Source organism: Archocentrus centrarchus, unplaced genomic scaffold (genome assembly GCF_007364275.1).
Source record: "Archocentrus centrarchus isolate MPI-CPG fArcCen1 unplaced genomic scaffold, fArcCen1 scaffold_24_ctg1, whole genome shotgun sequence".
Taxonomy (NCBI): domain Eukaryota; kingdom Metazoa; phylum Chordata; class Actinopteri; order Cichliformes; family Cichlidae; genus Archocentrus; species Archocentrus centrarchus.
Genome location: NW_022060254.1, coordinates 1367791 through 1499156, shown reverse-complemented (window position 1 = coordinate 1499156; position 131366 = coordinate 1367791). Strand labels below are relative to the sequence as shown.

Sequence of the window (131366 nt, the reverse complement as noted above, 5' to 3'; positions counted from 1 at the left end):
ACCTAAACTCTGCTCCCACAGAGGTTGATTATCTTGTTAATAGCATTACATCCTCATCCCGTACAACTCTGGATACTGTGGCTCCTCTGAAAAAGAAAGCCTCTGATCAGAAGTGTTTGACTCCCTGATATAACCCACAAACACACACCTTAAAGCAGAAAACCCATCAGCTGGATAGAAAATGGTATATCACGAATTACGAAGATCTTCATTTAGCCCGGAAAAAGGGTTCGTAGCTCTATTTAGGGGGAAAAAAGCCTTCCATAAAGCTAGGACATCTTACTATTCATCACTGATTGAAGAAAATAAGAACAACCCCAGGTTTGTTTTCAGCACTGTAGCCAGGCTGACAAAGAGTCAGAGCTCTGTAGAGCCGAGTATTCCTTTCACTTTAACTAGCAATGACTTCACGAGTTTCTTCAGAAATAAAAATTTAACCATTAGAGGAAAAAATTGTCCATAACCATCTCACAGATGCATTATTATGTGCAGCTACTTTCAGTACTAATAATATTAATTTGGAGTCTTTCTCTCTGACTGATCTTTCTGAGTTAACTTTACTTCCTCCAAACCATCAGTGTGTCTATTAGAGCGCCTTCCTACAAAACTGCTCAAATAAGTCCTACCATTAACTAATGCTTCAATCTTAAATATGATCGATATACAGTACCAGTCAAAAGTTTGAACACACTCACCCATTGATATGAATGGCATCTTAGGGTGCCCCCACCCGCCAAATCCCATGTTAACCCCTGACTGTACTAATTTTTTGTGTTTAGCTGTGGAGGCAGAGTCACCCTCTATAATGTATAATGTGGCTGCTGTGACATATAAAATCTGGGTTTTTAAGTGATTGTGATGGTTACTTAATTTTGCCAATAAAAAAATGTGACCTGGGCAGACAGGCCATTCCATCCTCTCCACTCCCAAATTCTGGAGGTAGTCTCTGATAACCTGCTCTGTGGAGGCGAGCATTGTTATCTTGGAGGATATTTCAGTCCCAGACTGAGATATGGGATTGCCACTGGTTACAGAGTCTCATCTCTGATATCTCTCTGCTGCCAATGATGACAAGCCTGATTGGGGTACCAAAAGCTCAAAACAATGGTCAATAGCAGAAAAGGCTGTTTGGCATATATTATGTACAATTGAATACTGGCTCAGATGTCACCTGGATTAACGAGGCCCATGTCAGGTGTTGAGGAACCAGGACATATTGATGATAAGTTGGCTACTGGAAAAAGGATACAGTACAAGTGGACAAGAGAGGAGAATGGGGAACTGATGGAATGGATTCTTTGTCACCCAACATCTGGACGAACATTGAAACAACTTGTAGCTCATCCCCACCCTCCAAGATTGGGTGCCAAGACTCAAGAGCAACTGGTACGTTGGCCTGAACGAGAAGATCATGTGCAGCTCCTGGATTGATTTCAACTCAATGCCTCACACATGGATCCTGGAATGTCCAGAAGTAAACAAGATCCGTAGGACCCTAAGGGGCTTCACCATGTAGAAGAGGTGGCTGATGTTTGCTCCATCCTGTAGTCAGTATCTGTAGCCAGTCTTGTTAGTGCTGTTAAGGCTGAGGGGGTTCAGGCCTATGCAGAACAGAATTGGGGAAGGATAATATTTATTTTTTTCTACCCCCCACATCAGTATATGTGGATGAAAATGCACTATAAAATAATTGTTGCCCTAAAATCATATGAAGTATATGCAACAATTTGTTTAAAATAGATCTTTTTAATTATTTTAAATGGATTGAAACATACAGTTATGTCTGCAGGGTGGTCTTGGGATACTGTCATGGTTGGTAAATTTTGTGGTTCTGAGTCCTTTAATTTTTTTTTTTTAGGTTTTTAGGCTTTCCGTATTTTGAAACTGTAGTTAACACTCTTAGGTTTTAGGATTATATGCTTCTTTGAATTTCTGTCTTAGTTTTACTACGGCCCATAGTTTCAATTAATATTAGGTTATTTTTATTTTCAAAACTTATTTCTATAAATTTTGTAGTAATATTAGTTCTTGGTATTTTAGCATCCCAGTTTCTGTTACATGATTTAAATTTGATACCTTGTGTTTTAGTTGGTTCTAGTGGCTTTGCCTTCTATTGCCTATGTGTTGTAACCCTTTGCGGTGTAATATTGTTGACGTTTTGCTCATGAATGTTTTATCTGTGCTTGTTTAAAATCAAAAGGGGGAAATGTTGAGGATCATTTTGTTATATCATAAAATTCAGCTTTTTTTCTCTCATGTCCTGTGTTATGCTTAACCCCTTGACCCCTGCAAGTAGGAGAAGTGCAGGCATGTAGAACCTCCCCAGCTGAGGCAGTGTCCTGTTTTATCTCCTTGCCTCAGTTTCCGAACAGATAAGACTTGTTTGCCCCATCTGCTACATAGATCTTGTTGAACTGTGTTTGACTGGTGTAGATAACTGGACTTCTGCCTAGCAACAATGTGATATGATGCAGCGGGACTCTGTATAAGTTAAGGTCTGTGAATTATTCCTGTGAATTCAAAGGACTGCTGTGTGCTCTGTACTGATGGAATTCCTTCTTGCAAGAATAAAACTCTCAAGAGACAACTTTTGACTTCTTTTATTTAATTCACTAAACTTCCACAACACCAGCAGAGTAACCTCAGCTCTCAAATACAAGAAAGACAATGTACAGAACAGAGAGAGAGCGAGAGAGAGCGAGAGAGAGCCTGTGTCTTTGAGCGTGAGAAGCTGCAACAATGCCCCCAGGAGCCCGGGGCAGCCAGAAAAAGATTCAGGACACCCGGGCCATTCCACAGTCCCCCGAGAGCATTGAAGCTCCAAGGCCACACATCCTGATGGCAACCGCGTGCGCACCCCAGAAGAGTAAGGGGGTAGGTCTCAGACAGAACCCTCACGGCCAACGGTCAAGAGCCCCTCATGCTTTAGAAGCACTAGCATGCCCTGACCACAACCTCCAAGGGAGTGGGTCAGCAACCACGCCAAAACATCTGGCCACGTGACCCGAAACCAACAAGTACCCACATCCTGGGGGAGGCAGCAACGATCAGCAGGTAGCAGTAGGGACGGTCAACCCCCACCCTCCGTGACCATGTCCCACAGACGCCAAGGCTCAGCAAGCTCCAATCCAAAAATCAAATTAAGGATTAAGTAGGAACTTATTAAACAGACATTCAGTGAGGTTATACACCTTCCTCTTCTTTGTATGTCATGGCGATCATATTTTTATACCGCTTTTTGAAGTGCTTTATGTTTGGACATTGCTTCATTCCCACACTCAGGCTGTTCCCAGTTTCACTTCACTCACAGAAACACAAAAACCTTTCCTAGTATTGTATTACTATACTATCCCAGTACTATAGTATTACTACTTAGACTAGAAACTGGCCTTTGTGAAGTTAAGCATTTATTTCATAAACTTGGTGAGCACACACAGAATATACTTTTCATTGGCTCAAACTCTGACTCACTGCACCCCAGGTGGTCTATGTACTATGTAATCAGTAACTGCTGCCGCCACCTAGTGGCTAAAGGTAACATTTATATTAACTTCTCATTGCAAGTAGTACGCACATTCACAGTTTTGGAGCTTCAACAACCCTTTAGATTATAAGTTCATTTCACTTGCTCATAAAAAACAAAACAAAAAAACAAACAAAATAAAACATGCTTTGAATATTTCCTGGTTGTTGATTATGTTTTGCTCTGAATAAAATTCTTGCTGTTTGAAATACTGCAGATTTCAGTATTTCAAGATGTGAGAATATTGAGTTTGTATGACCCCTATAACCTGCATTGTGAATGATGCGAACTGCTTATTGTAAAGAATGAAAATTGAATGTAATGTACTTTTATACTTACTGCCCCAAACCTCTGCAAAATAGCTTAAATAATGTGAAACCAGAGAACAGTATGGAGTGACGTACAATCTAATGCCTGCTCTGCCTTGTTTAGTACTGCAGTGCTTCTTAAAACTTTAAACATGTGCTCGTTCATCTATTATTACCCAAAGAAATCTGTTTTCATATTGACACCATTTATTTGAATCTTTCCATGTGAATTTAATCCACTATTTCCAAATAATATTATTTTGGTTTTATTCAAAACCATTTTATTCAAACAATTTAGGGCCCACCACTGACCCCTGGAGTACACCACAAGCAATGTCCACACATAATCATTCATCTTCACAAACTGTTGCCTGTTTCTTAAATAACTCCCAATCTAATTTTAAACAACCCCCTGATGCCATAACCATCCAGTTTAAAAAAATAAAAAATTATGATCTATTGTATCAAAGGCCTTTCTTAAGCGTATGAATAACCCAACCACATATTCTACTGAGTCTAGTAGAGCCGGTGATGCTGATCTGCTTGATTTGAACCCGTACTGACCCGGGATCTATATAGTACTGTGTCGCGGGGCGTAAGGACTGTATGGCCCTACTCACTGTGGTCTATGCGGCAAAAAACAGTTTTCATAGGTTATTGGTTCATTTGATCAATTAATTTGATTATTAATTTCTTTAAAAAAAAAATCTATTGATCAGCATTCCATGCAAAACTGGAGCAAAGTGCTGCCCTCTGCAGGTAAGCTGCAGCACCCCAACTGTACACGGTGTTTATTATACAATACAGTACTTTTCCCTCGTGTATTTTTTTCCATTAGCGCACTGTTAAGCCTTTGATCCGTTCATCTGTTGTTCAGTAATTACAAACTATCGGACCCTGGACAAGACTTTGATCTCAGAACCTGCTGCTTGTCTTTAGGTTTTTCCGCTCCGATTACTCATCCCACAGCGCCAACAGGAGGAGGGAGGCGTCTCTACTCGTCTCGCTCTCCCACGGGTGGAGTTTGTTGCCCAGAAGTTCGCCAGACTCCGTCAATGAAAGCAGAAGGGACCCGACAGGTAGGGTCGAAGAAGGAAGGAAGCGCCAGATGTTCAGGTAAGAACACGTTTTAGTATATGTGGGAACCTTTTTTTTTTTTTTTTTTTTTATCAAGGAGCAAAACAAAATGCTTTCTTCCTCCGCTTTTTGTTCTTTTTATGTTAATTATTTTGATTTTTATAAGCGATCTGCCTCATTCTCTGCACCTACTGCTGCCTTTGTCTAAAAGTATTCGTCTTATTTACGTGATATCCATTAATCTCGATCCTACATTTAACCTGCATTAAACTCTAATCTAGCCAGATATACACAGCATATAATCCAGGTTTCAGGTGTTTAATTATTCATTAATAAGTTAAAGAGAAAATTAACTTACGACAACAAAAATGGACCCGTGTTCAGCTGTGCACTTTCACACATTTATCACACACTTTCATAGGGAATGTGTGGGAGCTCTTTCAGGCTTTCTCTTGTACAGTTTGCTCTCCTCAGTTTTCACCCCCCCCCCCCCCCGCCGCGCATGGGCCGTCTTGAAAAATGCTGGCTGCTGAGGAGCCTGTCATTATTTAGATTAGAAGATGCGATGAATGGATGAAGCGGGCATTCCCAGCTGTGTTTGTTACCTGACACATCACATTTCCACAGTGTTGTGTTTTGTTTGGGGAAAGGAGGAAAGGCTTCATCTTATTTGAGGGCAGAATTATGAGATGCTTTATGGCCTTTATGACCTTAAAATTTTCATGCTTGTCATACGGCATCTTTCTAAGGAAGACAGCAGAATAAACCTGCAAATAACCATTTTCCACCTTCAAATGCAAGTCAGATTGTTAATGTTCAATGTTCAGTTCGCCTTGCAGCACATGTAGTACACATGAAATTTGTAATGTATAAAGAGCATATTTAGTTTTTAAAAAAAGAAGTTTTGGTACTCACAAGAGTTTAAAAAAAAAAAAAACCTCAAAACTAAACAAAAACCAACACCACCTTCAAAGGAATGGTCAAAATTAAAGCAGAGGTTGACCTTTTTGGACCTCATATGGGTCGGCAGTTGGACCTGTGTTAATGCCAGTAAACAGCCTTATTTTCAGGAGTTTATGTTCAGTGATTCATGCACAGCGGGGATTTGTTGCTACAGCTTTAGCAGCTGCAGTAGCTTAGATGGCTAACTATAAAGCTCTGGTTCATATCTGTCTCTGACAATGCTGACACAGTTCACCGACTGTGCGGCTGTTATCTTTATGTGCCGCTGTAGTATTATAGGTTAGCATTCAGAGTCATTTGCTAACCTGCGGTCAACAAAGACACAGGAAGGTTCAATGGCACCAATGTGTTGCGAGGTTTGGTTATTAAGTTTCAAGACTTTTCACAGCTCTCTCAGAACTTCAGGGCTTTTACATATTGAAAGGAAGTCCAGGTTTCTGCACCATATAAACAGTGTGGAGAGATAACCGCACTATAGACTATCAACATGATCTGCGCAGTGTGTGTGTGTGTGTGTAAACTTGTGTAAACTTACTTGGCAATAAAACTGACTCATAAAACTCATAAAACTGTGTTTTTTTCTGAGTCTGATTAAAAGCTTCAGGCTAATGTGCGAATCAGTTGCAGAAACTAGTACTACATAATGGGAGTACATGTTGTTTACCGTGAGAATGTAAAAGTATTTCTGATGCTGACTTTGACACTTTGCAAGTGCCCGGCCTCGTCCTGATGGACAGGAGACAGCTCGCTCCTTACATGAGAGGATCGCTGAACATGAGGTTGGTGGTTTATACAAGTGAGGGTCTAAATCCTGAGGTCTCAGCAATGCAGGAAATAGGTTGATTAAACTGAATATGTGTTGTTGATGCATCGTGTAAGGACTGTAACATGTAACTTAAGGCTTAGCCAAAACAGGAAGTGGCTCAACTTAAAGTGCTCCAGGCAATGTAACATTTGGACCTTTCCCAGCACTCCTACGTCCCCATCTGCTGCCTCCCCACTGGGATACACTTCAGACAGCGAGCCATCCAGATCTGTAAGAGGACATATCAGTGAAGTGTTTATGCAGTCATGTAGCGTGATATAATGCTGGACTCAGTGTTATCTGCAAAAATGTGATCTACTCTTTCTCCTGGCATACAGCTGGGCACTGATGTTGGGTTATGAGCTCTGGCTCATAATTAGGCTCCAGACTCCATCCAGGCTGGTGACCCACACCACACTGGGAAAAGCATTTCATTTCTTTATAGAGGTTGTGTGCATGGAGACACTGCCACAGTGAATCAGGAAATTTAGTTCACAGAACTCTTTAGTTTCTTTAAGCTCTGTATTTTGGTGTAATGGCCGGCAGCTGTGGTACCTGCAAAATATTTAAACCTTAATTTTTGGTGGCTGTAGGAGTTTTGAAAAATAGATGCGACGGGACCTTATCTTTATCTTTATGAAGACTGATAGTAAGACTGCAGGCAAAAAAGTATTCAATCAAATTTCTGTAGCAAGAGACATTTGATCATTTGCAAAGCACTGCATTTTGTAAAATTAGCCAGATATTTATCTCCGAAGACTTGACTGAGACCCAAAGGGGCATATGCTGGACTTCCATGCTTTAGGTAGATTCTAATAATGCTTAAAATGGTTAATTATGTGTCTTTCAGAAAAAATGGCCATTGTTTGTTAACAGTCAGCATTAAAATAAGGTTCAATAATGTTTAAGTGTCAGCATTTTGTTCTCCACCAAAATGACGAAAAAACCAACAGCCTCAGCTTTACCTGTTGTATTAAGGTGCTGTTAATCACATATTTACAACACTGGAAAGCAGCTGCAGGTCGACTATCTTGACTATACAGCACAAGTTCTACTTTGGCTAATACTTGACATACTAGGACATATAAAGGACAGCGTTTTGCTATTAGGTCAAAAAGTTGTACTTCACATATCCTGGTACATCTTCTTGCTGTCAGGTCAAAGCTCACACTGTAACTTCGCTCCGAAATACCTGCTTTTGCAGAACTATGTGAATTAACGGCCTCATTTTCATCTGGACCAGGACACATTTGACATTTTTTTCAATTAAAAATGTATCCCTAAATCTAAAGTTAAAGCATCAACAATCACCAAAATTGGTGAATTAAGAAATAGATTTAAGACACACTAAAGCTCTGAGATGTGGAGGTTAGTTGTGACCAGTGGAAATCCAGTTTTCCCACACAGCAACTTCAACATACAGGACAAGCTATAACATGCCCCCCAATACAGAGGCTGATTATACGGTGCTTTCTGTGTGAGGTCCAGGGCAGAAAAATGCTGAAAGAATGTGGTCGGCTGAGATCTGAAGCCTGCTTTCAGACACAAAACAGCTCCAGTTTACATCCTCAGCCAGATCTGAAGTGAGATAAAGTTAAACTTTATTGATCACTGTGGAAAAGAAGCAACGAGGTACTATGAGCTCCAGAAACTAGACTGATAACAATCTGTGTATGCGGAACTGGGGAAGATCATAGCATTGTGTAAGCATTACGACAATTTAGTGCACCCTTAGGCTATAAGAAAAAACACATTTACAGATGGGTTTAATGAAACCTTGTCCCATGCTGCTTTAAATAACTGTAGTAAGAGCAGGCCTATCAGAAACAAGCCCGGAGCTGTCGAAAAACTCTGATTATTACTCTTCTCTGTAATTACAAAAACAGCAAACAACTTGTGTTGCTGGTCTCAGAAACCACCAGTGTCATCTCCTGTGTGAGAGGGTGTGTTTATTCTTGTGTTCATTCTAGCTCCTGCATGTAGACCCCATGGTGTCATTCCCACCTTCATTATAGCTCAAAATAGCTCTGATATTCCTTCTACTGTTTTTATGTGAACCTTAAAAGTTGCTGGAGCCAATTCCCCAATCAGTGCAGACAAACAACTGCAGAAGAAGTGGGAATAACAGATGGATAATCATAGAGTGGATGTTATGTTCTTTGGTCTGAAAATGTGGACGCACTTTAATCCTATATGCTATCTAATGGCCAGCAGAGGGTGACCAGTCTTCAAGGTTGTTCAGCTTTTTCTTTCTTTTTTAAGAAATCAGCAAAACTGAATTAATTAAGTTAACATGTGTGCAAAAGATGGACGCAGAGTGTGTCCAGGATTTTGGCTGTATATTGAAGGAAGTCGTATCACCCAGAGGAAACCCACACAGGCACAGTGAGACCATCGGCCGACCTGAAGGCTGGAACCCAAACCCATCTGGCTGTGAGATGTTAGGTGTGATGTGTTAACTGCACTGTTTTAAAGCCTTATTCAGTTCAGCAGGATTCTGCAATGATGAAGTGATTAAAGTTGCATTTTTGTGGGCCGGTGAAAGCGTGATGTACTGGTCTGGGGGCCCGGTGGTAAAAAACAAAACAAAAATTTTCCTTTGAGAGTCCTATTCTATGTTTATGTATTAATCATACAATTTAGTGTTTCTATAATTACAAGCAGTTCATTTGTGACACTGCATTCATTTCCTGATAAAATGCAGCTTTACATTTTGTGTTGGTTCTGCAAATGAGCAAATAGCTCATTTGTTTGTCTTGTGTTATTTCCCATTACTAAGGCACCTGCAGGATGCGTATGTGTTACAGAGATCAGGGATAGGGATCACGCTGACGCTCTCTATCTATGAAATGCTTTAGATTGAAATCTTTTCATTTCCTTTGCAGTTCCTGACCCCTCGTGCCACCCGGTAGAAGCTCAAAGCCACATGCAGCCGCTTCACCGTATAACTCCATCACAAGAGGAAAAGAATCCTTTCACTGGCTAAAGCTTCAGATCGAAGTGTCTTCCTGAAGGTCATCATTCTATTGTTCAGTGCAGGCTTGTAAAAACCATCAGGGCGTGGCCTCGCGACTGACAGCAATGGCTTCACAGGCTCTAACGCTGGCCTGGATGTGTCTTCTAATGCTTTTGCTGGGAATAACCTGCACATCGAATCGTTCCATTGTAAAAGTCAATAAGGGTTTAAAGGTGAAACGAGGCCAGTCAGCCTACCTTCAGGAGGGGGACTTGCAGTTCCACATCCCCCATCAGAACGATGCATGCAAGCTGGAGGTGGTGGGGAACGAGCCCATAACTCAGCGAGTAGGAAAACTCATGCCTCAGGTAATGAAAAAAAAGTTTAATTTCTGTGTTCTGGGTACTTTAAACAAAGTTGTACTCTAAACTGTAATTAAAGGCCATGAATTACACTTACAAAACACTACTATACTGTACACCTTCAGTATTGTGAAGTTTTTTTTCTTGTTTTTGTTTACCATTTACCAGCATCCTGTTGTAGTATTTCACAGTTGGGCCTCTGTTGGTATAATGGTGCATTCACTGGGGTGATAGAGAATTTTAGCTAAGTATTGAAAAGTTACCACATGAAATAAGCAATGAAAGATTTCAGAGCCCCCAAAGAATCAAATATTTATGGGAAAAATCTGCCAGCATCTTCTTACTATAATGGTTGTAGGGCATGTATGTGTGTGTGTACCCTGGCTCCTCCTTAACGGGTGAGCAAATCTGAACAAAACTTTGCACGAACATCGTCACGCAACATTTATTATAAATACTAATTCTTTTGATTTTTACATATATATTATGTTCATTTCATCATCTGCCAGTGAATGCAGTGTTGCGTTCTCTGTTTGCATTTGTGCCACACGTCACATTCAGTGTACTTTGCCCGTATATAACTTAATTTTGCTCTGCTCACCACCAAGTATAGAATGAAAAACCTGAAAAAGCGCTGCAGGCTAGTAGATTAATAAACAACAGTTAAGCCAACTAGTAAACCGTGCACACAGACTGTCAACCCATCAGTCAGTCAGTCAGTGTCAGACCTAATATAAGAGTTTGTGCTCTTTGCTCACCTTTGGCAATTATGCTTGAAATATACACAAGTGACAAATGAAGGAAAGCGTCTCAGCTGTGTGGTAAGCCAATGATGAATTTTCTCTCATTTGGTGTTTTGACAGTAGTGGAGGAGAGAGCTGTTTAACACGTCGGCTCAGGATTATACAGATTTGCCACTCGAGGCCTTTTTCTAAGGTCAAATATATCTTATCTAAAATTTTTGAAAGTCTTATTCATGTCTTTGCCATAACTTGATGGACTGCTGTAATGCACTTTATGTTGGCCTTAGCAAGCCTTCACTTGCACCCTTGTAGTTAGCCCCAAAAAACTGCTGCTCATTGTTAAACAGGGAATCGCAAATAAATACACACTCAGCAGGATATTAAAATAGGTTTAAGGAGATAAAGGCTAGGATGAAAGTGTCTTCATCCTACACAGATCACTTAGAGATGTACAGTATTTTTATGCCTTGGGCAGCAAAAGCATCAGGTCAACAAAAGAGCGATATCTTAGCTAAACTTGCCTGTGCCTCTCCTTTTGTTTTACAGGTAGACAGAGAGGCTCCTGTTTAATGAGTCTGTGCTGACAGATACAGTTGCTGCTGGATGCCCCAAATTAGTCCTTTTCTGTCAGGACGAGTGTAAAGGGCTTAAAGTTTTTAAATATTTACTTATTACAGCCAGTGTTGGTGAAAAAATACAATTAAAAAGTCAAATAAAAATACCCAGGGGTGATAAAAAATAAATTTCCAGCTTTTCTTGTTGAAAAGAAAAGAATATTGTTTGGGATTAAAAATTTACAAAATGAATCAAATCACAATTAAAGAGTTAAAAATCCAGAAAACTATTTTTTTCAAGGTTAGCTCAATCACAGATGCCACCTGCTTCCTGTATAATTATGCCTCAAGTGGATGATCTTATCTATAGTTTATTTTGCAAGTGGTGTGATGACGTGGTTCCTTGGCAAAATACATAATAATATATAGGTGATAGAGTTCATCAGGAGCAGTTTTGTAGGAAAATTATTAATATTCAGATGGCAGGTTTGCAAATCTGAATGCTGGTGGAACCATTAGGGCTGCGTAGTAATACATTTTCTGGAAAATGGAAAGTTGAGCTCTGTAACCCAAGTTAATATTCATTTGCTATTTAATAATTACTGGAAACAAATTACTGGTTTCTGCAAATATAGTGAAAAATATTAAAAAACACGTGACCTGTATAATGAAACATTACTTTAGCTCTGTGAGTCTGTTGTCCATATAATCTATGTAGTTGTGAGTAATGGCCCAGATGTTCTCCATATGCTCGACCTATTCATTACACTTCATAATGCTGATTTTCACTTTTATTGCTCAGGTATTTGATTGTGATTATCTGGCTGATGAAGTAAAGTATGTTCACAATGGCTGCCCATTGTTAAAGGAAGACACTGTCAAGCTTCGCCTGTACAGGTACACCGTCTGCTTAAGTTCTTCCTTTTATTTGAAAGTATGGCATTACAAGTGTAATTCAAGTAGATTATAAAAAAAAACCCCAAAGTTTTTGAATAATTTGGTTTTCACAAGGCTCTATGCTGGGACTCAGTACTCCATAAAGAGACAAAGAAACTATGTCCATAACGTGCATAAGTTTGCTTTCTGTTTGTGAAAACAATATCTTTTTGTTTTTTAATCAGATTCACAGAGACAGACACATACATGGAGGTCTTTTCTATCCATGTAGAAATTATGGAACCTGACTGCACTATTATTAGGTTGGGGTCCAAATCCCTGGAAGTTCCCGAATTCTATGGCCTCTCAAATGCTGTTGATGGCAATGTGGTATCCTTCCACTATGAAAGGAGGGCGAGCTCGGAATGTAGCATCCATCTGAGTAGTCGGGACAGCCATCTGCCGGCCCACGGCCAGCTCGTCACAGGAGAGCCAGAGAAAGCCACCAAGAGAGGGGATGAGCCGGAGAGCTTCATCCACCTGCGGCAGCAGCTGGGTAACCCATGAAACTGTGCTGTGAATACTATATCCTGAAACTATGCAGCAGTGAGCAGGAAACATTCCTCCAATATAAAACATTTAATAAAGAAGTCTGCAGTTCTTCAGCTTGTCAATAACTGTGTGAAAAACATGAAAGGTGATTTTTATGCCTCACTGACAGCACCTGCCAATGCATGAGGCATGATGTTTTCTACATTTTCACAAGAAAACGGTGTTCAGCCTTCATTTTCTTGTGAATATATCTGGAAGACTTTGGAGAATTATTTCAGATTTGTGCTAACATTCACTTGGAATTAAGGATGCTCTGATTAAATTTTGGTGGTCTAGGTTATTGGGACGTACAGAACACAGAATTCATACACTAACTGTGGCAAATTTCACACTAAATTAATTACATTTTATGTAAACCCACAGTCATCTTCACATTTTTAAAAATACCAGTTTTCTTCGTCATCACTCAGGAATAGAGTGAGATATTGCACCTGTATTTTGCATTTGGCATCATCATTACATGGTGACACTAATCTTGAATGCCCATTCAATAAACTCTGACTCATAAAGGAGACAGTGTCATCTTGTTTGCAAAGGTATTCTACATCAACATGGCATTTCTAGTTTTATTCCCTTGTCACACTCACTATAAGCAAAATTTTTAATGTCATAGTTGTGTTATCGCTGCATGTCTTTGTCACTGTTCATTATTCAGATAACAAAGCCAGGGCGATGTGTAAATCTGATGAGTGCCTGAAGGGTCTGAAGCTAGTGAAGTTTACCAAAATTCCCTGTGATGATTTCCTGGTGATGGGGCTAAGGTATCAGCATGTAGACCCTCCTTCTCCAGATGTAGACTACATCGCATTCAGACTGGATCTCAAGGACACCAGGAGTGGAAGGATATATCAGGTAATCTGGCAGCTCATTTTCATTATCTGTTTTTCAGATTGTGTCAGTCTGAGATATGAATAGATTGTATCAACATTTACCTTTTTTGGCACAAATTGTGCCAAAAATCATATTGTATCGACACTCATGCTTTATGTGGGTTTTCGTTTTTTTAAATTTTGAGTTACAATTTTGGTACTAAGAAAACTCTGTTCTAAGTCTGAACAGGCCTGGATTCCAGTGCACATAACTGGTGCAATGCCCAACCAGCCTCCCAAACCATCCTACATGTCCATGTTTATTTTGGAGGTAGACCAGTTCATCCTTACTCCACTCTCCACTGCTACGTTAGACTCTGAAGATGAAGAAACTCCCAAAGAGCTTTTAGTTTTTAACATAACTGCACCTCCTGCGGATGGCTTCATAACCCATCTGTCTGATCACACTCGCCCAGTCTCCTCCTTTACATGGCTCGATCTCAATGACATGCTCATTGGATATCAACCTTCAAACATCTCACACAGCCAACGTAGGGATTATGAGGTAACACATCCCCTTTTATTGTAATTTTTTTTTTTTAAGTATTCAAATCAATGTCTTATCACTGGTATCTGTCAAACCTTTTTAACGACAGGTACAGTTTGAAGTTCATGATTTTTATTTTAAGAAGAGCCCACCGATTACTGTTCACATGTCTGTAAGGACTGCAGACACAAATGCGCCCAGGGTGTCCTGGAACATGGGTATGCTCCTGTCATCACATTGACTGTGCAGTTTAGTGGATTATATAATAACTATAATGATATAATTGTTCACTTTCAAAAAATGAAAACATTCCCTTTTGTAGGTCTCAGCCTGTTAGAGGGTCAGTCTCGTCCAATAACATGGGAACAACTCCAGATTGTGGATAACAACAACCTGAATGCTGTCCGTATCATCACTGTGGATGGCCTGCAGCACGGATGGCTAACAGTCAGAGGTTCTAACACAGCAGTCATCAGCAGACTTAATTATCTCACATCAAGCATCTCAGTGCTGAGTAACTCTTGGCTAATGTCCTTCTCTCAGTGTTTAGTCATGGATGAAAAATAGATACAAAATGAAAGTTGTTGCGACACATTCTTGAACCATCACTTCTTTGGGGTTCAAGAATTGTTTTATATCATCTTTTCGTCAATTAGAACAAAATGAAATTATGAAAACATTCTTGATCAAGAAACAATATACACCACAAGAGTGGCTCAAACTCCTGGCCTGTAACTCCACAGCCTGGCTCCTATCCTAGTCAGCTGACAAAGCACACATTAACCTGCTCTCAACACAACACAGGTTTGTGTAGCTGACAGCGTGGGCCGTGACATGTTAAGTTCACCAATGAATGATACAGAATTTACATGTAGATAACTACACCTTTAGCAAAAGTGTTGTTCATATTTATTTATTAAAAAAGGCTCCAGTACAAGTGTGTACATGGAATAGATACCGTGTGGCTGTATTTTCACAACCAATTAGTAACTAAAGTCAACCAAATGGTGCTGACTTCGGATACATTTCTTTACTGTAATAATCTGATCAATATTTCTTGCTTAGTCCTACTGGCCCACATGTTTGCTGGGAAGCAAACTTGTAATTGAAGTTGCATATCAAACCTTAATTTTATTAATTTAATTTTTATGTATTTAATATCTATTTGAATTGAATTGTTTGATGTAAACTCTAGGTGGAAAGAGCTTCATGTTCACTGTCGCTGATATCAAAGTGGGTGTGGTCTGCTATCACCATGACGACAGCGACTCCACCACAGACTTCATTATCTTTCGTATCACCGACGGTCACCATCAGACCCGACACAAGTTCCCCATCAAGATCCTCCCCAAGGACGACACCCCTCCTTTCCTCATTGCCAACATACTGCTGGAGGTGTTGGAGGGCCAGACGGCTCTGCTGAGAGGCTCCACCCTCCAGGCTTCTGACGTGGACTCCAGTGATGACTACATTCTCTTTAACATTACCTGCCCCCCACAGGCAGGAGAAGTTATAAAAATCCCTGGACCAGGGGTGACAGGTCAGAAGAATGAACATTTCATAATGTATCATACCTTTTTTGTATCCTAAAGATATCGTGCCATATTTGTGCTGGTTTTAATTCAGGTTACCCCGTCAGCCACTTTCTGCAGAAGGACCTGTCTCAGTCCAAGGTTTACTATCGTCATCTTGGAAATGAGGTGTTTGATGATTCTTTCGAGGTGGTACTGTCTGATTTTCACGACCCACCCAACCTGTCAGAGCCTCAGGTAGGTAGCGCTATTCCAGCTCATAGATACTTTAATTTAGTAGCTACTGACCTATACACCATCCACACAACTGTGCAATTCCCTGGCAAAGTTTGCACCACCGATCATGTGACACTTTCTGCTCGAATGGCTTTTGATATATTTCAGTCTGGACTAAAAGGATGAACACAGTCACATCTCATTCCATACAGCCTTGGTGCTTCCACTGATTGTTTTCAATCAGTGGAAAAGTGTCCCTTTGTCTTTGACTTCACATGATAAATGTCCAGGTATACAACCCAGCGTGACACACAAAATCTGAAAGTGCACTAAAGAGCATATAAATTTAAGTTAGGCACAGATATAAATTTGCAGATAGGCAAGATTTAATCTCAATCACCTGAACTTAGAAACACCTACATGGGTAACAGAAATTTTAAAACTATATACCTTCTAATTATTATCAAAAATGTATAGGTTATTGTTAAAAATTGGCAGGTGGGTTACCCGGAGTTGGATGGGTGGGGCTACTGAGGTGACCCCACTCACCTATCCACTGCCGTCTGCCCCTCAGTTATTATTATTGGCACCATAGACATCGAGGGTTTGAGGGGCAGTGGGGATGAGTACTGCTGACCAGCTGTCAGGTGTGTGTGTGCAGCCTGTGTACATATCTATATCTATGTGTATGTGAGTGTATGTGGCCAGTATGTGTCTTGTGTGTGTGTGTGTGTGTGTGTGTGTGTGTGTGTGTACGCCTGGGCCTGGGACTTTCTGACCTTTGACCCCTTTAGGACACAAGAGCTGCTGACAGGACAGGTTTAAAAAACAAAGATGGGCACAAATACTTTGCAATGAAACTCCACAGTTTTTTGTGTTATTTTTTTTTGTTTGTTTTTAGGTGGTGATGGTGCACATAGAGCCCGTTCCAGACAAACCACCTAAAGAAGTTCCCGGTTCCAGGCGGTGTCTTGTGATCAAAGAGACAGAAGTAGTCCACATAACACGGCAGCAGCTTCACTTTGTAGACCAGGAGTCAGCTGACAGGGAGCTGACATATACTGTAACTACACCACCTTTCTACGTTCGTCCTAACAAGTGAGTACATCCTCCCCTTCAGAAAACACTATGTGGGGAAACGTTGTGTCTGAACTTTGTGTTGTTATCTTATTGAGTAGCAGTCCAGATGCAGGGAGGCTGTTCCTGGTCGACACCATACCCAAATTTACCAAAGACTCCAACGCACCAATGCTGAGGCTCTTCACACAGGTGAATGTTCATTTTTTTTAGTTAAGAAGATGTTGTGCATACATGTGTTATCTGCCTCAGTCAAAACTCTGGTTTCTTTCTGTTATGCTGTTTGCAGCATGCAGTGAACTTCTTGAAAGTAGCCTACATGCCTCCAATCATGGACATTGGCCCTTACCCCGAGCATATCCAGTTTGTTCTCTCTGTAACCAACCATCTAGGTAAAACAGTCGCTGGAATCTGCTTTAACATCACTGTACTGCCAGTGGACAACCAGCCCCCACAGGTGGAAAAGAAACTCTTCTTATCTCATTTCTCGCATGTGCATATGTGAATGCATAAAAAAGGTGTGAATATATTCTCCTTCAGGTTATTACCAACCCTCTGAGTGTAGATGAGGGCGGAGAGTGCTGGCTGGGCCCTGAACACTTGCTGCTATCAGATGTGGACTCTTTAGAAGGAGCTCTGCAGGTGGAGCTTCAAAGGGAACCACAGCACGGGACTCTGGATCTAGGTGGACTCCTGATAAAACCAGGACAATCCTTCACTCTGCAAGACCTGAAAAGCCATAAAGTTAGGTCAGAAATTTTTATTTCTTTATGCATTGAGGATTAAAAGGGTAAAAATCACTGGAATCTATTTCGCAGATATGTATAAGAATTATAGGGATTATTTCTTCTTAAAGTTCTTTCTCAATCTTAGAAAATAGTTTGGGCACATAATCTTGAAGTTTTTAAACAACTAATCAACTCTATCTAGTGGATACAGTTATTCATTTGCATGTTTTTCTCATCAAAACAAAAACGTGTCTTGGCTTTTCAAGTTTTATTTTGTCCCCGATTAAGTATTTAAAGCAACACAATGGATAGTGGAAACAGCAGCTGCTGTGGTCACAGGGTGTAATTTCACGATGCTAGTGCAGAGAATTGTGCAGGGCTGGTAGAGCGATGAAGGCTTCTACAGTCCATCAGTTGCCCAACAATAACAAAATCATCATCTCAGTGCAAACCAGCAAATTTCACTGTGAACAGTGGGCATTTTTGTGCTTGGTGTTGACTCATTAGTTCGCACAGCCTTTGTTACCTTTTGTACCAGCCACACTCATAACTTTAGACTTTAGGACATTAAATCATAGTCACTCTAGTGCTCTCACTCTCTTTTTTTTTTTTACATCCTCAGTCACCATCATCTTCAGTCTCTAGGCTGATTACTTGAAATATTTGATTTATTTTCACTGTATAAATGTGAGACATTTCATTTCACGACCCAATCTTTTTGTGTTTATTTGTCCGTATAGGTACAGTCATGACAGCTCAGAAACTATACAGGACAACATTGAATTCACCGCAACAGATGGGACCAGTTCAGTCAGTTTTGTCTTGCGAGTGATGGTAATTGGTGTAAATCAAGAAAAACATAAAATAGAACACAGAGAATTTACGTGGCTTTACACTCTCGGTCCATTTCCAGGTAACGCCCATCAATGATGAGGTCCCAGTGGTGGGTACGGGTTTGAAACCAGTTCTCAGCTGTGCAGAGGGGCAGGAAATAGTCATCACAACAGAATACGTCTATGCTACTGACAAAGACAGCGACAGCAGCAGCCTGTCCTTTCTAATCGCTCAGCAGCCACATCATGGTGTGGTGCTGCGAAACGGTGTAGTGGTTGATCGCTTCATCCAGGCTGACATCACTGCAGGGATCATCACGTACAAACACACAGGTAGACAACCATGGATGTAGTGAGATCCATATATCTGTAAGGGATATGTGGACGCCATTAGTATGATGGCTGATGCTGTTGGAATGACGGTTTAAGCTGTAACAATAGGATTAGCAATTTCATTGAATGGAGGTTTTTAGGAACATTTGTGAGACCAAACTCTTTCACTGAGAGCTTAGTAACATTTTGGTGTTTTCTCTGATTGGATATCTCCTCATTAAATATCATTTTACTGATTTTAGAAACCGCAGACATCCGTAACAAACTATTTAACTTCACTGTGAGTTTAAATAGTGTATTTTGAAAAAGTGATAGATTAGGTTAGGTTAGATCAGATTAAATTTTATTTAAGGGAACACTTGAATGGTTTTAACTTTGATTTTTGGTGTGATTTTGAATCCGGACCTCAAAGGGTTGATGATTTTGGTTTGACTGACTGTTTTTTTGTTTGTTGTTGCATTTATTCCTTAAAAATTCTCAAAATTTAGGAGATTTGCTCATAGTTAACGTACCTGTCAAGTAACTGATTATGCGAAGTAATAATTCCAGCTACAGCCAGGAAAGATAATGACTATAATCAAAAGGAACCCAGCTGTGAAGCCTTCCCTCCCACCCATGTTGTCAAATTCATCAGTGCGCATACTATGAACATCCTAAAGCGATGAAGTGTAATAGAGTGCAGTAGCTGGGCTGTTTCTAAAAGTTCCTTTTTTATGATTGCCGTTTTAGGGCTGGAGATTGGACTCACTCCTTGCCATGACACCATCACCTTCGTCATTTCTGATGGAGAGACAGAGACTTCGGCTTTATGCTGCAGTGGAGGGAATCCTGCCAGAACCAGAGGCACCGCTCATCTACGGGACAGTCTGCCCGTGTACGATCTCCAGATCACAGTGTTTCCTGTTGACAGCCAACCACCTTCACTAGAAACAGGTCAGCTGTTTGAACATTTGAGCTTTAATTATTAAGGAAAAAAGAAAAATATATTCCCTTTTAAATGTGTGCCCTTATCATGTTTTCTTGTTTGTAGCAGACATCTTTACAGTGGATGAAGGTGAGACTGCCCCGATCACTGTGGCTCATCTGAAAGCCTCTGACGTGGATACAGTCGTGGATGAGCTGGTGGTCAGTCTGATTTCTCCACCCCAGTTTGGCTACATTGAAAATGTTCTCCCCAGTCCTGGTTTTGAGAAAAGCAATACAGGAATCAGCATAGGTAAGCATCGCAATACTTATTATCATAGCTCATCTAAAACAATAAAAGCTAATTTAATGTCTGTTTGATCTGACCTCTTTTTCTCAGATTCGTTTTCATACAGAGACATCGTTGAGGGCCATGTTAACTATGTACAGTCCAGACACCAGAGGATGGAGCCCACCGCTGACCACTTTATGCTCTGTGTGTCAGATGGCAAACACAGCTCTGCCCATGTCCCTTTCTACATCATTATTAACCCAACAAATGATGAAGTCCCAGAGTTTGTGGCTCACAACATCACAGTAAGTATTTCTGATCCCAGTCTAACTTTCTGTGCTTATATTACCCATGAGACCGTCTCAGATTATTTATCAAAAATCTAATGACTGACTTCCTTGTGTGATGAGGTACAAGAAGGAAAAATGAAGCAGCTGGACTCATCTGTCTTGCATGCGATGGATCTGGACGTTCCCAGGGACATCCTGATCTTCACTGTGGTCAAACCTCCTGAACATGGCAGCATCATCAACCACAGCAGTGGAGACGCAGTCAACAAGAAACGAGAAGCCCAGCATAAATTCCCTGTTGTCGACTTTACTATGACAGATCTTATAAATGGTACTTTTTACATGCCGATGCTTTAATTTTGGCTGAAATCATTTTAAAAAGTTGACACATTTTACTTATAAATTTGTTATCACATTCATTGCTCACGTCCAGTGACCAGTAAATGTATTAGAACAAGCAATTTCTAACCAAAAGCTGTATATTACTTTTCCTGGGTTATCTATGTGGATATTTGATATGTGGTCCCAAACATTCTGTTTGAATCCAGCCGGGACCTTTCTGTGTGGTTCTCTCTGGTTTCCTCCGAAGTTATGAGCTTAGTGGGATTCGTTTAGCTGGTGGTTCTAAATTGCTGATAGGTGTGAATGTGAGTGTGAATGGTTGTCTGTCTCTGTGTGTTAGCCCTATGACAGGCTGGCGACCTGTACAGGGTCTCCCTATGGTAGCTGGTATAGGCTCCAATCCCCCCATGACCCTGAACAGGGTAAGCGGAAGCGAGTGGATTGATGGATGGATGGATGGATAGTCCAGCTGTTTCCCCTTGCTTTTCATTTTTTATGTTATCTTAGTCTCTTCCTGGCTCTGTCTGTACCTTTAGATTGCACAGTACTACTTTTTAGTTCAGCGTACTTAATTAGGCAGTTTCATGGTATTACAGTCTAAAAGGCAGTTATGGTATTTAACTTATAAAAACAGGTTAGATAACTCCAGACTACAATCAGCGGACTGTCTAATCATTCTGTTGGAGTGATTTAATTTTGCCTTGATCTCAGCCGTTAAAACCCAAGGTTGGAAAAATCTTTAAATCAGAAGAAAAGTTATGACTAAATGATGAATTCCAATTTTTCTTAGTACCAAAAATAAATCAAAAATACTGATGTTCATATTTAGTAAAAAAGAAAAAATAGAAAAATAAAGCTTGGATCGCTATTACATCTTTCAGTAAGTCAAAAAATATGATAATCATTGTCCCACAGGTATGGATCTGATGTACATGCACGATGACTCTGAGAATATGGAGGATAGTTTTACCATACAGCTGACTGACGGCCGGCACCGACTCCTTAAACAGGTGATGGTTAAAGTGCTGCAAGTGAATGACGAGAGGCCACAGCTCATTAGGTTAGACCGACATTTTTCAGAGTTTCTGTTTAAAGTCACTGCATGACTGATTGTGGAAAAGAAGAGTTAACCTTGTATCAATCCTGTGGCCTTCAGGAACAATGGACTGGAGGTGGAACCAGGAGAAACCAGAGTTATATCCAGTGTGTCACTGTTTGCACAGGACAGTGATACCCCATCTTCAGAGATCATGTACATTTTTGAAAGGGTTCCAACCCAAGGACTGCTCCAGCTTAAGGTTAGTGCAGCGCCATAAAATTTTAAAAAGGGATTTTTTTCATATCACGGTTTTAGTTTATCTGAGTTAGATGATAGGAAGATACTGAATCTTTTGTTGGTACCCAATAAATTTAAAGCAGGTTAAATATTACTGTATACCGTCACAGCAAGTATATGTTCATTTAGCAGCCCAAAGCTGCTGGTGTCTCTGAGATGATGGCATTGGTAATGTTTGTGTTTAAAAGAGTGAAAAAGTCTGCATAAGGATGCAGCAATTATTCCAGTTGTGTAAATCACAAGACTGCCGATCAGGAAACTTTGGATGGTTTTCTGTTTGCCAACTCTGTTTTTGCACTTTGTTTCTTTTCACAGCACCTTTAGGATAGTTTAGGCTACAGGACTGGCTCATTTCTTTACATGCATGTGTCTCTATCTGGCTTTTCATTGCTCAAGGAGAAAACTGTCAAAAGGGCAATCAACCATTACTCCCTTTCTAAGGAGTTTGTCACTTTTAACACTTTGATGATACAGGGAGCTGCTGTGGTCCTTATTGTGTCTAATCCTATCTCAGGAAAATCAGGACTGGGTCACACTGGTTCCTGGGAGAAACTGCACCCAAGAAATGGTAGACATGAACCTTCTGCGTTATGCAAACACGGACCATCATGCTGCTAAAACACAGGACTTCTTTGTCTTCCACTTGCTGGATGGAAAGAATCAATCACCCCCACAGCACTTCCAGATCTCTATCAAAGATCTAGACAAAGGTACTGGAGTTTAATTTAACTTGAGACATTCTCATAGCTTCCAGATCAACGATCGGCATTTTTCCTGCTCACTGTCTGTGACATGAAATAGAGCTCATGCCAACAGCACATGGCAATGTCTAGATTCTTTTAAACATTGATATATAACAGTCAGTTAATCTAGTCAGCTATTGGATGTAAGAAAAATGGGCAGCTGGAAAAAAACTTAGCCACAATCAAAAGTGCTGAATAATTTTGACCACCTTGGAATGCTTCTAGTCAACTGTAGTCAGTCTTCAATTCAGTTCAGTTCAATTCAATTCAACTCAATGAAATTTAATTTAATTTAAGTTAATTTATATAGTGGCAATTCCAAAAATTAGTCACCTCAGGGTACTTTATATTTTAAGATCCTGTAATATCAGAGAGAAAACCCCAATAAAATGTATGTATATATAGTGCTTATGTATATGTGTATAGTTTTTCTAGTCTATTCTATTTTAGTTCATTTGTTTTTGCTCATCCTTTTCATTTTTCTCTGTACTGAGCTGCTGTAATGTGCAAATTTCCCCGTTGTGGGAATATTAAAGTTTTATCTTATCTTATCTTATCTTATCTTATCTTATCTTATCTTATCTTATCTTATCTTATCTTATCTTATCTTATCTTCAAACGACTCCAGGTAAACATGGACCCTGGGTAAACAGAAAGCGATCTCTGGCAGAATCAGGCTGAGAGGTGGCTGAGAGGAAAGAGAAAAGAAATAAAGAAGCAAATAGAGCACAAACCCTAATGTGCACTTAAGAATTCATCCTGTATATGTTGGTATATGTAGCCCATCCTGAATGGGTGACATATACCAAAAGGCACTTTCAGACATGTCCCATTTTCAGAGGCTCAGAATTAATTGGGCAAGTGCCTGACAAACAATTCCCAGATAAGGCCTGTTCCCTTTGTTATTTCATAACAACTGAAGCAGACACAATATTCAAAGTTTGAGTCAAATTTGTATTTTACTTTTTGTATAGCTAATTTCACTGTGATTTTAAATTTGAGTGCCCAAAGAGATTTGAGTGCCTAATGAAGGATGTCATCATTATGCTGAGAATCAAACTAAATCTATCAGAGTGACAGCAAAAACTTTAGGAGAGGCCAAAAGAATGTTAAAACGAATGAATGTGCTGGTCAGCTCAGCAAAACCAAAAGGCCCGAAAGACCACAGAAAACTGCAGGATGACAGAATTATTAACATGGTTAAGAAAAAAATTCACAGCATCTAACCAAGTCAAGAACAGGAAGTAAATGTATTATTTTAAAGGTCTAAAATCAAGAGACACCTTCATGAATGGAAATACAGAGAGTTTACACCCAGCTGCAAACCACTGGTTGCTCTCAAGAACAGGAAGGCCAAATTAGACTCTGCCTGAAAACATGTAAAAGAACCTGCACAGTTCTGATAAAAATTATTTGGACAGACGAAAACAAGGTTAACTTCTACCAGAATGATGGGAAGAGAAAAGTGTGTAGAAGCAGAGAAACCAAGTCTGAAGTATATAACAGTATCTATCAAGCCAAGCCAACATTATTTATATAGCACTTATAGCAAACAGCAAGTGCTGACCAAAGTGGTTAACATTAAGAATAAAAATAAAAATAAAAATACAAAACCCATTAAACATGGTAGAGAAAGTGTTATGGCATGAGCACGTATGGCTTCCAGTGGAACTGGGTCAGTAATGTTTAGTAGTGTTTGTTGATGATGTGACTGGTGATAGAAGTGGCACGATGAATTCTAAAGTGTTATGTTAAAATGTACCCACCGGGAGGAGGCCCCGTGGTAGACCCAGGACACGCTGGAGGGATTATATCTCTCGGCTGGCCTGGGAACACCTTGGGGTCCCTCCGGATGAGCTGGCTGGGGAGAGGGAAGCCTGGGCTTCTCTGCTTAGGCTCCTGCCCCCGCGACCCGGCCCCGGATAAGCAGAAGAGAATGAATGGATGGATGGATGTTTAAATTTTTGTTTGGCCAATTAATTTTGATTCACTGAAAAATGTCTTTAATTCTCAAACAGTTAATGCAAATTTTTTTGTTAAACCACTTGAGTTAAAGTGGAAAATCTTCACTTCACATCTTGATTGTTTGGATTAAAATCCACTGTGGTGGTGTACAAAGGCAACACCACAAAAATGCTGCCTTAGCTTAACAAATTCGGGACCTTACTGTATTACACAAGGGTGGTCCAAATGTTTTTGGCTAAGCGGTGTATGCTGATGTGGTCCTAATTGTAATCATAACATTTACTTTTCTCATTTTAGGAAACATTGCCATCTTTGTGAAGCCAGTGAATGTCAGCCGTGGTGATCGTGTGGTTCTCACCACAGATGTGCTGTTAGCCATTGATGGCACAGACAAACCAGAGGAACTTCTATACATCATCACTAGTCCACCTGCTCATGGACACATAGAGTACATAACACATCCTGGTCTGGTCATATCAACCTTCAGTCAGATGGACATAGCAGCCAACCTTGTGGCTTATGTTCATGATAACCGAGCCAGCACACCCAAAGAAACTTTCCAGTGAGTCTGTCTAAGTCCTATCTAAGAAAGCTTGCTTTTAACAATGCTTAGTATTTAAAATGTGTCAAATGTGCCGCACCTTTAAAACAGTCGCCTCAAAGTGCTGTATATTCTAAGGTAAAGACCCTACAATAATACAGAGAAAACCCCAACAATCGAAATGACTCCCTCTGAGCAAGCACTTGGTGACAGTGAGGGAGGAAAAACTCCCTTTTAATAGGAAAAAAAACCTCCGGCAAAACCAGGCTCAGGGAGAGAGAGAGACAGGACAAAAGACACACTGTGGAAGAGCGCCAGAGATTAATAATAACTAATAATAAAATGCAGAGTGGGGTATAGTCACACAGAGTAAAAAAAGGTGAGTGACGAAGGACTGCTTGAGTGGGGCTCAGTCATTCATAGTTTGATCATCAGCTAGGACTCGGCTGTCTTTACCTAAAGTTGTGTTAGTTTAGAATAGCAAAAAAAAAAAACCAACAGGTAGATGTAGAGTTGAACTGCCTGGTGAAAGTTTTAGCCAATAAGAATAAAGGGTTAAAGTGTTAACTATAATTATCTGCCTTTGATGTGCCTTTAAATCGATCACATTTCAATCAATGCAAAAGTAGATTAGTCACTAATTGGGTCTAACACCCAGTCCTTTGTATTTTTTGACAGGTTTATAGTGAGCAATAGTAAAACTAGCCACAATGGAAGCTTTGAGATTGGGGTGGAAATGGTGGATCGCATCTTACCATCTCTGTCCTCCAACAAAGGCCTCACAGTCCCTCAAGGATCTTCCATTATCTTGGGTCCTGACTGCCTGTCAGTGTCTGACTCTGACACGCCGCCCGGCACCCTGACCTTTGTCCTTCTGCAGCCTCCACAGTATGGCAAATTAGTTCTAGCAGGTGAAACCCTGACCACAGGTTCTAACTTCACCCAGAGAGACATAGAGGAGTTGGAGGTGACTTATAATCACGATGGGGGGCCTTCACAGATCGACCGGTTCTCCTTCACTGCCTCTGACAGCACTAATCGGGGCTTCCTGCTGGATGGGCGGTTACACACAGAGCCTGTTTTCTTCACTATTCAGGTAGGTGTTCAGGTAGTTGATTGACTCACATTTAGGGATCCTAGGCCTCAGAGTCACTCAGATGTGATACTCCATTTTTTCTGCCTTTTGTCAACAGGACCCAGGGATAGTGTAAAAACACATATTTAGTCATAAACTAAGAACCCGTCACATAAATGTTGAATGGGATACCTTTTTTTGTGTAAAGCGGCAAAGGTCAGACTTATTTTGTCATTAGTTTTTGTCACTAGCTGTGATTCAGAGACAGAAGGAGAGAGAAATGTAAACAGCACAGGCGTATACATCTGCAAAGGAGAAATGCACTAAAGCTGTTACATGTGCCATTTCACATAATGCCACATGTGGAAACTAATTTCTTTTATATATGTTAATCAACTACTACATCAAGCTGTGTATAATTTCAGATCAAGCCTTTGGATAAGTCGCCTCCTGAGGTTGTGAAGCTGCTTCCCCTTTGGAAGGCAGAGCCTTTAGGTGACGGCCGATACGGCATTTTTCTCTCATCCCGAGAACTGAAGGCCCGAGACAGCAACAGCAGAGAAGAAGAGCTGATGTTCTGTATTGTTCGTCCACCATACTTTGGTTTCCTGGAAAACATTACCACAGGTCAGGAACTTTTTTGTTCCATTTACACTTTAGCTGAACTTAAAAATATAGCTAACCTTTTTACTTTTTTAGGTGGATTTGTGCCACAGCGCTTCTTTCAGATGGAGCTAAACAAGAGAACTATTGTGTATATCATCAGTCTGGACACAGAGGCTCTCTCAGACAGCCTGGAGTTCAGAGTGTCTGATCCGCTGGGAAACACAGGACCTAGTCACTTGTAATAATAAACTTTAAATATTTATATATCTAGCTTGAAAAAATAGTTCAGACTTCATCCTGTTTTGCCTTTGTTGTTTGCAGACTTGAATTTATTTGGTCCAGGGTGGAGCTATCTCAGACTGAGTCTTCAGCATGTGAGCAGCAGGGAACTATCTCACTAGACATCATTCGTCAGGGAAATTTGGCCATATCGTCATATATTTCTGTCAAGGTTTGCAAGTCATTTGTTAATAAAAACCGAGGTTAATTGAAAACAGATTTATGATTGCTCAGTTACATGACACTTAGCTTGTGTGTATATTTCAACATGTGGTTCTGCCACCTGTTTCTCTTCATAGGTAAAGGAGGTAACTGCAACTGCCGGGAAGGATTTCCTCGTAAACCCTTCTACACTCATTCAGTTTGATCCAGGTAGGTGCTTAATAGGTGCTTTTAAGTTGTGCCTGGAGTGTATGTCTGTCTGCAGTGTCATGCTTAAACCCCCTTGACAAATTTTTATGAAATTTGGTGTACAGTTTTTGCCTGGCCAAAGGAAAAAAGTCACTGAAGTTTGGTGTGGATCTGTCTCAGCCTCTTTGAGACTGTAGGTTTGTTGGTCAATGGGTAGTGCTGTTGTTGCCTCCAGGCAAGAGGCTTCCTGGTGCAAACCTCCTGGCCTGTGTAGATTAGCATGTTGTTTCTGTACCTGTGTGGGTTTTCTTTGGGTATACTGGCTACCACCCACAGGCCGAAGACAAGCTTGTTGGGTGGATGTAGCCACTGTGAAATCACCTATTGTTTTATCAGAGCCAGAGGTTGGGATGATCAGGTGGAGTGATGAGTTTTCAGCTAAGTTTTTTTTTTTTGGACTGAGTACCATTACTATGAATGATTGTCTGTCTTTGTGTTAACCCTGTGATGGACTGGTAACCTGTGTGTTTGTGTTTATGTGTGTGTGTGTGTGTGTGTGTGTGTGTGTGTGTGTGTGTGTGTGTGTGTGTGTGTGTGTGTGTGTGTGTTGTGCCACTGTACTTGTAGGAGTGTCTAAGCGAAGGTGGCAAACTGAGATCATTCAAGATCACCTTGAGGAGGCTGAGGAGACATTTGAAGTGCTGCTGGTCTCTCCTGAAGGCACAGTCATTGGCAGCATCAACAAGGCTCAACTTACCATCAGGGACTCAGGAGAAGGTAAAAAAGAATATTTACCACATAATGATTTCATTTTAGGATTACCCAAAAAAATGAACCTTATCTTACCACCAAAATAAAACCACAGGGCAGTGCAGGCTAAACCAGAATCAGGAGGCTCCAGTTCTTGGAGGACAGGAGATTCGGTCTAACGCATACCCTCAGCATGGATCCATCCACCTAGAGAAACTTCCCCTTGGCACAGAATCAATCATCTGGACCCGTGGAGACAGCATCCCAAGGGCAGGGGCAGAACTCCCCCAAAAGAAACTTAAAGTTATAGGCAATCCAAAGTCAGTAAGTACAAACTGTAAGTTCTGATATTTGAATGTATTTCATATTGAATTGGTGCAATTTGCTCTTTTTTTAGGGGCATATAGGTACATCAACTTTTGGATTTTCCATAAAGGGCTACTCTGTCTTTTGTCCTTCAGATTGCACCATCATCAGTTTTCCACAATGGAACAGACACAGTTTACACAGTAGGTGGCACTCCTGGCTCCGGCCAATCAAACTAAGTTTATGAAAGTCCAAAAAGTTTTAATTCGTATTGCTTCTTCAATTTCAGTATCATGGCATCATGCAAATGCAAGTAGAAGATGACACCTCCCCATCCAGGATGGGCAGAAAGGCAAACATCCGGGTGGTTAGCAGGGGGGCGCAACAGCGGCAGTCAGTTGTGTCAAAGTCACATCTTCAAAGAGACATCTTAAAACCCCAGAAAACCGGAGTGGCTGAGGGACACGTGAGTATTTCTTTCCCCTGAAATCCTTCAGTTTGGCATTTTGAGCATGACACACAGGATCTGTTCCCCTAACAGCATTTTCAGATGACACAGAAATAGCGCGCTGGTTCCCACGACCACTTAGGTTTTCATGAAAATGCATGAAAATTAATTGATGCTTAAAATTACTTTCTTTGCATTGGCTGAAACCTGTCTCCGTTCTTACTTAGAAGCATTATACATGTAAAGAATCTGGTCATGCTGGCTTGGATGTGCTGTAACTCTCCCAACTTTGCCCTTTTTCAGTAAACACATCTTTTAAAATGCAAATTCTCACTTCTGTCTCCACGAAGCACTTGAGCTTGAGAATAGTTCAGATCTGCTCTGTAAAACTAGTCATGCTACAGTGATATCTCAATTTTTGCAAACCTTTTTCTGTCACTGTTAAAACAGCATCCAGGTTCTTGTCTTACATGTGTGGGTGTATTTTTGTGAGTGTGATGTGCTAGCAGTGGTTTGCACTCTTGCATCACAGCAAAATGCTACTGAATTTGCTCAGTTCACAGTATATTGTAAATTATTGTGGATTATTGTGTGTATAATAATCTCTGTGGGAAATTTTGTGGGCCTTAGACTGCAGCTGGTAACCCAGTCCCCAAGCCCTGTGTGCCAGAACTGATGGGCCTCCTGCACTTTAACCAGGCCACCAATGAGCTCTTACACTGCAACGGCGTCTCCTGGAAACCTTGGGCGCCAACTGATAAGGTATCACAGCTGCACAAGCGACACCTACCTGAAATAAATTCATGCTTTGCACCAATGGGACAAAGAAAATATCTGGCTTTGGCAATATTCTGCCCAGTGACATAATGCTTCCTTATTTTTTGTTTCTTAAATGTGTCTTGTAAGATCAGAGTCAGTGGAAACAACCACATGTTGCTGGAATGGTGAACTAAATTGTTGATTTCTGTTTCCTTTTGATTTAGTTGGAGGAAACTTTCTGATATCTGTAAACTAATTTCAGTTTTTGTAACAGTTTTCTCTTGCCTTTAATAATTGCTTTGAGGTTGATTCAGAGCGCTCCGATTGTGCTGACACTGAGGAGCCGACTGCTAAATTTCTCTTCATTTGTCAAAACATTTTGGACACTGTTTCTCCCATGAACGTCAGGCGGCCTAAATCCAAGTCTGAGCCCTGGCTGAATGACATCACCTGTTCTGCTTGACGAGATTGCACTGACACATTAAAATGTGTTTGTTAATAAGCTTTTAACTGTTAGAGCATGTATTACAGGTACCTTTGTACTTGTAACTTTTAAATGGACAGTAGTGCATCCTCTACTGAAACGCCCTGGCCTGGATGCCTCATTGTTGTCCAACTTTAGACCTATTTCAAAGCTTCCTTTTGTTTCTAAAAATTTGGAAAAAGTAGTGGCCTTACAGATGCAGTCTCATTTAAACAGTCACAACATTTCTGAGGTATTTCAGTCAGGTTTTGAAGTATTTCACAGTACAGAATCTGCATTTTTGATAGTTTTTAATGATATTTTAGAAGCTGCTGACTCTGAAGACTGTCATACTCATGCTTTTGGATCTTACTGCAGCTGATGGCACAGTAGATCACAATATTTTAGTTTCTCACCCAGAACAGCATGTTGGCATTACTGCCTTGGAGTGGTTCAAGTCATACCTGACTGACAGAAGTATTTCTGTTGCTCTTGGTAAATTTTCTTCATCATCTGACTTTCCACATCCTCTTGCATTGTGACCAACCTTGAGGTTACAATTGACACAGCTCTTAAAATGGACAAACAAATAAATACAGTGGTGAGCTGGCACAGCTCTCTAAAGTTAAGCCTTTTATCTCTGTTTGGGATTTAGGGAGAGTTTTACTTCCACTTTGTTCAACCATGTTGTCTTCTTTTAAAGTGCTCCATAAATAAAGTTGGATTGGATAAAACTGTGCAAAACTACAAGGATTCAGGGGTAGTCTAACATTTTTCTGTAAGATTATACCCACAAGTGTCGTCATGTCTGCATATTTCCTCTTGAAACACAGATGGTGAGTGCTCAGATGTGTCCTCGAGGCTGGACCTTTCATGGTGGTCATTGCTACATTGTCAGTACTGAGCAGAAGGTCACATGGAGCACAGCAAACAGGGCCTGCAGGGAAAGGTACAGTTCAACATTCTGCATGTTCTCACAAACACCTTAAGGATAAAATAATTATGAGGCCTTATTGATGTGCTTATGAGAAGTTACCTGCTCTTTTTTGTATTTTGGGGGCGGCTGTGGCTCAGGAGGTAGAGCAGCTCAACTACTAATCGTAAGGTTTGGTGGTTTGATCCCAGGCTGCTCCAGTCTGCATGCCTTGGGGAAAATACTGCTCCCGATGTGTTCGTCGGAGTGTGATTGTGTGTGAATGTTAGATAGAAAACACTTAGATGTAGAAAAAAGTGCAGGAATGAAGACATGTTTTATAAAGTGCTCTGGGTGCTCAAGTAGAGTAGAAAAGTGCAATAGAAGAACCAGTCCATCCCTACAATATATTAACTATATGAGCATATATTTATATGCTTAGCAATTTCTCTCTTCAGGAACATAAAACAGCTTTTCTTTTCTTCTTGATATCAGATTTAAAGCAACACTAGCAAGTGTTCTCTCTAAAGGTGACATGGAGTGGCTGTGGGATTTCAGTGGAAGAAGACCATTCTGGATAGGTAGGTGTCCTGCCTATATGTGTGATTTAACAGTGTTATTAATGTCATATTAAAGGGTTACTCCAGGTCCTCATTTGCTACCAATAGATTGTAAATACTAAGTCCTCACTCGCTGCCTAAAATTGTTATTTTTTTAGGTTTTAAGTGTATCTGACACCATATTAACTGAGCAACATCAATCTCATCTGACTGGAAAATTCTGTCAGTAAAGCGACAGTGAGTTTATCATATATAAATGCAATATCTATAAAATACTTTTTAAACATCTTGTGTCACAGTGTATTTATGAACACAAAGTATTCATTAATATTGAGGAAGAATAAAAATAAAGTCTTAAAAGTGTACAATTAAACTTCATAAGTTTTACAGGTGGCACAGTGGTGCAGTGGTTAGCACCGTTGCCTCACAGGAAGAAGGTTCTGGGTTTGTGGCCTTTCTGTGTGGAGTTTGCCTGTTTTCCCTGTGCTTGCATGGGTTCTGTCTAGGTACTCCTGCTACCTCCAGTAGTCCAAAGACAGGCATGTGAGGTTAATTGGTGATAGACTGGCCATTTGTGTTGATGTGAGAGTGTGTGGTTGTCCGGCTCTTTGTGACCTATCCAGGGTGTACTCTGTCTCCTGCCTTATGTCAGTTGGGGTAGGCTCCAGCCCCCCGTGACCTTGAACTGGATAACTGGTTGAGAAAATCTATGGAAACTTGTGTTTGTGTCAAGTAATTAATACTGTATTTTAATGGGACTTTTTCAAAAATTTTGTGTGTCTTCAGCAGGTTGCTCTTACAGTGTGAAGTCAGGTATCTTTATCAGATGAGTCTCACACAGAGAAAACCTCCTGACAGAAAGTTCAGTACTTTTGGAAACAGTCTTGCTTTGTCAGGACTTCTTACCTCTTGTTTCACAATTGAGGACTTCTAATTATTATTAGTAGTAGTATTAGTATTAGTAATGCATATTAGATTTGTAATACATTTGTATAGGCCTAGGATACATTTGTATTAAAGTATTATACTTTCAAAAGCACCTTTACTTTCATAAATGCCCGAGGATTTGGTTTATCACTGTCTGCTGTGTGGAGTCTGGTTTATCATTTAAGGACTTTTGTCTTTTTTTGTTCACTTTTAACAATATCTTACATGCTATTCAGTTCAATTAAGTTTCACAACAAGTCACCTCTAGGCACTTTATATTGTTAGATATAGACCTTATAATATGTAGAGATCCCAACAATCAGACAATCCCCTGTAAGCAAGAAATTTGGGACAGGAAGAACTCGCTTCCCAGGAAGAGACCTTTGGCAGAACTAGGCTCAGGGGGGGGCAGCCATCTGTTGGGGGATGAGGGGAAAGAGAAGCCAGCAAAGCAGAGCATATATAGACAAAGTCAAAACACACGATCTACGAGAGAGAAGACAAAGGTTACTGACATACAGCAGTAAAACACATGGGGAGTGAAAAGTGTAGAAGAATTGCTCAGTGCATCATGGGAAATCCCCCCAGAAGCTGGACCATCTAGCAGCATAACTGAGGAATAGTTCGGGGTCACCTGATCCAGCCCTAACCAGAAGCTTTATCATAACGGAAAGTTTTAAGCCTAATCTTAAAAATAGAGAGGGTGTCTGTCTCCTGAATCCAAGCTGGGAGCTGGTTCCACAGAAGAGGGGCCTGAAAGCTGTAGGCTCTGCCTCCCATTCTACTCGTAGAAACTCTGCTATTGCTACTTGTTTGAGTTACTGTTTAGTGAATGGTCCTTGTGACTATTACATCATCATGACCTCCTGGTTTGATTTATTTCTACACTGTTATTTTAACCTCTAAATGGAGCAAAGCTAGTGGGCTAGCTGAGGCAGTCAACTCCAGTGTGCAGTGTATTTAAGCAGTATTTCCAGTCGTTTCTTCTCACACTGCTGCCACCAGGATACTTCTTCATCACTCCCCAGTATCTTTGTGCTCTGTTTGTGGAGAGTTATGGACCTGTCATTTAAAATGTGCATAAAAGAGCTTTATGATTCACTTACCCAAACACAGTCTCTGGGGCCAAATCCAGCTTCATACATTTCTGTCAAAATTTTTTTTTTTTTATCCAAAATGGAATGACATCATTTTCTTTACTGTTCAGGCCTGCACGACAGGGAGGGCCGAGGACACTGGGAGTGGGTTGGAGGCGAGCCGGTCAGCTACACCAACTGGAGGAAAATGCCTCTTCAGTCCAAAAGAAAAGAAAGCAAAAAGTGTGTCCTGGTTTGGAGAAGGGCAAAGTGGCAAATGAGAGACTGCAAGACAAGCAGAGGTCAGCGCTTTGTCTGTTCAGTTAAAATCTGAATTCAGCACTGTACGGTATATGATCTGACAACGAGGAGCCAACGACGTTTGAGCAGAGCTGAAAGGAAGGAGTGGGCCTCCGGACATTAAACTGCAATACCAGACAAATTTCCAATAACGATCTTTGGGAAGTTGCTAAAACTGTTACTGATATTTGTAATAAAATTAATGACAGTTAAGATGTTGCATAACCTCTACCTGTATCCAGGTTACAACACATTTGCTTCAGTTAATGAGTGAAAGGACTGCTGCATAAAGCACATAAGATTTTTTTTATAAAAGTATCAGGTGTCTTTTTCTGTTTGCTTACTGTTATTTGGAAATTGTTTTTTTTTTTTGTTTTGTTTCAAGAGTCTGCAAAATAAATCTCTCTTTATCACTTTATATTTCATTTATATGATATTATATACTTTTCTGTATGTATTCCAGTACTTATGGCTTTCACATGTCCCCTATGAAAATATAATGAAAATGTCTGTGTGCATTCTACTTACCATGATGCTTCCTAAAATAATGACTGGGGCCTTTTTTTACATCAGCTGCAGAAGGCAGCAGGCTTCTGTTTGATGCAGGCGTGTTTAATGGCAGACACAAATGCCTCTGCTGTTCGAGGTTTCCTGCAAAATCACTTTACTCTTCACGGGGTGCAGAACGTCACTTCGTCCACATTCATGTGTATTAAAACAGGGATAGTCATCAAATGAGCCACTAACTCAGTGGTTCTCAAATCCAGGCCTCGTGGCCAGGTGTCCTGCAGGTTTTAGATGTGTCCCTGATTCAACACACCTGAATCAAATGGCTGAATTACCTTCTCGGTATGCAGTCAGGTTCTCCAGAGTCCTGCTAATGACTTCTATATTTGACTCAGGTGTGTTGAAGCAGAGACACATCTAAAACCTGCAGGACACTGGGCCACGAGGCCTGGATTTGAGAACCACTGCACTAACTGCATTCATGGTGTCACAGCTTTGTTCATCAAAAATAATTTATAATATGTGTATGTTGATTCCAGGGAGTTCACTGAAGAAGTTTCAGTTACTTCTTTTCTTTTTTTGCAAGACAGTTTTAAAAAAAAAAAAAAAAACTTTGAGAAAACATTTAGAACATTTCATGTAACATGCATAAACTTTGCTACTGCAAGCCTGACACTTCCCTAACACACATTTTAACACAGAGAATATTCCAATTTCAACACTTCATGTAACTGTCTCATATTAAAGGCACCAAACAGGACAGCATGTTTTGTCCTCCAGCCTTTATTTGGGTGCCGGCTTTCATTCATTTCATGACTGGTTGTTATTTAAGAAAATATATACTGGAAATTAAAAAACAAAGGGACATGGTGAAAAAAATAGAACTGTGTAAATAAAGCTGGAATATTTTTCATAATTGATTCCCTTTTTTAGTATTTATTTACAATGTAGTCATGTATTATCATATATGGTATTTGCAAGAATAAGTATTTGTGAAACGTCTTACAGCTCTCAGACTTTAATCTCTGAGTTCTACCCCGAAAGGGGTCATATTTCACTCTGTGATCACTAAAAAAAAAAAAAATTATATATATATATATATATATATAAAGCTGTGTCCCTTTTTCAACACTAACTACGTTATTTAGATCAGTGGGCCCTGGAAACCACAAGGTTAAGCAGCAGTGTGATTATCCACATCATGTGATCAACAGCCAGGCTATGAAAGAAGCCCTTTTATATGAGCTGTAAGCAGTTCTCAGAGGTTGGTATGCGAGACACAACCGATCCTCTTCAGCTTGGTGAGTCCTGTTAAAATTGAACAGCTGTGAATGTTGTGTTCAGTCTAATATCTAAAATAAATAGGAGGTCAACCCTAGAGTTGATCTAGTCTACATGAATTTAAAAAAAAAACCAGCCAGTCAGGCTATTTGCTGATTGATCACCAGCAGTTTCCTGTGAAGTGATTGTTGGTACATAACGGAAAGCAGGAAAAATACTTCACAGGCTTGAAAAGGACCAAGTGAAATCTACCACTTTGTTAAGAATGTGTTTGTGTGTTTGACATGAAATCCATAATAAGTTTTAAAATCAAGCTGGCATTTTTGACTTACAGAAGCATTTTTTGTTACCATATTGTTATCATTAACTGATCGTGTAATGCTCGATGCATGCTAACTACACACTGAACACTATAGACTACACTGAGAGTAAATTGTGTTAACTCAGTTGTTGATCTTACAGCAACAAGACTGTACAACAAGCCCATTTATTTACTTAATATGCAAGTGCACCAAAATGTGATTTTTTTTTTTTTTTGACTTGTCAAGAAATAGCTATGAAACTAGAGCTGCAGAAATCATGTTAGATGTATTTTTACAGAGGCAAAATGTTTCCCCATGCTTCTGCTCTTTGTGTTCAGATACGCTAACTATGCTCTCATGGTATTTGCCATGTATTTGCCATGGTATCTCATGGTGTTTGGGAGAAAAACATCACACCCAGAAGCATTCAGACTATTCTGTGTAAACAATTTTTGCTTTGTTGTTTACTCTAGTTCTAATCATGGCATGATCATCTGACTTTTCTAATCTTGATCGTTTCCAGCTGGGAGGAGCAAAAGAGACATCACTGCTGGGTCATGGATCATCACACATCAGGCCAACATAATCAACCCAGCCAAGCATCAAGTTTCCAGTGGCTTTCTTTTGCTTACCAGGGCCTTACAGAAATTCCTTATGAAACCATACTTACACAGACAGACACTCTGGAGGTGCTGGACTTGAGTTACAATCTGCTGGATGAGTATCCTTTTCTAAACAGCGCAGCCATGTGCTGTATATAACACATACATTTCCCTAAGCTGTGTTTACTGAAACGATAACAATAATTCTGCCCTGATCAATATTTGTTTGTTGGCAATGAAGCCAGTAATTGTATAATATAGTTAAGGTGCTGTTAGTAGTGAATCCAGAGAGAATAATTACCAACTCCACCTGTAATGGTTATTCCAGCAGCAGAAGGCAGCTGTTTCCAGAGAAAGTGCCTGAACATAGTTGGATTTTAACATTTTTAAAGAACAAGGATGGTAACCACGTTTTGCTAGTGCTAAATATAGGGAACCTTTGCTACAGTATCACCATAAGTGTTGACAGGTAACAGTTACGGCTCTGTTTTAGCTTGGTCTACTTCCCCTAAAGAAAAAAAAATCCTTTCATCCAATTTCACTCTAAATTCCACAGAAATGCAGGTGTTTGTGGTCTGACTAGTGCTGACTAATCATTTTTGAGTGGGCTTTGGATGCATGCTGTTAAAGTCTGTGTGGAGAACAAAAGAGAGACTTAAATTGCTGAAAAACAATCCCCAAACAGCATGCTTTGCACTGTGTGTGGATGTATGAGAGTGAAGTGCTACGTTGTGTTACTCCCGTTGGGGAGGGTGAATTTTGTGTGTCTGTTGTTTAACAACAGATGTGGGAGTGGGTTTGATTGTGTTTTTTTTTTGTTTGGTTTTTTTGAGGTTGTTTAACTTTCTTGCCCTCTCACAGGAAGGGTCGCATCTTCAGGTCAGAAATCTTTTGAGTTCTAGTTAGTACTTGGGAGACATTGTTACAATAATTTCCATTAATTATTTGCGTTAACCTTGACTTGTGGTTCCTTCTTTCAAACCTGATTGCTTACTTTATTTTTCATTTTGTTCCTTGCTCAATTATATGTAACTCCCACATCCCCTGGACCCACAGGATGTTACATATGATTTGTGGGGCTTGTCCAGGATCCTTTATTTGTTGGGGTGGGTCAGGAGTTTCGGTTTATTGTTTGCAGTCTTTCCGGGGGCAGTGGGACTGTACCTTTGGGGTGGTTTCATGCGACTTGCCCAGCTGAGCTGCTGGCTCTTCCATCGAGCGCTCTTTTGTTATTTTGCTTTTCTTATTTCTGAGGTAACCCTGGGTGGAGAATCCAGTTCTCTGGTGGGGGTAGGCAGTTCAGGGGTGCACTCGCTGATGTTTCACCTTTAAAGTTGCCTTGAGCCCAGCATGCGTTGGAAGATAGACAGCCAGAGTGTGAACTAGGCAGAGGCTGGTCTGAGGAAGTTTGTGTGAAGTGGTGAGGCTGATATCGATTGCACTGGGTGTGGTCGTCTGGTGTTTATTAAGTACGGTGTTTCATCTGGGTGAGTTTGTTGCTGGTCGTAGTCTGGATAAGCTGGGGGAATGTAGAAAGGCTGATTTATTTGCACTTATTTAACATTATAATGTTCATTGCACCCTCAGTCAGGAAAAGTGCCTTGAGAGCTGCACTTTTGAATAGAATCACTTAGAATCACTTTGGAATCATATTTTGGTGCTTGAACGAATAGCAAACGCCTTACGTTGGCCAAAGGGTGATCCTTCTACAGTGTAGGTTGTCGGCTAAATCTCAGGAGGCGTGTGCTTCTCTTTCCACTGACGATAGCTTAGTGAAAAGCTCTATTTTACGCTTCTGCGCGTCAGTGCCTGAAGCCTAAAGGCAATGTTTTCGGCACCTCAGGAAATTGCTAGGCCAGATGTTTGCTGATTTTGTGAGAGAGAAAGACCTGCTATTTGATCGCTGGTAAGGTGTATGACTCTGCTTCTCTGTGTGAGTTGTTGCTGCTGGAGGAATTCAAGAACTGTGTGCCAGAATGCATTTTGGTTTACTTGAATGAGCATAATGTCCACTTTGAAGCAAACGCTGCTTTTCTGCCTGACGAGTTTGTGCTGACACATAAAATTGTGTCTTCCAAAGGTGATTCTCCTCTTTGTCATAATTCCCAACGAGGTTGTGAAATCACTACGGCCTTGCCAACTTCAACAGGTGTGAAGACTGAAAACTGTGCTTTTTCTGGACATGTGGTGGCTGATTGTCTGGCTTTAAAGAATAAGCAGCGAGGGCTGGCTGTTAAAAAACCAAAAGGGGTGGGCTTAATTAAAACTATTCAACCCCAGGGCCTAGACAAATGCCAGAATGAGGAGCCAGAGCCATGTTTTAAACTCATCTTTGATGGAGTGGTGTGGCTAATGGGGAATCTGGTGGATGAGTGACATGAAAATCCTGAGAGACACTGGTGGATCCTGATCCCTCATTTTGTCTGATGTGCTGAATGAAGCTTCTTCTTGCCATGCTAGCATATTGTTCAAAGAGTAAAAATGAGGAATGTTCCAGCATAGGGTGTATGCTGACTCCAAGGTAATCAGCCATTTTTTTTCTGTTGTTTCTTTCCTGATTAAGGGTGCTGATTTCATTATGGGGAATGATCTACCTGGGGGAAAATGCAACTGGTCCCTAAGTTCATAGATGTGCTAGTATCAGGGCTGGGTGAGCTGCTAAGCAGTCATCTGTCTGTGTTTCCTGGTAGTGTTCTCACTTGAGCTCAGTCACGTAAAAAGGTGGAGACTGATTTGGCAGATTCATGGCTGACATCAGCACTAGTTGGTGAGGGTGGTTCAGGTGATATGGGTAGTATAAATACTGATCCTCAGGAGACATCTGTGGAGGCAGGAGAATTCTTGAGGGTTAGAGTTACCGTGAAGCTGCCATTAAAGCCCAGAGGTCTGACCTCAGTCTGGCCAAAGGTTTTTCTTCTATGTCTGACTTAAAAGAAATGAAAGACTGTTCGTATTCCTACTTTTTGGAGGATGGGGTCCTGATGCATAAATGGATATCTCCTTTAATAGAACCGATAAATGCTGGATCTGGGACAGCATGTGATGAAACAGGTAATGACTGGAATGACTGGAACACAACATATCATGTTGTTGTTCCCTTGCACATGATTATCCATGGTCGGGTCATCTGGGAATCACTGTCATTTTTTCTGTCTGGAATTAGAGGCTGATATTGTACATTTCTGTCTAACCTGTAACATCTGTCAAATTACATCTGTCAAAGAACCAGACCAGATGGCTCCTCCAGCCCCTCTCTACCCTATCCCAACCCTTGGTGAACCATTTGAGCATGTGATGGTAAACTGTGTTGGCCCATTACCTAAGACAAAAACTGGAAACCAGTTTCTGTTAAAGGTAACGTGTACTGCCACACATTTCCTAGAAGTTTACAGCCATGCCACCCTGAATGCATCTGGTCGTTTGATCTTTGAACACATTATTTGATAAGCTAAACAGGGTTGGGCCTGGTTAGTACTTGAAATGCAGACCACTTGGGAATGCCAGGTGTTGTAAGCTTTTTTGGCAACTCTGTTTTGAGAAATGTGAAGTGAGCGACACCAGCTACCATAGTTGAATGCCTTCCAGGGGCCAGAGCAGGTGACATCAAAGGAAAGTTGAAACTGCTGGCTAAGGCTAAACATAGATTTGGTAAGATAATAATTCACATAGGCAGTAATGACACCTGGTTACGGCAATTGGAGGTCACTAAAAGTAATATAGAATCGGTGTGTAATTTTGCCAAAACACTGTCAGATAATTGGGAAACTTTCTGGGGAAAACCTGGTCTTATTAGGGGAGATGGCATCCATCACATCCATCATTTCTAGGAATCTGGCCGAATTTATTAAACCCACCAAAGCGTGGCTATCCAGGGTTAAGACCAGGAACCAGAATTGCAGTCTTACACGCCTCTCTGCAGCTTCTCTCCTCCTGTCATCCCCCCAAAACCCCATCCCCATAGAGACTGTGTGTGCTCTCAGACCACCAAAAAAATCCAACCAAAACCAGCCAAAAAACAATTTAAGCATAAAAATCCAAAAAGGAAGAACATAGCATCCTCAACTGCACCAAAGAGTAAAACAGTTAAATGTGGATTATTAAACATGATTTAATAATTGATCAACATATTGATTTATTCTGCCTTACTGAAACCTGGTTACAGCAGGATGAATATGTTAATTTAAATGAATCAACACCCCCGAGTCAGAGTAATTGTCAGAATGCTCGAAGCACAGGTCGAGGAGGAGGGGTAGCAGCAATCGTCCACTCCAGCTTTTTAATTAACCAAAGACCCAGACAAAGTTTAATTCATTTCAAAGCCTGACTCTTACCCTAATTGAAAAAAACAAACAAAAAAAAAAACTGTTTTATTATCTATCGTCCACCTGGCCCTTACTCAGAGTTTTTGTCTGAATTCACAGACAAATAAAATAATTATAGTGGGTGATTTTAACATCCACGTAGCTGCTGAAAATGACTGCCTCAACACTGCATTTAATCTATTACCAGACTCAACTGGTTTCTCTCAAAATGTAAAGGTGCCTACCCACCACTTTAATCATACTCTGAATCTTGTTCTGGTATATGGCATAGAAAGTGAACATGTAACAGTAGTCCCTGAAAGCCCCCTTCTGTCCCTCATTTCTTAATGACATTTACATTTACTTTAATGGATTACACAGCAGTGGGGAATAAGTTTAATTACAGCAGAAGTCTTTTTGAAAGTGCTGTAACTAAGTTTAAGGATCTAATTCCTCTGTTATTATGCTCTTCAGTGCCAACACAGTGCAGAGCAGCCACCTAAACTCTGCTCCCAGTGAGGTAGAATATCTCGTCAATAGTTTTACATCCTCACTGCATACGACTTTGGATACTGTGGCTCCTCTGAAAAGGAAAGCTTCAAATCAGAAGTGCCTGACTCCGTGGTATAATTCACAAACGCTCAGCTTAAAGCAGATAACCCGTAAGCTGGAGAGGGAATGGCATCTCACTAATTTAGAAGATGCTCATTTAGCCTGAAAAAAGAGTTTGTTGCTCTATAAAAAAGTCCTCCATAAAGCTAGGACATCTTACTACTCATCATTAATTGAAGAAAATAAGAACAACCCAGGTTTGTTTTCAGCACTGTAGCCAGGCTGACAAAGAGTCAGAGCTCTGCAGAGCCGAGTATTCCTTTCACTTTAAGTAGTAGTGACTTCATGAATTTCTTTACAAATAAAATTTTAGACATTAGAGAAAAAAATTATTCATAAAAATCTCAAAGACATGTCTTTATATTCAACTACTTTCAGTACTACTGATATTTATTTAGGCTTTCTCTCTGATTGATCTTTCTGAGTTAACTTCAATAGTGTCACGCTGAGGGGCTGTGTGCGGAGGGAGAGGACCCAAGTGCAGGACTGACGCAGATGTAAACTAAAAACGACTTTATTTCAAAAATACAAAAAATACAAAACTCTAAATCTCCACCAGGGCAGGAACAAACTAGAAGCCTGGGAGAAACCAAAAACCAAAACACACAGCTAGGAAGGGAACACTGGGGAAAACAATGACGACGACGCAACAATGAACAAAGGAAGACTCAGGGCTTAAATACACACAAGGGGATTAGGGCAAGTGGAAACAACTGGGGAAAACAGGTAAACCAAATGAACCTAATGACAAAGGGAAAGCAAAACTAAACACCAAACACAGGGAACACGAGACTGTCAAAATAAAACAGGAACTGACTACACATAGACGCAGACCTAACACAGAAAACCTGACAAAGAGAACATGCACAAAACAACAAGGGAAACTAAGCCTCATACTCAAACAATATAACTACAAGAAACATAACCTAAGTATAATAAAGAAAGCTACACAAAAGAAACTCAAAACGCTGGGCCACCGGCCCAGGACCATGACAAATAGTTACTTCCTCCAAACCATCAACATGTCTAATAGACCCCATTCCTACAAGACTGCTCAAAGAAGTCCTGCCATTAAATATGATCAATCTATCTTTATTAGTTGGCTATGTACCACAGGCTTTTAAGGTGGCAGTAATTAAACCATTACTTAAAAAGCCATCACTTGACTCAGCTGTCTCAGCTAATTATAGGCCAATCTCCAACCTTCCTTTTCTCTCAAAGATTCTTGAAAGAGTAGTTGTAAAACAGCTAACTGATCATCTGCAGAGGAACGGTTTATTTGAAGAGTTTCAGTCAGGTTTCAGAATTCATCACAGTACAGAAACAGCATTAGTGAAGGTTACAAATGATCTTCTTACAGCCTCTGACAGTGGACCCATCTCTGTTCTTGTCCTGTTGGACCTCAGTGCAGCTTTTGATACTGTTGACCATAACATTTTATTACAGAGATTAGAGCATACTATAGGTATTAAAGGTACTGCACTGCAGTGGTTTGAATCATATTTATCTCATAGACTCCAATTTGTTCATTAAATGGGGAGTCTTCTTCATACACTAAGGTTAATTATGGAGTTCCACAGGGTTCTGTGCTAGGACAATTCTATTTACATTATACATGCATCTCCTAGGCAGTATTATTAGAAAGCATTGCATCAATATTCATTATTATGCAGATGATACCCAACTTTATCTATCCATGAAGCCAGATGACACATTCAATTAGTTAAACTGCAGGAATGTCTTAAAGACATAAAGGCCTGGATGACCTCTAATTTCCTGCTTCTAAATTCAGAAGTTATTGTACTTTGCCCTACAAATCTTTGACACACAGTGTCTAACCAGATACTTACTCTGGATGGCATTACTTTGGCCTCCAGTAACACTGTGAGGACTCTTGGAGTCATTTTTGACCAGGATATGGCCTTCCATGCAAATTTTAAACAAATTTGTAGAACAGCTTTTTTGCATTTGTGCAATATTTCTAAAATTAGAAACATTCTGTCTCAGTGTGATACTGAAAAGCTAATTCATGCATTTATTACTTATAGGCTGGGTTATTGTAATTCATTATTATCAGGCTGTCCTAAAAGCTCCCTGAAAAGCCTTCAGCTGATCCAAAATGCTGCAGCTAGAGTACTGACAGGGACTAGAAAGAGAGAGCAGATTTCCTCCATATTGGCTTCTCTTCATTGGCTCCCTGTTAAATGCAGATTTGAATTTAAAATCCTTCTGACATATTAGGGCTTGAACAATCTGTCATGTGTGGTGGAGTGTGAGGAATGAGGACCCAAGACCAAAAACACAGGTGGCAGGCAGGGATGAACTTAAAGCGAGCCTTTATTAGGCTGAAAACCAGAATACAATAATTAGTGGAACAAAATACAAAAAGGGAACAGAAAGCTAGAACTATAATTAACTAAACTAGGAAAACACACTAAATACTGGGAGCTGAGGTGACCAGGAATCCTGAATGACACTAGAGGAAGGGAGACTTGATGCTCTGACAGGGAACAAAGGGAGAGTGTGACAATACAGAGGGATAAGGGGGAAGTGGAAAACAGCTGGGAGAACAGGTGAACAGAACGACACAAATGAGACAAGGGGAAGCAAAACAGGACGCATGGCACACAGAACACTGGCAAAATAAAACAGGAAGTGAGAAGACAGGGAACCAGAAACGCAAACTTGAGACCACACAGGGAGACAGACATACCTAAGGATAAGACACAAGAGACAGACACAAAAGGGAGGGACACTGAGAAAACACAGGGGGAGCTAAAGTCTAAAACCACTGGGAACTTCACTGTAAAAAAGTCCATGAAACAAAGGGATTGTGACATAATCAGGCCCCAGCTTATATTTAAGACCTCATAGTACCGTATCACCCCAGCAGAGACTTTCACTCTCAGATTGCTGGCTTACGTTTGGTAGTTAAGAGTAGGACGGGAGGCAGAGTCCTCAGCTTTCAGGCCCCTCTTCTGTTGAACCAGCTCCAGGTTTGGATTTGGAAGAGAGACACCCTTTCTATTTTTAAGATTACAGTAAGCTTAAAATTTACCTTTTTCATAAAGCTTATAGTCAGGGCTGGATCAGGTGACACTGATCCATCCCTTAGTTATGCTGCAATAGGGCAAGGCTGCTGGGGGGTTCTTGTGATGCACTGAGAATTTCTTTTTTATTCGCCTCTTACTGTATTTATACACCACTCTGCATTCAGTCATTAGTTATTATTAATCCCTGTCTCTCTTCCACAGCATGTCTTTTGTCCTGTCTCTCTCCCCTCAGCCCTGACCGGTCACAGCAGATGACCCCCCCTCCCTGAGCCTGGTTCTGCTGAAGGTTTCTTCCTGTTAAAAGGGAGTTTTTCCTTCCCACTTCCACCAAGTGCTGCTCATAGGGGGTTGTTTTCATTGTTGGATCTTCTCTGTAATTATTGTATGGTCTTTACCTTACAATATAAAGTGCCTTGAGACAACCGTTTGTTGTGCTATATTAGTAAAATTGAATTGAAGTTGAATTTATTTGAATTGAAGCAATCCCTCTTGAGAGGATCACTGCTCCCCCGATCATTTAGGTCCTGACCAAGTTTTTCACCATTTTTTGGACTCCCCAGGATCGTCCAGACAGATCAAGGCACTAATTTTATGTCTAGGCTCTTTAAGCAGATTATGAATACCCTGGGATTTAAGCATGTAGTGTCTAGTGTTTATCACCCTGTGACTCAAGGTGCTCTAGAGTGGTGGCACCAAACTCTCAAATTCATGCTGCAGAAATACTGCTTGAAGATAGGTAAAAATTGGGATGAAGGAGTGTCGTCATGTGTTTGCCATATGCGAGTCTATGCAGGAATCACTGGGTTTTAGCCCAGCCAAGCTTGTTTTTGGTCACACAGTCCAGGGTCACCTAAAGCTGCTTAAGGAATAATTTATGTCAACTGACCAAACAGTCAAAAATAATGTTATGAACTATGTTTTAAAGTTTAAAGAGTGCCTGCACCAAGCTTGTTCAGCTGCAGGAAATGCAGCTGCTCAAGCAAAGATGAAGCAGCAGTATGACAGGAAAGCTGTGCCTCGATGCTTTGCACCAGGAGACAGGGTTTTAGTCTTGTTACCAAGACTAAGCAGCTTTCTCCACTCGCTTCTACGGACTCTATGTAGTTGAAAAGAAGGTGAGTGAAACTGACTATGTACTTAAGATCCATGATAGGAAGAGACAAACTCGCTTGTGACACACAAATATGGTAAATGGACTAGTTCTTATATAGTGCTTTTCTACTCTATCTGAGCACTCAAAGCACTTATACAACATGTATAAGCGCTTTGCTATACCATGCAAGAGATAATGATTCCCCACAGTCATCAGATAAGTTGCCTGTGCCCTCTTTGTCTGCATCTGGTGACAAACATCAGCAATCTCCAGTCCCTAATTCATTGGTTACTGCTTCCAGGCTTGACTGCAGAACAAAAGTCTAATATTGAAAGTCTTATTCGGTCACCTACAGCATTAAACAGAATGCCTATCATACAAACTTGACAAACTGGGAAATGGTGAGAAAAGAAGTAAGGTATCTCTTGGAAAATGACTTGGTGAAGCCCAGCTGTAGTCCACAGAGCTCTCTTTTCCTTCTCACTCCAAAATCAGACAGCACTCCTCACTTCTGTACTGACTATCGTAAAGTAAAGACAGTTACAGTTTCTGATTCATTTCCTTCCACATACTGAGGACTGCAAAGACAAAGTTGGCTCTGCCACATGTGTTTGCAAACTGGATCTTCTTAAGGACTATTGCAAGTCCCCTTGAGACAGAAAGCTTCTGACAGTATACTGCCATGACAAGTGGCATGAAGAATGCTCCTTCCAAAGATGAATGAGTTTTGTGTTGTCCAGTGTCACTAACTGTATAATTTATTTAGATGGTGTGGTTAACTCAGGGTAGAGCAGGTCACCTACTAATTGGAATTTTGGTGGTTCGATCCCTGGCTGCTCCAGTCTGCATGCCAAAGTATCCTTGGGCAAGATACTGAACCCTAAGTTGCAACTGTTGGAGTATGGATGTGTGTGTGAATGTTTGATAGAAAGTGCTTTGCTGTAAAAAGAAGTGCTTGTATGAATGCATGTGAATGGGTGTATGAGGCATGTATATAAGAACCAGTCCATGTACATCTATTCTTCGAGCTGGTCTGAACTCATCATCAATCTGGATGTTGTTTTCAAACGCCTTGCCACCGCTTCCCTGACTCTCAACCTGGCACAATGTGAGTTTGGCAAGGCTACCATGATGTACCTTAGTAAGGAGGTTGGGCGGGGTCATGTTCGTCCCATCAGTGTCAGGGTTTCTGCTATTATTGCTTTCCCTGTGCCAAGTACTACGAGTTGCGTAGGTTCCTTGGCATGACTGGCTATTACAGGTGCTTCTGTAAGAACTTCTTGCAAGTTGCACCTCTCCTCACAGCCATTCAAATGGAATGATGGCTGCAAGCATGCTTTTGAATGCATTAGAGCTCTTCTTTCCAGTTCTCCTGTTCTTGCCACTCCAGACGTCTCCAAACCTGTTTACATTACGGTGGATACCAGTGATATGAGTGCCGGGGCAGTACTTTTACAGGATGATGCTTGGGGAATCAGCCATCCTATTTGCTACTTCTGAAAATTCAACAAACATCAAGTAAAATGTTCATTAACCCTGCTACTTGCTCTGCAGCAGTTTGAAGTGCGTGTGGGGTCCACTTCGCTGCCTGTACAGATCTACACTGACCATAATTCCATTATGTTTCTATCACACATGTGCAACAGTAACAATAACTAATGAGATGGGCATTAATCTGCCAAAATTACACTCTTGAAATAAAGCACAAAAGGGGTTAAGACAATGTTGTGGCTGATGCCCTCTGTAGAGAATAATTACCTCATGTTACCCTAAAGCCCAATGATGTGTTTGTTCTTATGGGTGGGGATGTTACAGCTGGTGAACTGTGTTTGTATGCGCATGTGTGTTTAATAGAGTTTTCTTCACTGAAAACATCTGCCTACCTCTGCTGAAAACAATACAGAGGAGAATTACATGTTTCAGAATGGAGAGGAAGCTCAGACTAGAAATATAATGATTAGTAATGACAAGTGATGATTTTCTCTGCTTTGACAACTATAAACTACACCTTTCAGATTACACATCTGATTTCCTCAGGACCTAACGAGCCTCAATCACCTGTAGTTCAGCCTGTTCTCCTTCACTGAGTTGTTATTGGAACCCGGCTCTGCTGGGGCGCCTGGAGAAGCTCAGTACTCTGATTCTGGACTGCAACAACTACACGTCTCATGTCAAGTTTCCCTACATGCCAAGTGTCACCACGGTGTGCATCAACAAGAACAAGATCAACAACCTGCCTGTTTTTGTGGAGGAGGTCTGGCGAAAGTTCCCCAACATCAAGTGAGCCTTCCCTTCATCTCTGCAGGGGAGCTGAAGTTATTGCATATAATTTTGCTTGGTATTCTACCTTATGTGTTTCTTTTCCTCTTGACTGTAGGATCCTTAGTATGATGAACAATGAGGCAGCACCTAGCTATTTTAATGGAGGAAGTCTGACTCAATACATAGACTACAGGTGAGCATGTAGGTCCTTCTTTTCACAGCCTGCTCTTTCTTCTGGGAGGTGGAGCACAACAAACTGAGTGATTCTACTTAAAAAGAAATATATATATATATATATATATATATATATATATATGTATACATGGCAACTATTATAAGAATTTACAGTCATTTCTATGAAAGACCAGGAGAGTCATGCATATAAAAATATAGCAAAAAAACAAAATAAAACATATTGTGATTTAATAATTGATTGTTTAATAAAATATGCATTAGTAGTTTCTTTAGCCATCAGCAGTTTGTCTGGATTTTAGCTTAGTCAACCACCTTTGGGGGCATAGTGGTGTGGTGCTTATGCACAGCATGTCTGTGCACTTCGGTGTTGTAACTTCCAGCCCTAGCTGCAGCTACTACCTAGCTCGCTCAGCAAAAAGAGGGGGAAAATATGTAAGCCCACTCCTGATGACTATACAGCCTCCACTCTTATAGTGCCTCCACCTGGCACACCATGGGTAATGCTAAACTATGAGGGGATCTTGGAGCAGGCTGAGCTCCAGAGGTGTAGTATGGAGGCCCACCAGTGTGTAGACATGTCCTGGTACTCACCAACAGCCCTCTGCTACATAGTAGGGCAAAGGAAACTAGCACGCTGTTACGGGGCAACGCCACAGACCCCCCCGCCCCACCTTCACCACCATCTTTGGTACTTACTAAAGATACTTACTACTATTACTACTACTACTACTACTACTACTATTATTACGCAACAACATCAGACTCCATTACTGTATCTTTACCGCCGACCAACCCTCCACTTCCCCTCTTCTCCCGAGCCCTTTGGATGGTGCATTTCTACCAGGCACAAATGAAGAAGAGAGCAATTACAGAACTAAAAGCTCTTCTACACACGGAGACTCAACACTGCAGACAAAGCAGAGCCGTGAAGACGCAATGTTGTTCTTTCCCCCTCCCCCACTTTATATCTTATTTATGGTGTCCCTGTCTATGTGCCCTGTATGTTTTTGATTGGCTCAGGAACTCTATTGTTCCTATCATAACTAACTGTGGTGAAAGATAAAACAAAGTGGTTTATATATATATATATATATATATATATATATATATATATATATATAGCCGTCCAAATCTGTCCAGGTACTGCAAGAGATGGAAAGGTATAGACTGGATCAATGAATATCATTGGACAGGATCGCTAAAAGGAGTCATCAGCAATGGATTCGTCATGCTACACTCTGGACAAGACAGTAAACATATACATTGAATGCCGTAACCAAGTGGCTGGCATAGTATACAACAGCCATTCCCAAAGTCAAGAGTGCTGCGGCCCCCTTAAAACCCAGAATTCCCATGGGGGTCCCACCCAATCTTAAATCTTTAATCAAAATTCAAAAATACAAGAGAAAGTGATGTATTTCCTTGAAATTGTTATCCAAAAACATAACACAGGCTGTTGGCTATAAATTGCTCATGCTACCCAGTCATACAGTATATAAAGTGTTAAGGCCAATGTGTGATCCACCTGTCACTGGGACACAAACTACAATATAAGAGCAGTAAATTTAGGTCAGAATAATGAGTAATATCACCAACTAACCACCTGGTATTACCAGTTTTAATTCAATTTTTAATAAAAAAAAAAAAACACTGCACATTTACAAGCAGGTTACATAGTTGCTGCATTAAATTGCACCACTGCACAACTGCACTAAATTGTGAGCTCACACTGCAATAACTCATTGGCGATACTGAGGTTTTCACTGGTTTCACTGGTTCTGCAGGACGTTTCTTCCTGTTTAAAGGGAGTTTTTCTCACTGATGTGAATGACTGTGGCTCAGGAGGTAGAGCAGGTCATCTACTAATTGGAAGGTTGGTAGTTCAATCCCTGGCTGCTCCAGCCTGTATGCCAAAGTATCCTTGGAGAAGATACTGAACCTGAAGATGCTATCTGATGCATCCATTGGAGTGTGACAGTTAGACAGAAGTGCTTGTGTGACTGAGGCATGTTGTATTAAACACTTTGAGTGCTCGAGTAGGAAGTGCTATATGAGAACCAGTCCTTTCACTACTGCTAAGTGCTTCCTCTTAATGGACTGTCTCGTTGTTGGGTTTTCTCTGTATTATTGTAGGGTCTTTTACTTACAGCATAAAGCACCTTGAGGCAACAGTTTGTTGTGATTTGGCATTTTATATAAATAAAATTGAATTTAATAGCTAATTATGGTAAATAAATAATGGTAATAAATCCCATAGACTTTCTATTAAATTGCCAGATAATGAATAACTTTATTAATGTTTAAATAAATAAAAGAAATTTAAAATTTGGAATTCGTAAATGAATTTACTAATGCATATTTTATTGCACAATTCATTAATAAAATCTGGAAATGCTTTATTTTCACGTGACTGTCCTGGTTCTCCAAACGTTCCTAAAAAAGGAATGAGTGTGTAAATTGTAAATATCTGAAATTCAGCAGCTTTTAAGTATAACTTATTTATAATTAAATAGTACAACATAAGAAATTTGGCATTGCTGTACACATGGTTTGTGCATTGTGCAAACAGCTGTATCAGTATATATGTACTTCTTCTTCCGGCCGGTCCCTTCAGGGGTTGCTACAGCGGATCATCTGCATCCGTCTCACGCTATCCCAGCATCCTCTTCTGTCACACAACCCTCTGCATGTCCTCCTTCACTACATCCATCTCTTCTCTGTGGTCTTGATTCTTTTCCTCCTGCCTGGCAGCTCCATATTCATCATCCTTTGTCCAGTATACCCACTCTCCCTCCTATGCACATCTCCAAACCATCTCAGCCTCACCTCTCTAACTTCAAACTGCTCAACCTGAGCTGTCCCTCTGATTTCTAATCTTGTCCATCATGTTTGGTCACTCTCAACGAAAATCTTCATCTCTGCCATCTCGAGCTCTGCCTCCTATTATTTTATTAGTTGTTTCTAAACATACATCGCAGAGGGTCTTACTGCTTTGTCTTCGCTTTCATTTTTGCTGCTATCCCCTGACTCTTGCCTCCACCCACTCCACCCTGCCTGCTCTCTCCTCTTCACCTTTCTTGTGCACTGTTGTCTCTTGCTTTGGATGGCTGACCTCAGACATTTAAGCTTGTCTACTTTCATGACATCTACTTCTTACATCTTCACTGTTACACCTGTGTCCCGGTAATTTACACACATTTATTTTATCTTGTTCTGCTGACTATCAATATATGTGTACACAATATTCACAATTCATATGCATAATGTCATCATATGTTGCATATATATTATCCCAACATCAGTATGAACTGATACAATATATGCAATATATACCATACACTGCACTACAAAATGTATCCATATTGTCTGTTTACATTTGTACTTGATTTATAGCACCCCCATCTGACTGATTAGTGCAAAAGCACAAGGCCAAAATGTGCCTTGTTATATGTTTGCAGGAACCATGATCTTGATCTCTGATCCAGTCTGATCAGTCATATTAGAATCAACTCTGTGCATTTTTATGCCAAGTAATTGACGTGGTCTGATGTATATAGTTAGAAAACATGACAGCCTTGCACCTCAATTCCACAATACAAAGCATGAGACTGTGAAATTGTTATGGTTTGTACAGTACAACCTCCGTGCCTTTTGTCTTCACTTCAAAAGCTTGTGAAAGTAACCCTGTACAGGTCACCAGCCTGTCACAGGGCCAACACAGAGGGGCAGACAACCCCTCACACTCACACCTACGGGCAATTTAGAATCACCAATTAACCTAACCCCCCCTAACTGCATGTCTTTGGACTGTGGAAGGAAACTGGAGTACCCGGAGGAAACACAGGGAGAACATGCAAACAGAAAGCAATGATTTTATTCACAATAGAACATAGAAACTATATCAAATATTTAAACTGAGAAAATGTAAAATTTTAAGAAAAAAATGAGGTCATTTTACATTTGATCGCAGCAACATGTCTCAACAAAAGGTAGGACAAGATGTGTTTTTCACTCCTCTCCTTTTAACAGCGGTGTGCGAACATCTGGGATCTTTTGGGAAAAGAATGTTGTTCCATTTTTCTCTGATATGAGAGCCTGGCTGCTCAACAGCCCTGGGTCTTAATTGATTTATTTTTTGGTTTCATGATGCACCAATTTTTTTTTCATCTGGTGAAAGGTCTGGACTGCAGGCAGGCCAATTCAGTGTCTGGACTCTTCTACTGCAAAGTCATGCTGTTGTAGTGGTGTAGTATGCAGTTTAACATTGTCTTGATGAAATCTGCAAGGTCATTCCTGAAAAATAGATTATCTGGATGGGAGAATATGCTGCTCTAAAACCTGCATATACATTTCAGCACTGATGGCGCCTTTCCAGATCTTCAGGCTGCCAATTCCATATGCAGTAATGCACCCCAGTACCATCAGAGATTCAGGCTCCTGAACTGAGCGCTGATAATGAGCCGGATGGTCCCTCTCCAGATTTGTCTGACCACAGAACAGTTTTCCACTTTGCCTCAGTTTATTTTAAATGAACTATGGCCCAGTGAATGCAGCAGTGTTCCTATATGGCTTTTGCATTTTTGGATGGCACTGAAGATGCATCTGACCCCTCAGACCACATTAGGAGGTACATGTGATTAGATTAGATTAAAACTTTATTAATCCCTTTAGGAAGATTCCACCAAAGATCACACACTTCTCCAATCTGCCAGTGGTACGTGCCATGCAGGGGCCATGATCGTTCCTGTTCTTGCTCCTCTTCTTACTCAGACTTCTGCTGCCTGAGGTACTCACTAAGCACAGGATCATTTACGGTCATCTTCCTGATGCACTCACTCCTCAGCCACCTTCTTACCTCTTAGCGTACAGTTTCAGGGTCGTGGATTTGGGGTGAAACCTTCCATGCATGTAAGGAGCTTTCTTGTCTTGATGTCAGTGGCTTCCATCCCCTCCTTTGGCCAGCTTATTATCCCGGCAGGGGTTGATTGCCTGGATCTTGTTCTTCTTATTCAGCTGAGTCCTCAGGACTTGCCTTACTCTCTGTGGGTACTTGGTGGTTGCAGCTTCCCTAGCAGCCTCTTCATGGTTCCCATTTGTCTGTGGGATTCCCAGGTGCTTGTATATCCAAAATATGTGTATTCATTCTGAATAGCTGTCCTCCTACATGGGATAAAGCCAAGGCAGCGTGGTTGGAAGAAGTCATGCAAGCTATATCAGAAAACACCTGTAAAAATAATGCAGCACAGCACCATGGTGGCTCAGCAGTTGAGCAAGCAACCACATATGCCACGTGGCGGTGCAGACATGCATCTTTTCTTTGTATTAGACATGGTTTGACTCAATTTAAGGTTGTCCACAGGTTGCATTGTACCCTGATGTTGCGCCGTCAACAATAGTCAATAGTCATTTGTTTCTTTAGGACATATGCTCTGGTCATGTCTGTCTTTGCATGGTTTCTGGTCACTCTCAGTGATACCTGGTGAAATACTGCAGCCTGATCCTTTAACAGCTATCTTCAGTTTAGTTGGGGATGAGTTGAAGTTTTCCCACCTCCACAGAAATGCAATCGCTCATGCATCATTGCATGCTCGCTGTCTGATATTGTTGAATTGTAAGGGGAAGGACCCCCCTGCCCGCATAAATTGGATTAGAGAGGTGATGTTGGAATTGGACTTAGAAAAATTTAGGCCTACAATACATGGATTGGCAGATAAATATGACTAAACCTGGTCACAGTTCATAACTCATATTAGGAGCCTGCCTTCTTTTGCCTTGAGTGCTGTCCAGGTCTTTTTAATGCCAAGTTTATGATTGTCAGGTTTTTTTTTTCTCTTCCCTCTTCTCCTTTCTCTTATGCCAGAGGTCCAGAGTGTTGGTGTTGTGATCATAGTGGTCACGGCAGATTAGTTTGTGGGTTTATGTCTTTTATGTTTTTGATATGCAAAAATGATAAAGTTGTTTAAAAAACAAAACTCCACTGAGCACCTTACACCCATGTTGGCTTGATTGTTGTTGACAGTTTGTTTTCCCACTTGCCTTTGCCTCCTTAGACTATATGTGATCAGTCAGATCCCAGGTCTGGAGATTCTGGATGACACGGAGGTCCTGGAGAAGGAGAGAGCCGAGGCTAGAAAAACCTACCGACGACAGCAGAGCGGCCACAGCAGCAGAAAGCGGAAAGAGGACTCATCTAAGAAACACGCTGACATTCAGAAAAACCCAAATACCATTATAAAATAATAGGATATATTGCATGTTCAAGCCCTTTCCAAAACATCACCTTGTTAATAGTACAATATATATATATTCTGTGTCTTCTTGTATTATCATTTATTTGAAGCTATGGTATGTAGTTACAGACTCCTGGGCATAAATCTCTGGTAGCCCCTCGCCAGCTTGATTTGATGATCAGGCTTTTTTTCTCCCTTTAATAATTAGACATATCATACAGAAAAACGTACATAAATGTGCAGAGAACAGTTTTAAAGGGAGACTGTTGTACCTTACTGAAAAAAATGAAAACTATCACAACACAGCTTCACTAAAAACTTGAAATTAAAATGGTATCAAATAAATAATAAAGGAGACAGATCTTTTTATTGTGTCCTCACACACACACACACACACACACACACACACACACACACACACACACACACACACACACACACACACACACACACACACACACACACACACACACACACACACACACAGAGCACTCCTCTCCCACATTCACACTCTGAGCTTTTCTTGGGAAAAGCACACTTTTGGGATGTGTCCACTTCCACTGTGACTGTGAGCTGCTGTTACAGTTAGCCTCCAGAAATAGCTTACATGCCATCCTGCTGAACTTTGTCCCAACATGTTTAAAGCCAACTGCAATGTTTTCATCTTGAATTGGGTGAACAAAAAATGTCAGTCTTCCTAAAAGTTGCACATCCCTCTTTTTTATTTTCCTCCTTCATTTCCTAAACCCACTTCTGCTTGTTTCATTCATTTTGGAAGTACTATATCTTCCATAGCTAACTGAGTTTGGGAGAGACTCACAACTTCAGCAGTGTGGGGGAGAAAGGGGAAGGGGAAGTATGAACTACTGTAATCTCCCCGTGATTTAATTTTGTTACGATATAAAATTACATACGTATACAGTAATTTATTTTTTTTTTGGAGGCATGGTGACGTGGTGGTTAGCACTGCTGCCTCACAGCTAGAATGACATCTAGAAGGTCTGGGCTCAAACCCACTTTGGTCTGGGCCTCTCACTGTGGAGTTTGCATGTTCTCCCTGTGTCTGTGTGGCTTTCCTCCCACAGTCCAAAAACATGCAGTTACAGCAGTTAGGTTAACCGGTCACGCTGAATTGCCCAAAGGTGTGAATGGTTGTCTGTTTCTCTGTGTTAGGCTCCTGTGACAGCTGGGATAGGCTCCTGCCACCCTGAACAGGATGAATGGATACAGCATGTTTTAATAATATATAGTTTCAAGAGCTAAATTTAAAAAGAACAATATTCTAGTAAATTCTTTTTTCATTTACCTCTTGGATAGGCTCTCAAGCTGCTGGGCAAGCCCTAATGCACACTGAATAATTTAATAACAATAATTTCAGCCAGTATATACTGTCGACTGCTGTCCTTATTCACAAAGTGTTTGATTTGGCAGATTTTCATGCCTTTTCTGATGCAGCCCCAAAGGATTTGTGCCTCCTCACAGGATGGTAAATGGACTAGTTCTTATATAGAGCTTTTCTACGCTTATACAACACATTTCCATTCACACAAGCACTTCCATATGAAACTAAACTAAGTGCTTTTACTGTCTAACATTCACACACATTCATACTTATCAGAGAGCAACTTGGGGTTCAGTATTTTGCCCAAGGATACTTTGGCATGCAGCCTGGAATTGAACTGCTAACCTTCCAATTAGTAGGTGACCACCTCTACCTCCTGAGCCACAGCCACCCAAAATTTACAGGACCTGGTATTCCCAGGTGGTCTTTCATCCAAGTACTAACCAGACCCAACCCTGCTTAGCTTCCGAGATGAGACAAGATTGGGTGGGTTCAGGGTGGTTTGGCTGTAAGCCAAACAGAGGAGTTTTTGTTAGGTCAAACTACTGTAAACTACTACATATGGAGCCACTGGCCCAGTATGTAGTGAAGTATTAAAACCTTTGTGTCCCACAAAATTCCACTATCATATTAAAGATAAACATATTTGATGATTTGTACATTATTCTCTGCATCCTTCCCCGAAATCAGTCTGATATCCGGCATTTAAAAGTTGTTCTCTGCTTGGTTAAAACTGCAGCCAGCAAGATTTCAGATTGGTAAATGGACTGGTTCTTATATAGTACTGTTCTGCTCTACTTTGAGCACTCAAAGAACTTTACACAACATGCCTCGTTCATTTATTCATATAAGCACTTCTGTCAAAGCTTAAGTGTTTTCTATCTAACATTCACATACTGATGGTTGCATTGGAGAGCAACTTGGGGGTTCAGTATGTTACCCAAGGATATTTTGGCATGCAGACTGGAATAGCCAGGAATTGACCTGCCAACTTTCCGATTAGTAGGGGACCTGCTCTACCTCTACCATCCCTAGTTTAAATATTAAATTATTAAATCTAAATTTAGTCTAATGTTTTGTTTATGGGCATATTAGACCATTTTGAGTTAAATGCAGCAGTTTTTCAACCCATTTATCTGTTTGTCTCTTTGCATCAGATACAAAAAGGGAATGAGCTGCAGCTGCATGTGTTACAGCTGTTGTTTTTGATGCTTTCAGTAGGAGGCACCCATGTCAAAGTAAAAGATCTGGTAGTTTCCCAGAGAAAGTACTTGAGAAGAAATACAGTTTTCTTACTAATGTTTCCCAAATTACAATTAAAAACAAACAAAACAAAACAAAAACAACTTAAAGCTGCAATGATTCAATGGGTAGATTAACAGACTTTTCTGAGCTTTTTAAGAAATTTTCTTCTACTGGTAATAAAAGCAGTGATGAGCCCTCAGGCTTGTAGCATTGCAGCTGTCATTTCTACCTGTTTCTACCTGTTCATACAGTTCAATCAATGTGGCGATAGCTTTGTAGTCTCTTTCGACTGGTTTTCAACTTTGTGCTGTCAGCTTTATGTTCAAACTTAAACACTAAGAGAATGATCACATGTATGTCCTCTTTACCATAGGGAGTGTTGGCATGTGGGACTGCAGCCTTATCTTATGTAACAGTGTATTTCAGGGAGTGTTACAGAGTAATGTGAAAATAATGTAACGAGTGGTGTAACTAATCAATTTTTCCACGGAAAAATCAAGTAATGCAAGACTGCTAACGAGTAGTGTGCAGTGTTTTTGAGTAACGACCCCAACACTGGTGGCTTCTGATTATGTTCACGTTATCTGGCTTAGGTTATTCTGCCTGTTAGGTGTTATTCACCAAAAAAGGGTCTAATGGGTCTGTGTAATGCAGTCCATTAAATTTCCAAAGCTAATTTTTAAAAGCATTTTATATCCCACATCTTTACATTAGTGTGAACTGGTCTAGAGTCTTCTTCTACACTGTCTTTCCTGGCGCAATGCGTTGTTTCTTGGAAACAATATGAAATACTAATGTCTCATGCAATCAACATTTTAGTCAGGCTTTGCCACACACACTATATGATGGGAACCATTTCAGAGGCTTTACATTATGTCAACAGACAGCTGAGTGTTTTTTTTCCCCACTTCATTTATCATGTAAAAACTTCTGACTAACAACAGGGGGAGGCTTGGGCTGGAAGTGGTGGGGGAGGAAGTGATGGTGATACTGTGGCTACTTATACATGAACTTCTTCCTGGACTTGAGGTTTGGGTTTTTCCATGCATCCAGTGATGCACGGACACACCTTTAGCATTACCCCTGTCAATGTTGCATAAATTATATGTTTCTGTTTCTTTCATCTCTTTGTGTGTGATAAGCCCTGGTGACTGATACACCAATAGGATTGTCTTTGTGCGTTCCTTCCATTCAGGCTCAGATTGGTTTAATGTTTGAAGGCACGTAGTGATAGGAAATAACTTGGTTCCAATGCTAAACCTAAAGTAACAAGCCTGACAAGAAAAAAATGGGACAAGACAAACTGGCCTGAGTCAGAGACAAACTGCCCCAAACCCACAAACTACCTCAAAACTGAGTGACAGCTGCTCCCTCACCTGAAGCCAAGAAACCAACAGACGCCCGCAGCCGCTGAGTCCATCCCCAAAAACCTGCAACCCTCTAATCAGCTTTATAACCTCTCTGGCCTGGAGTACCAGGCTATGGAAAAATCCATTAAGGAGTCTCTCACTGCTGGTATCATTCGTCCCTCCTCTTCTCCTGTTGGAGGGTTCTTTTTTGTTAAAAACAAAGGACAAGACCCTCTGTCCTTGCATTGACTATGGGGGTCTCAACCAAATAACTGTTAAAAATAAAAACAATTTAGAAAGACATGGAGAAAGTCAAAGCTGTCCTTCACTGGCCCACACCCAACCCTTGGCAACTGCTGCAGCACTTCCTGGGCTTCATATTGCCATTGACTGTATCTGGGGTACCCTCTTCAGAAGGTCACACAGTCACCTTCTAGGGTACCAGCCGCCGCTGCTCCCTACTCAGGAGAAGGAAATTGCCGTACCTTCAGTTCAACATTGTCTGTGCCATGTTTGCCACCTATAGTGGCAGACCAAGGAGGCCCCTTTCCAAACGACAGAGCAGAACTGGTGCATGGCTAATAAAAGGAGGACCCCACAGCCAGAAGGTTTGGCTATCCTCTAAAGATATCCCTTTAAAGGTCATGACTCATAAACTTGCTCCTAGATACTTTGGTCCTTTTGTCATTGATAAAATCATTAACCTTTCCATCTCAAGCCTTTCGTGAGGGTGCATCCCATTTTCCATGTGTCTCAGCTAAAACCTGTAACTGTCAGCTCTCTGTGCCCTCCAGCCATTCTCCCACCTCCCACCTTGTTCATGGATAACAAACCGGCATTTTCTGTCTGGCAGGTTCTGGATGTGCGCCGCTGGGGACGGGGCCTCACAGAGTTCTACCAGCAGCATCCAGACAAGCCTGGTAGGCCACCTGGGGGCATCCGTTAAGACTTGATAAAACCCATCTTCAGACTGCCACCTGCCCGCCTGCTCTCCATCGCTCAGCCACACTGTCTCATTCTCCTCAGATTCTGGCCAGCCCGTCATCATACCCCTCACGCAGTATACTCTCCAAACTTGAAGTAAGACTTCCTATTCCCAGACATTGCATGTGCTCCACCTGCCTGATATCAGTCGTACTAACTCGCTCTCTCCTTCTCCTCCAGACTCTCCTGGATAACCAGCTCTATTGTTCTCCAGCCTCAGTTCCCTGTCTTAGTTTACCCGTCACTGTAGATCAACTCACTTTCACCCAGTCAGTTGTTTTGTCTGCTTCTTTGGTCCAGCAAAAACATGAGATTCTGTTAAAGAAAGAAAAACCCACAATGACCACTGAAATAACTTGAAACTGACAAAAGTAATAATAAATAAAAATTTACTGGAAACTAACTAATGAAAATCAGACATTATTTTTGAATTGTGGTTTTACAGAATTAATTAAAAAACAAACTAATGAAACTGGCCTGGACAAAAATGATGGTACCTCTAGAAAAGACTGAAAAAAGTTGACCTTAGGGACACGTTAAACTAAGATGTGTACTGTAATTAGCAGGTGGCTTCTAACTCGTAATCAGCCAGTCTCCCTGTTTCAGGGGTGAAAAGCAGTCACTGTGCTGTTTGGTATCATTGTGCGTACCACTCTGAACATGAACCACAGAAAACTGAGAGAGGAGAAAGGAGAGAGCTGTCTCAGGAGATGAGAAAGACATTTATTGACAGGCATGTTCAAGGTAAAGTCTATAAGACCACCTCTAACAGCTTGATGTTCCTGTGACTACAGTTGCACATAAGGTCCCAGAGTTGTTGTTTGAGGTAAAATATCACACAGCTAATATACTATTAATGTGTCTTTTCATTTATGACCACCCAGCAAAAAAGTATCAAAAAGGTGTTCCACTTACAAACAGCCAGGCTCTGTGGTATGGATAGACTCAGTCTAAGAATTCGCTGGATGTGTATGTAATAGCTCATCTTATTAGTCACTCTAGTAACTCAGCTTTCAATGTTATTACCATGGCATATAACATGTGAAATCTAACATGTTTTTGAGTTGAGTAGAATATTAGTCAGAAACCTCAATAGTCATAAAAGAATGTCCAGTTATAGTTCTGACCATAATAATGCTAATCACAGAAAGTGACAGTATTCTCAGTGGTTTATATTTATTATTTTAGCATTTATTATTCCTGGCTCTTACTCAGCCATTTGTTTTTGAATTGATGTGGTGAATAAAGTCACTAAGGCTCATATGCAGCCCATTAAGATCCACTGAGACCTGGTGATTATGTGTTCTAGAACTTGTACTTCGAGGGAAGTTGTGCCACTTAAGTATTCCACTGCCAGGAGGCTGAGGGGAAGCAGTATTTTTAGATTCTGAATAGGTTTCGGAACTCCTAATTAAGAAGCTGCTTAAAGATTTTTGAAAAAGTGGGAGAAGTACAGCAGATGTACCACAGCAGTTAACAGTTAACCATTTGAATGCGTAGTTCCCCCTATGTTTGCACATGCCAACGTCCTACCACAATGTTTGACCAGAAATGAGATTCTTTATTTTCTGTGCTTTGCAGCGAACCCTTCCTCTCATATCACTTCTCATTTCTCGACTCTTTGTTCTGTTATCTTAGTTCCTTCCTGTGGATCTAGTGGACACCCTGCTTTGCTCCTGGATGTTCTTTCAGTTTGTTTTTCTGCAGCTCTCAGTATAAGACAGTCTTTTACTGTGAATGCTCCCAAGCAGATGCTGATCTTGAGCACCAGTATTTGAAACTGGCTGGTTATACTGTATGGACTATGAGCTAGCAGACTTGTTATGCATTGTTACCTACAAGATGCTGCTACAACATACCAGCAGCTCCATTATTGGATGTACCAAGTAAATAACTACTAACAGCCCATCAAAGAAGCATGTCTGTGAGACAGAACCACACAGTCTGTGGATGCAGTCTATCCTAACAGAGCATGCTAGAGGTAAATGTGCACACATTTGATTAGTGGCACCTGTGATGCTGTACTTTTGTACTTTTACTGCACTGAGTCCTGTAAGTCCAGACACACAAAATTAGCATGATAAAACAGACTAATGAAATGTTACAATGTCACTCACTAAAACTGGCACACGAGTTATATTATTTATCAGATAATTTCATTAAAAATATTGCCAAAAGGCACCATCACCACAAATATGATCAAAAGGCAGATAGCTCTTAGTTACACAATCGCACAGTGTTTTTGTGATTGTTTCTTTTGAGGTTGCAGCTTGGTGATAATTAAACATGTTTACAGCATCAGCTTCCAATTATGGCTTCTTCTAGCTTAAAGGAAACACACACACACACACACACACACACACACACACACACACACACACACACACACACACACACACACACACACACACACACACGCTCTTGGACCGCCAAAATGAGAGGGTGTGTTTGGCAGATGACATGAGGAAAGTGAGGCAACTAATGTGTAGTGTAGCTCAACTTGCGTGTCCGAACTCGTTTGCATGCTTCACGCCATCAAATGTATTGGGAGAGTGCAGCTCTGAAGTGATATAAACTTGATCACTGATACGCTGTTGTGGCAGTACGGGGGGGGGGGGGGGGGGGGGGGGGGGGGGGGTTGGAAAGCAGCCAATCCACCAGCCCTGTCTCCTCCACTCTATCCTGCTAAAATGTATCTAATTCAAAGACTTCCTGACATCTTCACCGCAGTCATTGCTGAAGGGAAAATGGGCAGATGGTTGAACCGGGTCACTTGCCTATAGGTCTGGTTTGCTGATGTACAGGACATGGCAGGGAAAGCATTTTTCCTCCATATGCCATGTTGCAACTAGAATTAAAATCCATCCATTTACTTCTGCTTATCCAGGCTGGGTTGTGGGGGGAGCAGCCTAAGCAGAGAGGCCCAGACCTCCTTCTTGCCAGTCATCTTCTCCAGCTCAGACCGGGGGGGGGGGGGGGGGGGGGGGGGGGGCACTGAAGTGTTCCCAGGCCAGCCAAGAGATAAAATCTCTCCAGTGTGTCCTGGGTTGACCTCACGGCCTCTTCCTGGTAGGACATGCCCAGAACGCCTCACCCAGGAGGCAACCATGTCAGATGCCCGAATCGCCTCAGCTGGCTCCCTTCGATGTGGAGGTGTAAGGGCTCTGCTCTGAGCCCCTCCCGAATGACTAAACTCCTCATCCTCTCTCTAAGAAGGAGTCCAGCCACCCTTCAGAGAAAGCTCATTTCTGCCATTTGTATCCACAATGTCGTTCTTTCGGTCACTACCCAAAGCTCACGAGGGATGTACAGTATTAAACATTTTAAAAAGAGATAAATAATCTAATCATAAAGGGTAATTGATAAAGTTGTACTGATTATTGAATGGCTCATTCTTGACATCCTTTCATTTCCACTTTGTCTGCATCACTTGCTGTATTTATGCTTTTTCTACATTACACATTGTTCATTGCTTGAATGAACATTAACAGCCGGTTTCCCAGTCATGGATTAAGCATGGTCCTAGACTAAAAGGAAAAAGTCAATGAAGACCACAATAGGAAAAAGTATTTAGTCTAGGATTAGACATAATCCCTGTATGGGAATCTGGGCCTAAAGGTTCACATTTCAAGTTAGACTAGTATTTGAACTCTCCACCTACTGAAAGAGGAGGACCTTTTGACATCAACATACTTTTACTTTGGAGGTTTGTGGTCAGATAGCCACCACTTTTTAAATATAAATAACTCCTCAAAATATCTTTAAATGCTTAAAGGTTCTTGTTTTTACAGACTGCAGGACTTTCACATTGTCTCTGAGAATGATCTCTCCGCCTTAGCTATCCCTCTTTTGCCCAGTGCTACAGAAAGCTACGAAAGAACTAGTTAGCTAGCTAAGTAATTATAAATGAAAAAAAAAAAATGTAGTTACAGCAGGTCTGACATAGTTTTGTGGTCAGTAAACACACTTAAGTCCTCTACACTGAATCTGCATTAGTTCCTTTGTTGTTGTAACATAGCACGAAGCTCCTGGTGAACAGTTTTTGTGCTGATGTTGATGCCAGAGCAGGTTTGGATCTCAGCAGAATGTTAGTGCCTCAGCACCTGGTGACCCCACTCTGTAACTTTTATGTGGTCTGCCACTTTATGGCTGAGTTGCTGTGGTTCCTAAATGCTTCCACTTACAGTTAATCACGGAAGAAATTTTACAAACTGATGTCACGAAACAAAGTTTCTTAGGAAGAGGACCCAGATGAAGGACTTGCAGACAAACAGGTAATTAAAAAAAAACTCTTAATTAGGTTGAGTGAAGAAATCCATAAACAAAGGGCACCAAATCTAGGAGAAAGATGAATAGAGATGAAAAACTAACAAGGTGATCATTTATAAACTGAGACACAACAAAACTGAAAATAAACTACAGCTCTAACCACAACGGTCTTACTTCCAAAGAGTACCAAAACTAAGAAAACTAAAGACTAAACTGAGAATATAATCAAGGAAATAAACCAGGAAATATCTGCTACAAAAAAAACCCAATACAAAACGTACAAATCTAAACTTGATTAAAAATTATGCAAAACTAAGAACAATGAAACCCATTCCAGATACAAAACCGTCAGAGCGCAGGCCCCAAACCCCCAGGTCCGTGCGAGAACAAGGCTCGGATTGAGACCAGAAACAAAGACGGAGCCCCTCTGGAGGCCAGACAGGAGGCCAGCAGCAAACTTACTTCCCTCCGGGTTAAGACAAAGAGTCTGCATTACTTTACTTAGCCGTCCATACATTTTTCTGTTATTCATTTGATAAACAAAATTCGAGTTTGTTTAAAATTTTATTAGCTATTTATTTATTTATTAGTATTTATTTAAAGTTCAGAGAGCAACAAGCTGGTGAAGCAATCAGAATATTTTAGGTGAACTGAATGTAAGGAAACCAAAAACCTATAAGTAATAAAGCAGTCTATAATAAAACGCTGAGAGTAAATTAGGAACTGACGCGAGACTAAAATAAAATACTCTAACTCTGTAATCGGCCTGTATTAGATTTAGACTGTAACCTGATAGCGCATTGGTAATTCACATACACATGTACAAGGTAACAATGATAAGGTGTAACATATATATAAATATATATATGCCAGGGAATATTTTATATATAAATTTCGATGCAAACACATTGTTGAGTGTTTTTGAGCAGTGCACCGTGTGCCCAGTACAGCCCTTCACAAAGGGAGCCCGGGCACTGAGAGCGGGGGAGGAGATCAGCGTTACTGAACAGGGACGGACTCTGCATTCTAAGCAGATAACAGGGAGACGCTGTCCGCACGGCCCGGGTTCACTGTGTCCATCGTACTGCTCCTGCCCCCAGAGTGACTGCAGGAAACCTCCATAAGAAACGCAGATCGATCAGAATCTCTGAGGTGGCTTGGTCGACCTTGCCTTGAAATGAGTCAGTACCGGAAACTGAGTGAATCCGCCAAAGTAAGGCATGCTCTTTTTGCTTGGTCATAACTTTGCAGTGCATTGGTAATGCCGGAGTATGTTCACATGAAAATGTAAATTATAATATAGGGGTCTTTTTTCTTTTTTAGTTTATAGTCGATTAAAAGAAATGAACTGTAGTCTGAGACTACAATATTTCCCTTCAATATGTCAGCAGACGAAACTAAGAAAAGAATATAAAACAGAAGAAATGACAAAAAAAAATGAAATCTTGAGAGGAGTTATAGTAATCTTCTAAATTATTTTTATTTTATTCATTTTCCGTTTAAAGTTTTTACTCTTAAATCTGTTCAGTTAGTGTCTAAAATGGCTTTGTTGGTTTGTTTCAGTTTAGTGGGCCTGTTTCTTTTTTAGATTCAATTCACTGTTAGATTTAATTCTTTTGATTATTAAAATAGAGAGCCTGTTTGTCAGGAGCAAGATTAAAAAAAAAAAAATGCTAACTAGGTGTTACAGCACTTTGTGAAGGCTGTAACACCTAGTTAGCATTAGTCACACTCACGCAAAGCCTCGAAGTCGTTATTTCATAATATCGTCTGTGAGCTGACAAATTTATTCCCTTAGATTAAGGACATTTCCCCCTCTTCTATTTGACTTTAGTTTTGAAGGTACATCAATATTGTTTTTTAAAATTTGTGTTACTAAAATATTTTTCACATCTAGTTTTAGTTTTTAGTACTACCACATGCTATATAGTTTATTATTAACTACACACTGTGCTTTGACAATACTGCACTGTGATTTCAGTCAATTTGAATTCGATGACATGCATAAATGAAACGACAGGGTTAAGGTTAGGTATAGGCCGTTTACATGGACTATCCTTAACCTCACTAAGTCAAAAACACGGCTTCTTAGAAGCGCTTCATGGTAGCCTCCGTGTTTTCTTTTGAAAGGTCTAACCGGAAACTCGGTGTGACCGTGTGTAACCTGACGGTGGTACCTGTCAAACGGCACCGTTCTCCTCAGTATTTCGCAGAAACGCCGGCTGCCGTCATCCTCCTGGGGCAATCGTGCGCTGCTCACTGATCCACCCGTTATATGTGAAATTTATACAGTCAGTCTCTCGGTTCTGAAATGGTATTTTTAAACGTGACCTTGCGTCAGAGGACTGAACACCGGCTCATGTCGTTTTTTTCTCCAACCCTGACGGATTTCTTCGTTTCCGCAGCGCGGAAGGGAGCTGAATGAATTGAAGTCCGTACGTGGATACACGCTGAAGGACCAGAGACGACAGGAGGAATAGACGGCCGCAGCAGCCTGTTACAGTGTACTGGACAACATGGCCTACATACCACACAGCTTAAGGGTCGCGTCTCCAGGACATCTCTGCTATATGAACTCATTAACTGGCGGGCTGTTTATTAACCTTGTACCACAGTAATAAGTAATGATCATTTTTATTCGCAGCTGCAGAACTACTCATAACAAGACAGGTGAATGTGTGTGTGTGTTTGAATCCACGCAGTTCATTTCCTATGCAAAATAAGGATACGACCAACAGGGAAATGGACTTTGCATGCTGGATGTTTGTCTGACCTTTGGCAACGCTCTGAGGTCTAAGAGGAAACCAAAATGAAAAAAATTTAACCAAGCAAGTGGCCTAAGCACTTTGGATTTTGCACCTTCCCTGGCACCATTACTCTCTCAGTGCACTGCTAGACTGTACACTAGTTCTGCTCTTTGGATTAGCCTACAGCTCACGAGGACTAAAGGTGCAAACAGAGGGTGCTGAAAAGTCTTAGAGCTGGGGCACTCTCTAGATGCCTTATCCACCCGTAAGCAACGGATTGTATGGTTGCGACTGCAAATCGTGATGTGATCAGCAATAAAGTCAACAGCCAAGCAATAAAAAGTGAAGAGCTTATGCAAACAAACTAAGATCCCACTAGAGGTTTTTGGCCGTCAGCAGCATAAATAAGCCGTCTCCATTATGCTGCTGAACTGTGGTCAGCCACTGCCTCTCCTGAGGCACACGGATGTGCCGCCTCGAGTCATAGAAAACTTTATCCTGACCGGCTACCGCTTCCCAAACTACAGCCTGAGGGACTGCTTATTGTCAGCATTTAGGCCCACCAATGAAACAGGCAACTTCTGGACACACTTTCTTCCACTTTTCATCTTTTTCTACTACTTTGTGGAGGTTTTTGGTTGGGAAGGTGCACCTGATGGCGGCGACCCTTTCTTCTATCCATTGTGGAATTACTTTGTTGGGGTGTTCTGTTTACTGATGGCGAGCAGCATGGCTCACCTGCTTAACTCGATGTCTCTCGTGGTGAGGGAGGTTTGCTTCTTTGTGGATTATGGCACCATCAGTGCGTACACAGTTGGCTCATCATTGGCATACTACTACTACATCCACCCTCAGGCAGGAATAGCAGAGACAGGAAGCCAGAACAGCTCCCATATTGATCTGAAATACGAACCTGCAGAGTTGACCTCATCCTATGCAATCCCAGAGTTCAGGGTGTTTTTTGAGACCTGCTACATCCCGTGTGCGTGTGTTGTAGCAATCATTTGTGTTTTATCCTGCTGCAATACTCGGCAGAGGTGGAGGCAGTATCGATATATCATCCGGACGCTGGTTTTTCTCCTTCCATTTCTCATCTCCTCCACGCCGATCTTTTACCGCCTCCTCACCCAGTCGCCTTATTCCACTGTCTCCTCCTCCTTCGCTGCTTCCACCTCCATGCCCAGCTTCTTCTATCGCCACTGCCTCTGGCTGCTGGTCTCAGCCGTCTTCAACATTAGCAAGTTCCCCGAGCGCCTTGCGCCAGGCCGCTTCGACATCTGGGGGCACAGCCACCAGTGGTTCCACTGCTGCACGTTTTTGTCCATCCTGGATGAGCTTCACATGATCAAGGCCGAGGTTAGAGCCATCTTGCTCAGCCCGACTTTGCTGCTGCCCCCCAACTCCCTCTCCCACCTTCCTGGACCTACCATTGCATCCACCTATGGAGTGATGTTCCTCCTCCAGAGCACCATTGTCTCCATCATCATATGGTTCTCCTGGTGCGCCAACTGCATTTACGGATCCCAGAGAGAACAGCTAGGAAAGGAGCACCCCAAGAAACACCTGAAATGTCGCTGATGATAGAGAGAACTCTTTTTTTTGTCATCATTAATAAACACAAGAATACAATGACGCCCTTCAGAGTCCAAGCCTCTCATATGTTCCATCCTTTTTTTGGTGTTTTTAAGCTGTCATAAGGAGAAATTGGGGACAGTGGGAGATAAAAGGATTATATTTTGAGCTCACCACAGGGTGTCTGTCTGGTTGAGTGGATATTGAAAGTCCTTGCCAGTTCTTTTCCCAGAGCTGCTTATGCATGTTCTAACAGGACGTCTGAGCAGTGGGGAAAATATCTACCTCTCGGGGCTATACGCTGGGGGACTGAGGAATGTTGCTGCCTAGAAGAACTAATGTTCCACTGAACATTTGGTTAATGTGGCTTAAACGTTAGTGGGACCAATTACAGAATTTCCTGATGTCTTGTCTGCTATTAGGTCCCTTTTTTCTGTTGCACTTCCCTTTATTTTGACCTTAAACAGACTCTCTTGAAAATCCTTTGCTGTGTTCTCTGCTGAGCCCAGTGTTTCATGTCAAATTAATCCTTTTTATGACCTTTAATAACATACCTTCTCTTTCTCTGACTTGCACGAACATTCAGACGCAAATCTCATTTCCTGTCTATTTCCCAGTAACCCTTGCAGCAGGAAGTGGGGCGGCCTTGCGCACAACAACAGAAATAGCTGAGCGCTCGTATCAGTATTATAGTAAAGCACTTTCAGGAGGCCAGTCATTCTTGCCTTGTCATTAAGAAGCCATGCATCTGTAAGGACACAACAATTTAAAGCAAATAATGATGTCCTGCTGACATGTTATTTTTGGACACTTTTATTTAGATACATGGATATACATATATATATATATATATATATTTGAGGTAGTGTGACTGTATCTGCTGTTTGTGTGGTTTTCATCGCACCAACAACTAGTTCCTCATACATTATACTCACACTGCTGAAAGCAGTGCAGTTTAGAGTTACTTGGATCTCGTGTCCTCAGTATGTCAAACGGTCTGTGGTTCAGAAACATAGCAGAGCAGTGTTCCAGTTTGAAGGCTTGCTTTGTGAACAGGAACAATGTGACTGCGGGACCAGCAGGTGCTGTTAGTGGGGGCTTTTCATGCCGTGTGAGGAACAGCAACCTCCCAGAGTCAAAGCCATAGTTTGCAAAAGTGTTAGTTCGTTTTCATCAGGAGCTGGATTTTGACTTGATGCAGACACCTGGCAGTTTGTATCTCATGTGTTGCACTTTTATTCAAGTCACATAATTATTTAAAAAAAAAAAAAAAAGACTTTAAAAAGTTCCCCAAATTGCTCGATAGCTCGTTCAACATTGTACAACAGAAGTCAAGAAATATCTTGAGCTGAATCAATTTTACTTTTCCATACTAATGTATTCATAACACATTTAACAGATCAACTTATCGCTGTTGGATATGCATCCGCGGTGAATTATTATATTTTTACCTACAGGGTGAGCTCAGAGAAGACACCATCAATTTATTCAGCTCTGAAATGCATGAAGCAAAGTTTAGCGTTGTTGTTTTGTGTTGTTGAATCACATCTTGTCAGTTCTGCTTAAGCCCTTCATTTATTTTTAGCATCGTGATACCCGGACCCAGACTTCACGAGCCCTGTTTGGCTGATTTAAACACCCTCCGTGTACACCGTGTGATTTAAGCTAGATATGGATCGTCCACAGGGAGTGTGAGCGGTCAGTAGTGGATAAAATAAAGCCTCACACCTATGCTGAGAACTGTAACTTTGACTAATATCCCAAATGAACCGTCAGTATCTATATTGTTAAACACAAGTGTGTAATTATGATAATGTGATCCATAGAATTCAGAGATGTTTTAATCAGTGCTGACGACTACCACATAAACAAAGAGGAAATTTGGGTTTTGTTCAGACATAGTATGCACACTTTAAATGGACTGTGATCGACAGTGTTTTTTTTAATGTTTTTAATGTGTTTTCTTTGTCATGTCCTCAGTGATATTGTCCTGTCTTGAATTTTTTAATCTTGATGACATGGTGGTATTGGTGAGAAAAATTCTGTACTAAAATCTGCACACATACCTGCCTGCTTATACTTGCACACAAGAAAATGATTAGAAGCGGAAGCTGAGTCGTTTATTCTAAGTGACGCTGGAACGAGTAACGAGGGAACGTGTCGAGTGGTCGAGATAATCGTGGTGCACTTTAAAGCTTCTTTAAAGCTCCTCAAAATGTTCCTTTAAGGGTCAGCCCTGTGGTACTGTGAAATTTCAATACATTTCAGGTTTAAGTACTGCTGTCTAATGAATGGCCTGAGAGATTCACAAGGTTTTTAAGCAGCTGCTGTTGAAGCAATGTTTTTACCTCAATTCAGCATTCGTATCATCCTGTTGCTGAGAAGAACCATCGCTGGAACAGATTTTTGTCCCAGTTCTAGACTGTGTTTGTCACACTTGAATCTATTAAGCTGTGTTCAGTATGTGAATGTTAGACTTATCAACTACTCTATCGTACCTAGTGAAGCACTCAGGGGTGAAGAAGACTCTAATACATTATTTACACATGCATTTAATTATGAATTACTTCAGGAGGAGGATAATTATAGCACTTGGTGTGGAAACCTTCCTCCATTATGTTGACTGATTAATTAAATTGTGTAATTTTGAGTTTTCAATAAATTACACAGACAACTTTTATTGTTGTGGCTCTTTATTATCTTTACTGTGCATATGTTTTCATAATTAATGCAACCTTAATTCTGTCATTGTCAAGCTGCACTAACAGCAGTGCTGGTAAAGTTTCAGGGTGTTGCATTATTTGGTGCAAAGGGAGTACTTCAGCAAACATTTGGTACAGGTAATGAAGATCACCAGCAGACAGGCTCTAAAAACTTGACTCATGCACTTAAACTGTAGTGATAACAAGTAGCTCTGAAAAGTAATAATAATCAATAGTAAAATTAATAAATTAACAAATAAAGAAAAGAAAAAGACTAACAAGAGGAGCCTATAGAGAGTTTATATAAATGTGTTTGGCACAGCAGTGCATTCAGACCATGAGTCTGCGTGCTAAACCTTTTGAAAAAAAAAAAACTAATAACTTTAAATTTCTTTGGTCTTTTTTAAAATTTACATTCTTTTTATTATAATTATTATTTATTATTATTATTATTATTATTATTATTTCCTTCTTTATTTTATTTTGTTTATTTATTTTTAACTTTCTTTTCTTTTTTTTTTAATTGTAATTTATTTATTCTTCTATAGAATGTACTGCTGAGCCTTTGGGTTGTATTTTGTTCTAAAAAAAATGAAAATTATTAAATATATTTGGAAAAAAAAACTAACCATTCACACCTATGGGCAATTTAGAATCACCAATTAACCTAACCCCAGTAACTGCATGTCTTTGGACTGTGGGAGGAAACCCACGCAGAGACACAAGGAGAACATGCAAACTCCACACAGAGAGGCCCCTGGGCAGATGGTGGGTTCAAACCCAGAACCTTCTTGCTGTGAGGCAACACTGTGAACCACCATGCTGTCCCATCTATATTCTTTTTTGCTTTTTACTTCAATTTTTTTATTTTATCTTTTGTATCAGGTATGTAGCTAAATATCAGCATGTTGTTATTGTAAACATCAGGATATAAATATCCACATATGACCAACGGTCACCTCTTATGAGATGGGGTGGCTCAGGAAGTAGAGAAGGCCACCTAATAATTGGAAGGGTGGCGGTTTGATCCCTGGCTGCTCCAGTCTGCATGCCAAAGTGTCCTTGGGCAAGATACTGAACCCCAAGTTGCAACTGTTGGAGTGTGAATGAGGCATGTTGTGTAAAGTGCTTTGAGTGATCAATATAGAGTAGACAAGCACTATATAAGAACCAGTCCATTTACCATTTATACCTGTGCCTCACAGGTGTAAGAGATGACCACGCCCAGATGTATAGTTTCTGGCATCAGCTGAGCTCTGCCTCTGACTGGAGTCTCACACGTCACAGTCAGCCCACTGTTCTGTTTTCTGGTGTGTAATTAGCAGTGGCCCCACACCGCTGCAAACGTGGCTGTAGATGTTCAGACTTGGACTTGGCAAATTTAAGTCAGAGACTCTCAAATAGTTTGAATAATTCAAATGTTTTCAAATGAATCTCCATGCCCTGATTTGCAAGTCCAGCCATTTCAGTGTGAGTTTGTGCTGTAGGTGTAGCCTCCTGGACCCTGCGCTGGGTCATGCACAAGTATCCACACACACAGCTGGCTTTTTTCCAGACTCCACTCCTCCCCCACTGTTTTTCCATCCCTTTGTCTCGGTTTACTGTGACGTCCTCAGCCACAAACAAAATGGTCAAAGAACATGAACCACAGATCATCCTCAAACAGAGCTACTGCTCAATCAGCGGCGCCTTTAAACGGGCAGTTCCCAATAAGAAGAGGCTGACGCATAAAGCCAGCAGAGAGGAAATGTTGCCATGTGGTAAAAGTTAGAGAAAATGTAACAAATTCTATTGTCAATGAAGTCTGATATGCATAAAGAAGGCAAATTCATTGACCAACTGAGAGATGAAAAATATAGTCAGATTACAGTATCAGATGTATGTGAAGAGATTAGTTTTACACCTTTTACCCCTCAGCCTAAAAAGGTTGATGGGGTTTTGCCAGGTTGGCAAACCTTTAGTTTTGTGAAGGCGATGACTCAAGAACGACGTGTCCTAGGATGTTCAAATAGATACAAATGGATCTACTAAAAATCTCAGGTGAGATTAGTTCTCACCGTAATAATGCCAATCACAGAAAGTGGCAATGTTCTCAGTGGTTTATATTTATTATGATTTTATCATTTCTTATTGTTGGTTCTTACTTAGCCATTTGCACCCCATTAGGCTCTACTGAGACCTAATAATCATGTGTTTTAGAACTTGTGCTTCCAGTGTATATGTGCCACTACTGCCTGCAGGCTGAGGGGTAGCACAGTTGACAGTATTTCTATAACTGTTGTGAATAGAGCTCACGCAGTGACATCATCTCATCTTTTTTGTTGTTTCCGTGTACCTACCTCCGTACATAGAGGTAGGTGCATGAAATCTGTGTTAAAGTACTTGAGTTCAGTTTTACTTGTATAGCTCCAAATCGCAGCAGGCGCCTCAAGGCACTTTAAATTGTAACAATTAGAGTGATCGCTGCTGGTTTGTTCACCTCCTGAAACTCAGACATCATCAAAATCACTTGGTGGCAGCTGTTGATGACAGTGGAGCAAGGCTGACAAATTCTGAATCCAGCAGCATTCATATGAATGGGTGTGTGGGTCCAAAATTTTGACTGGTAATGTGGGTGCAGTTTGAAACCCTGATTTATTCCTGAAGTTGATACTAAAGCCTGGTTATAGAACAATCATTCTTAACAACACTGAGAGCGTCAAATTGGTTGCAGTTTTTAACAGATTAAATGTGTTTTTCAGCCCTGAAGTCGTTTCATGTGACCTCCTGTGCTTTCACCCTGATAGGCTGAAGTTAATAAAATATGGCCCTAGCCTGTCAAGTTTGATTATTAGTACTTTTATTGATTGTTGAGCTTCCTCAAGCTGATGATGATGATTTATTCAGATGAAGGCATGAATTTGACACTGCTGAAACTGAATTGTTGTTTAATCCAACTAGTTAGTACTGCCTGAAAAGCTGCAAATCAGTGAAACCGTGTGTAATAATGGGACCATGCTGCATTTATTAAGTCTGCTAAAACATCGATGACTCTGAACAAGGTTGGAGTGCAAACATTACAAAAAGGCCGACTGTCCTGAGGCCCCACAGCCACAGGTTCATCCATCTCTACTATTGTGTCAACTTGATTAAATGTAAATTTGTTAAGCATCTTGTCTCCAATCGTCATGATTTTCAGGGTGCAGCTGCAGTGCAGTTTCCTTAGATTGAGGGAGGAACTGGGAGTAGACCTGCTCCCGCTCCACAGAGAGGAGCTAGCTGATTGTGTTCAGGTTCCTGATAAGCTTGCCCTCTGGTCACCCACCTTTAGATATGCAATAGGCACATTTGGCTCTGGGTATTCAGGGAGCGGATTGAGGTTTCCCAGAAAGCGCTGGAGGAAACTGGCAACAGGGAAGCACGTGGATCTCAGCTTCCCTCGTTGCCATGCCATAAATGGATTGAGTGATTTAGAACATAGATTGGATGGTGTGTATACAATAGATGCAGGGGCTGAAGGGCTGAAGACTGATTAAGCACAGGATTTTAAACACTGGAGTCTGGTTGCTTTCATGTATGTTGTTTGTGCTCTTGCAGAAAGCAGAATTCATGACACCTGCCAGTAAACTTCCTGTTCTGCTAGCCTGCTCAGCCTCTAGTGTCAGAGAATTAGACTCAGTCAGCATGGTACAACAGAGAAAACTAGACAAACCAAAAGCTCTGGCTTCCTGTCTTCATGTGTGTCAACAAATGTACTGTCGATAAAGTCGTTTCAAGACTCACTTTTATCTCCACAGACAGACATCCAGGAGACCAGTGTACTATCAGCTGGCAGCCTATTTATGCATCTGAAGGACTTTTGGTGACCCTGGAGGTTCAATTTAGTTCACAGCTTTAAAAAAAAAGAGCATCGCTAAAGACTGCACACATAAAAAAAGCTACAATATACATTTCTCTTTGTCCCGTTATTAAAAAAAGAAACTACAGAGGAACAAATGACAGGACAATGGTTCCAGAAATCACCTTTATTCTGTTTATCACTATTCAGTGACTTAATGCTTTCTAACTGTGTGGAAGAGTTTAAAAAAATGGATGAATTAAAACAGCTTTATGAGGTCTTATAATCAAAATGATCAGTGCTTAAGGAGAGAAAAGCGGGAAAACAGCAACATTTCTGAATCAAGAAAATTATTAAGGCAGCCAATGACATGAACGTCACACAGACAGGTGGTTTACAGCGCGGGGGGGGGGGGGGGGGGGATGTCTGAAGAAGAAGTGGGCCTGATTTTAAAGCAGATCAGGAGAAATGTGAAATTAATCTGACAACCCGATGAAGCCAGAGCAGGGGCAGAAAACAGCACTCTGCAGTGTAACATTACTGCTGGAACAATCACAGAATTATCTTGCTGTTTTCAAACTATATGTAACTATTACTATATAATTTAAAGGACCCCTAAGGATGTGGTCATTTCCTGATAATTAATGTGCAGAATAAAAGACCAAGGACCCATGCAATGAAGTGGAATAACCCTCTGCTTTGGTTCTGCTGTGTTTCCTCAAAGAGAGTAGTGTTGTCTCTGAGCCCATCCAGTACCCGGGGCAGGCGGGAAGGATTCTGAGATGATGGAGGGCCTCCAGCTGACGTGAAGAAATTAATGTTGTCTGCCATTTTTTAATCAAGTACAGTCCTACTTTGTACACTGGAAATAAATACACATCATTTATCATCAGCCCAGTCTGCTGTGTTCAAACAGAATGAACAGAACAATAAGAATACTGTGGCTTCAATGTTGTGGCTGTAAAAATCAGGTCTCTCTGAACAGATCTCTGCACCAGACACGGGAAATGATCTGTTAGTTGTCAACAACTACGTGGATTCACTACAATTATGCTACTGCAGCCGAGAATTAGACAGACGATTAGGATTCGGACATCTTGCGGATCATGTAGTTGAGGATCCCTCCATGGCGGAAATATGCCAGCTCCACATCTGTGTCAAATCTCATCCGCACTTGAAATGTTTTGCCCGTGTCGAGCTGTGAGGGCAGGGAGAGACCAGGTCAGGCGCCACATTCAAACACATGTACACAGTACAGTTTTTGCCCCCTCTTTGCATGTACCTTGATGTCTACGATCATTCTGGGTGTGACCTGCTCGGGGATGACAACGGTGTAGCGCTCTTGGCCAGTGAGACCCAGACTGTGAGCCGTGTCTCCCGGTAGATACTCCAGAGGAATCACCCCCATCCCAACCAGGTTACTGCGGTGGATCCGCTCGTAGCTCTCTGCTAGAATGGCCTTGATACCCTGCAAACAAAACCAAAAACCTGGAACCCTGCAAACAACTATGTGGGCAAGAAAAAGCAAAAAACAAACAAACGAAACTGTTTCAGCTGACCAGCAGAAAGGGGCCCTTTGCTGCCCAGTCTCTGGAGCTCCCAGAGCCGTACTCCTTCCCTGCTAGGACAATCAAAGGGACGCTGGACTGCTGGTACCTCTCTGCAGCATCAAACACATCCAGCTGTGAAAAGAACAGAAACACATGTCGAGCGAATCACAAGACTCAACGCTGATCACGAGGTATGTTCAATTTGTGGCTGTTTATTTTTTTGTTAAGCATGTCCACCAAACCAGTATGTGATAAGGTAAACAAGAACAAAACAGTCTGCTTTTATATCTTAAAAAGTAAAAAAAACTAACAAGATTTGCTCACAATGCTGCCTCATCCTAGTATGTATTTTGTGTCATGATCAGGGAAATGTACTGTGACATGGGCTCTGGGAGAATCTCCCAACTGAACCTGGGAACACCGATTTTGAAGTTCTACAACAGCATGGCAATCATAATTAATCCTCTGACAGCATCCATCAATTCAATTTTATTTATATAGCACCAACTCACAACAAAACAGTCGCCTCAAGGTGCTTTATATTGTAGGTAAAGACCCACAATAATACAGAGAAAACCCAACAACAGTGGGAAGGAAAAACTCCCTTTTAACAGGAAGAAACCTCCAGCAGATCCAGGATCAGGGAGGGGCAGTCATCTGCTGAGACCCGCTGGGAGTGAGGGGAAAGAGACAGAGATTAATAATAACTAATGATTCAATGCAGAGTGGTATAAATACAGTAAAAAGAGGTGAATGAAAAAGATGTACTCAGTGCATCATGCAGCCTAGGTCTACATGTATAGCAGCATAACTAAGGGAGGGTTCAGGGTCACCTGATCCAGCCCTAACTATAAGATTCTCAACAGCTTTATCCCCCTAAAACATTAATCCACTTATGGAAAAAGGCCCTTTGGCTAAATTATTAAAGGATTGCTGCTTTCTGTTCTGATTTCCTTTTTTATTACTGCTGCATAAATGTTAATTTACACCTTTTATCTCACAAGCTGTTTTTCTGATTTGCAAGATCCTATAAGAGTACCATTAGTGACACTGGACTGAGCAGCATTGGTAACTAATGCCAATGCCTCCCCTGGTTTGATGGTTTGCAGGCACGATTTAGAGCAGCATTTGCATTCAGTCAGTTTCTGTTTTCACAGGCTTCAGAATTTGAGGAAATTTAACAGCGTTTGATTTACAGGAACCTAAATGTGTTCTTCTTTCATAGTTCCTGGTGCCAAAAGAAAAACAGAACCCGTGCATTGATGTTTCTACTTCCCCAGAGCTCAGATATCATCAAGGTAAAGAGTCGCAGCACAGTAAATGCAAAGACTTTTAAAGCCTGACCAATTTAGGTTGTTTAAGAGTCCCATATTCCTATTTGGTGACGAACTATTTGGTTTACTTACTTGCACTCTTTCCTGTTTCTTTTTTCTATTTTTCTCTTTTTTTTTTCCTTTCTTCTTTTTTCTTCTTCCTCTTTCCCTTTCTCTTTTCTTTCTTTTCTCTTTTCTATTTCTTAAGCCTGTCATTTCTGGCACGATTTGTTAAATAGCATGTTAAAAATAGTTCAAATAAAATAAAGGGTCACACAGTAACAAGAGGAGCTCATCTTGAAATAGCAAATATGTTTGGCACAACAATGCATTCAGATCACAGTTCTGTTTGCAAGATCTGCCAGACATGACAGGCTAAAAAAAAAAAGAGTCCCATATTCCGATATGTTTTTTCTTTCTCACACAAATAAATATAGATAATAAATACATTTCCCTAATACTTGTTATGTGTAGCTATTTATTTACTAATTTATGCTTTGCTCAACTCTGCTCAGATCAGCTGGTTGTTTGTGGTGACGCTTGTGTTGCCAACAGGAAAGTGGCACAGCGCCCTCTGATGGACAAACTATGGAGGTGTCTCTTCTTTCCTTTACAATTTTCATTTATTGACTGTTATTAATTTCTAGTTGTACATTTATGATCAGACAAATTTTCCTGTTCTTCACAGCTCTTCAGATGTGCTGCACACACAGGAGCTAATGCACATGCAGCACCAGTGAAAGGTTTCATCTGAATGGGTGAGTGTGTCGACGGTGCTGCAGTCTGACCGTTTCTCCTGTTGGCAGGTGGATGGTTTGTGGCGCCTGCTTGTTGAGGAACTTGTTTAAGAGCCGGATGTTGGCGAACGTCCCTCTAGCCATGACGGCATCGTTACCTCGACGAGAGCCGTATGAGTTGAAGTCTCGAGGGGTCAAACTGCCAAAAGACCAACAGAGCAGCAGTAGAAAATATTTATGGGTAGTTCAGAAATGTTTGCATTCAAACTACCATAACTGTTGTTGCTGATGCATCATCCTCAGGAAGTGTGACTTTAGTTAAGAGAAGAAGGAATATGATAAAGTACTCAATGCTGTCTGTTTAGTGGGTTATTAATCAATATTATTAAAGACCACTGAAGCCAGTGTTTTGTCTCTTTGCTGGCTTTCAGTTACACCTCTTAGAAGCTCACAGTAACTCATTAAAAATGGGAAAAGAAATATAACCTACATAGAGGTGAGCTCACTCACCCCCTGCTGGTCAGGTATCGTGCTGCGGGGCTGTTCCTGGCAATGTTCCCTGCAGGTGAAATGTGGTCTGTTGTGACCGAGTCGCCCAAGTTCAGAAGCACGTAGGCGTCCTTTATAGAGGCAGGAGGCTGCAGCTCCTTGGTCTGGATAAAATACAAGGTGGTACAAGACACAGTCAAGGCTACACAAAAATAACAACTACTCTGATGCTCAAATTATTGTGTCTGAATAAAGTAGACAGTAAAGCACTTTGTCTAAATATGTGAAGCAAAATGTCTTCAGAAGTGTATCTGCAGCAGCTCAGCTCACAATCCAGGGCAGTAAATACAAAAATCAAAGTATTGTGTCGAAGCAGTGCAAAGACTGAAGACTGGAAAAATTGTTGGTTCACAATTTGTCATTAACAGCCTGAATCCACAGACCCAACCTGCCTTATAGCAAAATTACCGTCTGCTAACGGTAGCAGAATGGTAGGGAGGATACTTTGTTTCTTAGCACACTTTGGGCCCTTAAAACAGATCCTAATGGCCACAGTTTCTTCCAGTGGCTCCAAACAGGATAGAGCACAACGGAGTGCAGCGGCCATCCCAGTCAAATAACTTCAGTTCAATTCAGTTTTATATTGTGCCAGGTCACCACAACAGTTGCCTCAAGGCACTTTATACTGCAGGGTAAAGACCATGCAATGGATGGGCTAATTGCTCTGGGGAGGTTTCAAGTAAATCCAGGACAGACAATGAATATGAAACAGGTTCATTTTCAAATCACAAATACTGAATGTTAATATCAGCAACTGCGGGCTTCTAATCATACTGTAAAGATGGAAGTCACTGTGTCAGCTGTGTGCAGTTATACTTTTACTTACCAAACCATCAAAGAATGGTGGTGACTTGATGTAGGTGGATTTGGGGTCCCAGGTGTAGAGTTTGTCAGAGGGAGCGACCAGTGAGTTCCAGCGTTCGTTCACTCTCTGCAGCAAAAAAAGCAAAAACAAGAGATTTTTGTCAATGACACCCGTATTATATACTATTATACATCAGTAGTGCTTTTTCTTCCCAACAAATGTAAGATTACACAACCTCAATCTTCTCATAGACTTCCTTGAACATTGATGGAATGACGAACATTCTCTCCACAGCCTGGATCTCCTCTCGAGTGGGCCAGATATCCCTCAGGAAAACCTCTTTGCCTTCTGAGTTAATGGCTACAATAGAATATAGAAAGAATGAGGGCAACATTTAAAAACCTTTTTGCTGAACTTTATGCTAAAACGTTTCATGGGCTGTGAAAGTATGAAGAGTCCACTGGAAAGTCACCGATGATAGCTGTAATTCACCTGTATCGTGTTTGTAGTGCTCAAAGTAACCTGTAACCTTTCACCTGCAGCAGAAGTGAACAGACTACAGGATTGTCTCACTTCTTTATTTCAAACTGTTTTTTTCCTAGTTTTTCAGACTTGTAAGGATGCTAACAGAGCTCGTTTCCAGCACTAAAAAAATAAACAATCTTTGTCATGCATAAGTCAGAGTTTTGGGTTATTACCGTAGAACTCGCCTAAGTCATAGTTGCATAAACCGCATAAGTCGGATGAGTTTAGTGCTAAAGCCTTCCATCTTTACACATAACTACACACACTAACAACACCTGGTGTGTCTATACAGTCGTGTAATGTCTGGATTGGCTGCACTGGGCGAATTGGTTCATTTCACCAGAGACGATCATGGCAAGCGCAGGAGTGAAGCGTATGCTACAAATTCAACAAAAAATATATTATAACATTTACCGAAGCAAATCCAGGGATGAAGTGGAACGCCATTGCAGTGAAATTCGATATTACACCCCTAATTCTGTGTGACATTTTGAAGAATTCTGAAGAACCTAATTTTATCCGACTTATGCATATTTTACGAGACAGATAAAATTCATGATGGTGGCGTGGTGGTTAGCACTGCTGCCTCACAGCTACAATGACATGCAGAAGGTCTGGGTTCGAATCCACCTTGGTTTGCATGTTCTCCCCGTGTCTGTGTGGGTTTCCTCCCACAGTCCAAAGACATGCAGTTACTGGGGTTAGGTTAATTGGTCATTGGCCATAGGTGTGAATGGTTGTCTGTGTTGGCCCTGCGACAGGCTGGCGACCTGTACAGGGTGTAGCCTGCCTCTCGCCCTATGACAGCAGGGATAATCTCCCGCGACCCTGAACCGGATAAGCAGAAGAGAATGGATGGACGGATGGATAACACTCCGTGGGCCATTTGAATCCGACTTAAGCGATTTCTACTGTATCTCAAAATTTTGAGTTAGCTATCTAAAAATTTCCATTTACTAACTAAAAGTCTCAGAGAATAACTTGAAATTGAGAAAATAATTAGAAATTTCAAAATAAATTGCAATTTTAGCTCTGCCATTTTTCTCTGATTTCTTTTTTCCACGCAGCGCACAAACTGTATCTGCAGCTTATTGAACAATACAGAGTGACAGTGTGAAAAGAAGGCTTGAGGTAGTGCAGCAGTACATTTTCACAGATACTTTTTCTCAAAGTTGCTAAAGGGCTTTGAAAATTTAGGAAATCTTGTGGCAAAGTCACAAAGTTAACAACGAGGTGAACTAAAGCGTGGTCATCACGGCTGAGTGTGAGAGCTGAAATATAGTGGCCTGTAGGTAAAATATTTCCATTTTTTTAATTAATAAAAAATAAAATTACTCACCAATGGGTTCTTTTTCAAAGTCAATCCTCACTGTGCCAGCTATTGCATAAGCGATGACAAGCGGTGGGGAAGCGAGGTAGTTGGCTCTGGTGTTGGGGTGCACTCGCCCTTCAAAGTTTCTGTTCCCTGACAGGATGCCTGCAGCAATCAGATCCCCCTGAAGCACAATGTAAACACCTCAAACAGACGGAGCCTAAAAGGTACTTATGTATTACTTACGGTAATTAAATACAAAGCTGCTCCAGTATAAACCATTAGTACCTGGGTTATGGTCTCCACCACTGGCTCTGGAAGCGGCCCACTGTTGCCTATACATGTCATGCAGCCATAGCCAACAACCTCAAAGCTACCAGGAGACACAAAGTAACCATTTATATGGCTGCACATTACATCGTATTGCTGTACTGCAAACAACTGTTCATCATCACTGTTAGTTCTTCAAATGTAAATACAAAAATATCATTTCTGTGTGCTACATGTTGATAATCAGACAACATTTGCAGTGGGGGAAATAATTATTTGATACCCTGCTGAATTAGTAAGTTTGCTCACTTACAAAGAAATAAACAGTCTCATTTGTATGGTAGTTACGGTAATTTTAATGGACAGAGACAGAATATCAACTAAAAATGTAGGAAACACAAATCCCATAAAAGTTGCAAATCGATTTGCATGTCATTGAGTGAAATAAGTTTTTGATCCCCAAGCAAAACACGACTTAGTGCTTGGTGGAGAAACCCTTGTTGGGGAGCACAGCGGTGAGTTGGTCACCAGGTTTGCACACCTCTCAGGAGGGATCTCGGCCCACTCCTCTTTACAGAATCTAAATTCTAAATCTTTTAGGTTTCTTGGCTGCCACTTGGCAACTCGAAGCTTCACCTCCCTCCACAGATTTTCTATAGAATTGAGGACTTTGATTCAATTCAATTCATTTCAATCCATTCAGTCAATGTGCTGAAACTGTCCTGTATCTTCAGTAGAAAAACAGCATAATGTTTCCACTCCCGTGCTTCACTGTGGGCATGGTGTCAGGATTCTAGGCAGCGATTGATCGTCCGGCGCTGTGCCATGCTGAGCTCGTCTTGCGTCGGGCTGAAAACTTCACCGGTTCGCTACCTGAATTCTTTGCTATCACTGCACTTACCAGACACTTTTTTCCTCTGGCTAGACTGCTGCACTGTAGTATTATTTCACTGCAATTTGCAATCTACCACCAGGCGTGGCCAGCTTCGTTCACCATGTGCACACGTGATCTCACGATGGTCCTGTTCATGCTTGATTTTGCGGGGCTACAGAAAGCAAAATGGGGACCAGTGTGAAACGAGGGGGAAGAAGAGGAAAAAGGGACAATTTCAGGCTTCATTTTAAACATAAAATCCCAGGAGCTGTGAGAGGCCTTGGAGAAAAAAACTACAGTTCCCAGCAAAATGATGACATGTCCTGTTGCCGTAGTTAGTGGCTTGTATTAACAATGTGATAGTTTACGCTGACAATGTGATGCTGTTAGCAGCTGATCGGATCGATTAGAGTGCTCCTGGTGACTGTGGTCCTAACTGCCTTCAGATCATTAACAAGCTCCTCTTGTGTAGTTTTGAGCTGATCCAACACCTTTCGCGTGATCAGCTGAAACCCATGAGGCAAGATCTTGCATAGAATTTGAGACTGAGGGCGATTGGTGGTTACGTTATATTTGTTCCAATAATCGCACCAACAGTTGTCACCTTCTCACCGAGCTTCTTTCTGATGGTCTTATAGCCCAGTCCAGCCTTGTGCAGCTTGCTCTACAGTCTTGTCCCTGATGTCCTCTGACAGCTCTTTGGTCTTAGTGGTGGAGACGTTGGAATGGAAGTGGGCCAAAATCCCTCCTGAGAGGTGTGCAAACCTGCTGACCAACTACAAGAAATGACTTACCACTGTGCTTGCCAACAAAGGTTTCTCCACCAAGTACTAAGTCATGAGTTGCTTATGGATCAAATACTTATTTCACTCAATGACATGCAAATTGGTTGATATTCTGCCACCATGAAACTACCATACAGTACAAATTAGAGGTTGTTCATTTCTTTAGCAAACGTAGCAATTCAGCAGGGGATCGAATAATTATTTCCCCCATTGTGCAAAAAGTGGGCATTGATGCATACTACTTATAAAATAATCTTAACAATATCAATCTTTAAAATACCCCAAAGCTTGTTTAACACTGTGTTGTTTATATACAAAGCCCTGAAATCATTTTAATATAATCATATTTTTTAATATGCTTATATTTTATGGATCAATATTCTATATTGAAAACTTTCACTGATCCATGATTCAACTAGCTGCAAAGCTCATGACAGCCCAGCTTTAAAATGAAGCATTTTCAACACAATCTTCATTGTGATACATTGGCTTAAACCAGTGATTCCCAAAGTGCGGGCCGCAGCCCACAAGGGGGCCACAGAGGTAGTGCAGGGGGGCCACAGTAATAACAGGAATTCAGTTTGAAATTACTCACAAGTATGTATACCGTAGTTACATCTTTATATAAATGTATTTCTTTATATGAAAAGTGTATTAAAGCTGGTAATATGAGGTGGCTAGTTTGTGATATTGCTCTGATATTGTGTCCCAGTGGCAGGTGAGTCACATAGTGGCATTCGGACTTTACATATGACTGGGTAGTGTTAGCAATTTATAGCCAACAGCCTGTGTTGTTTATGTTTTTGAATCAAATTTTCAAGGAAATACACTTTCTCTTGTATTTTGATGAGAGTGAAGACCATCAGACGACCAGGGGGAGTGGGGGCCCATGGGATTTTCTGGTTTTTAAGTGGGCTGCAGCACTCTTGACTTTGAGAACTGCTGAATTACAGCATTGAACGCCAGGCTGGATGCTACTAGGTCTTCAAGTAGCACCCTGGTAGTGAGGCAGGAGAATTGAAGATTACTGGGATGCTAATGAGGGGTTTTCCCAGAGACTTTATATTCCAGCCTAAATATTTGGAAGAATATTTCAAAATGGATTTTGTTTCAAAGTCACATGTCACAGCTGTGTTAGCTGGGACACTGACAAAACAGTAGTAACAAAAAGTGTCAACAGAACAACACAGAAAGCACAGCTGACTGCCTGCTAAAGCCTGAATCCCTTTCAACTGCATTTTCTATATTTAACTGCTATTTGGTTTTTTTTAAAAAAAAACACACACACATTTACTCTTTTATTTTAAATTTCATTCTAGTCTTAACTTCTAATGTCAGTATATCTAGGTATCTTTGCCTTCCCCATTTAAAGGAACATGTGTGAGATCATTCCAACATCAAGACGGGCGACTGAAAACAATCATTTAAGCAGCTTACCCGAGCTGAGAGAGGTACTCCATTACACCACTCGCTTTTAGGTAGTAGGTCACCACTCCACTGCCAGGTGACAGGCTGGTCTTTATGTACGGCTTCACACTCAAACCGGACTCTATTGCTTTTTTTGCAAGGAGCCCTGAAATAAGAGAGCTTCTCATTCAATCTCTGGGTCAAAAAACTGTCTGTAGTGTGAAAGTGACGGCAAATTCAGCAACACTCACCTGCTCCGAGCATCACAGATGGGTTGCTGGTGTTGGTGCAGCTTGTGATGGCAGCAATAACCACTGAGCCGTGACTCAACGTATACTCCTTTCCATTAAACTGGAAGGGGACTGTAGTGTTTTGGTGCTGAGGAGCCACCTGAAAACCCTTGAACCCTTGCTGAGACAAGAAATATAGACAGAGGTGTCACTGATCAACAGTAGTGTGTGTGACTTCACAGGTGGGTAGTGCACTAGTGGCAATACACTACTTTGATTCTTTACTTTCTGATTTATGAACTTAATTTAAAGCAGTCTAAAATTGGCACCTTCTGATTTTAAATTAGGATCTGATCAAGGTCACATGTGTTGCCAAATACATTTTCATTATTCAATCCTCTACTAAATGAGACAGAGGGAGGCAGCAGAGAATGTAGGAAAAATGAAAATGTTGGTCAAGATTTAAAAAATTATTCTGGTGCCTTTGGATTATATATATTTTATCAGATGTACAGTACCAGTCAAAAGTTTGGACACACTCACCCATTCATGTGAATGTGAAAGTGTGTCCAAACTTTGGACTGTTTGATTGTTTTAGGGACCCACCTTTGCTTCTAGGCAAGTGTCAAAGTCTTTTTTCATATCAGACACAGGAACTCTGTCCTGAGGCCTTTTGGGGCCACTGCAGCATGGAACCACTGAGCTGAGATCCAGTTCTACAACCTAAGAAAGAAAGAAAGGCTTGCGCTTCACTCGATACATTAAACGGCACTCTGATTTACTTTATTCTTATTATAATTTGTATCATGTCACAATTTTTTGTTACCATTAAAATCTACTGACATCCCTGAAAATAGAAATACACTTTACCAGTAATATATCAATTCAATTCAATTTTATTTTATTTATATAGTGTCAAATAACAACAGTCGCCTCAAGGTGCTTTATATTGAAAGGTAGAGACCCTACAATAATACAGAGAAATCAAGCATATTCTTGGGTTCAGCAAAGAGACCAACCTGAGTGAAATCTGGATCCTGTGAAACATTATTGTAGTCTCTGAATATGGCCACTGCCTTCAGGTACTTTGCAATGTAGGCTAACTTTTCTGGTTCCCGCCCTGAATCCAAACAAAGTAAACAAAAAGAAGGAAAGAAAAGAAAAATCACTTGTGACGAATCAGAGTGGTGTCTTAACTTCAACTACCAAGCATGAAGTGTATTATCACCGGTCTGTTCAAGGTACTGAAGGCTGACGTCATCCACGGGGAAGAAGGCTGCTGTGGCTCCGTACTCTGGACACATGTTGGCGATGGTGGCTCTGTCAGCAATGGACAGCTGAGCCACACCTGGGCCGAAAAACTCCACGAACTTTCCCACAACGCCCACCTGACGGAGGTGCTGCAAGGAAAGATGCGATGTCAGCAATGCTGCATGTGACCGCTGTGTTGTAAAAGCCGCATCAAACTCCTTCACATTACCTTGGTAACAGTGAGGACAATGTCAGTGGAGGTGATGAGCTTATCTGGGGTCCCATGCAGCTTGTATCCCACCACCTCCGGCAGCACCATACTTATCGGCTGACCCAGCATAACAGCCTCTGCTTCAATCCCACCCACACCTGAAGTTGCAAGGATAACTTTTATTTAGGACCCAACAGTCACACTTCAGTTCAAGTAAACGTATTTTTTCACTGTCCCATCATTACTTAGAAGTTTGCCCATTGCAGCGTACATATAAATAACTAAATGCAGCAACAGCAGCACGCAGTGGGTGTTACTAAATTAGACTGAAAACTGTGTTGCTCCACAACGTCGGGAGCAGCAAATTTAGAACCGTTCAGCTTTGTCCAAGATTATTTTCAAGAACGTAGAACAGAATCAAGAATCCAATTTTGTAAATTATTGGCAACAATTTGTTTCATGTCTCCACAAGTTTTCGCTATAAATGTGTATCGATTTTTTTTTTTTACTGTTATTTTTATTTCCATTCACCAAAAGACTGCATATGCATATAACTTTTAGTGTGACTGAATAAGCTTTAGATACTGGACACTTATTCTTATTGCTATGTGTTTCATAAGAACATGAAGACCAAATCTAATGTTCCTGAATATCAATCCCTGGAATAACTTGAAAGTTAAAGCTATCTTTCGAAACACCTGATGGTCCCAAACAGCAACTTCAGGACAGAAAGACTAGTGTTGCCAAACAGCTGCCAAAGTCATTGAATTGAGACATATCCAAGTTATGTCAAGAGCCGCATCTGGGAAAATATGAATGCCAACTTTATGAGTAATCTTACCAGCAACAAAACAATGACATAATACATATACATGGTTGTTTACTAACAATAACACTACTACAACTACTACAAATAATAGCATAGCATGCAGGCATATTCTTGCTATATGATAGTTAAAAAAAAGCAAGAACATTTTCCATTGAATCTTGGCCCTGTGCTCATTCTGTGGAGTGTTAAGCTATGAGGGAGCTTATATCTATGATGTGTGCTGAAAGATGTCAGATGCAAAAGTTAAAGAGATGCAACAGAGTGGGAATGGAGATGAAATACTCTGTGCATTGTGGGATGTCCCCCGGCAGTTAAAGCCTGCAGCAGCATCACTAAGGCTGAATGACAAAAAAAAAAGGTTCATCACAAATAACCCCTCCTAACTATTAAACATCTTACCCCAGCCCAGGACACCCAGGCCATTGATCATCGTGGTGTGAGAGTCAGTGCCCACCAGACTATCAGGATAGAAGAGCCCGTCATGCTTAAACACCACACGTGCCAAGTACTCTAGGTTGACCTGGTGAATGATTCCTGAACCAGGAGGAATGATTCGCATGTTTCTGAAGGCTTTAGAGCCCCACTGCAAAGAACAGAGACCATATTTATGGACTAAAAGGAAACACCAGAATTAAGCGGACTTTAAAAAAGGTACGGTTTCATACCTTTAAAAACTGAAATCTTTCTCTGTTGCGGTCAAACTCCAAGTCTTGGTTTTTCTGAAGGCTATCAGACCTACAGGAAGAAAACGATGAGAAATCAAACAGTTAATAAATAATCTATGCTCCATGGTGGAAAAGAGTCTAATGAACCTGGTCTTACTTTCTGTTAAAGTCCACTTGGATGGAATGATCAATGACGAGGTCCGCCGGACAAACTGGATTAATCTTTTCTGGGTCGCCACCAAGTTTCATCACTGCATCACGCATGGCAGCAAAGTCTACCACAGCAGGAACACCGCTGCAGTGAGGAGTTTTGACACATCACAGACGGATGAAGGACAGTGCATGTAGGAAAGTATGTCTGAGCAATCTGACTATAAATTAAAATTACACTTTAAAATGTGCACTGCAACAACAATACCAATAATACCACCACTAATAATAATAATAATGACTCAAATCCCTTTGTTTGCGGGGTTTTTAAAGCAGCAATCTGTAGCTTAAACAGAGAATGTTCACAATTTTTCTTTAATAGGTCTGTTGCAGATGCTGCTACATCTAAACCAATTACTTCACCCAAAGGTTCCTCTCATGCTGGACAATCCTGAAACAGCGATTTAAGAAGACCCACTAAACCTTGTTACCAACTGGTGCTATCCAAACCAAGGCGAGATTATTCTGATGACATCACTGGGACACAATCCAGGTTATTTTCTCAGACTGCTCTAGAGCCAGAGAGTATGATACACCTCATGAAATCAGTGATATTCACATGCAATCCTTTAAAAGCAGTGCACAGCCCAAGGCTTCTTTCAGTGTTAAAAACAAGTCACTGACATTCTAATGCAGAGGAACAGTGTAGACATACGTGAAGTCCTGGAGGATGACGCGGGCTGGCCTGAACGGCACCTCCACAGTTTGAGACTGGGTCTGCTTCCAGTTGAGGATGCTTTCCACATCTGAGCGCTTCACTAGAAACTCATCACAATTCCTGACAGCAGACTCCAGGAGCACCCGGATGGAGAACGGCAGACGCTCTAAGAATGGCAGACGCATGTGCGAGTGAACACTTTTTAGTTTTATGCTACTAACACCACACAGGTTGTGCTGACAAGCTGTTTCACATTAGCATTCAGTGAAGATGTACTTTTACCATATCTGGGATCTCCGAGCTTGGACAGATTGAAAAACTGCTGCTTTGGGTCCTTGGGGTCCAGAGGCTCGACTATATGTTGAAAAGGATTTGTCACAGTTGCAGACATCTTTCTGTATGTGTCTGAACAAAGATATAAAAGCCTGATTTAAATTATGCAGAATAAATAATAAAGAAGCATGAACAAATATTCCCATTGCCACCTATTTTTTTGTGTACCTTTCAAATATGCCAACAACACACAAACCAAATGAATACTAACAGGAAAGTCGAGTCTCAGGCCTGCTCTACAGTCATTTCATGTGGATTAGTGTGGATTGCAGTGCATAGTTAATGGTAGAGTGGAGGGTCGTTGAACTCCTTTTATGAACCTTGCATAACTCGGTCTCTTTAGCAATCTGACTAAAATCTGAGGAAAATGTGCCACTAAATGTATGCTGGTCACTCATTGCACAGTAACACATTCACTGAAAAATAATTCAGAAAAGCAGGTTTGGGCACATGTGAGTTCCTAGAGATGTTATCTGTGTGAAAGGTGAAATGATAAAAAAAAAAAAAAAAGCACGTCTGCACACCCTGAATGACCACGTACACTTGACATGCAGCCACATGCTAAAGTTTCAGGCTAAACCTCTGCTGTCAAGTGCAAAGTCAAACGGACCTGACAGAGACAAAGACGGGAACAACCAGCACCATCGCTTTTCTTTTAGCTTGCTATTGATGCCCCGTCACTCTAAATGTGTCGGTGGCAGTATAAGAAAAATATTCTAAAAGCTGACCCTGAATTTTAGGTCACATTTGTAGTCTTGGTTTGGGTAATATGGTATTCTTATAGGCCCGAATTTAAAATCAGAATTTCTACAACTGAAGCCTTATTAAAATACAGTTTTGTCTCGACAAAAAAACACGTTTACATTATCAGTAAGAAGGACCCAGGTGTAGAAGTAACCTGCCCTTAAACTGTCTCTTTAAATTTCACCTATTTAAGGAATTCTACCAAAACGGCTTCTTTTCTTCCCTGTTGGGAAAGTCCTGCAGGTCAGCCTCTGCTACGCCCCGGAGCAGAGTTGGTCGCCTGGCTTCAGTTAGCATAGCTCACTGGTCAAAGTTCAACATTTAAAAAGACAAGTATACGACTTGTATAAAACAACAATAACAACAAATAAACAAAACGAAGCAAAAAGTGTATTATTATCTATTAATTAATATATAATATCTTGTTAAGAGTGAGTTGGTATAAAGCAAAATGTGACAGTGGGATCAATCAGCTTGCACAGCAGCACAAGTTTGAGTTGGGGAGCTATCCAACTCCATTTAATAAGTCAATAAGATATACTATCGAATCTTTATTACTTACCTTAGATGCAGTATTGGAGTAACAACCAGCTCACGACAATTTCTTGCACAACCAGCTAGTTTCCTCAACATCTGACGTTTGTTCCGCCCAGGTTCCGCCTCCAGTAGCGACACTTCCGGTTAGTTTTCGTTCAGAATAAAAGAATAAATCCGACCTTTCCGGTCTGGAGCCACACTGATGGTTCTCAGGTCCGGGTAGTCACGAAGAGCTTTGCAACCTCAAATCGACCTATTGCAGCTCACTACTATAGAAGTCCGCTACAAAAGATGTATTTTTTTTCTCCATAAGTCGGGTTATTAGCCAGCCGGTAAATTTCGACTTATCTCTGCTTGGCTTTTTTTTTTTTTTTTTTTTCTAGTGGTGAAAACAAGCTTCCTTATACCATAGACTACTGTCAGTTGGGGGTAGTGTTAAAAACAAACAAAAAAATTGGTTATTTGCTTACTCACAGTAGATTATTTTACTGACAGCTGAGAAGTTTTGGGGTAATGATAAAAGACTTGAAGCTGATGGAAAGCCAGGAGGAGCAGGTGAGAAGACAACGATGATTCTGCAGTGGACTGGAGCAAATGCTCAGAACCTGAGGAAGCTACACAGCAAAGTGGGAACAGCCATGGTAGGAAATAGGACAGCAGTCTAGACGAAGCGTGTATGACAGCCTCTGAGTGAGCAGGATGCTTGCTGCGGGTCACGCAAATGAAAGGCAGAATGACAGAATATCAATGAGATTTAAAGCACACGGAACAGAAGCTGATTGGCTCACAGAAGGCTGGCAAGAAAACGGTTGGCTCAGGGGACGACAGAACTGCTTGACCTCGTGGGAAAGTGGTTACCTAACTATTCTTTTTTGCTACAAGTAACCTAATAAAACGTGCCTTTCCCAACCTGCATCATCAAGTCTCTGGCTGCTTAAATTTATTTGTCTGCTTGTGACAACTCATCGGGTCATATAAACATTAAGTGTGGACATGAATTGTGAGGAATTTAGTTATTGAGTAAGTTGGTATTCATCTTGGATTGTGGTGTATGCCATATATAAGGTTTGAAAAGGCAAGTACAAGAAGCAGAAAATTTCATCAGTGCACAAATTCAACATAATCATCTACTTAATTATTTCAATATTTGACCAGTCTGGACTTCAGGCTAGTTTTACCTCTGCATTAATTTGCATAAGCTCCACTATTACAAAAGAAGTAAGAAAATAGAAGAGCAGTAGAAATTGATTTATGCTGTATTGAAGATTTGGCATTTTAGTCTTTAGTGGGGAGAAAGACACAGGAAAGAGTCTAGGATGGATTCAAGCCCAGGCTCAACTAAGTGAACTATAGTGGTGCTATGATTTATTAGCTTTATAGAATAAATGAACTTTGACCTTCAAGCCTCTGAGTCAGTTTTATAAAGTACATGTAAATCTTTCAGTCAGTTAAGTGTGTCTGTTTAACTGAAAGTCACCTAAAAACTAACAACAAAAACACAATACAGCACAACAGATTGTGTAATGAAAGACCATCAAAATGACCAGTAGATGGTGCTGCTGCAGCAATCGTGTCAAATGTGTCATTTCCACACACCTGGACTTATAGCAGATTGTATTTATAAACACAGCGTGCACCGCACCCTGGAAAAGGTCAAATCAAAGCAAGTGGAAACAAATGAGCGTGGACGGGTGTTACGCTAACACATCTCCACAGATACTACCTGCAGAACTACTTGTTTGATTCCTTGATATAAATGGTAAGTGATATATATATAATGTTAAGCAAGTGTTAAGCAAAACAAAATTAGTGTCTGTTACAATAATATACTATTGCAGCATGAAGGTTAAAAGTAAGTCAAAGACTGATTTTAACCAGCTGTTACGTCAGAGCTTTCCATCTGCAGTGAGTCCATTTAAAATAGTACAGATGTGCTCTGACAAACTTTTCTGCAGTCTTTGTGTGCTCACAGTGAAATTCAAATGTTACTTGTTTAACTCTGATTCACCGCTTTGAGCATTTAAATTCACCCGCCCACAGAACAGGGAGAAACAGTGGAAACAGGCAGCTGTTTTGCTAGAGTAGCACATATTTTCTATACAAATCTATGACGATGCTAAACATCCTTGGCACAAAAATGCACTCATACTACTTTTTCTACTGTTGCACTCGTGGTGCCTTCAGTGGGAAATGGTTTGCTTGGTAAACTTCCACACTTTTCAGTGGCACTCCTGGCTGTCACTGACAACCAATTTATAAAAAAGAATCCTAATGCTGAAGATCTTGCATTGTGTGTTTTTTTTTGTGTGCTTCTAGTATGTAATAGCTGCCTGTGGACACAGACCCAGACATGAGTGTAAAAAAGGGAAATACTAGTTATAACAATAATTTTGGATGCTGTTGACTGCTGTCAATTACAGAAAAAAATTAATAAAATGTAAAATTTCTTACCTTTAGAATGTAAATAAATAATCTGTATTTGGTAAACTTTGTTATTCAAAGTTTTTTCTTTTTTTAAAGTTGTGTGTGTGTGAATCCAAATCACGTGGCGTCTGCACCAGTGTCAAAGCTACTCCAGGCAGGATGGTGAGAAGAGCTACTGACAGCTCAGTCTAGTCCTCTGATATGTTTCCATTCAGCCCTGCAGGCTCTGCTGCCAACTCTCCTGTAGCTATAGACGCACATGGAAACACACAGTGTGACTTCATAAGGGGCAAGGCTCGCGATTGGCTGGGACTGAAGGTGGGGCTTCACTATTTTGAATGACTTCTGACAGGTCTGTGATTATGTTGGTGTAACACTTGATGTTAGCAGCAGTTATTTTGCCCATAGTTGCTTGAAGTTGCCAAATATCACTTACTTTATGATCATCACACAGCTTAACTTTTGTGTGTGAAAAAAATCCCCAGTTACATGCACAGATTGGATATGATAGATATGATTCAAACCACTGCAGTGCAGTTTCCTTTAATACCTATGGTGTGGTCTAATCTCTGAGTTCTAGCAGGACAAGCACAGAGATAAGTCCTTTGACAGAGGCCATAAGAAGATCATTAGTAACCTGCTGTTTCTCAGCTAAGATGCATTCTGAAGCTCTTCCTCTGCAAATTTTCAGTTAACTGTTTGACAACTACTCTTTCAAGGTTTTTTGTAATGGCTAAAGGAAGGTTAGAAATCAGTCTATAATTAGCAAATACAGCTAGATCAAGTGATGGCTCTTTAAACAATAGTTTAATTACTGCCACCTGTGGTAGCCTGTTGATAAAGACAGGTTAATCATATTTAAAATTGAAGCATTAATTAATGTAAAACTTTTTTGAGCAGTTTTGTAGGCAGAACAATGGTCACATACTGCCAGATGTTCGGTTTCTCTGCGTATATCAAGACAAGATCCAGAGTGCGACTAAAGAGACAGTCAGTTTGTTTGTGAGGTTATTTAATAGATAAAAAGAATGTTGTACTCATAAATATACATAGATTAGTGTGTAATTGTGTCTTCCAACAAAGTGATGCATCCTCATAAACTTGTTTCATTGCCATCTTGAATAGACTGGCAGAGATGGACATCTCAATTCTGCCAAATTAAGTTTTATGTATGTGGCATGAACTCGGAGACGTTCATGTGGCGTGGAGGTGAATTTTAATTCGTGCCTGCACCTTCAGACTCGAGATATCAAGGAACATATGTTTTATCACCTAAGAAGGCCCCCCTGAAGGGAAAACCAAATTTTTTATGCTCAATTCATTTTTTGATGGTCTGGGAGCATCTTTATGAAGATGAGATTTTGGGGTGGGGAGGATGCAACTTTGCTTCCCCCAGCTCTGTATAGTCACCCAATTATCTATGAAGTCCACATCATATTTTTCTTTTCTACCAAGAAACTACAAATGTGGAAAGATACATGCAAATAAGTATGGGTTCTTAAATACTGTTTTTTGGAGATTTTCACATATGTAATTGTTGTCTTTTAAGTTCCTTTGTAGTAAACTTCTCTGAAAATGTGGGGTGTGGCTCGGTTGGTAGAGCAGGTCACGTACCAAATGCGTGCCAAAGTATCCTTGGGCAAGATACTGAACCCCATGTTGCTCTCTGACACAAGCGTTGAAGTGTGAATGTTAGATAATAAGCACTTAGCTTAGTTACATTTGGAAGTGCTTGTGTGAATGGGGTAAATGTGTTGTGCAGTATGAGTGCTCAGAGTAGAAAAGAACTAGCCCATTTACCATTTAAAAAATTAAAGGAACATTTTGAAAACACATGAGATCTCAATGGTGGAAAAAAGTCACGCTGGTTATCAATTTTGCCAAAATTTCATTGCAGCAACTCAAAATGGTACTCAGTAGTTTGTATGGTCCCCACATGCTCTTGCCTGACAACGTTGGGGCATACTCTTAATGAGATGATGGATGGTGTCCTGGGGATCTCCTCCCAGATCTGGACCAGGGCATCGCTGAGCTCCTGGACAGTCTGAGGTGCAACCTAGTGACATTGAATGGACTGAAACATAATGTCCCAGAGGTGTTCTCTTGAGTTTAGGTCAGGTAACTGTGGGGGCCGGTCAATGGTATCAATTCCTTCATCCTCCAGGAACTGCCTGCATAGTCTCGCCACATGAGGCATTGTCGTGCACCAGGAGGAACCCAGGACCCACTGCACCAGTTTAGGGTCTGACAGTGGGTCCAAGGATTTCATCCCGGTACCTATGGCACTCAGGGTGCCATTGCCTAGCCTGTAGAGGTCTGTGCATCTCTCCATGGATATGCCTCCACAGACCACCAAACTGATCATGCTAAATAATGTTACAGGCAGCATAATGTTCTCCAAGGCTTCTTCAGAACCTCTCACGTCTGTCACATGTGCTCAGGGTGAACCTGCTCTCATCTGTGAAAAGCACAGAGCACCAGTGGTGAGCCTGCCAATTCTGGTATTCTGTGTCAAATGCCAATCAGGTGCCACGGTGCCCGGCAGTGACCACAGGGCCCACTAGACCAGGGGTGGGCAAACTTTTTGGCTCTGGGGCCACATCCTGTTCCTCCTTGCACAACTAGACAGATCCCAGCCCTGCTGATGGGTTCTATGGCCCTGTCCAGCTCTCCTAGAGTAACTGCCTGTTTCCTGGAATCTCCTTAATGCTCATGAGGCTATGCTGGGAGATACAGCAAAGCTTGTAGCAAATGCAGGTATTGCAGATATGCCTCGTTCAAGCACTTTTTTTCTACACCTAAGTGCTTTCTGTCTAACATTCTCACTCCATCAGAGTGAGAGCAAATCAGGCTGCAGTATCTTCCCCAAGGATACTTTGGCATATAGACTGGAGCAGACAGGGATCAAACCACCAACCTTCTGATTAGTAGATGACCTGCTCTACCTTCTGAGCTACAGCCAACCCAAAGTGTCATAATTTCAAGTCTTCCAGCAGATATCCAGCCCATGAAATCAGCAGGAAATATAGTGCACACATTGTTCATCTCAGAATGAGCAAAAACCATTTGGGTAGTTTTTTTATGTATAGAAAAGGCCTTGTGTTATGGGCACAGAAATAATAACTTTCAGTTTAAAGGGAAAAACAACAATAATCCCATGATAACATCCAATGGTTTGTTGACCCATCCATTCAATCTGATCTGCCCTAATTGGACATGACTGTGGCTGACTTGGAGTTGACATGCCAAAACCTGTCAAAAAAAAAAAAGAACTTTCTGGGAAATGTTTTATTCCTATTTTGTCCCCATGGATACCTAGGTTGCTTGTTCCTTATAGCTATAAATAGTTTATATCTTATACTATATAAGAAGAATTTTCATTTTTATCTCACTGAAAAAAGTCTGATTGTCTCTGAGTGTGTTTGGGCCACTAAAAAACCATCAATGGCAAACCAAGGCTGGATAGATTAATGGAAAAGCCTGTACCTTAACATTCATTACAGTTTCCAGCCAGTCTTCAATAACACACAGTGTTGGCCTACAAATGAATAGCTTGGTGGTTTGCATGAACAGAGTGGGTTGGGTAGATGTCAAATTCCTGGACTATATTCTTCAGGTGCAACGATGCCTCATTTTGACCTTGTGATTCCAAATACACCTAGCTAACTGGTATCTTATTTCCATGCTTTTACCTTCACAATCTTTGTGTTTCTTTTCTTGGAAACACATTTTGAATACGATCTCAGTAATTATTTTGATGTAGTTTGCTGTTGTAATGCTGTTGAATCAATGGCCATTACCATGAAAATAAATTCCAACTTGTAATACTTTCTCTTGGGAATGACAGGCACAACAGTATATGGCAGAAAATAAAACTCTGTATTCAGTGGATCAGTCCAGCCTTGAAAAAAAACCAGGGCAAAAACATACAAAAATGCCAAAACTTGTTTTCTCTAAACAACCAAAAGGCTCATTGGAGGCCTTTGTCTGCCAAGCAGTGTATTCTGAGAAGCACGCCCACTATATTGATTTTTCCTTAATAAACTTAATTTACTTAATTTTATCCACAAGTTGTTTAGTGCACACTCAATGGTCTATTCAAACAAACCGTGACTGTTTATGTTTTTTTTAATGACTACAAATATAGCTGTCTATCCACACAAACCTAGTTGGGACTCTAGGACTCTAGTTTCTGCCCCGGGGCCGCTGCAGTCCTGCTTTACTAATGTAGGTTTTCACCCAGCCGTGATATTTTTTGACAGGTAAACTGAGTCATTCCAGCCCTGTGCAAAAATAACTTCTCTGTCTGCTCTTAACCTCACGCATAAATACTAAAAACAGTGCACAGGCCTTGCAAACATTGGAGTCCTGAGATTCACTTAACCTGCAGACTGTGATTAGATGATACTGTAACTGTCTAGAGGAGGGATTGATGCTCTCCATCTTCCTCTCATTTAAAAGGTTTGCATCCTTTTGGTCCTTGGTCCTGCTCCAATCAGAAATCTAACATCATCCATCTTTCTTTCATTTACCACAGGCTGCTTCCTTTTTGTCTGCTATGGCCTCAGGGTCACTAAATCAGTTCAATTTGGAATCCCCAACCAAACCCACAGCATCATGCCCAAGTTGTGCAAATACAGTAGTGTTCAGTTTCATACCTTCTCAAGGTAAACAGTCATAGGCTTAGGAACCAGGGGGGACAGAGGGGATATGCCCCCCCCAATATTGGAGACAGGTGCATATGTCCCACCCAGAAATTACACAGCAGAGGAGAAAAATACTTGATTTTGAAATCTTTAACTCGCATGCTTTTAATTTGAAGGTGCAACATAGAGTCATGTGCACTGGTAACAATTATCTGTGCATTGGTAACAATTATCTGTGCATTGGTAACAATTATCTATGCATTTGTAACAATTATCTGTGCATTGGTAACAATTATCTATGCATTTGTAACATTTATCTGTGCACTGGTAACATTTATCTGTGCATTGGTAACTATGCATTGGTAACATTTGTCTGTGCACTGGTAACAATTATCTGTGTATTGGTAACATTTGTCTGTGCACTGGTAACATTTATCTGTGTATTGGTAACATTTGTCTGTGCACTGGTAACATTTATCTGTGTATTGGTAACATTTGTCTGTGCACTGGTAACATTTATCTGTGTACTGGTAACATTTATCTGTGCACTGGTAACATTTATCTGTGCATTGGTAACTATGCATTGGTAACATTTGTCTGTGCACTGGTAACATTTATCTGTGTATTGGTAACATTTGTCTGTGCACTGGTAACATTTATCTGTGTATTGGTAACATTTGTCTGTGCACTGGTAACATTTATCTGTGTATTGGTAACATTTGTCTGTGCACTTGTAACATTTATCTGTGCATTGGTAACATTTGTCTATGCACTGGTAACATTTATCTGTTCATTGGTAACATTTATCTGTGCATTGGTAACATTTGTCTGTGCACTGGTAACATTTATCTGTGCACTGGTAACATTTATCTGTGTACTGGTAACATTTGTCTATGCACTGGTAACATTTATCTGTGTATTGGTAACATTTGTCTATGCACTGGTAACATTTATCTGTGCATTGGTAACATTTATCTGTGCATTGGTAACATTTATCTATGCACTGGTAACATTTATCTGTGCATTGGTAACTATGCATTGGTAACATTTGTCTGTGCACTGGTAACATTTATCTGTGTATTGGTAACATTTGTCTATGCACTGGTAACATTTATCTGTGCATTGGTAACATTTATCTGTGCATTGGTAACATTTGTCTATGCACTTGTAACATTTATCTGTGCATTGGTAACATTTGTCTATGCACTTGTAACATTTATCTGTGCATTGGTAACATTTGTCTATGCACTTGTAACATTTATCTGTGCATTGGTAACATTTGTCTATGCACTTGTAACATTTATCTGTGCATTGGTAACATTTATCTATGCACTGGTAACAATTATCTATGCACTAGTAACAATTATCTATTCATTGGTAACTATGCACTGGCAACATTTATCTATGCACTGGTAACATTTATCTGTGCTCAAGCCAGTTTGCCCACATCTTACGATTATAAAACATATACATATGTAAATTATGCAGTAATATAGCTGTACACCACACTATTTTTCCAAGAAACAGTTGAAAAAGAAGAAAGTAAAAGATCAAATAGCATTTTTTTTTTTTTGCTTTGCTCAGAGTATTTATGGATCTGTCAGGTTTCTGATATGTGTCCCCCCCAATAGGAAACTCATTCCTACGCCCCTGTAAACAGTAGAAAGAAAGAGTACAGTCTACATTACACAGTAATCTACTGGTTAATATAACATCACATATTTTTAGTTTGAACAAGCTGAACTAATAAAGGAAGAATGGGTCAGAGTTGCAGGAAGATGCACAACACTGGCACACAATAGACTGCTATCAGGCATTATACTGTCAAAGTCTAGCCAGCAGAAACTTTGTTAAATTTGGATTCAAGAATTCAGTTTCTGATTGTTACCGATCAGCGACACACCCTGTGCTCACATCCACAGCAAGATGATATGACCATTGGTTGGCTGCCCAGTTCACCCTGTTTTTTTTATTCACAGGAGGAACACCATGTGACTCAGCTACATTCCAAGCACTCAAACAAGCCAACAATAAATGTCTATTAATATGGGGTGCGAGTCTCATTCACTCATATTCAGTTATCTGCCACATGCATCAATCAAAGAGTTTTATGCATCAAAATCTGTAGCAATTATTAGCTGGGCTTTATGGTACAAAGACAACGATGATCTCAAAACACATGCGGGCGGGGGGGGGGGGGGGGGGGTTGATATAGCTGCTATGAATTCCTCAGCAAGCACGCAATGCCCAGATACACTTTATTCTGCTGGAAATGTGAGCTGTGGCATGTGAGGGTAGAGTGTGCATGCTTATGTCATGTGACACAACATGCAAATGAATTTACACGGTAGCTAAATTTAACAGTTACAATGAAATTAAATCATGATGTATTATGGATTGCATTCAATATATTATATACAGTCAGGCCAAAAAGAGCTGAAACTGCTAAAATAAACTACAAGGCTAGAGTGTGTAGGCTACCACAGCAGTGTAGCAGCAGACACGGTGATGCAGTCAAAATCAGAATAATCCTGTTAGTTGCCCCACATTCCAAAGCAAAAAGACATCTGATGAAGTCAAACGCAAAGAGTGAAGCGTGTGGAGTGGAGAGAGAGTGTGCTCTCCGGTGTGCGTGCAGGAGTGAGTGAGACTCGGGGAAACGTCATCTGCCTCGACTGGACTGCGAGAATATGAGCACCGGCCGGAGGAGGGACAGTGGCTCCACTGTGTAGCTGGAGAGAGTCACTTTGTTCGCACAGGAAACGACTCACGCAACCGGTCCTCCGTCGGCGGTAACAGCGGCGGGCAGCGTGGTTGACTGCTGGAGGACAGCGCGGAAAGTGACATTAGGAGTAGTGGGTAGTGAGTGATTAACGAGGGGAGGTGATGTTGGGGGGACATGGCTTCTTCTCCGGTCACCCCAGCATCGCTTGAAGGAGAGACACCTTCACCCATCGGGAACGAGGAGCCCGCGACCACCCGACAGGTAGGCTGCACGCCTCCGAGACCCTTTGCGCGTCCCATAATGAGAACGGCCACATCACAGCGAAGTTCGTGTGAAAACACCCGTTTAAGATGGACTCGGGAATCGGCAAGGGCACACGCGTTCAGGAGCATTATTCTGACTCAGCAGAAACGGCTCTTTAACTCAACATGCATTTAATGGCTTCATATTTGAAGTAATTTCTCAATGTATTATTTTTATTAAGCATCACTGTCTGCACAAATAAACGCTGGTGGGTACTGGACAGTCGTATGAGCTTAAAAAGTTCATATTTTACTGAAACGGGCTGCACTCAGTCTAGTGTACAGCGGATTGATCAAAAGTCTGATAGAGATCTGAGACACCCTCAGCCACGCATGCATGTTCTCCTGATGGGAAGGAAAGCATTTGTGTGACAGAGTTTTGTTTTGGTTAGAGTTTGGTGTGGCGCACTGTCACAGCTGACACGCTGTTTCTACGCAGGAGCAGTTTGTTTTATGGAGGCTGTGTCAGCTGGGGTAGGCGTTTCCCTCAATGTGACACTTGCACGTCTAAATCACTGCTGGGAGCCACGGGTTTCTGCTGATCATATTACTGTTAAGCGTTTATTATAAAGCCATTGGTGGTATCGACTATTATTTTATTTATTTATTTATCATTAAATTGCAGTATACTTTTTTTTTTTTTTGCTTAATCAGTCTAACAGACTGCAGGTTATGGTGTGTTTGTGATTAAGCCACATGCAGAAGAACCAACATGTGCTTCTGTCAGGTTTAGCCACTCATATTTAGCCACTGTGCAGCATATTGTCTTTGTAAAGGTGAACCTGCTCACGCTGATGCCATTTCAACAGGTGCAAGGAAGTGTTAGTATTACTACTGTGACAGCACTGATACCCCAGTGTGTACACATGGCTCGGTAAACAGGAATGCAAAGTGAATGCTATGTATAGCATGGACTGGCTGTTCTCTAACCTGGCTACAGAGGATGGCAGAGAGTCTGAGGAACAAAGATCTGAGGTAGCAGATTTCAGTTCTTTGAAATCTTGCGCAGTGATCTTTTCTCTGTGATCTTAAAGTAAAGTCTATATTTAGCAAACAGAATCTGAGCCTGGTTTACAAAGTGTCTGGTGTCTCTTCCGGCGTGAATATAAAACTACTGTATAAAAGCATATGGTGGCCCACTACAAGGTCATTTGGCAGAATGGTGGTATTTCATCAAGAAGGATCATCACCTTTAATGGATCTGGTTGGATTTCTGTGTGGATTTTCTACCTATAGGGCAGGGATCCTCAAGTCCAGGCCTTGAGGGCTGGTGTCCTGCAACTTTTAGATGTGTCTCTGCTTCAACACACCTGAGTCTTTTTAAAAAGTAGCATCAGGTTAGGGTAACCACCTATGATGGCTTAGACTTTCTGACTTTTAGTGATTACATTTATGCTTCAGACATCATAAAAGTTGAATTAATGTGTGAAGATAATCGCGCTGAACAAAACATGTACTTATAACAAGCTTTCATTTCCCAAAGAGGGTATTTTCAGTAATATTCCACAGAACCTAGGATAACCTAGAAGCTTTGTGTCAAGGGAACATGGCAATGCTAACGTGTGGCAAACTGGGGCCTATCCCAGCTGTCATAGGACAGGCTAGCTTTAAACCTGCATTCACATGAACATTATAAAATTATAAAGTCATTAATCTCTTCAAAAGCCTCTAACTTCTCTTAGACAGAAGATATTCCCTTTGTTTCATCTCAGAAGTTAATACCAAACCAGAGGCAGGTTCCTGTTTGTTTGTAGCCCTTAGGATACCATCTAGGTGTATAAAAGTGGAGTGAATAAAATTGCAAGCAGCAATGGCAGTGGGGTGATGACAGACAGGGTGGTTGGGGGGCAGTGACCATGCAGTTTGCCAACAGTTCTGCCCCTGTAGAGAGGGGCATCTGCCATTTGTTCTGTTTTTTTTTTAATCAAGTCAGGTGGTGATGGAAGAAAATCAGACTGTGGCAGTGCCTGCAGTAGTAGATGGACTGGTAATAGAACTCTTCTGCTCTTACTGAGCACTCAAAGTGCTTTAGACTACAAGCCACATACACCCATTCACACACACATTCATGGTTCTTTATTTCATGTTTAAGCACTTTTTATGTCATTCATACACTCCTACACGATTAGTAGATGACCCGCTATCTCCTGAAGGACCAGGTTTGGGAGCAAAAGAGAAATGAAGCACTGTGGTAGCAATCAATTAAACGTTATTAATGTAATCTGCTAAGAGATTCTTAGGCATTGGTTTCCTTCTATGCCACTCAGTGAAGAGTGTGGATCGATGATGGGTGTAGGGCTGTGAATTAGAATTTCAAACTCAATATTAAAAAAAATGACAAAAAATTAAGAGACAAATTTTTAAATAAATATTAGAGCGATACAAACAGCACAGTGGCATGGTGGTTAGCTCATAGCAAAAAGGTCCTGGGTTCAATTCCATACCATATTCCGACTAACAGCTGACTGTGGAATATTTAGTCGTGAGGAAATTTCAAGCCTGGACTTGTTGCACAGGTGTCATCCTATCACGGTACCATGCTGGAATTCACTGAGCTCCTGAGAGCGACCCATTCTTTCACTAAGTTTGTAGAAGCAGTCTGCATGCCTAGGTGCTTGATCTTATAAACCTGTGGCCATGGAAGGGACTGGAACACCTGAATTCAATCTTTTTTTTACCCAATTTGCACTGAGTAACCCATGATTAAAAAAGAAAGCAGGGTTTTTGACACAGTTAAAAGTTAGAAAAGTTAATGAAAAATTAAAAATTTTTACCAAAAGTATTACAGAAGGATTGAGATTGGACTTTATGGATTGGGTTGTCATTAGTTTTGAATCTCTCTAAGTTTTGCATCCTGGACTTGGGGAGATCTTCCCAAGCTTCATCAAGAAAAGACATTAGTATTAACTATGTACCCCTAAATAGAGCAGTTTGAGTATGGACACTTAGGAACACACTCAGTACACTCTTCTTTTTTTTGTGTCACACTGTCGAGCATTTACCTCCATTCCTACCACCACCTTTCAGGACATGACTAAGCATTTTCTTAGCACAGCAGAATCTCATAGATATGCGAGGTACACTACGAGCAGTCATTTACTTACTGTATTAAAATCTGAAGAGCTGCAAATTTTGCTAAAATATTCCTGTAGGATACTATTTAAAAGTTCATTCATAATTTTATCAGAATATAATGCATTGCTAAATACTGTAGACAATCATTTTTAGTTTATCAAACCTTCTCAGGCTTTCTTTCTGGCAGCCTAGCAAACCATTACAGGGTCACAATGTTATGCCATTTTCAATCTGGGATTCTGTTGTCCCATCTGCTGACTGAGCCTCTGGGGTCAATGACCTATGGTCTAGTGTACCCAGTGGATATCCCAGAAAAGATTTCAAGTTCTGTTTCACGATGAATGATGACTGATGACTGAAAATGGTCAGAAATTGGAGTTCATTTATTTAGAAATTCATAAAATGCTTAAATCATTATCAAAAAGTGATGAAAGTTGTGGTAACAAAGTTGCAGTTGGTCAATATAATCCCCCAGCTGCTGATTTAAGCACTTCTTGCTTCTAAAACAGAGAAGTGTTGGTGCTGCTCTGGTGTGCTGGGAGGCAAGTCCAGGTTTCTTGGGATTTCATGCTAACCATAGATTACAGTTTCTGTATACAAAACAAATTTGTACCGGACCTTATCAGTAACTTGTCCTTTCCGTTACAAAGTTATGACTTGAAATTGTTCTCTTGCCTGGTGGTGTGGCATGGGCACAGAACCACTGAAAATCACTGTGCTAGAGTCAGGCAAAGGGCTGGTTCAAAATTAGGCACCTAACCAGGTGTCAAATGTCCTTGAAGGAAAAGGGGTACTACTGTTTTATATACACCTGCCTTTGGTACTGTAACAGGTCAGAATGCCATAATAGTAAAATAGTGTTATTATTATTACCTATACAAACACTGTATAAAGAAAAATGATGTAGACTTGTGGTTATGACTTCCTCAGATTTACTTGTCAAACAAAAATGAAAATGTGAGTTGCCGTTAAAATGTGTTTATGTATACTGTTTAAAAGTCTAGGAAACTGGAAAATTGGTGCCATGATTTACTGAAATGTGCAAGCATAAATGGAAATGCAGTATATATGGCAACAACTGTTGTACAAACAGAGTTTGTACAATTCTAACAAACTTAAAACTCCATATTTGGTGTGACCATCTTTATTCTTCAGCACACTCTAAACTCTCTCAGGCAGCTTTCTTGTAACTTCTTTACGTAGTCTTCCAGAATAGCTCTCCAGACATTCCAGAGTTCTTCTTTGGATGTTGGCCACCTTTTGTCTCTGTCAAGATAATAATAATGCTGATGTCTATACTCTGGGGAGGTTTGTCCATGACTAATAGTGTCCGGTTGTGTGTTTTGCTATCTAGGTATGCTTTTACTGCATTGGCAGTGTGTTTGGGATCATTGCCATGCTGGAAAATGAAGCCACTGACAATCAGACACTTTCTAGATCAGGTATCCTCAAATCCAAGCCTCGAGAGCCCCTGTCCTGCAGGTTTTAGATGTGTCCCTGATCCAACACACCTGAATCAAATGGCTGAATTACCTCCTCAGTATGCAGTCAAGTTCTCCAGAGTCCTGCTAATGACTTCTATATTTGACTCAGGTGTGTTGAAGCAGAGACACATCTAAAACCTGCAGGGCAGGGGCTCTCGAGGCCTGGAGTTGAAGAGCCTTGTTCTAGATAATGTTTCATGATGGATCGGAATCTGGTGGAAATTTTCTGCATTGACAATTCAATAAATTTTGACAAGATTCCTCAACACCACCCCAAGCCATGACCGCTCCCACTGTGTTTTATAGATGGCTGTAGACACTCACTATTGTACCTCTCTCTTGACAGTTTGAACCAAAAATGTCAAATTTGGATCCACCACTTCATAGGAGCTGTTGCCACTATCCATTTCTTGTATAATTTGGCAGACCTCAGTCTTGTCTCCCTGTTTTCCTTCCATAAGAATGGTTTCTAGACAGTCACCCTTCCACTGAGAACATTTCTGGTGAGGTTTTGGCAAGCAGTAAGTGATTCAGTAGAAGGGCCAGGCTAATTTCTCAGATCCTGTGTTAGGTCTTTGCTAGATTTTTCTTATTTCTCAAGGACATGATACTGTTCATCTGCTGTAGATATATATATATATATATATTTTAATTTTAAGCCTGACTTCTTCTTTGTCCACTTATACAGTTTCCTCAGTTTTTTTATGGATACACTGTACACCAATGGTGGTTGTGGCTCAGGAAGTAGAGCAGATCATCCACTAATTGGAAGGTTGGTAATTTGATTCCTGGCTGCTCCAGTCTGCATGCCAAAGCTAGAGAACCCTGAGTTGCCCCCGATGTGTTCATCGGAGTGTGAATATGTGCAAATGTTAGATAGAAAGGACTTCGATGTAGAAAAAAAGGGCTTGTATGAATGGGTGAATACAAATGTGTAAAGTGCTTTTAGTGCTCAAGTAGAGTAGAAAAGCACTATATAAGAAGTAGTCCATTTACCACGCTCAGAAATGCCAGGTTTTCGGCTTGTTTCAAAAAATATTGTTTTATGCTTTTTAAACTTTGCCATCTTTGGCATTTTTTGTAGATCCAATTAAAGAAATTGGGAAAAAAATTTGGTGTTTTTGCAACAGTGCCTAAACATACAATTTAAAATTGGTTCTTTGCTAAGTTGTAGACACAACACTGGTTCATTCCTTATGTTAGGTGTTTTTTTAATGCTTCAATGATTCATAGGTCAAGAATTTTGCACAGTACTGTATATCATTTTATTAGGTCAACACAAATGTAAGAATTGTACTTATAATATCGTGATGTATGCTATATCCTGTATATGTATCCTTCTCATTTTATGCTAACAGGATCATCATCTACAAACCTGACCAAAACTGGCAGTATGTCTATAACAGCCCATTCATCATCTTGCCCACCCGCCCAAACAAACACAGCCATTTAGTTCTCATCCCTCCACCCGCTTCATTCACTATCCCACGCATATGTTGCAACAGACTGGAGAGGGAAAAGAAAATAGAGTGGAGCAGCATAGCTTTGTTTTCTTTAGGATGGGAAAAACCAAAGAACACTGATGAATCTTGAAATGTTTTAAGGATTTTAGGAAGCATAGAAACTAAAGCATCAATATTTGATGAGTTTGGTTATAAGTTGAGCACTGTTACTTATGTTTATGCATAAAAAAAAACAGGCATGATATGACAAATTGCACCTCTTTTGATACTTATTTTTTTCAAATTCTTCTAAAATGGCAGGAATTCTTAATTACAACCAGCTCTTTGATTGCCTTTGTAAAAGGCAAAGTAATTTTAAACGTTTTTGAAATCGAGTGTTTATTGAACGTTCTGACAAATTAAAAAAAAATGTTAATTTGCATATATGAGTTTTAACTTCTATTATATGGCTTTTTTTTGCAGTTTATTGCTTAAAAATGTATTGTGCAATTTATTATGTTTCAGATGGGGAAAAAAGTCTCAAAACTAACATAAAAAGTAAAATTTTATGAACCATTTCCACTTTTTTTCTGACAAATGAAGTAGAAAAAAAATCCTACAGTTTTTCAAGGCTATAAGATGCTTCTGCATTTTTTTCTTGATGTTACACTTTAGAAAATAATTTTATGATTTAAGCCTAAAATCTATACTCATGGCTTATTCTTTTCTGTCCTTATCTGTAAAGACTTTTTTGTTACCAGCTGTAGAATATCACAGAAGTGGGAGGCAGGTATCATACCACCAGGATGTGTGGCTCAGCTGGTAGTTGCTAGATTTACCTAGCTTGGTTTGCTGTGTCATGCTGGTGTTTAGAGAATCCATCCATCCATCCGTTCTCTTCCGCTTATCCTTTTCAGGGACGTAGGGGGCTGGAGCCTATCCCAGCTGTCATAGGGTGAGGGGCGGGGTCCACCTTGTACAGGTCACCAGCCTGTCACAGGGCCAACACAGAGAGACAGACAACCATTCACACCTATGGGCAATTCAGAATCCATGCCAACCACTACTGCCTTTGGTGGAAGTTTAGGCTTATTTCTTTTTTAAGAATAAGCCAAACTTCATTTTAAACCCTTTTTCCCCCTCAGCCAAAGGATGGCATGTGTTATGTGTTATGGGCTCACAGCAGCAGCTCCCACGTGCAAATGCTACACTTGGAATACATTTGAGACCTTTTAAATTATGAATTTATGAAGACATGGAAAAAGGAATGTCCCGCACCTGTTCATGAACGAGCATTTGAGTAGCCCCTGAAAATGAGGGAGTGTGTATAAAAATGGCTGTAATTCCTGATTTCATGAAATTAAAAATGCAACATGTCATTTAACTGCTGGAATTAAAGCTGAAAGTTTGCAGTTTAATTGCTGCTTCGTTACTTCATTTCAAATCTACTGTGGGTTGTCAAGAAGAAAACATATGAAAACTCAAGATTCAAGATGAATTTTTTTTTTTTATCCCAGTGTCATCTATTCTCTCTCCCATTTTCTCTGTTTAGCAGAATGTAATGAATCCTAGATTACACCACGGTTCTAGAGAGATAAGAAAAGGGGCAATATAATCTTTGCATTTAAATACTTTCAGGGGTACCTTCATTACCCTCCTCTTCTACTCAGTCCTTCACTGACTCTCTGATTTGAATCTGAAGGCGCTGACAGCATATTTGCATCAGTGTGGGTTCACAGAGACTGTTTAGACAGTCCTAGAGGCAATGGGCTTTGGGCATGTGGCACATTAGTCGCATGCCATCACTGAGCCTCCTGGGGTGGCATACAATGTCACTATGTGTGTCTATTTAAGTGCTGTGTGAATGAGGACAAGCAGTACATGTGAAGTAGAGGGTGGCGTACCACATTGACAGGTTCATGTGCAAAGTAAAGGCTCTTTGTGTGTGTGTGTGTGTGTGTGTGTGTGTGTGTGTGTGTGTGTGTGTGTGTGTGTGTGTGTGTGTGTGTGTGTGTGTGTGGGGCAATCTGCGTGACCAGGGAAGGTCAGCAGCCTCCAGAGGACAAAGCCAGTGTTTGTGTTCTTCCACAATTGCCTGTTTGATCAGACATTTTTGTATCTGTCAAGATTTTTTGTGTCCCAAATAAACTAAACTAATTGAATTAAACAAATCAACATAAAGACCAAGCAGACCCTCTGTAATCCCTACGATATGCTGCCTCCTGAGAATTTGTCTGCTGCAGGTTTGGTTGAAAAAATCAGGGACTGATTATCTTGTAAAGATGTAATTTTAAGGCCGCACCTGTCAACATCTTTATGCTGACAATGGATCAAAGGACTATAGTCTGTGTAATGGAAAAGCTTTCTATAGTCACCATCTTTATTTCCAGCAGCAGCACACAGCTGTTACCACTGATGGCTTCTGCTGGCTTTTTGAGATATTGAAACACCACCTGCAGGAGGTGCCATGGTGGTCAGATGCAATGTGTGTCAGGGGCAGTTTGATGGATTGATTTCAGTTGTACATTATCTTTGTGATCTCCGAAACTTTTTTTTTTTTAAAGATATTCTTTTGTCCTTTATTGGATACTAAACAGTGAAGATAGACTGGAAATTGAGGAGAGAGAGAGATAGGGAAAGATACGCAGCAAAGGGCCACGGGTGAATGTGCAGGCTGCTCATTCACTGAGCCTCCCTGGCACCCCTTAATCTGTGTGTTTTTAGGTATTTTCCGTAATATATAATACAAATTATATCATACACACTCCCCACTCGCACTGTGGGTGGCCTTCAGTCCTCCTTTTGTCTGTCTGTATCTGGAAGTCCCACAGGATCATTCTCAGCCACCCTTAGGGGCGTATCCCATTCTGACCTCGGGACTTTCACCCAATCTTCAATCTTCACTCGAATCAAAATACAAGAGAAAGTGATGTATTTCCTCAAAAATTGTATTCAAAAAACATAAACAACACAGGTTGTTGGCTAGAAATTGCTAACTTTACATTAGCACTTTACATTGCCCAGTCATATGTAAAGTGCTAATGCTAACCCACTGGGACACAAACCTCAATACAAGAGCAGTAAATTTAGGTGAGAGTAAGGATCTAAATTACCATTTTTATTTCACTTTTTATATAAATAAAGACATTTATATAAATATGTAACTGTACACCCTTGTGAGTAATTTCAAACTGAATTCCTGTTACCACGCCCCACCTGTGGCACCTTTTGCGGCCCATTTGGTGGCCCCAGCCCACACTTTGGGAACCATTGGCCTATGGGAATCCAAGGTACTTGTAACTGTCCTCAGTGTCTACAATGTTGCCTTCTAGCAGTACAATCCTCTCCATTCTGATGACGACCTTTGCTCTCTTTGTTTTCCACTCTGAATGACATTCCAGTGACGTTGGTGTAGATCCTAGTGTTCTGAATCAGTAAATGGATGTCTCACTCATTCCTGGCATACAGCTTGATGTCGTCCATGTAGAGGAGGTGGCTGATGGTTGCTCCATTTCGTACTCGGTATCTGTAGCCAGTCTTGTCAATGATCTGGCTGAGGGGGTTCAGGCCTGTGGAGACCGAGCATCTCCTCGGTAAATCCCGCACTTGATGGTGACTTGTGCAATTATATATCTGTATGTTTATATGTTTATGTGTTTAAGATGATTAGCTTGCTTTCTTTGCACTGAATGGGACCCCATATGAATTTGTTGTGCTTTTAGCATAATGACAAATGATCTGATTCTAAAAACTTGCTCTCTTAATTCCTATGAAATCAGTAAGAGAACAGCTAATCTGCTTATTTTGTATCTCATCAAAGTGGGTTGGAAACAAAGCAAACAAAAAAAACCACTTTTACAATTTATCATTTATTCATTTGATATTGACACACTCAGATTTTCGTACTCTGGCAGTAGTGAAGCACAGGTGGGCTGGCTGCTTCAACAGTTCTACAGCAGGGAGCTCTATAATCCATTCATCTCCCTCACTTAGCATAGTGTGTGTGTGTGTATCTTACGTGCATATGTACATGAGTGTGTGTATGTCTCCCTACCTGTGTGACTCCTGACTTTTATCATCGGCATGCTTGGAAGTGTGTGAGCAATGCTGACTCCCCCTATGCTTTTCTTTGCTTGTCACACTCTGTACTGTGGTTTTAGTGTGTCTGTGGCCTCTTCAGGATCGTAAAAAGAATTTGTCTACATTTCTGGCACATTTTTGTTTTCCAAATAACAGATAATCTCATTGCTGATCTTTGGCCTTGAGTCTGAGTTGGTCTTGCCAAAATAGACCGATTGCTGGCCAATCTGGCCGTTATCGGCACTCTCCGGTTGTTTTTCTCTTTTACTCTCTGGTCTCTTGTTTTTTTTTTTCTTCTTCTTTATACATTCATTTATTTGAATCTGATGACATCACATAAAAACTAAATATGGTCATCTGTTCTCAGAAAATGGGAAATGAGAATCATGCTTCTTTCTTATTGTCTTTTTTTTAGCGTGACATTTCTTTGTTTTCACACTTTGTAAATTATAGGAAAGACCATCCAGCTGTTGTATGCATCTATTATCCTGGTTTTTAGAAGCATTACCTTTCTACGCTGTTACTACATTTTTAGGGAAAAAAATTCACTAAATGTATTTGTAAAACTTAATTTTTTTTCCATGTCAAAACATGACTTAAGGTTATAGGATTGGGAATTGAAGTTGAAAATAAAAAGCGATTGGAAAGTTTTTTTCTCTCTGTATATTTTTTTTCTATTTTCTCTTTCTATTTTTTCTGATTATTTCTTCTCTATTTGTCACTCCCTTTGTATGGTTTCTGGTCGCCATGTGCAAATTGCTTCTAGTATAGATGCACCTTCATTTATAGGATAGATGCAAATAGGCAATGGGAACACTATGTGTTACCTGATACCTATTTTTAGCTTGGCAAACACTGCTCGCCTTCCTTATCATGATATAATGTGGTTTTGCCTTTCTGTGTTCATTGGTTGCATGCCAGTTTATACTGACACAACATACAGACAAAAGTTCATTTTCTAGATCGACATACTCTTGGACTCAACTGATTTTATGAGATGTCATCTTATAAAATCAGACATGATAAGGTGGTGAAACGCAGCTCCTGTGGGTCCACCACCTGCAGGAAGCATCTTGGGGTTGGGTGGAATGTGTGTTGGGTGGCAGCAGGGGCGGAGGTCCTGGCGTACCGATCCCCAGCTATCAAGACTGGTTATTGCGACATGGAATATCGAATCTCTGGTATGGAAGCAGCCTGAGCTTGTGCGTGATGTTGAGATACCGGCTAGAGTTGCCCTCAGGGAGAAGCAGCGGGCTGGAGTGGGTATCCTTATATCCCCTTGGCCCTCTGCCTGTATGTCGGAGTCTTCACCGGTGGATGAGAGGATTGTTTCCCTGCATCTCTGGGCCTGGGAATGTGTCCTGACTGTTATTTGTACTTATGCGCAGAATTACAGTTTCATCTAGCCTTCTTGGAGTCGCTAGGTGGGGTGCTCGAGGCTGCTCCATCTGGTGACTCTGTCGTCCTACTGGGAGACGTCAACATTCACTTTGGCAACAACGGTGAGACCTAGAGGGGTGTGATGGCCTGCCTGATCTGAACACCTGGTGGTGGATTCAGGAGACAGACACCCCCTCTATATTTAAGATTAGGCTTAAAACTTTCCTTTTTGATCAAGCTTATAGTTATGCTGCTATAGGCCTAGGCTGCTGGGGGGGGGGGGTTCCCATAATGCACTGTTATCTTCATTCACCTTATTTACTCTGTTTATACTTCACTCTGTATTTAATCATTAGTTATTATTAATCTCTGGCTCTCTTCCACAGCGTGTCTTTTTTTCTCTCCCCTCACCCTCAACCAGTCTCAGCAGATGACTGCCCCTCCCTGAGCCTGGTTCTGCTGGAGGTTTCTTCCTGTTAAAAGGAACTTTTTTTCTTCCCACTGTCGCCAAGTGCTGCTCATAGGGGGTCGTTTTGACTGTTGGGTTTTCTCTGTATTATTGTAGGGTCTTTACCCACAATACAAAGCGTCTTGAGGCGACTGTTTGTTGTGATTTGGGGTTATATAAATTGAATAGAATTGAACTGTTATTGGACGTATCCAGTGTGTGTGTGTGTGTGTGTGTGTGTGTGTGTGAAGGGGGGTGCTGCAGGAGTATGTGGTGTCTGGCCTGTTGTTATGGCCCATTTAGTCTTTCTACAACTGCAGTGAGAGCTTGGTCAACATCGCTGGCAATAAGTCAGACTCATTTCCAGTGCATGTTGGACTCCACCAGGGCTGCCCTTTGTCTCAGATTCTGTGATAATTTTCATGGATGGCCTTTCTAGATGTAGCAAAGTGGTGGAAGGCTTCCACTTTGGCGGCCTCAGAATCTCATCTCTGCTTTGTGCGAATGATGTGGTCCTGTTGGCCTCATGAGGTGGTGGCCTCTAGGTTGCACTGGAGCAGTTTGCAGCCGATTGTGAAGCGGCAGGTATAAGATACGCTGGAGGAGGTGCCGGGCGAGAGTGAGGTCAGGGTTTCTCCGCTTAGGCTGCTTCCCCTGCGACCTGGCCTCAATAAGTGGAACAAAATGTAAATGAAAATCTATCCAACATCTTTTTGCAGCATTCATTATTTCTATTAGCAAACAGGCAATGAAGCTGCTATCTGGGTTACAGTGTAGCCAGTGGAGCCTGAGATGTTTTGAAATCACTGCCTAGTGGCTCTCAGTAGAAAGATATGTGATGCTTCCTCAGAGCATTGCACTGCATTAGCCTGCTGTAGTAACACTTATACCCTCGTCCTTATGGCTTTAAACAAATACAGTTGCTGTAAGCCTAAAGCATCTAAAGCAGCAGCGCTTTCTCTGCAAGCAATGTGTCTGTTCTGACCCGCCATAGGATGCAGAACACTGGGAAGGGTGTGGATCCAGGCAGGATTCCTTGTGTTGGATGGTATTTGATCCAGATCTAAGTCAAAAATATTAAAAGTGTATGTTTTTGTATGCCTGGTCTTATAGTCCCTGCCAACAGCTGAGGAGATTATGACACAAACATTTCTGCCATCAATTTAGAATTCAAACCGAAATGTTTGGCAAGAAAAAAAATCTGAGCGGTAGTACCTCTGACAAGGCTGTAGTGTGTGGGTGTTCACTTCTGTGAAGAAATCCAGGTGACAGATTTGTTGTTGTTGTTGTTTGTTTTTGTTTTTTCAGGTATCCATGTAGACGTGTCTCTAGGATGTGTATTCGGGCAAAAGCTTGTTCACAGATCACTCTGTTTGAAAGGGCTGTATAAGCACATGCTTTCAAACAGCTGAAAATAATATTCATAAGAGAGATAAAATTTCACCAAAAGCTGCAGGACATCTGTCCAAAAGCTTTGGTTAAAGAGGGTATAAAACATCTGCAGCAGTGAGGACTGCAGAGTTGGTGAACATCCATCATGAGTAATGCCTCTCACATTATGACCACTCATTAAAATTCTGGTTAGTGGTTAATGGAGTTTGATATTTTATGTCAGTGATGGTGTGTACCAGATAATGGTAAATATATCCATATACAATACTATGCAAATCTCTCTTTTTTTAAAATTATATTTTATTGTGGAATATACAACAGGACAAAATGCACACTGATGTAAACAAGAAAAAAGGCAACTGAAAAAGAGAGAGAAAAGAAAAGCAAAACAATAACAACAAAAATATTTGTATATTTAATATTTCACTGAAATTGTGTGTGAGTTGCATGTCTCTGAACATGTTGTGTTTATGTGGATGTGCCTTATGTGGCTACAGGAGATTTTATCCAGTCCAGAAAGTGATATGGAGAAAAACTGTAGGAAGTACATAAATAAATAACTAAGAATAAGAAATAAAATGGGATATGCCAATCCAAACCGACTGAAATCAGAACAAACAGACCTGATATAGTAGTCAAGGACGAGAGGGACAAAACATGCATTGATATGCCAGCGACAACAGACAAAAATACCACCTTGAAAACATCTGAAAAACTATCAAAGAACGGAGACCTAGAACTAGAGATTCAAAAAAATGTGGCGAATGGAAACTTCAGCATTGCCAGTGGTCATTGGTGTGCTCGGCCTAATCAAGAAAGGGATGGAACAATACACCAACCAAATGCCTGGCAACATCAAAACAAGAACTGCAAAAAAATAGTCTTCCTTGGTACGGTTCATATATTATGTATGATATCCTCAAGCTCGAGGATTGAACTCGGCATCATATTGAACATGAGCAAGAAAGGCAGTAGTAGTACCACCATTACTAGTGATGATAATAATAATGAGAAGAAGAGAAAAAATTTAATATAGATATTAATGAAAATAGAAATAATAATAAAAGGATAATACGGGGGTGGGAGCTGGGAAAACTCTGTCCTTGGATCTTGGGAATGGCACAGGGTGATCCTCATTAGCAGTACTATGATATTTCAGGAGGTTGCATGTCATTATTGGCCATCTCAGCAGTGTTTCTGTTCTTTGTTCAATAAATTATTATTTTATCTTTTATGATGTTGTGTATGGTGTACAAATTATTCTTATTGAGACCATTTAGAGAAGCTTCGGGCCCCCCCCCCAGACCTCAAGGAGGAAGATAAACCAATGTGTGTCTCCAGCCACAGACCCTTTAATTCAGTTCAATTTTATTTATATAGCGCCAAATCACAACAGTCACCTCAAGGTGCTTTATATTGTAAGGTAAAGAGACCATACAATAATTACAGAGAAAAGGTACCTCTCGAAGGTACCTACATTAATCCAGGTCCAACCCTCTCAGCAACTGAGAAATCAGAGGAAAAAATTAATTAAAAAATAAATAAATGGATAAAAAGGGAGTGACAATGGTGACAAATGGTGTTATGTTAATCTTGGATTTCATTTTAGATTTTAGTTGTTGGTACTGGAGAAATTGCTCTTCCCAAACTCTGTACTCCTGGTCAAGTCTACTGAAGGATATAAATTGGGCATTCTAAGAAAGATGATGGAGATGAGTGATTCCTTTGTGCTCCCATATTGGAAAGTCAATGGGGTTATTGTATAATAGGAGCTCCTGGTTGCACCAAATTGTGGCGTATTTATATGTTGGTGGTGACGATTTGGTGATTTATGTTTTGCTTTTCACCAGCCATGTCCCAGCAGGGCTATATTTTAGGTTAGCACGAAGAATCTATCTATTCTAAAAGAACAGCTCTGAATGCATGGTTTGGCCCAATCTATTAACATTTCAAGAGTGTTCCAAAGAAAACGTGTCGCCATGATTACTGAGAAACGGACAGACAGACAATAGAGAAGTGATCCCTAAGTGTCTTCCTGCCTCTCGGCAAGCGACACAAAAACTCTCAGTCCCCATCTTCCCAGTAGGCAGCTCTCTACTCCGCAAGCTCTGCACCAGTCTCGGATCCATCACTCTTTTTCCTGACTTCTCCGTCCCTTGAACCATTCAGTGGTGAGTCAGGCTGCTGTGTTGGCATCCTGCTGGGATGTGAGACAGATAAAGATTTGGAGCCTATTCTGTCATTCCAGTTGTTTGCAGTCTGCTATTCCTTCTTCCACCTACACCTCTGAGCCAGTGCATTCTCTGTCTCCTGATTTAACCAGCGTCCCTGAAGAGTATCATGACCTAGATCAGGTGTTTAGTAAAGATAAAGCTCTGTCTTTGCCTCCCCATAGGCCTAATGACTGTGCAAGCCCCTCTTCCCACCAGCAAGCTGTACAGTCCCTGTACAGAGATATATTAAGGATTTGCTGGCTGCGGGGATGATGCGACCATCCTCTTCCCCGTTGGATCTAGATTCTTCTTCATGCATAAAAAAGATATCAAGATATCATGCATCAACTACAGGATTCTAAATCAAATTACATCCAAGATCTAGAACCCTTTACCCTGCTTCTGAGACTTTACAGGAAAGGGAGACTTCACTAAACTGGACTAAAGAAATGCTTATTACCTGGTGTGCATCTGAGTGGAAGATGCCATTTAATGCCCCTTTGAGGACACTTTGAATATTTTGTCATACCGTTTGGGTTAACCCACACTCCAGCAGTCTTCAAAGCACTCATCAATGATGTTCTGAGAGATTTTTTGAATATCGTTGTTTTTGTGTCTTGATGACATCCTAATTTTTTCAGGAACCTGGAGCGACATAGAGAGCATGTCAGGTTGGTCCTGCAGTTTTTTCTGGAAAACAAGCTCTTCATCAACACTGAAAAAAGCAGTAATGGAGTGGCTGAGTCCATCCTCTGTAAAGGAGCCACAACAATTCCTTGGGTTTGACAACTTTTATAAACTTTTCATTAGGAACTTGAGCCAAATGGCTGCCGCTTTCTCAACTAACCTCTGTCTGCAGGTCATTCACATTGAACGCCGATGCTGGCAAAGCCTTTTCCGAATTCAAACAACTTTTCAGTTCTGCACCAGTCATTGTCCAGCCAGACCCTCACAAAGAGTATATCAGTAGGTGTATCTGATTCCGTGGTGTACGTGGTCCTCTCGCAACACAGTGACCCTGATGGTATCTACACCCATGTACTTTTGTCTCCTGTTGCTTGTCCCCAGCAGAGAAAAAGTATGACATTGGTGATTGTGAGCTGCTAGTGGTTAAGTTAGCCTTGGAAGAGGGGAGGCACTGGTTGGAGGGGGCAGAACACTGAACACCAAGCGTTTAAACACTCGCCGAGCCTAAACTCTTACCTTTGTTCTTTGGTCAGTTTTCATTCACTATTGCTTACTGTCCAAAGTCCACAAATCTTAAACTCGATGCCCTCGCTCGACAGTTCTGTTCAGAATCAAGTCTTCCAGGCACCATCCTCAACCTGTGTGGTTGTTGCCAGTGTCACCTGGAAAGTGGTAGACTTAGTGAAACAGGCTCAGCTGAGTGAACCAGATCCTGGGTCCTGGGTCATGAGTAACTGTAATGACTAATGAGTCTCCCTCCTTACCAAGGCAACACTACCATCCTAACAGTAATAGACCGGTCCTCCAAAGCTATACATTTCATTGCACAGTGTTCCACCACCTCAGAAACCCACATTTAATGGTCCAGCACATGTTTTGGCTCCATGGCATCCCTTCAGATATAGTTTCAGATTGTGGCCCAAAATTTATTTTTCAAGTCTGAAAGACTTTCTGTGAAGCAATAGCAACTAAGGTTAGTTTGACTAATGGCTTCTATCCCAAATCCAATGGCCAAACCAAATGGGAAAATCGAGAAATTGAGGCAGCCCTCCAGTGTGTCACTTCATCCAACCTTGCTACCTGGAGTTCATTTTGCTTGGATTGTGTATGCACATAATACACTCACATCTTCTACTACAGAATTGTCACCTTTTGAAGCCACCACAGTATACCACCCACCTCTGTTTCCTGTTAAGGAGGTAGAAATTTGCCCTCCGTGCAACACCATCTGCGTTGACGCTTCTGGAGGCAAGTAAAGACCACCCTGCTCCGGACTGAGCAGCAGAACTGTCACTTAGCAGACCACATGAGGTCCTCAGCACCATTATATTCACCAGGTCAAAAGGTTTGGCTTTCTTCCAGGGAAAATGCATCTCTAACAAACTTGCACCCAGATTCATTGGGCACTTTGAATGAATCATGAACCCCTCTGCACTCAGTTTGAAACTTCCAGCATCCATGAAGATCCATCCCACCTTCCATGTCTCACAGATCAAGACTGTATCCATTTTTCAGTACACCCTTTTTAAACTACATCACAATGTTCAGAGTCTGAATTCAGAGTCCTAACCTTGCCAACATGGCAGAATTGCACTAATTGTAATTGGGTAGTTATTTTTTGTTTAATTGTGAATGGTAGGAAGGGGAGGTTTGTAATATTGTAACAAGCTTTTTTTGTAGTTTTGTTTTTTAGTTGCTTTTGTTCTATATCTATCCATGAGATACAACAGTTGTCTTTTTGTATGCATTTGAGTAAATATTGTACTTGATTAGCTATGAAATACTGTTGAAAATTTGGTGTTTCTAGTCCACCATGTAATTTCTTATATAGTAATGTTGATATGGGAATTTTGGGATTCTTGGTTTTCCAATAGAATTTTGTAGTTAATGAACTGAGAGAATTAAGCCAGTTGTCTGCAGGTGTTATTGGGAGCATTAAGAATAGATAATTAGTCTGAAGTAGGATTTTCATTTTGACTGTTGCAATTGGGCCAATTAATGATAGCAGAAGGTTGATCCAGTATTTAATCATCTTCAGTCTTCTTTAACAAAAGGATGTAATTGAAGTTAAAACACTCTGTCAGCCTGGGGGAAATATTAATAGTTGGAGATTTTTGAGAAGTTATTGATTCTACTGAAACTTCCCTGTAACGAGTTATGTGGCACTTATAGATAAGACTGACTGCATAGACTGATTTTTTGTTGTGAATTGTTGTCTTTGATTTTATTGTTCTGGCATATTGCTGCAGCGAGTGTTTCAAAATAGTGAATAAAGATGGAAAGAGTGGGCATTCTTGTCTGGTTCCCCAGTAAAATGTGAAACTTTGTGATGTGACCCCATTTGTGGTTATTGTGGCTCTGGGTGAAGTGTACAGTAATTTTATCCAATTGATTAGTGACTCACCAAAACCAAATTCTGTAGGGTGCTGAATAGAAATCTCCAGTTAACTTTATCAAATGCCTTTTCTGCATCTAGTGATATTATTACTATTGAATAATTTTCAAATGTTGTCAGCGGCATTTCTAGTTTTAATGAAGCCGGTTTGCCATCATGCGTGACATCATCAATGAAGATTAATGATCCCATCCTAGAACAAGCCATGTAAGCCCAAGCCATGACATCACCTCCACTGTGTTTCACAGATGAGCTCGTATGTTGGGGATCATGAGCAGATCCTTTCTTTCTCCAAGCCTCTCCATCACCTTGGTAATGGTTCATCTTTGTCTCATCAGTCCATAAAACTTTTTCCCAGAATTCCTGAGGCTTATCTCTGTACTTCTTGGCAAATTCCAGCCTGGCCTTCCTGTTCTTCTCGCTAATTAGTGGTTTGCATCTTCTGCTGAAGCCTCTGTGCTTTTGTTCAGGAAGTCTTCTGTGAACAGTAGACTGTGATACCTTCACTCCTGCCCTCTGGAGGTTGTTGATGATGTCACTAACAGCTGTTCGAGGTCTTTCTTTAAAGCACTTACAATGTTTCTGTCATCAGCTGCTGCTGTTTTCTTTGGTCTACCTGTTCCACATCTGTTACTTAGGACACCAGTGATGACTTTCTTCTTCAGAACCTTCCACATGGTTGTTACTGGCTATGGCTGATGTTTGTGCATTGACTCTGATTGGTTTTCCATCTTCTCTCAGCTTCACAGCAGCTTGTTTCTCACCCACAGACAGCTCTCTGGTTTTCATGTTGTTACTCCTCTAACTATAAATGCACAGTCTGCACAGGCAAACCCAAATCTGAAACTGACATTCAGCACTAATTATTGTTTGAATACACCTGTCAGTCACATGTTTCATTACTTTTTTCTGGCAAGAAAAATAGGTAGGTTCAGACAAAAGGTGCTATCTCCTGAACTGTGTATCAGATCCAGATGTAAATATCTGGAAATAAAAGCTGTGATGTTGATCGTTTGTCTCATATTGATTAAATTATTTTTTTAAATTAAAACCCAAATGTTAAAAGTAAAGGGATTAGCCTGACTGTTCCAATACTTTTGGAAGGGCGTGTATATACAAACACAAAGGACAGTGAACACAAAAGAGAAACATGAATGAGGTGATTGTGGAGTTACAAATGGGACAGAGTTCATTATGTAGCTCGAGTGAGGGGTTTGTATGATGATGGTTGGCTAGAAGAGCCACGGGGCGATGTTGGAGTCACGGCATAGCTGTCCTTCATTGTATAATTTATCCACAATAATGGTTGCATATTTATTGTTCTGTGTTGTTTCATGGGGTAGAGGATTGTGTGTCAGTTGTTTATTTCCCATGGTAATTGATTATTAAGTCTGTACTTCATGCCTTTTAATTCCTGAAATGAAAAAGCACCTGACTCAGGCAATGAACCAGTTTGTGTGTACACAACAGACAAGTTAAAAAAAGAACCAATTTTAAATTGAAAAAACACACAATTTCTTCCAATTTCTCACAGTTTGACAGGCACAAGATGGTATTTTTTGCACCAACAAAGAACAATTTTGCAAATTCAGCTTGGTGTGAAGTATGCTCTTAAAAAAAATTAGGAAATTGGGCAAGTGGAGGACAAAAGAAATGGCCTAAAAAAATATTATCTACAGCACATGAACATGAAAGCCATGTCTTTAAGAAATTGAAAAAAAAAAAATCCAAGACCTGACATATAACCTGAGAGATGCATCTAGCCTTTCTGTGACCCATCCACTGTTCACTGAAGACTCATCAGAAATGGTCTCAGTGGGAGGGTGGCTGTCAAGAAGCTATTTTTAGCAAAGTGAAACGGGGAGACAAAGTTAAGTGGACTGACTTAAAAATTAGTGGCAGCAGGTATTATAGGTAGGTATTGATTAATTCAAATTTGAAATTTTTGCTTCAAATTGTTGTCACTATGTATGGTGGAGGTCAGGAAAAGGTACAACAGTGAGTTTCTACAGCCATCTATTAAACATGATGGAGCCTCTGTCATTGTAGGGCTGCAATTCAGCCAGTGTTGTTAAGGGTTCTTGTTAAAATTGATGGACTTATGGATGTTAAAAAAAACCACACTGTCAAAGTGTGATCCACCATGCAATACTAGCTGGAAATTGTCTGACTGACCAGGGCTTCATTTTTTAACATGGCAATGAGCCAGTGCAGTAAAAGCATACCTGGATAGAAAAACTCACAATGAAAGACTATCAGTCATGGATTCGCCTCTCCAGAGCCTGGACCTCAGCGTTACTGAAGTAGTGTGGGATCGTCCTGACAGAGAATGGAAGAAAAGTTGGCCAACATCCTAAGAAGAGCTAAGGAGTGGCCTTCAAGAAGGCTGGAGAGCTGTTCTTGAAGAGCGCAAGAAATGACAAGAAAGCTCGCCTAAGAGAGTTCAGACTGTGCTAAAGAATAAATGTCACATTGACTTTTAAGCTTATTAAAATTGTACAAACTCTGTGTTTGGCTTTTATACTGCATTTCCATATATGTTTGCAAATTTCAAGTTGCTATACCTATTTCCTTTTTTCCTAGCACAATATAAAGAAATGAGGGGTGGCTCATGACTTTTGCACAAACTATGTTAAAGTTTAATTTATTGTAGTATTTCATTCATATTATTAGCAAGCACTGGACTTCAGAATACTAAAGACACCAAAGGACATACCAGTGACACAGCTGAAAGCAACATGCTGGTCCCCAAGCACAGGCTCGGGTTCATGCTGGAGTTTACTGCGATTTGGACAGTTTTACATGAAATAATAAGCAAGAATTTTAAAGGTCACTGGTGTGCTCGATCTGGTTATAAAGTATTACTGCCCTGAACTATGTTTATGTGAAGATCTGCTGATTTATATTGAGTGTGTCAGTTTTTGTTAAGACTGCAGGTTTGTGTACATCTGACCTTTGGTGACCTTAGTGAGGTCAGGATGAACAGGCTGTCTGCTCTGTTTGGGTGTGATGCTGCATGAGGAGACGGAGCTTTAGGTACTGCCTGTCTGCTCTCATCCAGACGTAACATTTTCCCCAATACAAAGCTGTTCTTCCTCTCTACACTCTGAAATCAGAGTATCCAAGCAGTGTGTTAGCAAGGAGAAAAACGTAGCAAAATAGTGTGAAATTTATATGCTTTTGGTGATGTCCCGCCTGGCTGCAATAAGGAAGGACCAGGTAAAAACCCTGCAGTCAAGGTGGATGAGTCAGGCAAGTTACAGACAAGCATGGAATAACTAAAGCTGGACAGTATTTCATTATATAATAATTATGTTTGTGTCATTAGTAAAAGTAATTCCACACTATCCACATACAAAAGAAAGCTTTACAGAAAGTAGAAAAACATTATTGTGGTGTTTTCTTTTGTGGAGAATTAGCCAATAATGATAAAACTGCCCCCCTGTCCATTGGCAACTGTCCCCCGAACACAATTCTGCACCGCTGCATCCAGGCTTAATGTTGCTCAAGACATTTGGGATTGGTATAGTGTTTCCCTCTCCTGCACAGTGATAATGCTTCCAGCCAGACCACTCTGCAGCACTGAAACAGCTGCTGGCATTGGTTAGACTGGGCAACAGCACTGCCAGCTTTGGCCAGTGCAGGACTGAACAGAATAGATTCATGTTCTATTTGTTTCTACTGAACAGAGATTTCTGTGGACTGGCAACATGCGGTAAATGAATGAGTGGTAGTCACGCGTTTGTTATTTTCACTCCTTTTTTGAGCTGAGTGGTTTTGGTATTTTCCATGTGATGATCCGGTCCAAGTATTCCAGTGCTGTGAAGATGGAAATAATGATGTTGCAATAAGTGTTGGTACAATTTGAAGGAAGTCATTAAAGTGCCAGAGCTAGCACACAAGGCAAGCAGTTAAGGAATGTGGAAGGAAGTCAGGAAAACTTTAATGCTGGCTAAAAAACAGACATGACATGGTGTGTACACGTGTGTGTTAAAGATACTGTAGCTGTCCCTGCTGTGTCTAAACTTTTGAAATGAGAGGAAACAGCTTACTTTATCCAGTAGCAGCAGAATCGTAAAAGTCATAATGACACAGCCGTCTCTCCTTTCCTTTCCTCTCCTCTCTGAACTGCATGCTACAAGTGAATGAGTGGCATTTGGGACCTGTAAATGCTTTTTTAGTTAAAGAAAGGTATGAGAAGTTTAATTCATTAACTATTTATCTGTAAAGCCTCTAGTTCAAATGCAAAACATTTGAATTATGCCTTAAGGACCTCATAGTACCATGTTGTACATGGACTGGTTCTTGTATAGGACTTTTCCTACTCTGCTGAGCACAAGTGCTTTATGCAAGCATGTCTCATTCACCCATTAGCTTTCTACATCTAAATGCTTTCTACCAAACAGTCACACTTTGAACACATCTAGAGCAATTTGGGTTTCAGTATTTTGCCCAATGACACACTGACTGGAGCAGCCAGGAATTGATCCCCCAACCTTCCAATTGGTAGTTGACTTGCACTGTGTCCTGAGCCACAGCCACCTCTAGAAGATGTCTCAATAGAGCACGTCACTGTCAGACTGCTGGCTTACTTTGGGTGCCTAGAGTTCTTAAAGGAGAATGGGAGTAGGCCCGTCTTCTGTGGAACCAGCTCCCAAGTTTAGATTTAGGAGTGAGACGCTGTCTCCACTTTTAAGATTAGAATTGAATCTTCCCTCTCTGATAAAGCTTATAGTTAGGGCTGGATCAGGTGATCCTGTACCATCCCTTAGCTGCACTGTTGCTGAAGGCTTACCATGATGCACTGAGCATTTTTTGTCACTCCCCATGTGTTCATATACCACTATTTAATTTAGTCAGTAAATAACTTTAAAGTCTGGCTGTCTCCCATGTGTGTCTTTTGCCCTGTCTTCCTCTGCTGTCTTCTCTCTCCCCTCACCCCCAGCTGCCCCTCCCTGAGCGTGGCTCTGCCAGATTTGTTCCTGTTAAAAGGGAGTTTTTCCTTCCCACTGTTGCCAAGTGCTTGCTCACATGGGGTCATCTGATTTCTGGGATTTTCATCTAATATTGTGCCTGGAGGTGATTGTTGCTGTGATTTGGCACCATATAAATGACACTGAATTAAACTGAACTAAACATGTCCAACAGTAAGGACGCATGAATGTCAGAACCAAATTTTACAGCAATCGTGATATTTGCTGAGATGCTTTAGTCTGGACAAAGTAGTGGATTGTTGTTATCTGTTCTAGTTTGATTAAGCATGCAGCGGTGCACTGAATTGCATTATATTGTTGGATGGGCATCTTTTACTTGCTGCAGATTCTTTTTCTCTGCTTCGCTATTAGATTAAATTGTGTGTCCTGTTTGCTCATCCGCAGCTTTATTTTTAGTCTTTCGATGTTCCCGTCACTTCTGTGGTGACAAAATAAATTATTATGTCATAGTGAGTCTATTTATATATAAGACCAAAGTCTTATAATCAGACTGGCTGAAAGCTACTAATTCCTTTTTTTCTTTCCTACATTGTTTTTTGGTTGGATATACACACACACACTGATAAACACAGATAAACAACAGCATATGTATATTTGAACTTAATAAAAATAAAATAGAAATTAAATGTATTAAAGAAATAAAAAGCAAGAGTAGAGCCCTGGCTGTCAATTCAAATGAAATGTTCTTTAATGTAGACACATCATATTTTAACCTGAAGAATAAGACTGTTCAAATATTTATGGTCTGTATTTACATTATTATCAGAAGCTTCACTGAAACAAAATCTTTCTGAGATTACATGAGTCTTACACTGTGCTTTACAGTTTCCTCTGTATGTAGATCAGTTCATGTGATCATTTTGATGTTGCCTTATCCATCAGTTTCCTGCTTTGCTCCCCCTTTGGTTGATCATGTTGCTGTGATTTAGCCCTCCAAAAGCATCAGGAGGGTCCATGCCGAGCATCAGCTTCTATATTCCCACTAGAGTCAGATTTCCTGAAGCATTTGCTATTTATATCTGCATAAATCTTCTCCCTAGAGGGAGATGTCCTTGTCTTTGTTTTTATCAGACAAACAAGAAAAATAAAAAACTCTAAAATCTAAAAATACAGAATATGTGACAGCAGGTTAATACGCGAGCCGCTTAGATGCAGCTCTGCATCACTGACCCCCCCCCCCCCCCCCCCCCCCCGTCTCCAAAATATTTTCTTCATATTGTCACTGTACTAACATATTTAATCAATTCTTGCACATTTTTACCTCCATACTCTTAAGCTTTAAGTTACAGACCCTGGAAGTACATTGGGGTGAGTCAAACGTTTTTAAGTTAGATCACAGTTTCCAGCATTTTTGAGCCCTCATAACTTAAGTACAGCAATAATCCCTGTGAATTTATCAAGGCTGAAAAACACATTAAAGCTCTGTTAAAATCAATTTCACACCCACCTCAGTTGTCACGATGCAAATATGAAAAAAAAAAAAAATCACTTTCCATCTGCATGATTTTTTTTTTCTATAATCAACCTTCAGTATCTGACATCATGGAATATAATTTTCAGTTTCAGTAGCAAATCCACATCAATTTAATGCCTGTGATGTAGACTAACTTCAATTCAATTTTATTTATATAGCCCCAAATCACAGTTGCCTCGAGGCACTTATATTGTAAGCTAAAGTCAATAATGGAGAGGAAAACTCCAACAATCAGACAACTCACTGTGAGCAAGCACTTGGCAACAGAAAGAAACCAGGCTCTGCTGTGACCAGCTGGGGGTGAGGGGAGGCAGACAGGACAAAATACATGCTGTGGAATAGAGCTGGATATTATTAATAACTGTATATAAACACATAGAGAGTGAAAAGAGGTAAATGAAGAAGAAACTCTCAGTGCATTATGGGAACCCCCCAGCAGCCTAGGCCAATTGCAGCATAGCTAAGGGAGGGTTCAGGGTCACCTGATCCAGCCCTAACTATAAGCTTTATCATAAAGGAAAGTTTTAAGCCTAATCTTAAAAATAAAGAGGGTGTCTGTCTCCTGAATCCAAGCTGGGAGCTGGTTCCACAGAAAGCTGTAGGCTCCGCCTCCTTGCTGCACACCTGTAATCTCACACTGACCTGATTAACTCAGCGGCTTTGAGAGAATTCCTGTGTCACTTTCAACTAAAAATGTCATAATTTTAACACTTTCTTGCACTTGTCTGCTATTTTTTGAGCATGTACAGCCCGTGTCACTCTCTCATCAAACCACAACCCAAAAAAATGAAATTTTTAAAACTTTTCATCAACTCTGGTCCATATAATTTAAACTTGATTCTTTTCTTTTGATTCTTTTCTTGATTTTCCTTGTAAGAAACATTTTAGTCTTAGCTGAAAATTAAACCCATGCATGCATGGATTGATGGAAATAAATGTTATGGGCAAATTTTGTGAAGTTTTCTTTTTAAGTATCAGATTTTGGAGGTTCTGTACTTGCGGCTGTGTGCTCGTGACCACCGAAGTTAAAAGTTATTTGGATAATGCTTCAGAATGAGTACTTGGACTCTTCTCCACGTGGCTGCAGAGATAACTAGAACAAGGGTAGGCAACATTTTATTCCCTCAGTTTCTCACTGATTTTCAAGAAAATATATAAATATATATAAACCAAAAACTCTGTTTGAAAAGTTTGACTCCTTTGTATCACTCTGGTGTGCAATCGAGACAAATGAACTAAAACCTTTCATGTTTTGAAACAAACAATTTATTCTTCTGAACTTTGTACAATATTTACAGATATTTATAGTATTAATTTGAAGTATTTACAGAATTGATTTGAAGTATTTACAGAATTGGTTTGAAGCATTTACAGAATTGAGTTCACATCTGTTTCGTAGCTGCTGCTTCTCTTCTTCCATTTGCTGCTTGAGCTTCTTCTTCGCTGCTTTCATTTCTAGTTCAAACTTCTTCTTCTCTGCCTTCATTTCACGTTTCAGCTGCTTCTTTGCTGCTTTTTCTTGCTCTTTCAGTTGTTTCAGTGCTTTTTTGCAGTCTTTCGCTGTCATTGCTGTCTCTGTCATTTCTGCAACTTGAAATCCTTGTTTCTTGCCATTCAGAGCTTTCTTTAGATTTTCCAATTCCTCCTCGGCCATCGGTTTATCTTTTTTTTCCTGCTCTAACTCTCTCTGCACTTCCTGCAGTTTGTGCGTGACCTTTTCTGCTTTGCTCTTCAAATTTGCCGCTTCTTCTTGTGCCTGATTTTTACTTTTCCTCTCTTCTTCTAAGGCTTCCTTAACTTGTGACAATTCCTTTTTCAATATTTCCACTTCCTTCTCTGCATTGCGGCTGTCAATTATTGACTGGCACATCTCCCCTTCCTCCTCTTGCAGCGCTTTCATTATCTCTCGGAAGCCTGTTTTTATTCTCTCAATTTCCCCTTCTGCCTTCAGTCTTCCTTCCTGTTCCTCTTGCAGCGCTGCTTTCACTTCCAGCAGTTCCTCCTTTAATTTAATATTTTCTGCCTCTATGGCTTTAAAGGTCTCTCGCAGACTGATCAGCATGGACACAATCGTGCAGGGCGACGCGTTCACCAGGCCCGCTGTCGGGTTGTGTTCGCTCATTGTTGTCTTCACGGAGGAACGACAGATTTATTAGCCTCCCTATGAAAATATCATTTTTTTTTAAAGTGCTCTTACAGTTTCTTCTCAATCAATTTGCAGCAGTTCTCACAGCAGAAAAGTCTTTCCTCCATTCCAGGAAATTAATAACATTTCAAATAAATCCTTCACATTTCATTTTTGTGCCTGCGCACCTTTTACTCTGCATTACACCTGCATTTTTGCAGTACTCTTTTCTTATGGTTTTGATCCAAGTACACAAAAACCAGGTGCCTTTTGCACAGGTGAGTGCGAGTTATGAAAAATGCTTTACCTGTTTGGAGAAGTGCATTAAGCACTTTTCTGCTGTGAGAATTGTGTCAAATCAGCTGAGAAAAGTTTTAATGAGAGGAAGGATTTTGCATCAGGAAATGAAGCTACCTTGTAGAGTCTGGGAGCAGTGGGTACTGTTCTCCGTCGCAGTAGTCTGCAGTACTTTCTGTGGTACTTTCTGTTTCTGCTGGCACTTAAGACGCTGCAAGTGTTGTGGGCTCTGCCTGTTGTTTGTTGTGGTCTTTAAAAAGTGCTGAAACTAAGCGATGCTCTGACATCAGAGTTCTACTATCACCTGAAATGTGTAACAAGCCCCGCCCACATAGAACAGAATTGTCAGGTGCTCCTGTTGCCTAGCAACAACAGCTGCTACTGACCAATGGACACTGACAAAATATTCATGTTATTGGGATTGTTTCATCCATCCATTTCCTTCTGCATATCCTTTTAAGGGTCCCAGGGGGGTCGGAGCCCATCCCAGCTGTCATAGGGCGAGAGGCAGGTTAGACCCTGGTCGAGTCACCAGCCTGTCACAGGGCTAACACACACAGACACACAACCATTCACACCCACACCTGTGGGCAATTTATGATCACCCTTTAACCTAACCCTACTAACTGCATGTCCTTGGACTGTGGAAGAAAACCAGAATGCTCACAGGAAACCCACCCAAACACGGGGAGAACATGCAAACTCCACACGGAGAGGTGCCGGCCAAGTGGACTCGAGCTCGGGACCTCGTTGCTGTGAGGCAACAGTGCTAACCACTGCACGGCCCGTCTGTTTCGTGCAATAACCTGATTAAACTCAAAGCCATAACAAACTGAAAATCTACACAAAAGAAAACTAATAAATGTAATCAGAGATATAACAAAACATAACCCAAAGAACACACCACACTGGGCTATCGATGCAGAACGTGACAGGCTCTGCCTTCCATTCAACTTTTAAAATACCCCAGAAAGTAAACCAGCAGTCTCAAAGCGAAGAGCTGTATTTGGTGTTATGGTACTATGATGGGGCCTGATTATTCAAGGCCTTGTATGTGAGGAGAAGAGTTTTAAATTCAGTTCTGAAACCTACAGAAACAGGTGCTGTACTGATACCCTGGAAGGTTTGTTTGCTTTCTTTTTAGCAGCGAAGAAAAAAAAAGAAACGTGCATTTAGAAACGTGCAACAGTGTCAGTGCACAGAGCTACTCCTGTTACAACATTAAAGATGTTGTAAGGAGATTTTTTTGTTTCTTTTGCAAAGTAATTAAACAATTAGATCTTGTACATTTTACAGAAAAAGAGGCATCTTTAAAAATAATTAATGATCACATTGGTCAGAGAGGTTTCCTAATGCAGTCTCACTTGATAAAATGTGTTTCTTGATCTGCAAAGATATTGTGCTTCCTTTGTAACAATGTGTGTTGTAATCCTTTCTTCCTGCATTTCATCCAAAGCTATGGGGCTCCATGCACATAAATCATACCCACTCTGTGCTGCTACCTCCCCACTTCTATCTTAGTTGGTTTCTCCTAAAGGATATTATTATGTTCACAAATGTTATTATGTGCATTGTCCAGTGAAATGTTATTATCTCCTTGCAGAGCTCATTTTACACTCGGGTGCCGTCTTGAGGCAATGAGACAGCTAAGTCAGTGTCCATGCCTCCCCTGAAAGTCACTGGCACACTGCTAGTCTTATATTCCATTAATTTGCATGTTGCTAAAGAAATAAAATGCTGTATTATTAAAGTCATGTATAAAGTTGATCATGTAGGCAATGTGAGCGTGACCCTGGAGACTGGAGGAGAGTAATATTTTCACTGGTGTCAGAAACACTGTAGGACTCCCCTGATCATAGTTTTAATAACCAAGATGGGTTTTTTTTGGTTTTGTTTTTAAACTGCCTGTCTGGCAAGCAAAATTATAGTCTGCATGCTGTTTTGAGACAGATCCAAGAGGATCTTTTTAAAAATGCTTCTCTTAGTAATCTTTATTTTTTTCATTTTTAAAATCTTTATTTTATTATTGATATTGGTGCTATACAGTTTGCAGTTAGCTGACAGGTGGGAAAGTAGTGACAGAAGGACATGTATGTATGTATGTATGTATGTATGTATTAATCTTATATATATATATATATATATATATATATATATATATATATATATATATATATATATATATATATATATATATATATATATCCTCCTAAGACCCTGCGTCCAAATATAGGCACATTATATTTTGGTTTTGCTGCACCTTATATTTCATTCTGCTCAATAGTGCTTTATGCTTTGTTAAGCCATGTTGTTTTTGTTGTGTTATGCTATAAAATAAACCTACTGTCCCTATTTGAGGACTTTTGTTTTTTAAACAAAAGTATGTAACAACCATGTAAAAAAAATACAACTTCCTGTTTGAAGAGGAAGTGTAATGTATATAGATATCAGATCCATCTAATCACAAATAGTTTCGAGAAATTAAAAATGCATGGCAAACAGTAGTTCAGGTCTCAGGAGGATATATATATATATATATATATATATAGTCTTTGGACTGTGGGAGGAAACCCACGGAGACACGGGGGTAGAGTCCACACAGAGGGGTCCCAGTGGTTGATTCATAGTCAGGGCCTTTTTTGCTGTGAGGTAATAGTGCTAATCACCACTGTGCTGCCCTCCTTAATATAGAACATAAATCAGATAATAACAGTAAACGTACTCTCAGTTATGTCATTTCAAACTAGACAATGATGGAGAACAGGGCCCTTTATTTACCTCCTGTCCACCTTTCATCCACCTCTCCTTCTCTTCCTCTCATCCTGTTCCCTCCCCTTCTCCTCCACTAACTTCTTTTCTGTTTCTGTTTCTCTCCTCTCCTCCACACGTTCATGAATTGACATTCATGAACAACGATACACGGCATGCTCACACTCTATCAAGCCTACCACTTCAGGGGCTATGCTATAGGTTTGCCTTGTTCTTGAATGGAGTGGTGATGTTAATTAGTTACAGACTAACAGACATAAACAGGCATCATTCCTGCCAAGTTTAGGTTTAAACTTTGCTGTTGGACCATGGGGCTGCAGAAGTTCCACTTTCACATCTTGGTGCGCAGTACCCACAGCAATGATCTTGGCCAACCGCTATTGCTAGCCAGTCTCCATTACTGTGGTACTATGACTGTAACATCAGTAACTGTCATTGTCCCCTCGGGACCTTTCAGAGGCTCCTCAACCAGCTCCCCCTCCGTCACATCTCCCAATTCCATCTCTTTGCCCTGAGTCCCATACACATTGATATATTACATATTAATTTACTTGACATGTGATGTGATCTGTCTGTCTGTCATCTTAAAGGTGCAGTGTATAGTTTTTGCAGAAATTGAATAGAACATTCATAAGCAAGTTTAACTGCTGTATAATTCCATGAAAAGAAGAAATG

The 131366-nt window shown here is 40.7% G+C and overlaps 5 protein-coding genes and 1 pseudogene across 9 annotated transcripts; 3 read left to right on the top strand and 3 right to left on the bottom strand.

The window, feature by feature from the left end:
• The first annotated feature begins 9713 nt into the window (after positions 1-9713).
• frem1a (Fras1 related extracellular matrix 1a) lies at positions 9714-34942 on the top strand. Of its 5 annotated transcripts, none has more exons than XM_030723266.1 (36): positions 9714-10000; positions 12094-12188; positions 12413-12723; positions 13435-13631; positions 13830-14153; positions 14245-14353; positions 14458-14589; positions 15331-15675; positions 15762-15904; positions 16785-16981; positions 17062-17152; positions 17250-17417; positions 17501-17709; positions 18429-18522; positions 18602-18854; positions 19584-19787; positions 19888-20070; positions 20158-20354; positions 20460-20670; positions 21597-21741; positions 21838-21979; positions 22532-22727; positions 25023-25287; positions 25945-26362; positions 26767-26968; positions 27041-27185; positions 27269-27398; positions 27526-27598; positions 28205-28354; positions 28443-28651; positions 28789-28836; positions 28923-29099; positions 29712-29843; positions 31137-31252; positions 31712-31797; positions 33911-34942. In XM_030723266.1, exons 1-36 carry the CDS (start codon positions 9758-9760, stop codon positions 34111-34113), a joined length of 6543 nt encoding a protein of 2180 aa, XP_030579126.1. In that variant the 5' UTR covers positions 9714-9757; the 3' UTR covers positions 34114-34942. The 5 variants fall into 5 exon arrangements, 4 of the variants coding, with proteins under 4 accessions (XP_030579126.1, XP_030579125.1, XP_030579128.1 ...); XM_030723265.1 differs by having other exon boundaries at positions 19885-20070; XM_030723268.1 differs by lacking the exons at positions 29712-29843; positions 31137-31252; positions 31712-31797; positions 33911-34942 and having other exon boundaries at positions 19885-20070; positions 28443-28647; positions 28923-29080.
• A 902-nt stretch (positions 34943-35844) lies between these two features.
• LOC115775812 (leucine-rich repeat-containing protein 72) lies at positions 35845-54843 on the top strand. The gene is made up of 5 exons (XM_030723337.1): positions 35845-35887; positions 36693-36890; positions 47919-48110; positions 48208-48285; positions 54338-54843. Exons 2-5 carry the CDS (start codon positions 36727-36729, stop codon positions 54525-54527), a joined length of 624 nt encoding a protein of 207 aa, XP_030579197.1. The 5' UTR covers positions 35845-35887; positions 36693-36726; the 3' UTR covers positions 54528-54843.
• A 1411-nt stretch (positions 54844-56254) lies between these two features.
• LOC115775823 (uncharacterized) lies at positions 56255-56373 on the bottom strand (annotated as a pseudogene).
• A 9471-nt stretch (positions 56374-65844) lies between these two features.
• Positions 65845-70687, top strand: paqr9 (progestin and adipoQ receptor family member 9). The gene has a single exon (XM_030723342.1). It carries the CDS (start codon positions 66874-66876, stop codon positions 68029-68031), a length of 1158 nt encoding a protein of 385 aa, XP_030579202.1. The 5' UTR covers positions 65845-66873; the 3' UTR covers positions 68032-70687.
• A 4050-nt stretch (positions 70688-74737) lies between these two features.
• On the bottom strand, positions 74738-90483 carry aco1 (aconitase 1, soluble). The gene is made up of 21 exons (XM_030723309.1): positions 90365-90483; positions 89008-89130; positions 88723-88891; positions 88015-88152; positions 87858-87927; positions 87592-87775; positions 86382-86521; positions 86130-86301; positions 85921-86021; positions 85508-85624; positions 84923-85082; positions 84702-84837; positions 81624-81708; positions 81363-81519; positions 79734-79858; positions 79520-79624; positions 78655-78797; positions 78196-78343; positions 76104-76226; positions 75827-76012; positions 74738-75742 (listed from the first exon to the last, which is right to left on the bottom strand). Exons 2-21 carry the CDS (start codon positions 89114-89116, stop codon positions 75626-75628), a joined length of 2685 nt encoding a protein of 894 aa, XP_030579169.1. The 5' UTR covers positions 89117-89130; positions 90365-90483; the 3' UTR covers positions 74738-75625.
• Positions 90484-126823: 36340 nt separating this feature from the next.
• Positions 126824-128168, bottom strand: LOC115775711 (axoneme-associated protein mst101(2)-like). The gene is made up of 2 exons (XM_030723184.1): positions 128040-128168; positions 126824-127661 (listed from the first exon to the last, which is right to left on the bottom strand). Exon 2 carries the CDS (start codon positions 127620-127622, stop codon positions 126825-126827), a length of 798 nt encoding a protein of 265 aa, XP_030579044.1. The 5' UTR covers positions 127623-127661; positions 128040-128168; the 3' UTR covers position 126824.
• Positions 128169-131366: the final 3198 nt, after the last annotated feature.

Coding starts and splice junctions, on each gene's coding strand:
- frem1a (XM_030723265.1), top strand. CDS start 9,758: ATGGCTTCACAGGCTCTAACGCTGGCCTGGATGTGTCTTCTAATGCTT. Junction 12,189..12,412: donor GTCAAGCTTCGCCTGTACAG/GTACACCGTCTG, acceptor TTTTTTAATCAG/ATTCACAGAGACAGACACAT. Junction 26,363..26,766: donor CTGTTTTCTTCACTATTCAG/GTAGGTGTTCAG, acceptor GTATAATTTCAG/ATCAAGCCTTTGGATAAGTC.
- aco1 (XM_030723309.1), bottom strand. CDS start 89,116: ATGTCTGCAACTGTGACAAATCCTTTTCAACATATAGTCGAGCCTCTG. Junction 86,022..86,129: donor TCAGTACCTTGAACAGACCG/GTGATAATACAC, acceptor GTTTGGATTCAG/GGCGGGAACCAGAAAAGTTA. Junction 78,798..79,519: donor CACCATTCTTTGATGGTTTG/GTAAGTAAAAGT, acceptor TATTTTATCCAG/ACCAAGGAGCTGCAGCCTCC.
- paqr9 (XM_030723342.1), top strand. CDS start 66,874: ATGCTGCTGAACTGTGGTCAGCCACTGCCTCTCCTGAGGCACACGGAT.
- LOC115775812 (XM_030723337.1), top strand. CDS start 36,727: ATGGATCATCACACATCAGGCCAACATAATCAACCCAGCCAAGCATCA. Junction 36,891..47,918: donor AGTTACAATCTGCTGGATGA/GTATCCTTTTCT, acceptor TCCTTCACTGAG/TTGTTATTGGAACCCGGCTC. Junction 48,111..48,207: donor CGAAAGTTCCCCAACATCAA/GTGAGCCTTCCC, acceptor TCTTGACTGTAG/GATCCTTAGTATGATGAACA.
- LOC115775711 (XM_030723184.1), bottom strand. CDS start 127,622: ATGAGCGAACACAACCCGACAGCGGGCCTGGTGAACGCGTCGCCCTGC.